The 144,179-nt window shown below is 40.4% G+C and overlaps 2 protein-coding genes across 2 annotated transcripts in view; both read left to right on the forward strand.

Annotated features, from left to right (window-relative positions):
• Positions 1–3,983: 3,983 nt before the first annotated feature.
• On the forward strand, positions 3,984–84,911 carry EPB41L4B (erythrocyte membrane protein band 4.1 like 4B). The gene is made up of 16 exons (XM_056484595.1): positions 3,984–4,347; positions 54,386–54,490; positions 63,909–63,951; positions 66,072–66,150; positions 69,438–69,482; positions 70,195–70,247; positions 74,490–74,610; positions 75,255–75,342; positions 75,880–75,968; positions 76,210–76,279; positions 76,452–76,621; positions 76,725–76,834; positions 78,850–78,880; positions 79,363–79,396; positions 80,400–80,467; positions 83,462–84,911. The coding sequence occupies exons 1-16, from the start codon at positions 4,048–4,050 to the stop codon at positions 83,607–83,609; spliced, it is 1,554 nt and encodes a 517-aa protein (XP_056340570.1). The 5' UTR covers positions 3,984–4,047; the 3' UTR covers positions 83,610–84,911.
• A 13,053-nt stretch (positions 84,912–97,964) lies between these two features.
• LOC130248791 (band 4.1-like protein 4B) overlaps positions 97,965–144,179 on the forward strand; it is a gene marked incomplete at its 5' end in the record, with an annotated part of 72,767 nt that continues 26,552 nt past the window's right edge. The window contains 7 exons of the mRNA XM_056482809.1: positions 97,965–98,154; positions 104,036–104,151; positions 113,448–113,573; positions 124,662–124,729; positions 137,559–137,663; positions 140,419–140,557; positions 140,984–141,061. Of these exons, the coding sequence (XP_056338784.1) occupies positions 97,965–98,154; positions 104,036–104,151; positions 113,448–113,573; positions 124,662–124,729; positions 137,559–137,663; positions 140,419–140,557; positions 140,984–141,061 (822 nt within the window). The remainder of the gene's footprint in view (positions 98,155–104,035; positions 104,152–113,447; positions 113,574–124,661; positions 124,730–137,558; positions 137,664–140,418; positions 140,558–140,983; positions 141,062–144,179) is intronic.

Here is a 144,179-nt window from a genome sequence, read left to right on the forward strand (position 1 = left end):
CTGGATATGTACAAGAAAAGCTCTTTAAGTGGACACATTTATTCTTCAGTGAGCTACTATTTTATTTATTCTGACAAAAAACCCCAATTTTTCTTTCTGTATATATGGATTAACACGAACAGCAATAGCCACTAAAATTCATGCCTACTGAAGCACTGATATTCTAAATGGAGAAGTATTATTTTTTTTTTCTTAATGGACTACTTTTGAAACACTGTTCTACTACTTAGAGTAGAAAGTGATAAAGGAAAGTCCTGACTACCTAAGATCATGTGGTACCTTTTGCAGGAATTTATCCACCAGCTCCAGCATTGTGGCTCTATGATTTGCGTAACTTTCTGCCTATTCAAACACATATTTCCATCACAATTGCATGACAGAGATTCTTAGTATTTTTCTCTGCTGTTAAACAGCTGCTGCCTTTCAGTGTTGGTAAAATAGTTCTACACATCATTTCCCTTTTTTCAAATGAAAGTGCTTTGGGATCTCTCCAGCTGAAAGATGGACTAGAAATTCAAACTACCATAGCTACATAACTCAGAATTACCTTTGTATTTTATTCTAAATCTGTATCTGGATATATAAAAATCTTGAAAACCAGTGACATTAGACCTGCTCATATAACTGACATGTTTTTTGGTGAAATAAAACAGATAGAAGTGCCAGCTGCTGCAAGAACGTTGTAATGGAATGAGTGCTAATGCTGAAAAGTATCTCCTTTAATGAACTTTTTAATACAAAAATTAAATTTAATTTATGTGTTTAGAAAAAAAAAGCCCCAGAAAATTAACATCCAAAAGCTTTAGTGAATTTATGTTGTAACTACTCAAGTTTCTTTTTTCCCCCAGTTTTATTAACATAGACATTTGGGTTTGCACCAATACTCTTTGTTTATGTAAGTTTCCTCCAAGTAATGACTGTAACAAAACATACTCTGGCAGAACCTTGCAAAATATAAGCCTGTTTAAGTTACTTGGTAAAGATAACATTTCTTCAAAAATGCAGAAACTCTAGCTGCATGCAAATTAAATTTAGAACACTCCTTTGCATAGAGTGAAAGTCTGGCAGGCCAGGAAAAATCCACAAATGTGATTGCAGTGACAGAAGGTAAAACAAGAAAGAAGTCCTTGATGTCCAGGCAGCACATGCATGCCCTGTGCAGAAGTCTCTTCACAGAACTGTTGATGGCTTTGCTCCCCCATCCCCATGAGATGGTTGCCTCCCTTTCCAAGCTTTCCAAAAGCTTCCAAGCAAGACTTGAACAAAACCAAAACACTAAAGGAAAGAGCAAGAATAAAGCGCCCATCAAAATTTTATGCAGTTATTTAGCTACAAGCAGCAACAGGGGCTCCACTGGTTAGAGATTTCCCCATCTTGCTGCTACTCCACCAATGTGAGGAAACATTTTGGCAAATGCTCTCCCATTTACACACTGCTCAGCACCATGGCAAAGCCATAGGTAAGACTGGTCACTTGCAGGGATTGCTACCAGAATTTCGACATGGTTTGGAAAAGCGGTTTGCCGAGGTCACCACCTTTCCAGCAGCGGCAGAAATCCAATCATGGCTTCCAGCAGAGACTGGAGTACTCCATGGCAGGTTGATGTTGCAGTGGAAGGCTATTTTGATAAAGATTTAAAGGAAATGCCCTTAACTGCAGTACAGGTGAGGACCATGGCAGTTTTGGCTTGTGTTTCTCATTGGAAAGCAAGAAAGCAGCAGGCACTCTGAGGAAGGACTGCAGGACAGGTGCCAGCAAACCAAACCCCTTCAGGGCCTGTCCATCTGAAAATGGAGAGAGGATGCAGATGGATGAAACATACATGGACAAATCTGAATATAAATGCTAGCTAAATACTTCTCAAGGCATCCTCAGTAGCACTGCTGCTCAAGGGTTTTGTTTCACGGCTAAAGATAGCTCTGCTGGTAACGTGAGACAAAATAACGGTGGAATTGTTTTACTCCAAGAGAGGCTGGGTACTAAGGAACCAGCTTTATTTCCTCCCACCACCAGCCTCTTCTAAAAGATCCTTTACTGTGAGCATTACCTTGTATTTCTTAACATGAGCCTAATGTAAGTGCAGGACTGACTGCCTCTGGGGTAAGGCCATTGGCCTGTATCAGGTGTGCTGCTAATGTAAGTCAAGCAAGCCTACGTTTATGCATTTTAAAATACCAGACTTCTGTTTCCATGACAGAAGTTGAAAGAGACAAAGGCCTGAAATCTCACAACTTCAGAGTAAAAAAGATTTTTAGCATGGAAAAAGACTTGCTCGGTTTTCTGCCAGTCCAGTCCCAAGTGATGCAAGACCTCTCTTCCACCCCACTCTCCTTTGCACCAGAATTGCTGTAGCTCCCTCAAGAGATAAGAGTATTTCTGCTGAATTTCCAACTCTTCAGGTAATTTGTGCTGCTTGTGGCATGCAAACGAGCTTTATGGGACTGGGATATCATCACAGTGTTTAAAGCAGTGAAAGAACCCCAAGGTACACCGCACCATTCAGGATCTGAAAGAAAACTGAAATTCTGCTCCCAATTCAAGGAAAAAAAAATTGAAAAAAGACTCCATAATCTGTAATAAGTGTCTACTTTTGATCATGAACATTAGCAGGCAGAGATTAGCACCTTTCCACTCTGTTTCTATAAAAGCTTTTTTATGCAGCCATAAAGTGCAGAAGGGCTGCGGGTAGATCTCTGCCAAAGATCATGCAGTTTAGTGACGGTCTTGGCTGAGGAGACACTTCAAGACCTGATCCAGGGCATTGAAGGAACATGGGAAAGGATGCAGAAGCAGCAGGCAGTTACCTAATACTATCAAGTCTCAATAAAAAATGACAAGCTGAGACATCTTGGCAGGCTTTTTGAATACCAAATAGGACAATGCTTGTGCAAACGGGCCTGGAAGCGAGGTTAAGAAAAATAAATTCACAGCAGAAAAAAACCCCAAAGCCACACTTTAGAAGCAGCAAATTATTTCAGTTCAAAGCTCTTCAGATCACATCTGACCATAGGGCGACAGAATTAGCCTCACTAGTTGTTTTTGCAAGCCATGATTCACGTCCAGTATTTTATACCCAGTAATCGAGTAAAAACGCTCCCACCCGAGCCAGAACGCATAAATATTTTTAACTTGTCGGCAGAGCGACAGTGAGAGTACTTGTACCTATGGATTTGCTGTGACAGATAAACAAACCCCTACTCCCTCCTCACAGCTACAGAAGCGAAATGGAGCAAAACCCCGGGACGTCGGGAGGGTCTGGTTTTTCCACGGGGCCAAGTTCTCACAGCGATTTTCCTTAAACCCCAGACCGCGCCGATGGCCAAGGCAAACGCGGGGCATTCCCACGCACCGGGCAGACGGGTGTGTGCACAGGGACGGAGGCGGCGGGACAGGCGGCGCGGAGCCCTCCTCCTCCTCCTCCTCCTCCTCCTCCCGGCCGGATCCGCCGCTTCGGCCACCTCCAGCACGGCCGAGACCCGCCCTTCTATCTGCGCCCAGTTCTCCATCCTCCCCTTGTCTTTTTTTATTTCCAACTAACTTTACCCGTCCTCTCTCCCGCCCGTCCGAAGGGGCGGAAGCAGCAGACGGGCGCGGGGCGCGGAGAGCTCGGCGCGAAGCCGGGCCCGCCCGGGCAACGAGGCTCCTCTGCCCTCCCCGGCCCGGGGTCGGTGGCGAGCGGCTGCCGGGCAGTTTTTGGAGGCGAGGAGCAGCGCGGCCCGGCTCGGCTCTTCCCCAGGCGCGCCGCGGGGCGCTCGGCCCGGCCTCCCCCACAGGTGCCGGCCGCCCGCCTCAGCAGCTCCCCCTGCCCGCCGGTGCCGGCGGCGGGAGGGGCCGCGTCCCGCCCCGCCCCGCCCGCCGTGCCGCTGCCGCTGCCGCTGCCGGGCGGCGCTGCAGAGGGCGGAGCGGGCGGCGGGGCGGTGCGGCCGGCGCCCGGCGCGGGCTGGCTCCCGGCGGGCGGCGCTGCTGCGTTGCTCTGGGAGGCGCCGCGGGGCCGGGCGCGGAGCTGCGGGCTCGGGGGTGTGAGCGGCCGGGCAGGGCGCCCCCAGGATGCTGCGGTTCCTGCGCAGGACCTTTGGCCGGCGGTCGATGCAGCGCTACGGGCGAGGAGCCGGGCGCGGAGCCGGGCGCGGTGGGCTCGGCGGCGAGGGGGACGAGCGGGACGGGGGGCTGCGAGGAGCGGCCGCCGCCGCCGTCGGCTCGGGAGGCTTCCCCTCCTCGCCGCTCCCCGGAGGGGTCGTGCACAGCGCCGGAGCGCCCGTCCACATCCCGGCGGCCGGCGGCAGCAAGCCGGTGCTGCAGTGCCGCGTCCTTCTCCTGGACGGCACCGAAGTCAACGTGGAGCTGCCGGTGAGTAGCGTGCGCTTACCTCCGCCGCCTGCAAAACGGCGCCTGCAGCTACCCTCTCCCCTCCTCCGCATCGTCCCCCCCTCCCTGGCGACGGGCACCTGCGAGTGCCCCCCCCCGGCCGCACAACAGGCGCCGTTCGCCGGGGAAGCCTCGCTAGTTTCGTCCTTTCCTCCGCGGGCGCCCTCGCCGCCGTCCCCGCCTGCATGCACCTGCTGCCAGGTGCGCGGCGCGCCTCCCCGCCATGACCGCCGCCCGTCCCCGTCCTGCCTGCCGGAGCCGTCTGCGCCCTTCTTCCCTCTCCGCGGAGCCAGCGGGGAGGTGGGCACCGCTCTCCTCCTCCCCTGCGCCGCCGAAAACAGCCCCTCGCAGCGCTGCCTTCCGCGGCGCCTCTCCCGCCGGGAGGGGCCGTCCCCGCGGAGCGGGCGCTACCTGTGCCTTTCCCCTGCTGCGGGGGTCTGAGCCCGCCCGACGGCCCCGCGGCTGTGGGAGCATCCCGGTGTGCCAGGCGGGGGGAGCGGAGCCTGTGCGGGGCAGCGGTGCCTTTGCCTCGCTGTCCCGTGGCTGGCAGCCCCCGGCCCCGAGCACCTGTGGCGGCGTGGGGTCGCTCCGGAGGCTCCGGGGGTCGCCGCCTCCTGCTTCTCCTCTGTTGTGTTTCTTACCGCCCCCGCTGCCGGGGCCGGCTGAAGGGCCCTCCGGGGTGCCCGGGACGCTCTCCCCGTCCCGTGGCGCCCGGGTGCGGGGCCGGGACCGGGGGTGAGGCCGGGCAGCTCCGGGGGTGCAGCCCGAGCCGGGCCGCGGGTGCACGGACGGTGCCGGCGCTGAACTTTCTCCCCTCGGCCGCTGTGCAGGAGGAATGAGGAAGGGATGGTGCTGGCCTGCGGGGCTGTGCTGGGTTGTTTGTGCCTGCTCGCTGGGGTTGGGCCGCCTTTGAGGTGTTTCAGCATCCCCAAAGCCCGTTGTGTGTCCTTCTGTCCCTCTTAAAGGCAGCTGCACGGTGTGTGTTGGTGATTTGTAGTTTTGGTGTTTTCATTCCTCGCAGCTCCTAAATACCACTTATCCTCTTTTGCTGACCTTTTCTGTCCGTCTTGAAACCCAAGTTTCCCATGAACTAGTATGGAAGTTTATTGTGTTTGAAAAACATTTAATCTTCTTTCCATTTCAACCCAAATAGTCACCAGCCAAAAACAGGTGGGAGAACTTAGTAATAGTGAGTGTAACAACCTGAGAAATTGTGCACTGCTTTCATCTCCAGCAGTATAAAAGAGAAGATTTTGTCAGAGTAATTTTAGACTCTTGTTAGGTGCCTTTCATATTAGCTGTCATAGTATATATTGGCATTATTTCACTGAAACATGGAATTTGGCAACGCTATTGTTTTTGCTTAAAAGAAGCAGAAGAGATTGAGTAAGACTCTTACAAGTGAACACAGAAGTATGTGAACGGAGCCACCTAGAGATACTTGCTGCAGCATTATCAGGCCTCCCTTGCCTACGGACTGCATCGCACATTTCCAGATATTTGAAATGCTAATATATTTCCTCTCCTCACATCTCCTTCACAACTTGCTGCACTCCTCCTAGCATCTCAGCACAAATCTTTTATGAAGTAGACTTGATGATTGTTATCAGCGTGCTAAGGGTTTACTTATAGAGGTCTGTGTCAATAAGCTTGGTAAATATTTTGTTTAAGGTTATATTCTGATTTATCAAAGGTCAGACATTGCTGTAGAGCCCGTTTAAGATGGTCTGAGGATTTGTAGGATCAGAAGGTGAGGTAATGACACTCTTAGTCCTTGAGTGCTGAAAACATATGGATATATCTGCTTGCTCTGGTAAAGGAGCTGTGGACCACTCTTCTTGAACTGATCTCCAAATGAAGCTTAGACTTCCCAGTGCTCTCAGAATGTGAGCTGCACATGTTCTGGTTGTAGCTCAGCTGTCCAAAGACAGAGTAATAAGTTGGGTTTTTTTTTCCCACCCAAGTCCCTAGACTGATGGAAGACTTTGGAGCATATAATAGCTGTCAGTGTTTTGAGGATTAAAAACTGTTCTGTTGAATTACATATCTGTTCCTCATGTTTTTTTTCCTTTTTTTCACAGAAAGTAACACCCACACTGAGAGTTACAAAAACTGCAAGAGGCATTGCACCATTTATAGAAGTTGATCAGTAAAGTTTCTCTGAGCTTTGCAGGTCTAGATTTCATGGGAATAGGGCGTGAAACAGAAAGTGCTTTAATACTCAGGAGATGAGGTATGGGACTGGTTAAGCTGAATGAATTGAGTAGCATCTTTTAAAAAAAGTGTAAGGTGCTTTCTTTCATTTCAGCTCAAATTTTATCAAAAGGAGGGAGTGTGGGCTTCATCACCAATCAGCAGCTTACTCATGAAGTCAAGTACAGAGATGATTGCAGAGGATTTCACTGTGGTGCTGATTGTGTTTGCAGACACTTACTTCAGGAGATACTGATATCTATAAAATGTGCTATTCATGCTGGCATTGCACCCCTCTTGCCTTTCTAGTTGAAAAAGGAACTTATATTAGAACACAATGCTCTTGCAAGTACAACTTTTTAGGCTATCTCTAAGACTTTGTTTAGAAGTAATTGAAAGGTTTATTAGATTTCAAAGACTACAGGGTTTATTTACTTGTGTGGAGGAATGACAGAAAAGACATGACTGGAGGAGTCACTAGCTATTACACAGAAAAAAGGTTCAGCATTGCTGCTAGCTATTACACAAAAAAAAAAGGTTCAGGTTTGGTTTTTTTCAGTTGTTTCATTTTATTAAAAATTCCAATAAAACTGAAATTTTTGTCCAAGTTAAATGTATCATGTTCTTCCGCAGTGTTTTCTTATGGGTGAGGACTGTTAGAAAAATAAATCCTGCATCAGTAAGTTGATAACTGTCTTTGTGGTTAATGTTATAATTTGTGTGATAGTGAAAGTATATGTCTTGTAAACCCTTGTCAGTTTATGTTGGTAACAGAAGCAGAGATCTACTCTGATCTCCAAGTTCTTCCTTAGCTTGTTCTTCTCTAGGCTGTATAGCAGTAGTGAACTTGAGTAATCTTTCTTCTTTATCTGTGCTTCCACACCCTCTTTCTACTGGAACATTTGCACTTTATTCTTTTTCCTGGATGTGCTCTGCCCTTGGACTACCCCTTCTGCTAGCCTGCCCTTCTATGTGCAGTGTATTCTTTCATTTGTAGGTGTTCTCTGGCTTTCACAAACTTGTTTCGTACCCAGCTGCCCCCACACAAATGTCAACATGAGATTATTCTAAGCACTGCAGATACCCCTGGATAATGGTTTCTATACTCAGCTTCTTGCATGAAATTTCAAGGATTGCTTAATGATGCTGGCTTTTTTCTTCACTCTTAAGGGAAGAATCATGTACTTTAAAAGTATTCTTTCTAAACAGAATAATGCACTGGATGGCTTTTTAAGCCCACAAGCTCCTCAGGGCCCTGTATTGAATGTGAGATGCTATTAAGGTTGGATCTGCTATACAGGAGTGAGTGGCAGTTGACTAGTTCTGTTGCTGTGGGATGATTTCCCATGGGAAGGGAAACATAAATCGTGTCATTACTTCTTCTTGACCTGACACCACGTGTCTGCACATCTGAAATCCAGTGATGAGAACTGATGCAAGAAGAAAAACACTTCCATTAGAAGCTATCTCCCCTTCTCACACATAGTCTGTGTTTTTCTTTTTACCATTGGGAACCTGTTCAGTGTTGCGCTTTCACTTACACTGGAGGCTATTAGCTGGTCAGAGTTTGCAACTTGGTTGTAGGTAGATGGAAGGCTCACTTGCTCATTGTTGCCAAAACAGTTCTGCCTCTGTTTTTCTGGAGGGCTCGTGACTTTAATGAAAGAAAAACTGGTTGTAGGTAATGCTGTGTTCTTACAGGAAGAATGCAAGGAGAGAGCATTGACATTTAGGTAGCAGTGATAGTGCCTGCTAGTTAATACATAGATGGCTCTCAGATAAAGTCAAAAAGCCAAATTTTTCTTAACTCTAAGGCATGATGGCTGACATTTCTAAAAACTGAGCCTTTGATTTTTAATTAGGTGCATCTTATGAAAGCTTAAAGGGCAGATATGAAAGATGGCTATTCAGTGGGACTGTCCAGAGTAGCAGGAATTAATATCACTTAATGGTGTTGACAACGGTATTTTCTGATAACTTGTGGGAGGGCAGGAGGAGAATGAACATGTGTGGATTGTTCTTGGCTTTCTGTAGTCTTAAGTGGGATAAAAGAAGCAGCAAATGGTAAGCTTCCTCCACTATGAAAATCCTCGTCCTGCAAAGCAGATCTAAGATACCTTACATTTTCTGTGATGTGAATCCACAGCAGTCAACATGTTGTCTGTTATAAATACTTCATTCTAAAAATCTTCTTGCTCTGATAAATTCCTCTGCTGCTGTGAGCACCATTACAAAGACTTGTGTGATGTATTAGAAAGTATGTAATGTTTAAGGATTAGATTAATCAACAACTCAAGATAAATGGCTTTCATATTATGTCTTTGTCTTCCTTTTGGTGTATCTGTTTTAATAATTGTTTTGGCTGCTATGGAAACACTTCAGGATAGGAATAGTAAATGTTCTTCAATACTGTTTTTAATCTCTGATCTGCTACATGTTGTATTCTTATTGGGGCAACATGAACATAGCAAAAATTGTTGTCTAGCCTCTATGCTTACATCAAATATAAATGTTAATTTAACTCTTGAGCAGTCATCTCAGTTTTATTGATTAGTGTGTTTGCCTTGATAAAATTGTAAATATCAAAAGAGAAGTGCAACTCATTTTTTCTTTCTTTCGTGACTTTCAAAGAATGTTTCATGAATATTAACTCTAGAGAAATGCAGTAATATCCATGTAGACAGTTGGATTCAGGTCACGCTCTGGAGTTAGGAATAACTAAGCAGTTATACATGTACATACACTCCCCTCCAACAGATATATTACATCACATGGATGATGGGATTTTTAATAAATTCTTTAAAGCTTTTATCAGTTATAAAATTGGTAATATGCCTTCTTTATGCAGAAGTTTCCTTTCGACAACATAAAATTAGAGTACTTGTTGGAAAATGTTAAAAGCATATTTGCAACACCGGAAAGGCCTCTCACATTCATGAGCTCCTGTGAGCACCAGCACCAGTAATTTCCTTCATAAACTGATCAGGCTCTGTTGGTAGAAGAGATTGGATATTTTTGCTTCTTCAGTTCACGTTGAAATGCCTTTTGAGTACCTTACAGCTCTGATTAAGCAGCTGTAGCTAGAACTCAATGTGTTGTCTGCTGGTAATAACCTTTAATTATGTTATCCCTGTTCCATATGCCTTGATGCATTGCTGCAGCGTTTACTGAAGGTGTGGGAAAGGCATTCACAGTACAATCACATCCAGGATCAGGAACATACACAGCCCCAGAGAGAGAGAAATGAGATGGGGTGTGCACACATGACTGCAGCCATGCTTAAGAAATGCAGGATGTTAGGCTCTTCAGAGAGAAGAGGGGATTTTTGGCCCTTGATGTGCTTGCCAAACATCCCCAATAAATCTACAGTAGATAAAAGAAACATAGTAGAAAAGGGAGTACATAGTAGAAAAAGGAGAAAAAAAGCAGTGTTTTGTTTTGGCATATGTAAGAGAAAGTCTGCTTGTGAGTTCCATTAGTTATTAATGAGAACCAATACAATTTTTCAGTGTAATAGAGCTAAGGATGACAGGAGTGCTGCTGCAAGGAGCTGACAACCAGGGAGGGGGAGAAATCACTGCCAGTGATAAGAGCAGTGTAATGCAAAAGCAAGAGCACCTGATACTAATTTTGATGGACAGCTTATGTGTTTGGAGAGATGGGGAGAAGATAAGGTTGTTGTATGCACTGGGTCAGAAGTGTTTTTGCAGTGGACTACAAGACAGCTATGCTTAGAAGAGTAACCATGTGAAATGTCAGTGTGGCTCTCGTTTATTGGCACAAAAATACATTTCATAGCAGATATTTGCCCTGGGCTTACCTATAGCAAACCTTAGAGAAACTTTGAAGACCTCCATGGATTTGAAGGGGGAGGGTCTGTACAAAGGGAACTTACAGAACAGTTTGACCGTGCAGTCAACAGTGTACATCTAATATGTTTTGGGGTTTTGTTCCAGTGATTCTGTTCTAGCCTAAATTGCTGGTTGGCAAGCCTGTAGCTTCAGGCTCTTAGTAGGAGTCCTGAAGAGGAGAAAGAACATCTGGGTGTGTAAAAAGTTCCTATGAGGCAAAAAATTGGAGGAAAGAGACTTTGGAAGTGCAGTACATGTGTAAGAGGAAGCAGAGAGCTAGTTTTGTTTAGATTGCAGACGATGGTCCAGGAAGAAAAAAGCTGAAGAGACTATATATATTACTGTACAGCTATATATAAAGTAAGGATTGTATTGTTCATCTGTTTCTTTTCTGAAGCCAGAAGGGGACAGCTATCTCCTGCTTCTCTGCACCTGCTTTGTCTTCATGCAGTTCCTTGTGCTCCTATTTGTAGTGCCTCTGTAAATACCCTTTTTATGTAACTTTCTTCAAGAGGCTGGCTTTGTTTAGTGTCTCACCTTCTTCAAGCATAAGTCCATTTTGCAATTCAAGGCTTCTGTTGTTAAATTCCCAGCTATTTCAATTCTCCCTTTTCATTTACAGTCTCCTCCTTGAGCAATTATCTACACTTTCTCTGTGTGGGTATCATCTGTATTACTAGCATGATACATAATGAATTTTCTTTTCCATAAGAGCAGATTTCTTGTAATTTTATGGGTTTTCCTTTACTTGACTCTGTTTTCCCAGTCTGTAAAAGTAGTTTTATATTTCTCCCTGGAGTAGCTAGCTACACAAGCTGTGAGGGATCTCTTCTGGGAGGCACTTTAAAGAGCATTAGAGATCTGCTTCCTTCTGGTTTGGAGCTTAAGCATAGTTCCCTGTCCTGTTCCCACTTACTAGTTTAGAAAATTTCTTTGGTTTTCTGCAGTTGTCAGAAGTTGGAAACCTCAGTCCTATTGCTTCTCTAGGAAAATTCAATTTCCTGGCTGTGGCCATGAGTCTCTGGCTGGCTCGGCAGCTCATCCAGCCAGCTTGACTCGCCTAAGTGCCCTGTCTGCCAGGACACAAATGGTGCAGGCTGAGGACAGCTCGTTGTGAACCTTGCAGAGCTGGCATTAGGGAAACACTGGTAACTATCAGTGAAATAATTAATTCAAAGGTTAAGCCTCCATACTTAAAAAATGTACAGTTTCACAATGGAAACAAAAAAGGAACTGAAAACTCAATTGATGTGGACAGGAGGTGGGGAGAACATACACATCATTGAGTTTGCAGGCTCTTTGCAAAGAAAATGGAAGGATAAGGATAAGTATAGATAATTTCTTTTTTTGTTAGAAAGAGGAACTCAACAGCTGCTAACAGTATGTACAGTGTTTCTGGGTTAGTATTTTAAATACTTGAGAAACAGGGCTTTTAGTACTTGTTTTCCAATGTAGACTATGGTAAATGTTCTTTTATTTTTTTCTGCATTAGAAATAAATGGGTTGGAGGGCAATGAAGTGTTTAGAGTGACCATCTGTTCTTCATTTGACTTATTATTTCCATTTATTTCTATGTATCAATTTCAGTGTGTCCTGGACCATTAACTATATTGTGATGAGATTATTTTGAAATATTTGTTGAAGTTACAGACTCAGACTCTGGCTATGAAGCATGAAAAATATTAAGAGTTAATTTATGTTGGCTGTTTGGTTTTGATCTGTACAGATGCAGATTGTTTCCCTTCCTTGTTGTTATGGAACCACAGATAGTTTATCCAAACAAATACCAAATGTTGTCTTTTCTTTTTCTTTTCCTTTTCCCCTTCCCTTTTTTTCTTTAAGTATGCCAACAAACACATGGAATTTATTCTACATTTCATTATCTTAATACGTGTGGTACAGTTTGTATTATAAGAGACAACTGGAAATCCTAATAGAAGAGCCAGTTTAATGTTTGGGAAATATTACAAATAACTCTACACATATACATAGAGAATGGTACTTTCTTTTGAAGAACTTCTCTTTATATGAACATTGTGCTGTCAAATATACAGTTAGAAAAACAGTGTTACCATTTATGGATTGTGACCTGTAATTAAATTATTCTAGCCTGCAGCGTTATTTCAAAGAAGAACTTACATGAGGATTAATTCTTTTGTGGCTGTTTCAAAATAATGATTTTCTCAGTAGTTCTTTGTAGCACTAGTAATTGATTCTATGTATTATTTTCATTGGTATGTTATGTGTATATATATATATATATATATATATTTATTTATTTTTTAAATAAATGTAGACTTGAGAGGATTTTTGTAATTTAGCAGTCTTGACTGGGAAAACACCTGTTTCTTTTTTGTCCTCAACTGAGACTAAACAAGGATAGTGCTTCCCATTTTTAAGTTTAAAATTCCCTTTTGTCTGAGGTCCTGTAGGTTATATATTGAATGATAAACAATTTCAGTTTTCTTTGTTAAATTATCCCAGGTTCTGAACAAGTTCTCACTTTAATTTTCTTAAATAATATTAACAGGCTAACTCTATCACATCTCTCTTGTTGCTATGAGGTCCAAAGGTTACCTGCTTTAACTGTACAAGTGAATATTTTCCAAAATTTCGGAGAAAAAAAAGCAGTCCTATGAAATTTTTTCCTTCTTCTCCCTTATTTCCATCCAGAATTGGTCAAGGCTGCTTTTTGTAATTTAAACAAATCTCTTTCATATCTTGTTAATGGTTCCTGGATCTATGATACTGGTATGATTTTAAATTAATAGCTTACATTTATGTAAAAAGACCAAACTCAAGAACTTCCACTTTTGTAAGCAGGTCTGAACACACCAGTGTTCAGTGCAATCATTGTGTTGCAATAAAGATCACTATTCAGTAGAGATGCTGATCCTCAGTGTGGAGGTTTTATATTCAAGCTACTTACTGAGTAGAAATTCTTCCCAAATAATGAACCTTCCATGAGTGCTTTGCTTTGAGAGATGATGAATGATGAGTCTGTTATCTCTTTGAATTAAGCAAATAAGTGAAGAGTGGTTGTATTCTTCAAAGTAGGTCGTATTGCTAGGAAGGGCAGCACCCTGCAAGTGTAAAGTCCAGTGGGCAGTATCCACTTTTCTCTCAATTTTTGGTCTTTGGATGCCAATGTAAATTGCTGTGAATTCAGACATCCTGCTGTAGCTCCGTGGAGGAACGAACTGCTTTAATAGTGTAACAATATGACTCTGTTGTGCAAAAGACTTGATTTCTTTTCCTCCCTCTTCCCCCTGTTTCATGTTACTGGCTTGGGTTTAGTTTCTTTCCGTGCTGTTCAGCAGTGAAGAGAGGGTGGCAGGAAATGTTCTTTTTTGTGGCTGGCATCCCCTTTCCCTGAGGAGGAGCATTTCCAGCCCTGCTGCTGTCCCAAGCGGGGCAGGGGTCTCATGTGCCAAGGCCAGGCTGTGAGCACCCAGCTGCAGGGGGGGTGTCCGTGTGCCCAGCATCTCTCTGGCACTGGTGATTCTGCATGCTCTCTGCAGCACACGGCAGCTTGGTTCTTGACTGCCAGTTAATTAAGATGTTAATTTCGATGGGTTTTCTTTTTAATGGGGGAACTTGCTAAGACAGCAGAGATCCCTGGTTCCTTTTACAGAGACAGTGAAGCCATTGAATGTTGGCTGTAGCACTTTTCCATTTCTCCTTTAAGCTGGTTGCTAAAGCAGTTGTCAGCCTTTATGTGTGTTCTGTCTCCCTTCATTCCCTTCTTCTCTTATAACGATATTTCACATTTGACTTTTTTCTGTCTATGAGCTGTTTCAAAACTTATAAAATCAACCCCCTTGTTTTTAGGTGTGGAGATCGGGGAGCCTTTGGGGCATCAAAACTCAAACTCTTGCAAACAGTAGGCACTTGGAGAGGAATTTTTCTTTTTAATTAAAGAGGTTTAGTTCGTGAAAGCTGTGTAATATATTTTGGAAGGTCAATCTATGAGGAAATAATCTCAGCAAGAAATGTTTTATACAGTATTTTTAAACTTAGAATGGAAAACAAGATGAGGTTATTTACCCATTATGCCTTCATGTTTTCCCTTGAACTCTCTGAGCCATCCCCTCTTTTGTTGAGTTTTGGCTTTTTTTCTGTGTAGCATGTTGATGTGTTATAGGCATTAAAATTTGTCCTATAGTAAAACTTTTCTGATGTGTCATTTCTGGCTTTAGAAAATAAAGACATTTACTTTAAAGATGGATAAAATGAGGAAGGAGTTGAAGTATTCGTCTGTATATTAGCAAAAAAAAAAGGCCTAAGTTGATGACTGCATTTCTCAGAAGGGAGTGGGAATAGAAAAATTCAGTGCTGTGAAACAAAAACAAGTGGGTTTTGTTTGCTGGTATTGAAATTTGCCAGCAGATATTCTCATTTTACAGTTCATAAGCTTGGATTTTGATGTATTTTCACAATAAACACCCAGCATATTTTGGTCTGTGATTTGATCATAAAATATATTTTGTAAAAAAAAAAAAAAGTTAATCTGTTTCAGCAAAGGTTTTGCTTTAACAACATTGTTATGGTCAGGAAAGCAGACCATGATTTCATCCCCCTACATGTTATTATATTAGCAACAGATAGAATGGTTTCTTCTTGAAGAATTTAATCTCACTTTGACATAGCAAAACAGATCATCTGATAGCATTTCCAGTGTGATCAGAATATTGAAAGATTGTTGAACAAAGCAAAAAGATATGCTCTTTCATAAATAGAAAATACTGTTCATCTAAATTCTGTTTCAGAAAGCAGATTTTTCCCTGTAAAAGCTGCCAGTTTCTCGGCATTTGTGTAATGCCAGGAGGGGAGAACTTTCCCAGCTGTTTCAGTAAGTTGTGTGCTGGAAGCTTTCTAGGAAGAGGAAATAGTCTGAAGAACCTCTGTGTGACACCTCTCTGAGAGCTTGCTGTGACTTTCAGCAGCTGTTGAGAGTGGGAAAGCTGCAGTGCCAGTGCTGGCTTGAAGGATAGCACTCAAAATGAACTTTCTTTTGCATTCTGTAAGGCACCTTGCTGTTTACTGAAATCAAAAGTTACTTCTTAATTTAAGGCAGATAGAGCTTTTACATAATACTAAAATCTTCAGTAAGGTGTTTGAAAAGTCATTTCTTGCAAGCTACAGGGCAGATGACTGCTTAGGTTGTGAGAGAGATAGGGAAACATTTAAAGAATATGAATTCCTCTTAATTGCATATGCACTAACCTCATTAGCAAGATAAGGCTTTCAAGGCTGGGGCAGCATTAAATCACTTGTGGGAGCCAGCAAATATAGATCCTGTGAAAAGCCTCAGGCCTGAGGAGCTCTTCCTACAGACAACAACTCTCTATTGCACTGCCTGCTTCCCTTGCACAACTTTTGGATTAGACTCCAAGACCCTGGGAAGGTCTGCATGGGGAGGAAGATGTTCTATCAGTTTTCCTTTTGGATCTTGGAAAACTACATATTTGTGTACTAGTTCCTTAAATGGTGCAGTTGTCTGTATTGCAGAACTGATACAGGTGAGGTGGAGGGTGAAGTTCTTTTGTTTTCACTGTCTTGTGCATGATGTGGAAGTGCTCACTTTAAACAGCAGATAGTTGGCTGACCCTGTGTGATCCAACTCCAGCTTGTGGTGCTGAAGAAAAGTCTCTGGAAGCAAAACGTGAATTCAGTGTAGTTCTGGAGGGACAAAATGTCACCAGTTCCTCTGCTTCCGAGACTGTTGTCTGCTTTGCTTGGAAAGTACCTTCTGTGAAATGCCAAACTTGGGTAATCTCTGCCTCTGCACAGATGGCAGTGGAAGCTCCCTGAGAGGCAGACCAGGGCGTGGGAGGCTGGGTGCAGGGCTGATGTTCTGGGAGATTCAGGGGGGGCCCTACTGCTCCACAGCTGCCTGAAAGGAGGGTGCAAGTGGGGGTCAGTCTATTCTTTCAGGTCACAAGGGATAGGACAAGAGGAAATGGCCTCAAGCTGTGCCAGGAGATGTTTAGATTTGATGTTAGGAAAAATACCTTTGCTGGAAGGGTTGTCAAGCATTGTAGTGGGCTGCTCGGGGAAGTGGTGCAATCACATCCCAGATGTGGTGCTTAGGTACGTGTTTTAGTGGTGACCTGGCAGTGCAAGGTTAGTGTTTGGACTTGATCTCAGAGATCTTTTCCAGTCTTAATGACTCTGTGATTCTGCAATGAAAATATATGCTTTGGAGTATACTTCTGTGTCTGTCTTGTACATGGACATAACCCACTGTACTAATAAATTTTGGAGTGCTAAAGGATGGGTTATAAATGCAGAAATAGCACCATAGACAAGCCTACAGGTTAGGTTTCAGTTCTAAATGAATTTATGGTAGTACTTAAAGTGTCTTTTGTATCTCAAAAGCCGCTGTGAAACTGCTGGTTCCTGGTGGCAGTAAGAAATTGAATTTATGTTTGAGGTAGCTAGGATTTATGATGCACATTTTCTTTTTGTGTTGGAATAGGGTAGAAGACAATGTTCTTAAGGCAAGGCTAAATGAATATAAACTTACACATACTAACAAAACTTCTTGTTTTTACAAGTAATTATTTTTCAAAGGGAATTATTAGAATGAAATATGTGCAAAAAAATCACTGATTGTTGTTACCTGCTTTTATTTCCACCCCGCTCACCCCCAAAAAACTGTCTACTTCACTGCTACTGTATTTGCTAAGAAAATTTACTTTGCATTAGTGGTAAACAGATGTTCCAGCTGTGTGTTCCCATTTTTTCCTCCTTTTAACATATTTTTTTAAGGTTCTTAGGATGATATTGAATGGAAGTCAACTGACCATTCTCCTAGACATAATTTCTTCTATCACTCTTTATATTGGAGAGAGTCATATGGATGGCTTGTAAATAAATAGGATCTGAACTGTAGATTTGTTTCAGGTCAGAAAGGGTCATTGTGAACACAATCTGTTCTACTCCTCTGATCAGTCTCTAGAACTTCTTCCAAGAATGTTTTAAGCGTGTCACTTTTTTTACTGTCAGTGCTCTCCTTGGATCTCATTAGTTTATCTGTCTTTAAGAGTCTTTAATGAGAAGCAATTACTTATTCATGTTGTGTGTGGTCTTAGCAGTATAATAATTGGTCTTTTATTGTATCTGATATTTTTATGGTCCCTGTTGTCCCCTGTCTTGGACTTGAGCAGGCAGGCAACAAAAAGTCATGGAACTATGGAAAAAAATATTCTCCACATGCAGGTAGTGAAATTTGTATACATGCCACCCTTAATCTTGTCTATGTCTAAGTAGGTAAAAAAAATATTTACAGATGCTTTTCAGGCGCAGAAATATTGTTTATAGTTTTTTTCTGACTCTGTGAATAATGTGCAGACATTTGGGCTGGGCACAGCAATGTTGTGTTATAATGGTTTGCTGAATGTTATATGAAATGGCATTGCTTCTTACCTAATGCTCCTTGTTTGTTTTCTTGGCTGTAACATTACACTGAGAGGTCACAGTCCATTGTTTTTCTGTTGTTTTCTATACCAAGGTTCTTGCAGTGCTGCTGAAAGTCAGGGCACTGTCTTTGACCTAGTGAGTGCAAGTGAAGCTCACATTCCTCTCTTTGTGACCTGTGATTTCACTGAATTCAGTGTGTTGATGCAGTTCTGCACCCCCAGGAATTGCAAATCAGTATGTACAACCAACAGGACCCATCATCTGCTACTGTGCCAGTTTTGTTCAGCAGGAGTAATTTTATTAGTTCCCTCTCAGGGAAAACTAGTGAGTGACTGTGAGAAGAACACTTTAGGGTTGCACTGCTTCTTGCTGGCTGCTTTCCTCCTTTCCCTTTGTGATTAATTTTTTTTAAAAATCTGCCTCTTGTGAACTACACACATCTATTTTAGGAATGCTTATGCTTGCTTCTGTCAGACTCATCAGCTGTGTTTTGAGAGTATGGGTGTTTTGTGGTCAGTTTAATTTGAAACAGTTCTTGGCTTCTCATCCCATTGTGGTGCTGTAGACAGACACCTGTGCTTTCAGCTGTTTGTGCTGAAAGCCAGGTCAGGGATCAAACCCAGGGGTATTTCATTGTGGGGGAAAAAAAAGAAAAACAAACAAAACAAAAAGCATTTGCAGCATTGAATGTCAGAAATTTGTTGAAAGTGTGGCATAAGTAAATGGTCAAGCAGTGGACAGAGGGCACAGGAGCTCTTTAAAATTAAAGTTCTGCAGCAGCCTGTGTTGTTGAGTTTGGGCCATGAGGCTCTAAGCAATCACTTTAGGAATGGATTGATTCAAGTACTTGGTGCTCTCATAGCTTGGTCATGTGGGTGCTTCTGGTCTGCCCCACCAAAGTAAGACAGGTTAGTGTGGAGAAGAAATAAGTGCTTGGCTGCTGCAGTCACGTTGTTCAGTGACAGAAATGGTGGAAAATAGCTGAAGCTAGATCTGCAAGAACTGGTCTGCTCCAAAGTCAGAGATCTTGCAGAAATTTACCTAAGGTTTGTTATGGCTGGAATCAAATAACAGTGTAGCTTTATGGAGGAAGAATTTAGACTTGTTTTATGAGGCAGTTTTCTTGAGATCATGATGAGTGCTACAATTTATGCTGCTGTTATCTAATCCATTGCTGACTGGACCCAGCTGTCTCTAGTTTTTATTTTCAGAATTTAACAGGGAGCTAGAGTTAAGAATAACAAAGCTGATACTGAATTTGGAAAGACACTAGGAATTTTAGAGAAAGTCACCTTTGTCTAGGCTTCACCAGTGGAGTTTCAAATGGAACCAGGACTGAAAAGCGGTTTTAGAGTTGTTACTTGATCTGGATATCCTGTGATGGAGTGCATCCCTGGTCCCTTTAAGGCTGGCTGCAGGTGAGGTGGAAGGAAATTCTGCTCTTCAGGGAAAATGACTGCTGCATTTAGCAGAGCCTGGGTTCCTAATCTATCAGGAATCCATAAAATTTAAGTGGTCTGAGTTTAATTTTAGATCTCAATTTGTAGGTATTACAGAAATGGGTCTTGCTACTACAAATACAGTAATTCTTGATTGTGAATAAATGTCAATTAAATTTTACCTTTCTGTTCCTAATACCTCAATTATTTTATGTTTAGTCTCTCACTTGGAAAGTAGACTATGGATGAATTTGACTTCATGTTACATTTTCCAAATTAACCTTTTAAGGTTTACTATTAAATTACTGCATTTATGGAAGGAAGCTTTGTTTAAGAGCATGATCTAAATCAATTTTAAGAAGCAGGTAGAAAATTAGTCTTGAAAGAACAAATGGATGGCTCTGAATCATGCTGAAAATGTTCCAATAGAAAATATGCTTTTACTTCCAAGTACACAAGTTACATTAGAATGACAAGTTTCTATTAGAATGACAACTATTTTAAACATTTGAATAAACATACTTTTTTTTTTTTTTTTTTTTTTTTTTTTTTGAAGGGAAAGCCACAGAAAAGAAGTTTTGCTTCAGGATTTTCTTTCTTATGACTAAGTAGTTGTGTTCTTTTGATGGCTTGTGGGATAAATCCTGTTTTCAAAATGCTAAAGAAAAAACAGAGTTCCCAGGCCATCTGGTGCTTCTTTGTGTACATGCATGCCTGCATCCATTTACAGTCAGGGCTGCTGTGCTGCAGCTCCGGGGTGAGGGAGGATCTGGGAAACTTAAGGGATGATGCCAACCAGTGCTGGGAAGTGTTTTAGTGTTCATGGGTGAAGGTTTCCAATTGAATTTTTATAAATTATTATTTATTTATTTTAAGGTGCAGGCATTTGGTGCTCCTCTTATGATACTCCTAAAGCATCTTTGGAGGTGTTATACTGTCTGGGTAGTAAGGTGACGATGTCTGTTATCCCCATCTGGACAGGAGACTTGAGGCTGCAGAAAAGATTACTGGAGATTGCCTAAGATATTATTGCCTTCAGCTGTCTTGCTCTGTGAACTGACAGAAGGGTCTGCTGAACTGACAGATATGAGTCTAAACCATGAGAGACACTGAGCTGCAGTGAGATAAAGTTGTATGTGTGGTGTCATGGTTTTGGTAGCGTACCAATGTATTCAACAGCTTTGCTAAGGTTGCCCTGTCAGACTTCTTGGTATGGTTCTGGATTGCTCTTTCTGTACTCACAGTATTCTTCTGTGCAGATTTTTGTCTGGAAAGCCCCTGAAAACTATTGCCATTGTACTGTGGGAGTAAATGTTTGAATTCTGCACTGGCCAAAAGAGGATCTGAAACACTGCTGGAGAGAGAAATGAGATTGTTAAATTCTGAGTACTTAAGACGTATTCTGTAGATGCAAAGCCCCTTCACTATGTGAGACTGAGCAAACAAGTTTAGCTGTAGTGCCTCTTTATCTGGACTTTGTTCTAGAAGCAAAATTTCACCTTACACAAATACTGGGAGCTGACTAAAGGTATTGCAGTGTTACAGTACAAAGTTCTTTTTGCTTTGACAGTCTTTGTTGAATTGAGGTGACTGTCTTGTGATAACCTTGCAGGGTAGAAGATATGAACTTTACTTGTAGAACACCCAATAAGCCTAAATTAAAGGGTACCTCTTTTTGCATGAAACTGGCAGTGAAGAATTTGGTTAAGAGCAGTGATAAAGCATAAAGCTGATAATTTGCTAAAATACAAATCTGTCTGTGCTACAGCTAATCTAGATAGATTACAGGTATTATTTATTAGTGACTTGTTAGATAGTTGAAATCACAGAAAAAACACATGTTCATCATAAGCTTTTCAAATTACTGAATAAAATTTGTTTTGAAGTTCCCCCAGCCCTAGTACTTTAGATTAACAGGGTGGAAGAGGGAGGTTGAGGAGGCCGTTTCAAATTTATGAAGCTAAGACCTCTGATTTCTTTTGAGACTTTTGTTAAACATGTCTCCTGATTCTGAGAAGGAGAGAGAACCAATTTGCCTGTTAAAAATGTATCAGAATAGAACTTGAGACTTTGAACATGTTACCTGTTAGATTTTTCTTACTTAATTTTATGACTTGTCTAAACACACAAATCACTAGTTCACTGTTAGTGTAAAACAAATCAAAACCAGTTAAGTTTAAACATGATACTCTTACATTGTGCGTCATCTAAAATGCTCTAATACACTTTCTTTACAATTTTGCCAGACACAATGAAATAGATGTTTGCTTGTAAACTGGCAGACTTCAGCTAAATTATTTTCACTCTTAAATGCTAGATTCATGGTTTTCTTAGTGTCTCTAGTTGGAGGTCTTTTTCCCCGATGTTCCTGACCAGTACTTAAAAGATGTGGATGTTCTATTCTTTTGGTAGGTAAATATCTGAGAATCTGCCTGGTGACCACTGCAGTTTCTCTGAACTTCATACTGCTAATACCAAGGGCATCTATTTTACCGTGATAATCCTTTCCCATCTGATTCAATTGCCTTGGCCAGTGTATCAAAAATTGTCATGAATGTGGCTGGTGCTGTAGCTGAATTTTTTTGTGTTATTATGCCTTTAACTGAAATAACCTGTCTCCCCCAGTGATTGTCCTTCTCAGGCCATTTCTATGCACTTTGTTTCTTTCTCTGAATCTGTAGTATTCTGTTCTGGTGTGCCAGGCTCATAGCATATTGTTTTTCAGCCTGGTGGACAGCATGTATAATTCCATAAGTGCTGTGGGTCAAGAGTTAAGAGGTAATTATCTCTTCATGTCTGCAGGAGCCTACTCTTTCCTCTTGATTTTTGTCTTGAACTTCATCTTTTGCTAGAAATTTCAAGGCTAGAACTTGTTCATTCTGATATGAAGTGTGGTTTTGGTACTTCATGAGAGTGTGTTGAAGTCTTTACTGCTTATGTCTTTATCTAGATTTTGACAAGTGTGTCTCCTTCAAAAAGTAAACCAGTGATGGAAATCTCATTTCTTTAGAAGGCATACCTGGTGGCTATCTGTAAAAGTGTGTCTTAAGAATAAGTCAGGAGAGTGCTGCTGCCAACCTCAGACTGCTAATGTAATTTTAGACAATAAGCGAAGTGGGACTACTGTATTTGTTTTGATTAGGTGAGGAGTAATGCTGTAAACTGGCTTTTATGGAGACTTTGCAAAGGAAGTGTTCCTCAGGCAGTCAAGTATGATGCTCTGGAGTTTGATGCTTAAGTGGGCAAAAGATTTGACAAGTTGTTCTGCTTAGGCCTTCTAGTGACCTACAAGACCATGTCTTGTAGCTCAGTAAAAAAATAACAGTTGAAAGATGGGTTAAACTGGCCTTTATAACCTTAGTGATACTTGGATTTAGTTAAATGGAATGTTAAGCATTAACACATGAAAAGATTATTGGCAAAATACTGAAGTTAGAAACTGAAGAGCTTATAGCAATCCATTCAAACTGCATTTTTCTAAACAGTGATAAACTCTTATATTTTTGTTTTAAAGGAGAAATTGCATTAACTACTGCAAGCCTGTGTAATTTATCATAATTTGTTTATAACAGGAAGAAGGAATGTAACAAACCATGCAACTCAGTGTAATCATTCTTCTTTTTGACATGCTGAATTTGCATGCTCATATAAGTTTTGACAGAAATAACGTGTCTTCAGTTTGCTGCACATTTTTAAGGGGAAAAAATCAACCTGAGATTGTCAAGTATGGGTATACCATCTTTAATAATTTGAAAGTTTGTTAACTTGCATAGAAATAGGTGCAAATATGAAATGATGTGAGTTGAGAAAAGACCTGGGGGTTTTAAATGCATAAACACTTGGTATATTTGAATTAAATCTACTGCATTCCTCAGTGATCTTATGCTCATAGAATGCAGTAACTTGGTGGTTTTGCTCTAACAATGCTAAAGTGCACCTGGTTGTTCAAATAAACTTCATTATGTATGCTTTGTGACTCTAATGATCTTTGTTTTGAGTAGCTGTGACTCATCTGGGGATGGGCTGTGGTGACAAACTCATGACACTTAACAGCTTTCGGGTTTTGCTTCCTGAAGCTGTTGTGTTCTTCACATGAATTTTTGATGATTGTTGCCTGACTTCCCATCTTAATTGTATGTTGGTTCACTCTGCACTTGCTTTGGGCAAAGGAAACTCAAAATACAGCTCTGGGACCCAAAGATCTAGCATGTGATAAAAGCTTATAAATCAGTAGATAAATTACCTGGCAACAGTACTTGGCACAGTGTTGGGGAAACTGCCATCTTGATATAAAAGCAAACCTGAACTTGGGAAGATAAATAATGAGTTTACCAAGAAAATAAGAAAAACACCTGTTGCCTTTGTTCTTCCAGCATTGAGGATGTTCTTGTTTAGTTTGAGGAGAGAAGTGGAGGAATAAAGAAGTTTGTGGGTAAAGTCAGACTTGTATTCTTCTAGAAAATGATTCTTTGATAGAATAGGGGAAAACTTACCTGTTGTCATTAGGATAATCATCTTCTATAGTCAAGTAGTAGTCAAATGATTTCTATTTATTACAGAGTTTCTGTCATAGTGAGCCAAAGGATCTTTTCTTTGTATAAATTAGGTTGAACTGTCATGCTTGCATTTTCTGGTGTTGGATTTCTTTTTCTTAAAATTTTTATGCTGACATAGGTTTTTTAAATCAGGTTTAACATAAGGTTTCTGGAAACTAATGAGACTAAAACCTCTTCTGTGGAAGGTGTGGTGTAAAGGTTGAGAACCTTGTGTTAATTTAAAATGTCACATGAATAAAAGTAGAATAGAGGGGAAGGGCAAAGGCAGTAAGAATGTGACTTTGTTTTTGGCTGTGTCGTGCACACCTTGAGCCGCTGCAGATCACAAGCTCTCTTTGTTGACAGTCATCACCTCTACATGTCTGCCAGTATCATAGAATGGAGTAGGACCCTTGCTTCCTCACTAAACACACTGAATGTTTGTGCACTTTACTAATAACAAATGCAGGCAAGGGACACATCTGTAACGTACTCCAATCCTAATTCTTCTTGCTTCCTCCCTCATGCACTCAATGCTCTTTATAGTAATAAATGTTTTACCATCCCTTTGTGCAATTTAAAGGTCTAGGAAAGATAAAGTACATATTATGATGTTATTTTGTTGAGAAATTGAGATGACTGTGCCATCTTCTTCTGAAATTAAGAATTCTGGCAGCCTGAAATGAGCAAGAAGTATTCAGTAGGGTGAAATATCTGAGAAAGATCCTTACTTAAAAAATAAAGTTCTCTTAGAGTAATTGGGAAAAGTAGAGGAGCTTATCCAGCAAACACCAATCACTAAATGCTGTTATTTATGTTGTCCATTTAGCATGAGTGCCAATTTTCAGATAAAGGAAGTTGACGGGAACAGATTCAGGTCAACAGAGTTGGTACTATTCCTGTTGTTTAAGGGATTATGTTCTTTTAGTTCATGTTATTAGAAGCTTTTTGCCAGAAAAATGCATGAAAGACGAAATGAATCAACTGTATGAACTCTATTCAGTAGCTGAAACATCGTTGGCCACAATATTTATGTATTAAAGTTGAATGCTTGTCTACTTTGCACAGGTCTTCCAAAGTAATTAACATGTATGTATTGCTACATAGTAATTTAAACAAGTCATTTAAAAGACTTCATTAAAGCTAAAAAATGCCAGGCTCGAGGAAGCCATGTGTGTGTGTGGTTGCTGGAGTGATTTGTCATTTGACTTGAGAATGAAGCCCCTATTTAAAGCAAATGAACTAGGAACGAACTGATCCAACTGTATTGTAAATGAGCCTTAGAATGAGTATAAGACCAGTGTTTATTCATACTGAAAAATGTAAGATAGCTGCCTGTGACACTGGAAGGATGTTTAACTGTTGCAGGATGATTTTATTTTCCCTAGGGGTGTGATATAAGGAGGTGGGAGATGTTTGTGGCAGGGAGCAAAGCACTGAAGGAAAGCTTGTAGTGTGTCCCCTTAATTAAGGGCTCTAAGCAGGCTGATAAGGTGACATACTATCAGTCTTGGTACTAAATGTGAACTGTCTTAGTACTTATTTAAATAGGGGCTTTTGCTGAAAGTATGTCACTGGTAAAATCAGTGAATTCTGTTTTGTAACTGAGTATTTTTACCTGTATGGATCCATTATTTTATGATGTACACTTTGGGCATACTGAGATTGTATTATTTTTGTTCAGTAACATCACAAATATAGCCTATATATTTTTGCATTTCCCTCCTTGAAGCCATGTTTCAGGTCCTGTTTCACTCTAGATCTTTGTCTCAGAGAGCCATTTGACTCCACAGCACTGCACTCGAAACTCAGGAAGGCACAACTGCAGTTTTTTTTGGAAAGAACCAGAGTAAGATGAGTATTTCTCAGTTTATTGTAGTGCCAGCAAGCTGGGACCTGCTTATACCAGTGCTCCACCCTTGTCAGGAGACAATTAGGCAGTGCAAACAGTGATATCTCAATAGGCCTTTCACCTGCCCAGAACAAACACTGATCTGGTAGACACTTTTTGGAGATGATATGTAGCCAGCTATGATGAATTCGTCTTTCATAGTTCAGATTTGGTGTAGATCTGTTTTTCTGTACAGAAAATATCATGCTTTGAAGCAGGTGTCAAGCTTCAGACTGCCTTTTTTCCTCTGTAGTCTCTATACTTGCTTCTTTCTAAGTATGGTTTGCAGGGTGGGGATTTCAGAAAGCAGAGGGTCAATGCAAATCTAGCAGTCAACAGCATTTAGATACCCCTCAGATGTGCTGTCTTCCATTTAAGAAAGTGGTTTTCTTAAGAAAATAGGACTGGTCCATCATGTATCAGAAACCTTTTGCAAGACTGCATTATTGATAAAAGTAGGTGTTTTTCACCTGAGCTCATCTCTTAGATTTCATTATTAAAAAATTCTAGTGGTGTGTTTTATGTTAGCCCTAGTTCCTGTGTATTCAGCAATTTTGCCTTTCCAGTGTTAAAGTGTATCATAAGCCATTTTTGAGCCCTGCTAATGTACTTGTCTTTAGATGCTGATTTTTGAAGCTTATCCCCTGGAACAATTCAGTCTGAATACCTAGGTCAGCCCAGCTCTGTCTGCTTTAGTTAACTTGAGCTAAGGTGCTGCTGTGGTCCTCCTACCTACTTTTTCTACTCCAATTGCTTAGCATGTTGGGTTTTTTTCAGTTAAACTGGAGTATTTGTTCTACTCACTTTTCCCAAAGTCACTTTTACACCTGGAAGATCTTTAGGTCCATTAGTTTTGCTGGTGGGGAGAAAATGAGGACTTTGTTCCTGGTTTGCCCAAGGAAACCTCTAGCTAACAGAGATGCTTTTTTCCACTTCAAAAAGAAGTCCTGGCAGCTTCTGTCTGTGTGGAAAAGTATTTGTGTATTGGATGTCTGTAGGACTGTTGCTTCATCCTGGGTGTACCTTTCCCCGAAATAATTCAGCAGGAGCCCAGTTCTTTTGTTCTTATTTAGGTGGCTAAATGTAGCTAAGACTCAGATTCTTATCTTGCAGACTTTGAGGATTTACTTTTTTGTTGCCACAAGTGGGATGAGAGCAGGCAGAATGTGAGGAAATGAGAGAGTAGATCTTACACAACCTGTGGTTGTTTGGGCTCTGTGCCAGTCTTACTTGACTAGCATTCCTCCTCAGCCCCCTTCGTTGATGATGAGATGAGACATTAGCCAGGAAAGTGGTACAGCAGAGCCTAAGCTGACTTTCTCTAGAAACTGCACACATCTGGAGTTATTGGGAAATTCTAGAGTCTGTGCACTGCATAGATGAGCAGTCTCCATGCACTGTGCCAGTTGGATGCACTCTGGAGAGTTTGAGGTGCTTGCCTGGGAGATCTGGAATCTGCAGGGATGTGTTTTCTTTATAGAGACCCAGTTACTGAATCACAGAACCATTTAGGTTTGAAAAGAGCTTTAAAGAGAAGTAATGCTGGAGAGCTTATTCCTTTGTGCAAACTGGGACTGTATTCTGGCCTTCTCAAGAGTGAGAGGGGGCAGAGCAGGAGCTCAGAAGAGAGGAATGTTTCTGGGCACTGAATGAAAATGAGGGTATTATTTCCTTGTCTCCTGCCTGCCTTCTGATAAACATAGAAATTGCAGTGAAATTTTGCAATTCTAACCTCTGGTATATGGCTTTTCTTGTTGTATTGTAATCTACTATTGTATGATAATTAGCTATCCAGAAGATAACAGAAGCCCATAATGATTTTTATGCTAATTCTCCTGTAGGCCTAATTTTATTTTCTGATTAACTGTATAGTTACATTACCTATGTAACATGCCATGAATAATATCTCTTAGGAAGAGAAAAAGAAGAAAATCAGCAGCACTATCCACACAAATTGATACATTGATTGCAGATGTCTTTACAACCTTGCCTGGTCATCACAAAAGACCTTTGGCAAGAACTTTTATAATTTGCCCAGTTACCATGCTTGCCTGTGATAGTGAGATAGTTTCAGAACCTGCATGTGCAGGGAAGATTTTGCTCTTTTTCAGGCTAAGGCACAGATTTCTAGTGGTGTTCTATTTCTGTTGTACTCTGATAAGGCTCCTGTATGTTTGCTGTGCACTTGTACTGTGAGCTACATAAAGGAGCTAATGGTACAAACATTTATGTCCCTTTTTAATCTATTGTCATATAAACAAAATTTTGCTGAAAGCATCCAAAAATGTTTTTGTTTCCTTTTGTGAATGCATGCCTCAATCTTGTTCTGTATCACAGGTATGTATGTCTTGTTGTTCAGTTGCTGAATGAAAAGGTAGAAGAATTAACATTCCCTTGGAGAGATAATCAGTTTTCTTGGAATAGCTGCTTGAATAAATGAGACATTGTGTTTTACCCTTTCTTCCCCTCGAATAAAGGCTGAATTAACAGATGTTTTCAAAACAGCCTTTAGGTACTCTGAATCTTAATTTAAACGTGAATGAGGCTGGAATGTTGTTTGTTCTTGTGTATGTGTGTGCAATTTGAAAAAGACATTTATGCTACAGCTTTTACTATGTACATCTGTTTTGACTGTTCTCTTTTTCTAGTCTTAAATGACATACATGCCAAAAAGGATTGCTTAATTTTATTACATAACTTTGAAGAAAACTCAGATTAATTTCTTGTTGTACTTCTCCAAGATGTTAAGGTGTTACACCCTTAGAATAAAGGACCCTTAATCCTATTCCACAGAAACCTTTACATGACAGTTGATTTTCTGAATAAAATAAATATTTTCCTGAAAGCTGCCAACATTTAAAAAATAAAATAAAATCCAGGTTCTTTTGGTTTTTGGGGTTTTTTTTGGTGTTGGGTTTGTGTTTTTTTTTTGGTTGGTTTTTTTGGTTTGTTTGTTTTTTTTGTTGTTTTTTTTTTTTTTTTTTTAATTTAGTTTAGTTTGGTTTTTTTGTTTGGGTTTTTTTTGTTTTTTTTTTTTTTTTTCTTTCACATATTTGAATGGATTAATCAGACAATTAGAGCCATCGGAACAATGACATTAAATACTTTTTTTTTCCCTTTTTTTTCCCCAAAAACAAGCTGTGAGGGCATGGAACACTTTTCTGCCAGTAAAGATGAAAAAATCCCAGATAGCAGAGAATTTCAAAGTTTCAGTAAGTTAAAGCATTTTGGGTATGTAGAAACCAGCCTAATTGCTTGCAATAAAGCAACAGTGCTTCAGGTGAAAGCTGAACCTACGTTCCTGGATTATCTGATGTGTATTATCAAGAAGTGTTCCTCATATGTTGGAGGAAATATGAACTCAGTGCTGTTAAATAGCCTGCAATAAAGCAAGCTTCTGCCAGTCATAGCTTGCTTGTTGCAGAGTACAATACAGAGGAGAAACTTATGCAGAAAGAATCATTAGAAACCATCTCTCCATCTGAGTTTTGGGTGTTGAAATAGCTGACTGGTAAGTGAGAGTTTGCTTCTGTATTTGGAAGCAGACAAGTGCACAATGACCCTGAGTAGAACACTCTTACTCACAATATTATTGGGAATAAATTCAGTTATTTATAAACTATGTTTCCAGTTAAATTACTTGGACTTTGTGCAGGCTTAATTTTAAGCAATATCATTCTTTGCTTATGTCTCAAAAGTTCAAAGACAACTCTTTAACAAATTGAAGAAACAAGGGATTGGAGCACTAACAAAATCTAAGGAAGTCTGCCTCCCAGCACTGAGTTATTTCTGTTGGTTACTGCCTTGATTGGTTTGATTTTTTTTTTTTTTTTTTTTTTTTTTTACTTATTTGTTCTTTATTTGAACCTGAAGTATAGCTGAAGGTTATGTGCCTTGGAGGATGGTGCTATGGGCCTGAATTTCATTTCATTTTAGCTGGGTGCACACTCCTTTGGGCTGCTTTGTAAATACAAACCTCTGTGTATGTGTGTTTCTTCTTAATCTTGATGGCATTTGTTTTGTTCCGTTTGATCTTGGCATGCATATATATTAGCCCCTGGTGGAGATGAGTCACATCTGAGACATGGTACATGTGCAGTGCTGTTTATCAAGCAGTAATTTCAGACTTCATTTAAATATATTTCGTTTAGCTTGAAGGTGTGTGCCTTGAAGAACAGGCTTGACGAGATCTTGAAGTGTAAGTAGCAGCAAGGCAAATGGCATCTGTAAGGAGTTTATAGCTCTGAATAGTTGTCAAAATGTTGCAGGGAACAGAAGAAAGATTTAGTAGAAGATGGAAAAATATGGAAGAATATAGGGAATAGAGAGAGAATGAAATAAGACAGTTGGGAAACAGGTTGCTTAAACCAGTCTTGAAAGGAAGGATATAAAAATCTTACTTTTACATTCCTGTCCCTTACTGAAGGCAAGTGCCAAGTGCTGCACCAAGGGAGGAGCAAAGCCAGGCATCAGCAGATGCTGGGTTGGAGGAAAGCTGCTGGGAAGCAGCTGTGCACAAAAATGCCCTGGGGGTCCTGGTGGGCAGCAAGTGGCACCTGAGCCAGCAGTGTGCCCTTGCCACAAAGGAGGAGACTGGCATCCTGGAGCATGCTAGATGGAGTGTCACCAGCAGGCTGAGGGTGGTGGTCCCTGCCTTCTGCTCTGCACTGCTGATGTGTGCTGCAGTGCTGGGCCCAGTTCTGAGCTCCCAGTTCTGGAGAGAACAGAGAGAGCTGAATGAAGGGCTGCTAAAGTGATTGAGGGGCTGGAGCATTTCATGGGAGCTGGGGCTGTTTAGCCTGTACAGAGTGGGGAGTGTGGGGAGACACAGGGATGACACACACAGCTTGTCAGTGTGTTTAAATACCTGAAGGGTGGGTACAGAGACAGGCTCTGTTCAGTGGCACCCAGTGACAGGACAAGATTAATGGGCTCAGACTGAAACACAGGAGGCTCCATCTGAACATCAGGAAAAGTTTTACTGTGAGAATGGCCAAGCATTGGAATAGGTTGTTCAGAGAGGCCATGGAGTCTCCATCCATGGCTGGTGAAGCAGTTTGGACACAGTCCAGGACAGAGTTCTATAGCTGGCCCTGTTTGAGCAGGGTAGGTGGACGAGGTTTTCAGAGGTCACTTCCTACCTCAACTGTTCTGATTTCCATTTCTAACATGGACAGTTGTTAAATTAAAGAACAGATCTATTCTGAAGATATCATGGACCTAGTACTGCAAAGTCACTTTGTACCACAGAAGTGCAAGTGATATTGTTCATTTGCCCAGGATACTGGGGCAGAATTAAGTCTCTGGAGTATTTGTCAGTCTAGTTCTTGCAATCATCAGAGGCAAGAGGTCTCACAGCACCCTTGGATATATCCTGCTCCTTTGTTTTAGTGTTCTAACTATTTTTCTAGTCCAAATAAGCTCAGCTGCAAGTTCAAACTCTCTGTACTGTGTAGAATATCACTGATTGCTGTCCTCTTCATAAAACACTTGGGTGTATTGAAGAAGTGAGTATAGAGACCCTTGTGATTGGGCTGTGTTCTTAGAAGGTAGCATTTTTGAGACAAACATCCAAGCAGCCTTGTTTTATTTTGTTCTATATAATCCACATTTGTTAAAACTGTTGTCTTTGCAGTTCTCTCTTGGGTGCTTTCTGTTTTTCTGTCAGCAGTTTTAAACATGGTGCTCCAAACTGAGTATGGGATTCCAGTTGTGATTTGTCATTAGCACAGAGGAACTGCAATTGCTTTCCAGAGACCTCACTGACAACACTTCTAGGAGGGATACCACTCCTGCTAGGAAATCAGACCTGCTTCTTTGGCCAGCAGTCTGGTATTGACTGCATGCAGCTTTTAATCCACTGTGAGCACCCCATTCTCTCTGCTCCACTGCTTTCTTGATTTTATCTTCTTTGTATGGTATCTTATGTCTAAGGGATTTGATTTTATTTTTTTAATGTTGAAACTTCATTTGGTTGATGCTTTCTTTACTAGTGCTGCTTTGATTGTCCTGGTTTAATCTTAAAAAAAAAATCTTGGTACAGAATTGTTTATTTTGGACACTTTCACCGAAGTTATTTGACCTATGCCTTGATAATATCTATAAATTTTAAAAGCATACCTGTTCTGTCATCCAAGTGAACAATTAAAACTGTTGGAAAGAATCACATCCAGGAAATAATGTAAAATGTCAATTTCCTGGTTATTTAGCTGCTGTCTTGTGAGTACAGTATCAAGGATGTGAGTCCCCACATCATTGTACTTTAGATTACATTTCTCTAACTTGCTGAGGAGTGTATTTAGGAAAATATATGTCTTGGGAGCACATTAAAATAGGCTGATACTTCACCTGTAGTTTTCCTTCCAATCTTTGGATTAATTGCTGTGCTGAAATAGAATGGGGAAGGTTTGCCATTACATAACATCTGTCTTAGTCCTCCTCTCAGATACATCTTCTGTACTCTGTCTCTTAAGTAGGAGACCTGGATCCCTGCGGAAAATTTGAAAGTAAAATGTCCTGTGAAAACACTTAAAATGCCCTTGTCTGAGGGAAAGGAAAAAAACAAGAAAGTAGTGCAACATCTCCTCCTGTGAAGAGAAGCCAAATATTTTACACTGAAGCCTGAAATACTGAGAATTTGCAAAAACAGCATGTTCTAACTGTAAAGAAAGGGCAGTCCTCTCCGATCCTGATAGAGGCCACAAGCTGGAGAAAGTGTAGCCCAAGAGTAATTGACTTTTTATTTAAGTAGTAGGATTGAAGAAATAGTATATGAGTTGGGTCCTTGCTTGTAAATGCATTTGACTTCATACTATTTGCTGTGCCATTTTCTAGAGAAATAACTACCCTCTAAGGTATACTGAGGAAAAATACATACATTTTAAAAATGTTTCTCCAGGACTTTTTTTTTCTAAGTGAATGTGCTATCTGAATTGTGTATTAGAAGGATTTTTATTTTTATTTTTAATGTGAATTTTCTTGCTAGTAAATAGAAGAGCTAGGATCCAATAGTGTGGAAGAGCTTACTTAAACTGCTTTCTTGGAGTGGAGTGTTTTATATTTTGAGAGTTTTTTCCTTTGTATTTATTTCACTGAAGTGCCACTGTGTTATGAGGATTTATTTTCCACTTCAGTGGTAACTTTTCTCATATAATGATTGGTTATGAAAGCAGCTTTGCTTTTCTGGTATATGTTGACAAAAGAAAATAAATAGATAACTTTTCCATTTTAAAAAATGCACATGGAAAATTGGTTGGCATCAGCAGTGCAGAGCTGCCTTGTGTCTGCAGTCTGCTTTACAGTGGGGCTGTGCAGGTTCAGGGTTCCAGAGCAATCTGCACCTCTGCAAGGAGAAAGCCAGCTGGCATTTTTGGGTCTTGTGTGTATTATACCTCAGCATGTAAATCCCTCCATTTGTAATAGAGCAGAAAGATTCCTACCTTGTCCCTTCAGGACAGAAGTATAGACACATAAATGCTTCATGGCCTGTCTGCAAATTGATAGATACCTCTTGAGTTGTTCATTGTTGAAATCAATTATTCCAGCCTTCTGCAGAAAAGGCTGTTCCTTCTTCCACCAGAAAATGCCATCTACTTCAGAGATCTCTGAGCATTGTTCTATTGACTGCTGGTCAGTGCAGCATTTTTATTTGCCTTTCTGCTCTTGTCAGAAAGGATCAGGAATTGAAAGAGTGCTCCTCCCTCTCTTAAGGGAGGAGAGATACTGTGGTCTGTGTTCTCATGTGTATTGTATTGCAACACACTGACTGTTGTTTCTGTACTTTTCAATATAGAAGTACTTTTAAAATGTTGGAAATACCTTCAGATGCCTTCTTCTATCAGTGAATAAATATGTTTATTCTGATTTTTTCACAGAAAAACCTTGAAGTGTCTTAATATTGAGGTGTTTTTCTTCCCTCTTTGAATTCAGTTTTTCTTTGTGTCATGCTACCTTTAGAGGCCATAATGAATTGTCATGAGGTGATACTTTGTAAGCTACTGAACTGTAAAATCCTGAAGCTATAAAACCAGTTGGAATTCTCTAGTGGAAGACAAAATGATGTGGTATATAAAGAGGGAAAGTTGCTATCCAAAGCTTCTGTCTTCATGGGAACTTGAACAGAAAAATGCTTAGAACTAGAGGATATTCTTGTTGTTAGAGAGCTTTCTAGAGCTTTTAGTTCATAGTCATGTAGGTTGTTCCAAGCTCTTACTCAAAGCAGAGTCAAAACTGAATTTAGACTTTTTATTTGAATTCAGATTGAGGGTATCATCTTGTCTTGAAAACAGTGATGAACATGCTACAACTTCCTTGAGCAATCCTAAGGGAAAAGGTTTCTAGGACATCTAATTGGAACCTTTTCTATTTTGATTTTTCTCTTGTTCTCTTACCATGCATCTCAGCAGAGATCCTGGCTCTGTCTTTGCAGTTACTTAGCTATCAGATTGCTCTTCTGTTTTCCAAACCTTCTTTCCTCTTGGCTAAACAATCCCAGCTCCTTCAGGGGAAGGTGCTGCCTTTTGCAGCATTCCAGTTATCCATGTCGTTCTTGTACTTGTCCTAAAGCTGGCTGCCTTCTCCCAGATGTGATCTAAGAAGCATGGAGTAAAGAGGAATAGTGAGTTCACTCAGTTTACTTGTAATGCTCCTGTTGCTACAGTCCAGTGTGTTTGTTGCTTTCCTTGTTACCAGGGCATATTCCTGGTTTGCCTCGGAGTGTAAAGTCCTTTCCAGCTGAGCTGCTCCCAACTAATCAGATCCCAGCCTGTACCACTGTAGGGGGTTAGTCTGTACCAAGTGCAGAATTTCTGAGATTTCTATTTGCCCATGTTGAATTTAATGAGAAATGTTCCTCTTGGGCTATTCTGCCAGCCTGTCTAGGTTACTTTGAGTGGCTGCCCTGCACTTGAGTGTGACTAGATCCTCAGCTCACTGTGTTACAAAATCTCAGTGAGGATGCATTCTGGTAGAGGAATTCTACTTGTAGCTGCCCTCTAGGTATAGTATGGACTGATAACTGCTGCCTTTTGAGCCAAATGATCCAGCCAGTGTTTCATCCCCCTGGAGTCTAGATGTGTTACCTATCAATACATTCACCTGCATTCAGGGGTGCTGTCAGATAGGATGTTGGAAGTTCTTTAGTAAAAGGAGCAACTTTGATTGCTTGCTTCTTGTTCACAGATTTAGTCCCTTCATCATAGTGGTCAGTTGTGTTGATCAAGCAGATTTATCCTTGGTAAATACATACTAGTATTTTTCTCCATCATCTGCTTTGCATGCCTTATAATATTGTGGTTAATGCTTTCTGAAAATAACTAGAGGTCTTCTGCCCATTGCATCACAGAGGCTTTCAGCCATCCAGACATCTGCTAAGAAGGCCTCAAAGTTTTGGGCAGATGATGTTGGAAGTTCCTGGAAGTTGTAGCAGATGAATTCCTAGCAGATGGGGCTAATGCTCTGTTTGTCCTATTATACAAAAAAGATGAAAGAGTCTGGTGGATCTGGAGTGATCATGAGATTACTCGGGATTTGGAGTAAGTTGAAAAGCTGGACAGTAAAATTAGGCCTGTGAACTGAACTGTTACTTATCTGAAAAGTTGTTAAATTAGGATCCCTGGGGGAGGTGTTTAATACAGGACTTAGCAAAGGAAATTTAAAAATCTTAGCCGTTGAATAGCTCAAGAAAACACCATCTCATTTTCCAGGAATATCAGGACTTTGAACAGAAAAGTCCACTTGACTGAACAAGAGACTTCTTTATGAACAAAACCACAGAAAAGGATGTATGGGAAGTGGAAACATGGACCAGCAAAAAGAGCATGAAAGCATTACTCAGGTATTTGAGAATGAAAAAGAAAGGCCAAAGCCCAGCAGAGTTAGGACTAATGAAGATTAACAGGAAGGGTTTCTACATGTATAGTAGTAGATAAAGGAAAACTTATGGGAAAAGGCTAATCGTATGCTCATCTGCAAAAAAGCTGTGGCAAAACTCTGAAAGTGACAGGCTAGTCAGCTTTATTTCCATCCCTGAAAGGCTTGTTTCCACATCAGTTAAGTTTGAAAATACATGGTCAAGAATCTACTACTTAATAGTGTGCATTTAACAAGAGTGTGCTTACTCAATCTCATTGCCTTCTGTGGCAAAATGGCTCTTGGAATGAAAAAAGTGTCACCTTCTGAGGTTACTAAGGTTTTGAATGATGTCACCAACTTCATTCACATTTAGAAGTCTAAGGAAGTACAGGCTGGTTGAATAAGTGCTTAATGGGTTGAAAATCAGCTGCACTATTATCAGTAGCTCAGCATCCAGCTGGCAGCTGACTGAGTGTATTATGCCAAGGTTTGGTTCTGGGGTCCATATTTTTCAATGTGCAGTGATTTGGATGATGACATATATTTACAAATTACACTAAATTAGTGGGAGTGTCTGACATGACATATGGCCAAACATAAATCCCAAGGGATCCTGAAAGACTTAATGCTTGGGCCATCAAAAGCTTCATGAAGTACAACACGAAGTGCAGAGTTGTGCACCTGATGCATAACAATACCATGAATCAGTACAGCTGGGAAGTGATGGGCCAAGTGGCACCTCTGCTCAAAAGAACTGGGGATTGTGGTTGAAAGCAAGTTAACTATGAACCAGTAGTGTTCCATCATTTTCAATACATTAGGAGTACAGCCAGTAGGTTATGGGAAGTCATTGTTGCTTGGTTCTTGGCACTGAGGATCTTCTACTAAGAACGTTCCTTTGGGCCCACTAGAAAAGTAAATGTCAGGACAGTGCAGATGTTTCAGTGGATGGTTGTCAGGGTGGTCTGCAAGGGGAGGCTGAGGGGAGTGAGCCTTGTCTGGTGTAGAGTGAGCTAATAACAGTCTGCAGCTGTTTGAAGGGCAGTTACAAAGTTGATGGAGCTGAGCTTGTCTTGATAGTGACAGATGATGTAACAACACCAAAGATCTATTTTCATGTTGAGAGGTTTACAATGAACATTATGAAAAATTACTCCACTGGGAAGGTAGTGTAGCACTAGCGAAGGTTATCCTGAGAAACCATGAGATCTCTCTCCATAAAAGTTTTCAGGAGCTGGGTGGAGGGATATCCATCCATCTCTCCTTACTGTATTTAAATATGCAAGGCAAGGGATATATTGAAGCCTCCTGCCCTTTGATAGTTTTATGTTCTCATTTTGTTTTTTATTTTTCTTGGGAGTGTAGTTAAAGGTGTGAGATCTCTCTGAATTCAGTGGAGATGCTATAACATGCCCTAGCAGCAAGTTTTGCAGTTATTGAATGTACCTCCAGTGTGTAGGGAAAGAGATGGGAAAAGAAAGAGACACAGTTGTGTCCCTTTAAACAAGAATGCTTTGTTCAGCATTGGCACCAGGAGTCTCTTGGGCTTTGTCCTAGGGAAACGTGGTAATATTTCAGACTTCAAGATTACAGTCTGGCTTTTCTTCCTATCAAGGGTGTGGGAAGTCTAGGCAGAGTTCTACTAGACAAGTTTTGTTGGTTTTTATTTTTATCTTTGCTATTATCATGAGACATTCCCTCCTACTAGTGGAATTCTAATACAGCTTTTGGGGAGCCCTTAGTGTCCTTGTAGGCTTTGCTGGTTCAAATCAGCCTCTTGACTGAAATGGGGCTGAGAAAGTGGGATCTTAAGTGTGCCTGGGTATCTTCACATGTGCACCCATGCTCACATTTGACTACTTTGGGGAGCTGGGAGTTTCTCGGAAGCAGTTTGTTCTTGAGCTCCTTGTACTTCACTAGATCAACATCTCTTCCACAAGAGCTTTCTCTGTCACTGATGGATGGCAATTCAAGTTCAGCATAGCAGGAAGCAAGAAACTGGAAAGCAGCAGAGAGCTTGAGAATTCTTAGATGTTTAGTAATCCCTGTCTGTGGCTTCAAGAGTTAGTAAAGACTAGGTGTATTCACACCAAAAGACTGAGTTAACTCTGAGAATAAACATTGACTTGCTGCAGCAACATAGTCTAAGCCTATGCTTAATATGTTTAATGTGAAATAGTCCTCTATTCTCACTAGGATAATACTGATTATCCCCCTACCTTCATCATAGTCACTGATGGTTACCTTTCAGAAGTAGGGTGCCATACCTCTACACTTGATACTGTTGTCTGGAACTGACAGTCATTTTATAATAATCTTTAAGTCTAGCTCTTGTGTTGTGGGCAGATGTGGTAAACTGGAGGCATAATATCTGAGTGAGTTGCTCATGAGTTTGTGTTTGAAAGCTGTAGCATGGTAATGGGTTGTGTGAGAGCTGTGCTTCCTTTCTCCTAATTTGAGGCACTGGCACTTCAGAGTTCGTTGCACAATTTTCTGGAGCTGTTTGTCTGGGCAATGTGTTGCTTGGGCAATCCTAGGCTGTTGATTCAGGGCATTCTGCCAGCTGATTGCCCAATTCTTTTCCCTCCTGTACCTTGATTCTTGCATTGTTGTCAGTTCTCCAGGACAATTATTTATACATGCAATAATTTTGTTGGTTTTGGAAAAATTGTTTATCTTTTCTGCTTAACTTTTCTAATGCCATCCACTTTCCCCTCTGGGCTTTTCAATTTCAGTTTTTACATTTGTTTTTGTAATTGAAGAAATTCTTAAGTAGTTTGAACTTAAAATAGCTGTGTTGGGCAAAAAGTAAACAGAAAGTCTCCTTGCAAGTCTTGTAGCTGTGCAAGTCATAAAGATGAGCATCTAGATCTCGTTAATGGTGCCCAACCAGGCCTAATTAAGGCAGGATTGTGCTGGGCATTGCAGGATCATGCAGCAAGATAAATATATGACCTTAAACTGGTCTTGTAAGACTCAGTATGTATACCATCTAAAAGAGACTGGTGTCTTTTGTTGTATTAATGCTGGTAATCTCTATGGGTTCCAGGCTAGTAGATGACCACCAGCTGGTCTCCTGTCTTCTTCCACATTTTCTCTTTTGAGGTTGAATTTTTCAATTCTACCTTATATATTTCAAAATTTACTTCTGCATCTGTGATTCTTGTTCCCTTCTTTTTTCATTTTATTGCTATCTTCTCTTGACTTTTCAATGCTGCACATAGTTGCAGCCTTCACTTTTTTCAGTCCAAGTCTTTCTCCTCTGCTTCACTGAAATGACTTTGATCCTTTGGCTTCTGAATCAGTGGTGTACGAGATGTTAGATGTCCCCTCCTGGTATTGCATGCTTTCTTTGTCAGCTAGCCTACCATTTTTATTACAGAAAAAAACACTCCACTCCTTTTTATTAATAGTATTTCTTGACTCTGCTAACCCCTACCGTGTCTGAAAACATCAAAATAAGATTTCATCTGTTTATAGAGATGCTGCAAAAAGAATTCAGGATCTATGGCTGGGCTGCTATGAAGTACAGAAATATAGATGCCATCTCAAGCTGTTGAGAAAAATTTAGATTTTAGTGCATGATACAAGTATGGTATGTGATGTCTGTTCCATTACATAGTGTTACATGTACACCAGCTTGTTTTGACATGTAAATAAGGCAGTTCTGGTTTCCTTATGAAGCTTTGTAAATAGTGCAGCCTACCTGCTATCTTCCAAAGGGAGGAACACGTTTGCAATTTTTGCAAATCCTCATATCTAGGTATAATGCAAATATTGTGAGTGAAAAACACCACTAAGTACATACTACACTGAGTTCTTTTTCATCTTGATGGGTTATGTTGAGAGCTACTTGTAGTTATTTGGGGTTTTATTTTAGGGATTGTTTTTTATTATTTCAATAAATGTCTTTGGTTTGCCTTTTAAGCCCTTTTTAGTCTTTGCTGAGTCAGTCTCCCTATGCAGTGGAAAATGATATGTGTTTAACCTAGTTTTTAGTATTAAGACTTAACACCCTAAGCAACTTAGCCATTGTAGTTCTAGCAGAGTTGCTCTGCTGTGGTTACTTTGCAGACTTCCTTTTCTGAAATGGGTGCTGAGCTTACTGAAGTGCAGGAGTTACTCCAGAGCAAATTGCTTATGGCACAATCTCCCCATGAGGGGAGTGGAGTCTCAAGTTAACTTACTGACCACAAAGGCATCCACCTGTATCCAGATGGTAAACAAGCTCATTCCTTCATCTGTGTATCCCTTCCAGAGTCTTGGAGACACCTGGTGACTCTCTGGAGGATGATGTTTTAAGCATTGACTGTGTTGGTTTACAGCATATTGGTTAGACATGTATATTTCTGAAAATCGTTGTTTGATCTTGTGTCCTGGGAAACAGATGCATTACACCGATGTTGTTTTTTTTTATATGCTTATTTTGAGTAGTTTGGCTTTAATTTTTCATGCAGTTATACTTGATTAAGTGGGGGCTTCAGAGGAGAGTAACAAAGATAATTGTTTGAGTTTGATGTCTACCCTTATCTTGTGCATCAGCAAATCTTACAATTTAATACCCGTCCTAGATCATGGTTTATCCTGAAAATTCAAAACAACCTTCAGCTTTACCAGTGATGAAAACTAGAAGACAACTGGAACATAACATGAGAAAATGCTTTGCTTCTAAATGCTACATGTAAACCAAATGGCATTAATTCAGTATGAGTTACACACAACATCAGGAAAGGCTTGTTACCAACAAACTGTCAATCTTATGTCTGTTCATTTGCAGGAAACCTAAATTAGGGGGTGGGGGAAAGTGGGAACATTTATGACTCACATGGATTGGGAGATAATAAATCTAAACCTATGTTTACATTTAAAATAACATAAAGCTTTAAAAATGTTTCAAACTGTTAAATATTTGTCATATTTTAGTTTGTAAGTTTTGTGTCTTCATGATTCACTGGGCAAAATTAATTCACTGGGAGTGAGAGAATAGCACAGGCTGAAGAAGGATGGTTTCCAACACATGAGATTTCACAGCCCCTGGATGTTGTGAAAATGAAGCTGGAAAGCATTTGGCATTGCTTGCAGGCAGGTGTGTGCTCCCTGCTGACTCCCTGTGGCCCATGGAGTCTGGGGGCACTTCCCTTTGCGTGGAATGTCTGAGCAGAAAGGAGAGAGTGCTTCACATCAAAATAAGCTGTGTTTTGTTGGTTGATTGTGTTTGTAGCAGTAAATATATTCTATTAAAAGGTTGGTTTTTAATTCGGTGGCTGGAATTATTGAAGAACAAGTGTGCAATCATTTCCTCCTCTGAAAGTTGGGAGTTGGGAGGGAAGATGAGAGAGACAGAGAAAAGAGGCAGCCTAGTTCTCAGCACCTGAAAGAGTTTTTATCCCTCGTTGAGGACGTGAGTTCAGTGACATTGTCCGTAGAGGGAGTACTGCCTTTCAGTAACGATGAGTATGGCAGATCTAAGATAACCTTGTCTTGAGCTAGTACAGCAAGACTCTCTACCCTCCTCCTGAACCCTGGCTATTTTGAATTTCATGCTGATGGCCCAGTAATCTGTGATGTATGAGAAGCCTACATACCAAGGTCAAGACAGTGGAATCTGCAAAAGGCTGTAAACACATGTATTGGATTTGTATGGCAGGGTTTGGTAGCAGGGAGGCTGCAGGGATGGCTTGTGTGAGAAGATGCTGAAACTGGCCTCGTGTCAGATGGAGCCAGTTCCAGCAAGTTTCAAGATGGAGTTGCCACTGGCTAAATCTGAGTCCATCAGCAATGTTGGAGCACTTCTGTTACATTTAAGAAGGTGAGAAAAGCTCTACACAGCAGCTGTGAGGGGAGCAAGAAAACTGTGAAAGAAAGAGTCCTGTAGACACCCAGGGTCACTGGAGAAGGAGGGGCAGGAGGTGTTTCGGGTGCTGGGGCACAAATTCCCTTGCAGCCTGTGGTGAAGAGTGGGTTGAAGCAGGCCCATGGCTGTCTTACAGCCCATGGTGGCCCACGGGGGAGCAGAGATCCACCTTCAGTCCCTGGAGGACCCAAAGCAGGAGTAGATGGGTGTCCAAAGGAGACTGTGCCCCTATGGAGGGAGGAGCCCATGCTGGAGAAGGCTGTTCTGAAAGTCTCTGCTCTATGGAATGATCCCATGCTGGAGCCAGTCCTGAAGAACTGTAGGCTGTGAGAAGATTGTACTCTGGAGAAGTCAGTCAAGGACTGCATCCCATGGGCTTGGACCCTATCCTGGAACAGAGGGGGGAAGGAGCAGAGAAGAGACACTACCCATTTTCCCCAGTGCCACTCAGTGAGGGAAGAGGTAGAGGAGTCTGGGGTGAAGTTAAGCCTGGGGGGAAAGTATGTTTAGTTCTGATTTTGTGTCTCACTATCCTGCTGTTATTAATTGGCAGTGAGGTAAATAAATCTCCTCCAAGTTGAATTTGTTTTGCCCATCACAATAGTGATCTTTCTGTACTTCTGTCAACCTGATAGGATATATGATCCAGCCTTGTAACACTGATGTAGCTTTTCCCTGATCTCTGGCTTGTCAGTGTCCTTGTGTACTACTTTCACACAGGTCAGCTGCACACCCCAGCTTGGTGTCTTCTGAAAAGTGATGTGTTCCATCTCTTCCTCCGTATGCAGGTGTTGAACAAGGTGGGTTCCAGGATAGATGACTGAGGGAATTCCCATTACAGCATGTCTCCAAGTAGTGTTCAAACCACTGCCCACTTCCCTTTGAGACCAGTGATTTAGACATCAATAATCAACCTATCTAGACTGCAGTGCCCCAGTGTAGATGTGGGGATGTTGTGGGAGACCATGCTGAAAACCCAACAATCGAGATAAACAGCTTTTGTTGGTATCTCATCCAAGATGATAGAAAGGCATAATTAAAGATCTTCAGTGTGTGTGATTGGTGAGTGAGCATTCAGCTTATCACTCTCCTCATCTAAATTGCTTGTTTTCCCCCAACATATGGTATTTTCTATACAGGGAGATGAAAGATGAGTCTCTCTTAGTCTGCAGACTCCCTGGCTGTATCAACAGTCATATGTGCTTTGTTGCTCAGCCTGAATAAACTTCATGCCATGCTGTCTCTTTCAGAATAGGCACAGCTGAACAAGTGAGTTGACACTTGTTCTTCCTAAATCATTGCTGTGATGTTGTATTTGGTTGCACATAAAGGCTCTGCTGGCTACATATGTATGACTTTGAAGTCATCTGAGTTGCTGGTGGCATCTAAAAGCTGTCAGACAGCAAAGCTGTCCCTACAGCCAGAGTTTGGTGTGCAGAACTCTGTTCCAACAGAAGAACCTGAGTTTGCCCTTGACTCTGTCCAAGTCTGTATGTCTGGTAATGAGAAACATTGTTCATATTAATAATGTCTCCAGGACAGCAATGGATTCTCCAACATTGTCCACTTTGAGTTTGACCTGGACAAGGTGCTTGTGTAGACTGTGATTTTGCCAAGGAAGGTTGGACCAGATGACCCTTGAGGTCCCTTTCAGCCTTGTATGCTATGATTCTAGGATTAGTGCTAGAAAACAGAATTAGGGGAACAAAATATGATCCTCCAATGACTTAGTGACTTTTCAGACTGCCAGAGTGCTTGGTATTAATGCTGATAGTTGTTCTGTTGGATTCTCTTCTCTTCAATGCTTCTCTTGAAGTATTGTGAATCTGTGGGAATTCTCCACTTGCATTCTCCTTCATGAAATAAAATTCTTATGAGACAAAGGGACTGTTACCAATTTTGTTTCCTTTATAAATTAAGGGTTTTTTTAATGTCTGCAAAGAATTGGTGGTACAGCCCTTGCTGGAGCCATCAAAGAGTGGTTTAATTTTTAAGTAGTTCATTATCCATCTAAAACCTATTCTGTGAAGTGTCTTTGTGTTAAAGTGATGTTTGGATATGGACTTCGATGTATTCATACTATGAGTAAGGCCTTAGTGACGTTTTTTTCCCTGAAACAAGAAAAATGTTAGAGTTTCACTTAAAAAATCAAGTTGTTATTTTAAGCAACTGAGGTGGTAGCAGCTCAGCCATGTGTGACTGGCCAATTTGGAGTGTTAGGTCTGATCAGTCTTGAGATTCAGACTCTTAAGAAAAAAAATTTTGCAAAAATTATCAAGCGTTGCAAAACTTCTGTTGAGGTAAAATGCCCAGGTGAAAAGAACCAGCCACAAGGAATGCCCCATTAGCCTGTCACAGTGAACTGGGAGTGTCACCAGTTTAATGAGTTCTGCTGAGTCTCTGGCAGTCACTACAGCAGTACAAAGTTTCCCTGTGTTTGTGTGGTGGTCTGAATTAAACATGCAAGTTCCTATTGAGATGATGTTAAAACACACGTGTAACAAGCCAGCTGAAAAGCTGATGCTATGTTTTTTACTCCTTTATGGTGCTTGGGCTTAATTTCCATTAGAGTTTTTTGATTCTGTTTATTTCCTCTTGATCTGCAGATATCTGGAATCCATTTCATGGCACGGAGCAGGCAGAGTAGCCAACCCTCCAAGTGAAGGACTCAAACTCAAACCTTCCTGCAAACTACTAAAAGCTGCAGCTTCCTGCAAATGGATTTTCAAATCAAACCATGTTCTAGCTATTGCAAGTCTGTCTATGCTCTCTATGTACCTGTACCTTTGATCATGTCTTTTCATCTGTATTTTTGCCTTAAAATTGCTGAAGGCTGTCTTTTAAAATGCATCCAGGGGAAGTGCTGGCACTCAACACTCCCTTCAAGTGGGCAGCAAAAACTGCAGCATGCAGGGAACCTGACAGGGAAAAAGCCTGACACTTGTGCAGATTAGTGGTTCTTCTTTTCTCTCTTCTTCAAAAACATCACTTTTCCAGATACTGATGAATACTGACTCTGGGGTCAGAGATTTTATTAATAATGACACCTTTTATCTTCTCAGCCTCTTACCTAACAGGATTGGGTGACCTGTTGGTTGACACGAAATATTAACAAATCATTTTTAGCTAAAACCCAGCCTTTCTGCTCTTCATATTAGCTGTCAGAACTTCTAAGTTTATTCAGTAAAAACCCTCAGACATGAGTCCTTGTTCATCTTTTATAATGAAGATAAACAGAACGTTGTGCTGCCATACCAATTTCAGTACAATAAGGTCTTCACTTGTCCTTCCAATCTGAATGTTTATAAAGAGAAAGAAGTTAAATACTATAGCATGATGGAATTTTTCTCATATAATTGTTTTGCAGCAGCAAGAAGATTAGAGTGCTAAACTTCATTATAATAAACCTAGGTCTGCTGTTGGTTTTAACTGAGCAGTAGCATCATGTGAGAGAGGTATTTTCTATTAGCTTGAACTGCTATTATTGTTTATAATTCTTCTAATGAAGTTTTTTTAATAAAAGCCACATGGCTTTTACTCTTGCATATTCTGTCTTTCTTGAAAGAAATGTAATTTGTAGTCATCATGTTTAATTGCATATACTTGTCTAATTATGGTTGTGTTTAAAAATAATTACATTTTTTTGGCTGTTCACTCAATGAAATACTTTTACTGGCAAACTTCCCCGGTCTTCTTCTGTTTTTAAATCTGCTGATTATAAACCTGCAGTTTAGGAGGGTTTACTGATTTTTCTGGATTTCTGGCTCTCTTCAGAGGGAAGCAGATAATTGAGGTTGATTCTTTGGAGAGGTTCTATCCTATGACTTAGTGTATGAAAGAACAAAGAGTGAAGAGTTCTGAAGTCAGTTGGCTGTCTGAATAAATAACTTCAAAAAGTTTCTTTGCATTTTTAAATCCATAGAGCTTCTGAGGAGAAGACCACATTAGAGCTTTGTCCTCAAGTTCCAAACTTCCTTTTTGGCCACTGCTTCTGTTTCACATCTTTAAACTTCCTTTACTGGCTGTAACTGTCAGGGTGATTAATAATAAATATGATTTATATGGAAGGTTTAGCACATTATAAAGTAATTAATATAGGTAATTAATGCTAATGCTAGCATGCATGTGGAATTAATTTTGTGCCATGAGAAGTGCCACAAATAGTATATGTTATTTAAGTTATAAAAAGGACATAGAAATAATTGACTATGGATTATGTGGACATTAACAGAGTGCAATTTTATGCTGGAGGAGAGGAGTGGCTCTAATGAACTTCTTGTTTTATCCAGACATAAATAAAAGTGAATTCAGGCAGCATGCATGATGTGATACTACTAAAGGAATCTGCATCAGGGTCAGCAGGTGGTGGTGAGGATTCTGTTCTATACACCCAAAGGCCATGCTCTGTAAGGCACTGTGCAAGATACCAGTCTGAGCAGCTGTCCTAGGTTTTGCTTTCCAGCCACAGCACAGCTTTGTGTCCTCCTCCTTGCCTGGATACCAGTGTTAGGAAGCAGCTTTTGGCATAGCAGGCCCTTGCCAGGCTGTGCTGTGTGGGGAGGGGGTTTGAAACCACTGTTAGCTTGAATTAGTCATGATGTTTAATTGATGTAACTTCTTCCTGTAGCCAGTTCTTTACAAGGCATTGAGCTGCCCTGACAAACCTCTTAGGTAGGAGTCAGGAAGGGAGCCTGGGACTTGTCTGGCTGGGAGAGTAGGGACCCTGCAGCCTTAATTTGTGTCAAGTACTTGTGTTGCTTGTGTGCCTGACTGGCCATTACTGCTGGTCTGAGCTACATTTATGCTGAAGCAAGGTTCCAGTAGAGACTTATTGGTAAATTGCTTTATTGTAGACAGAGATAAATGTCCCCTATTTAAAAAACAAGTTTAAAAAATTGGAAATAGTTGAGTCAAGTACTAATACATGTGAATTGTATATGAAGGATGTGTCTATATGGAAAATTCTGTTTGTGCAGCTGCATCTGTTTAAAACTATTTCTACTCCTGGAGCATTCAAATGCAGGTGTATAAGAAAGCAAAGATGTCATTTGAAACTTTGGTACTGCATTAGCATAAGAAAGTGCAGAGTCTTTGCTAAACTCTCCTGGGATTCTCTTCTGACAGCACTTTGCCTATTTCTCCTGGTTCTTTTTAGTGTCATCTTATGCTAGTGTTCTGTGTTATTTCTCAAATACAGTTTAAATTCATGACCTAAAATTTTCACTAGCTCTTCAGCAAAATGGCACCTCTTTCCCATCATGTTTCATGCAGGAGGGCAATGGGCAAGGAAAGCCTAGAGCATAACATTGTGTTGTGTTTGGTGGTATCATCTCAAAGAAGTGGCTTCCACTTCAATGCCTGTAGCTTAGCTTTATCAAGTAATGCCTCTTCCTCTGGGAATGCAGAACTGTGAATTATATTTTGAGTGAAATCATGTAGGTTAAGGAGTCTCAGCATAGGTTTTTGTTCTCATCCTAGCTACTTCGTGTTTCCTCTGCTTTGTGTTTGAGGGGCATGTAATATTTCAAGTGGGTCAGGAGAGGGAGCTGGCATTCTAGGGGTGAAAAAGACTCTTCTTTACTTAAATGTAATCCTTTTTTTAATTGTGCCTCTGAGTGTATTATTGTGATGGGGTAACCTGTCTGTTCCCAAAATAACAGGAGTCCAGACCAACTTCCAGAATATAAAGTTGCAAGTAAGGATTTTTTTTTTTTTTTTACTGCTTTGTTCTGTGGCTGATGGTTGCTTTTATCTATTGCCTGAGGATCCCATTTAGAAGTGCTGACAGTGCTTTTCTCCTGGAAAGAGGTCTGTGTTGCCAGTAGTACATGTAGGTGATAGGGACAATGAGCAGAACCTCATCCGAGTCCAATGAAACAAAAATGTCACTGCTGGTAATAATGTTGACAGTAGTAATTGCACTTATAGGGCACCCACCATGGTAGTACCTGCCTGCCCTTCATGTGACTTTTGGAGAGATTAAGGGCTTTTCAAAGACAGCATGCCCTTTAGATGACTGATAGAAATGTGAAATTGCCCTGCACAAGGATTTCCCCAGTGCAGTGAGTTAGCCATCAGTCAGGCTCCTACCCAGCCCCCTCGTTCAGCAGGATGGGGATAGAAAATACGTAGGAAAAAAACCCCCTGAATTAAAAGGCTCGTGGGCAAGATAAATCTGACTTTTTCCCTGACTCAAATCCACTCCTTCACTCCTGACTCCTATACCCAATTCCTGCCCCCCAGCACCAGTGGTCAGTGGGTCTGCTGTGGAGATGACTGAAACCAGATGTGTACAGCCTGGGACAGCCCCATCTTCTCTGAAAAAACTAAGCAAGGGATGAAGTTATCTCTTCCAGATAATGTAGGTCTTGAGACATGGCAATTTCTTGCTCCTTTTTCAGCAACAAAACAGGCTTCTGTCCCTCTGGATATGCTGCTGTAATCAGTTTTTGAAGGTCTGTACTGTAAAACTCAGCTATTGAAAGTGCCTTTTTCCTGGATCTGCTTTATGTTTGTGTTACTGTACATAGGAATCTCTCCACTGGGTTACTTGGCATGGCTTTGGACTCTGGAGATTGTTTGCATCCCAGGTAATTCCCTCTCTGCTGTAATTACTGTATATTCTCTATAATGCTGTGCTGCCAGTTCAATCTTTGATTCATCTTAATGAGTTTTTACATTATGAAAAATGAAAAATCTTTTCTTTCCTCCTATTGCAGAGCTTGAAATAGCATATTATCCTTCCCCAACCTTAGTTCCTTGTAGTTTAAGTTCTTTGGTTTTGTTTTACTTTGTTTAGTTGTTTTTATTGTTACTTTTTTGTTGTTGGGTCATTCTTTTAATTTGTTTTATTTTTTATTGAGAAGTGACTACTCCTATATATCAGGTAGAAAGCATAAGCCAGTGCAAGAGACTTTTCCAGTGTCACACTAGCATAGTAAATATACTGTGATCTGAATAGAGCCCAGTGCTATTTGTGTTTATGTAGAGACTTGGTACATATAAAATATGGTGATCTATTTATTTGTCCTTGTTCAGGCTTCTCCTCAGTGAACACTGATTCTTCTTGCCAGTAGCTGGTGGAGAGAAGAAAGTTTGGGTGCTGTTAAGAAATGCTGCTGTGCAGCAACAGTGAGATTTACTATACCCACTCTTAGGGGTTTTTTTCCTTAAGACTCTACAAATTCTCATTGGCATCCTGGTTGCAGGAACCCAGCTCGCTTGCACTGTTGGCCAGTCTACCCACAGAGAGAATATTAAGTGGTTGTGTGCTTATCTGAGCTTCCCTCTATCCCCTTGATGGGATGTGACTTGTGAGAGTCCTCGTTTTTGAGACTTTTATCATAGGCTTAGAGAGTAATTTGAAGGAAGCAGCCTGGTTTGTTGGTTTGGTTTATAATGTTTGTGGGAGTTTTGGGTTCTTTTTGCTTTGGTGTTTTGTCATTTTTCAAGGGGCTCTTTAACTTTGCCTCTAAGCCACTTCTGCTTAGGAAATAGCAATTTTAGTTTGGGGGCCTTGACAGAAATGGCTGGGAGCAAAATGTTCTTTCAGGGTTATAATAAGTAAATACTATTCATGGGATGTTTTTGTTTGCTGATGAAGGGCTGAGGGCTTGGTGGTGTGTGTGTGTGTATGCATTTGGCATTTTTTGTTGGTTTGAGTTTTTTATGCAGGGGGAAGTTAAGGGGATTTTGGACTCTTATTTTCAGCTAATTTCTCAAAGGAACTAAGATGAATTTTGTTCTCCTTCAGATAAAAGTTCACATGCGTCATCACTTGCATTTTCTTCTGGGCACATTCAGCAAAGCTGCTTGCTTCTGTGGTCTGCACTACATTTAAACATCATTTGCATGCAGTAGCAGGCTCTGAAGCAGTACTGCTGTTATTGCCATGACAGGGTGAAAGGCTTAATGGTTATTTGAACAGTGTCACATTTTCAAGTGAGCTTGTAGCCAGAACGAAAAATTTAAGTCAATGGTTGGCTGGTAAGAAAATAACCTGACGTTTTTCTTCATTGCGGCTTGAGCAAGTTAGCCAGCCTCGTGGAAGTATGATGTGTTAGTAAATAACTCACTGATTTTGTGAAAATAAAGCAGTATTTGCATGATTTTAAGCAGAAAAGATGCACTCTTAGGCATCCCCACTCCTATGAATCCTCTCATCAGGTGCCCAGAGGAGGGTGGGGCAGGCACCAAGATCGTGGCTGGTTTGTAGTGTGTCCTCTCTGCATGGCAGCGTGCAAACTGGAATTTGAGAACAAGTGACTTTGGCAATGCTGCCTATAGCAGCAGTGCTGGGATGGATAGCATGGTTTTCAGTATAGCTTTTGCCATGGCCTCCAATGTGTGTTTGGCTGAAGCTGTTAGATAGCTTTGGTAAAAATGTATTGCATTTTTATGCTTGAAATTATGGAGCTACTGCTTGCTTTCAGTACAGCTGAGTGTGTTTGAGAAACTTTCTTCTATCCAGAAGAAAGCAAGTTAAAGGACAGATGATAACTGAGCACCAGGAGTCATGGCTAATTAGAAGCACAGATGGCTTTTATGCATGTTTAGCCTGTCTGAAACACTTGGAGACAGCACTGCCAGTGACTGCTAAATGGCAAAGTGAAGTCTCACTGCTAAGCAGTTTGGCCAACAGAGAAAGCCTTAGGTTTGAAAATGGAGTTGATAACAGTTCAGGTGTAAGAGGACTGAGCAGAACATACTGAGCTGCTCTTTTCAGGAAATGCCAAGGAGATGAAATGCTGGTGCCATCAGAGTAGGGCAGTATCAGGCCTATGGAGGTGAGACTTGCTAGCTGCAAAGGTGCCTTTAAGAATTTACTAGGAGCTCAGACTGCCATGAGAACATAGCAGCCCACTCTGCAAAAATATTTAACATATTGCAGACTACGTAATCTTGTGTTTTCTTTCAAAACAGAAGCAAAGTCTGCCCTACCTACCCATTGCTGTTGTTACTCACTACTCAGTTTGGGACGCATTGGCTTTGATTGCAAAGTTAATTGGCTTTGATTTTCTCTTGGTAATAGCTTATTTTCCTTAATTTTGGTTGTAATTTTGTCAGCTGGCAGACTATTTCATGTACCTCTTGGCCTATTTGACAAGTTGTTTTCCCAAGCACTGTTTCAACTATTTCTGAAATCTGTTAATAGTTTGGTTGTAGTCCTGTAGTCTGAGCTCTCTAATATGACTCAATAATTTCAGCCTCTCCACTTGGATTCTAGTAACTGTACTCGAGTTCGAGGAAGGTGTGGGAAGCTCTCCAGCTTTGCTTATACGTGCTGTGCGAGTGATCAATGGCATCCTTGCACTGCATCTGCACTAAAATGGGACTTTTCTGGCTTGTATGTCCACTTTTTGTGCCCTTTGGCAAAAACCTTTTAAAGAGCTCTGGAACAGTTAAAATCAACACTAATCAGCTTGTTTAGACAGTGCCAGTTGGTATAAAATGTCCCTGGCTGATCAATTTTCTCTTTCCTTCATGTCTACCAGAAGCACGTTAAAGCCTCTTGCCTATTTTCATGTCAAGTCTGGAAGAGTTTCTAATTAGAGAAGTTAATCTTTGTTTTGTCATGTTTTAGCTGATAAGAGTTTCCCTAGATTCCCTGAAACTGGGAACTCTCTGGCAGCCAAAAATGTAGTCTACTTGAAATGTGGGCCATGCAGCTGTCACTGTTACTGTGCAAGGTGCTTTATACCCATCCCAACTGGAGTCCTTGTAGGATTTGCAGTGAGTCCTCATTTTCCATAAGAATTCTCTCTGAACGTGATTCATAATCCCATGGAAGATTATATGGGGGTTAACTGAGAATGGCTTTAATGAAACAGAGTGGACAAAACTCACATAATTGTTAGGTGGAACAGGTGACGTGAGAAACTTTATTCCTTTCTCTCAGTGATTGCTCATTATCCTAGTCTGCAAGTGTAATTCAGTCTTTGTGTTTCATCAATTGCCTGCCTCATGCTAATTCAGTTTTGCCTTAGGTTGCAGCTTTAGTTTTGTTTGTAAGCTGAACATGTCCTGCCCACCTCCCAGTGCTTGCCTGTGAGATTTCATGGTGCTCACACAAGTTCTTCAGAGTTCCAAGGAACACTCCACCAGAAACTGGCAGTGCTTTAACTGATGTTTCAAAACAAAACAAAAAAACCAAACCAAAACAAAAACTCACAAACCAAACAGAAAACCCTACCAAAACAGAAAGCAAAGACAAAAAAAATTAAAACACAAACAAAAACCCAAGCCAACCCAAGGTTTTGCAACTTTTCTTACATCACTGTTCCCAATTATAGTAACTTCCATACCAACGAAGTAGTAACTCTCTATAATAGTATATGCATACTGTTTGTTGCCATGTTCTTCATTTTGTGAGATGTAAGTTATGCAGGCCATTTACATCTGATACTTCTGAACCATCTGTCTAGCTAGGTATGACTGTAAAATATTTTTAGTTTATGGTTGGGGTTTTTAGCTGTATCTTCAGATACAAATTGAAGGTCTGTAGAGAGAGTGTGATTTATTAAATTCCAGATTATTAGATCTACTATGAAAATTTTATTGTACAAAATCATTTTCTTGTCTTTATGTGGTACCAGATTTTGAAAGGGGAATCATGTTTTTTAGCTGTCTCGTTAAGAAGAAGAAAAAGATGGTGAAGATCACAAGTTTATTGTAATAAAGACATTTTTTTCCTTTCGAGACCACTGCCATGCATATATAGTGCTTAAGGAAAAAGCCTATTTTCCCTATTCCACCCATTTAATTCAGTGCACATTAATCAGTCCACAATCTGACCTGCTGGGTTGTCACTCAGTGATGAGGAAGAATAAAGAAGAACAGGTCATCCTTTACTGTTAGTAGAGGAAAGGAATTAGCTGCTTTTATCTCCCCCTGTAGTGCAATGTCTCAAAAAAAGTTTTTTGTCTTCAATTTGTTGGCTACAGCAACTTTATCATTTAAGTAGTACAAGTTGTTGGAAAAGCTCGTTTAGTGACAAGTTAAATGTTACAATCTCCTGTAAGCTATGTATGTAACACTTCATTTTATGGTCTGGCTGTGAAGTGCGGAGCTATTCTGCATGTAACACATGTTAAACATTAACTGCTGTTTGGGTACAGAAGGTGGAGTGTTCTCTCTCTGGTTTCTATTGGCTGTATGGCAGTGGAAGATAAACATATACTGGTAGATAATGCCATAAAGCAGGCAATCATGAGCAGAGTGGGCATCAAGTGCATTTTACCTTTTTGAATTTTTCATGTTCTGCTGTTTCTCTTTTTGTTGCTTTTGAGGGTTTTCTCCTCCCTCACTTAAGAAAAATCTGTTTAAATTTTGTTGTGCTTTGGTTTGGCTTCTTTTAGCAAGTGCTGATTTTGCTCCATATGAGAAAATATGTTCTTGGTACTTTTTGTTCAGTTTATAATGATTATTGTACAAGTAAAGATGACTTCTTAGCAATGTACTGTTCTGCGAAGCCATTGTATTCTCATCTGCCTTTAACAGAATGTTGAACTTTGGTTAAGAATGTCTATTATCCACCTCTTGCCCCTCTCAGAATAATGACACAGTATCTTGCAATGACAATTTAATGTTGGTATTAAGCTTTTATGCAGCTTGTTTTAATGGAGTTCCTAATTCCACTCTTGACATTTGATATGATTCAGTTTCTTTGCTTCTGTTTTGCTGGGTTTTTTTTGTTTGTGTTTTTTTTAACTAACTTAAATAAAATTTGCTACCTATACGTGAGCTTCTAGCTATACCTTGCTTGACCTTGGAAAAATAGAGGTATAGCTCATTATATCTTGTCCATTGCTGAAGAAAACTGATTTTAGGCAACTTACAACCCTGAACAGGAGGTTCTCTATGTTATGATTCATGCTGCCTTTGTGCAGAAGACCAAACTAAAGGAACTGAATGCATAACTGTGAATTTTGCTACATTTTGGGGTAAAGTGAAAATGCCTAGTATGTTAGTTTAAAAAAATAAAAATTAAAAAAAAATCCTTAATGTTATAAGAGGGACAGCAGTCACAGAAGTGAATCCTGATCAGTACTTCCCTGTATAAAGTACAGCTGTAGCTTCAGTCTCTTTTTTATGGTCATCTCATGTATTTTGGGCCAGGGGTGTTTTTACTCAAGCACTTGAAAACTTTCTTCCCTGAGAAACTTAACAGAATTTGCATGAAAAATTGGTTGGTTATTGCCTTTTCCTTCTACCCACCTGTAGTCTTCAAACTTTGGTTTTGTAGTGTTGAAGACTGAGTATCTAAATTCTTGCCTTCACCTCAAAGCAAGTACCCAGGCCAGTGCAGCCTACCTTTAAGATCTGCTGAGTTTTCTACCCTTACCTGTAGTCCATAGTTGAGGTTTTAGTTGTTAAGTTTTACTTCCATGCATGCATGTTTCAAGTAAGGTTTACAGCTTTTTTTTTTTGTTTCTCCACTTCAAGGCTGTAAATATGATGGCAATTTGCAACATAAATGAAAGATTCTTATCAAATCTCATTAATTTTCTTCATAGCACTCTTCATTTGGGCTGTTCAGAATTTATTTTGCAGTGGTGGTGTGACACTGCATGATTGCAGTTGTTGTTGATAGCCAGCAGATTTCAGGCAGTGTTAAGTAAGCTTTTCCTGGAGAATCTGACTTCCTGGGCTACGAAATGATGGCTCTGTGACTTAGGATGCTTGTAGGGCATAAGCCTTCCCTTTCTCTTGAACATTTTTAGTTATGATGAACTATGAAAGTTTTCTTTGAGAGTGCAGTCTGATGCTGCTGGAATAACTGCAGACAAGAATAGCATGTCACTGTCAATTTCCTGAGGAAAATAAAAATAAATGTCAATGCAATTCTTCAGAATAAATAGATATTTTGGTATTATTTTCCATTGTGCATGTCTTCTCACACATCTGAACTTGAAAAGAAACACACCTAAACAAATCCACACTGACCAGTTTTAAGAAAAGTATTTTCTTTTCTGTTACAGAAAAATGCAAAGGGACAGGAGTTGTTTGACCAGATTGTGTATCATTTGGACCTTGTAGAAACGGATTACTTTGGCCTGCAATTCATGGATGCTTCCCAAATTACAGTGAGTATAACTTAAGTTGATCTTTATGTTTGGTGGTTGTTTGTGCTGCCTATTACAAATGTGTTGCTGGTACAGTTCCATGGGAGGTGTCAGCACTGGGGGATGTACTGCTGAAACAAGTGATGCCATGTTTGGTTCTTGCACATAAAGCTACATCCTCTGGATGAGTCCTGTGTTATTTTATGTGAGGTGCATGTGAGTCAGTTGCAGACAAGTTAAAAAAAAAAAACGAATATGGGTAAAGAAAAATATCTTGATAGTTAGCAGACTCATGGTATTCAAAATGTATGGCAAGCAAAGATTTCTTGTAAATTTTTTCTCTTCGCTGTTCCATCCACACATGGTGTTGCTTTGTAGGTTTAGGTTCATTTGCAAGAGCAAAAAGTTTTAGCTGAAAAGTTCTCCTTCTCTTCCTTTATAAAAGGACTTCCAGCACCTACAGCTAAAATAAATTAAAATATATATATTTGCAGATCTAAATAGATATATTAATAGGGTAAGGTTAAAAGACTACAGCATAGTGGTTATACTGTATTGAGATATATTTAAAATTTTCCTTTTTCTCTTCACTCTGTATGAAGTGAAGCTTGACAGAAACCTGCACCGTGGATAGAAAATATGCATATTTGGAAAATAAGTGTTTATTTTAGTGCTCTCTGGTCAGTTTGTAAATGTTTTTTCCATGAAGCAACAAAAGATGTCTTCTCTGGGATAATATAATAAAATAATGGGAAAATGTAGCTGCAATATTGACATCCTGGGAAGTGTAGGTTCTAAGTTTATCATCCCAGAATTCTCAGCTTTACTCTCTAACAAGCTTGGGTAGAAGGAAGGATCAGTATTTAAGCAGCTGCATTATCATCTATGTTTTACCACTCACTTTAAACAACAAACAGGAAACCTATCCAGGTACTGTAATGACATGATACTGGAAGAAGGAAATCTGCAGGTTTGGGGAGAAGCAGTATTTATATATTTAAACATTATCCTGATGTCTAAATTAATTTAACATCAGTTTTTCAGTGATGTTTTGAATGAAGTATGTCCATAATGGGTTTGGGATTTTTGCGTGGTTTAGTGTGTGTGTGCTCCTGATACAATTTCTAATGCATAAATTGTGTGTACTTTTATGATGGATCTGATTATAGGGACACAGCTAATGGCACAGAGCCTGCTTATTATGGGAGAAACACATTATATTGTCATTGATTGTCAAATCATCCAACTGGGAATTTGATAGCTAGCAATAGTTACCTAGCAAGGAGTTCCATAATGTTTTGAAAGAAGGGAAGCAGAAACAGAGTGAAATACCCTTTTTCAGCAAGAATGAGGGCAGATCAGCTGAAAGCCAGGCTGAGGAAGCTGGGAAGACTCAAGTTCTTCTATATTTGCAAGGCTCTTATGGCTGGTAAGAAAGATGCAGATGTGAGTAGCTGTGTCTTCTGTGTGTATCTCTCTCACTGGTGTTGAGGGCAGAATGTGCCTGTACATGCAAGTGCTTTAGCTTGCTTTGTGTGCTGTTTCTTTGTTCTTTTAAGGATCCATCTACATGATGCATCTACAATTACAAAAGGAATGAGGGCTGTGAACAGCTGCTAGGGAGCTCTGAAAAAAGCCAACCCTGGTTGCAGGGTTTTGGTGGTAGGGTTGTAGTTTCCTGAATTAAGAGGAGTGTTGAGGGCAAAGTTCTTTACCTTCACTGAAGTGCAAGGCCAAAAGCTTTTACTTGGCTATTGGTTTTTTTATCTGGCTCAAGCTGGGCAGAGCTGGAGCTTAGAGAACTTCAAGGCACAAGCTTTTATCTTGCCCAGCACCTTGTGCCAAAAGGTTCCATGCTTTAACAGCCTTCCTTGGTCTGTTTTGAACTTGTGACCTGCTGTTTTTGTTTGCACAGCAATTAATGCATAGCCTCCATGGGCTTCTACTCAGTGCCAGTCCAGACACACAATGGCAAGTGGGGGACTGGGAGATTAAAGTTGTGTAAACCCTTTGAGGCTCTAAGCTTTTGTCTTTAGTATGTATTGTTAAGGACTAAATATCTTTAAGCCACCATTACAAGTAAGAGAGCACAAAATAGTCTTTGAATAGTGGAGATTGCTTCTGTGTGCTCCAAGGCCAGCAGCTTTTGAGTGCACTGTATTTTCTGCAGTCCTGTAACTTTGCCAAAGAGTTGGGAAAAGCAGTGTTGATAGCTGTGATTTAGAAAACAAAATCATGATTAGAGTTTATCTGCTTTGAAAGAGAAAAAACTTTAATTATTTGAACAGCTTATTTTTAATCCAACCCCCCATAAAGCTGTAGAAAGCAAGATGTCAGCAGTAATGCAGAAAATACTGTAATGTCTATTCAGTGAACTCTGCATTAGTTTGTTTCTTGTGCTCTTTGAAGATATCCATCAGAAGAATGTAGCAGGATGCAGAAGGATAGAAAGATGTAGATAATCATCTAATAGTTTATTCTAAAACAAATCATAGTGTACTGTTGTATTTTGAGTTACTTGCTATTAACTCTAGAAGCAGAAATAGTCTAATACAAGAAAACAATTTCTTATTCTAGCTGTTACAGAACTTCAACAGAGATGTAGTGCTTGGGGTGATTGAAGGGTGTCACTGATTTAGGAGGTCTCTGCAGTGGTTTAGAGAAAATGCAAAGCTTGTTGGTCTTTTAGTTACTTTTAGTACAGTCTTGTTTTCTAGCAAAGCAGAGGGCCTTGAAAGCTTTTAGTTTGGGTTGGGAATAGCAATAATAAAATCTTGGGAGACCATACTATTGAAATTCACTTGCCATGAGGAAGTATTTAATTGATCTTTGTTGAAACTGATTGCATGCAATGTATTCTCTGGTTTGGATATTTGACACTTATTTCTGGCCATTGATAAGTAATGTTTATTCACTTTCTGTCCAGGAGTGTTCTTTGTCTCTTATTCTAAATCATCTTAATTAAAAAAAAAAAAAAAAAGGTTTTCTGTGGTTAACAATTCCTTGTGAGCTCTGTATTTTATAGGGTCTCTCAAGATTTAGATATCTCCATCTCTACCATTGTAGAGATTGTTCCAATTTTCTGCCAAAACATGGATACACTCCTGGCCTCTCTTGTGTTTTACAAGAATTTATAACTGAAGGATTGCCCACATTTACTAGCTTGGAATTTGCTTGCTTCCACCATGACTTTGTTTCTGTTCACCAGAACAATTGCAGAGTAATTGAGGGGGAAGAATTTTAAAGATAAATCTTTGAATTCTTTTTTTTTTTTTTTTTTTTTTTTAGTTTGTGTAAATGAGTTGCTGTCATCCCTGGGAATGGATGGGAGCAAAAGAAAGTAAAGTGTCTCTTTTCTCATGTGTCTCTTTCAGTGATCCTCCAAGTTGTTTAAGTCCTTTATGTCTGATCTCTAATGTCAGAAAGACCTCTTAGCTTAAAGAAGGTCTGTATGGAGCAGCCTTTCCCAGCTGTGCTCTGCAGCCAGTTGAACCATTCTGAGGATGTGTGGTTGCTCCCAGTGTACCTGGCACATTGGGATTTAGAGTGTGTACAGCAATACTGCAGTGTGGGGACACCTTGTGCCAGGTGCCCATGGCTATAGTGGGAACCAGCATTCCCTGGGAAGATGAGTGCCAGGACCAGCCTGCAGTGAATTGTCCTGGTAAACCACATTGGCATCTGAACTTTTCAGTGTTGACCAATTTCTAAATTGAGTTTTGATGCAAGAGGTGAGAAGACAATGGAGGGAGGACATGGAGAAGATTCTGCAGAAGTGAAATAGGCTCTCATGAAAGCAGTTGCTCTGAGTACAAAAACAAGAGGGGAAAAAACATGGCCAGAGCTGGCCTGATCAGCAGCAGTGTGTCAGGATGCACTGATTCTGACACTGAGATCCTCACCTCTATGAAGGGCAGCCTTCTGGCCAGGTTTTTCTGGGAGAGTCAGGATCATGTGTGACTCATGACAAAGGATTTCAGCAGTGCTGGGGGGCAGGTAGGAAGCAAGCTAGATAGTATAAGTACCTTTGTTTCCTCTGCACATCAAGAGCTAGATTCCTGGATGTTCCAGCAGGTCAGGCAGGGACTTGAACCAGGCAGGACCTTGGTTCATTATGACTGCCTCTCCTGTATCTATCTGGATTTTCTTTTAAGGGCTCATTGATCAGATATTTTTCAGCTGCTGCTTTTGGTGTTACTGCCATGACTTCTTAAGATGTGAGGGATGGGGAAAAATGAGCAGTTCAAACCACTCAATTAGCCTCATAGTGTGATATCTGGGAATCTTTTTCCTTTTGTACTTTAACAAGTTTTCATGAAGCAGAAGAAAATAGGGACTAGCCCTGTTTTTAATACACTGGGTGTGAGAAAGAAGGGAGACTGGTAAATATTTTGATAATGCTAGGTGTTTTCTATTACTGTTACAAACATACTGTTTTCCCCATGAATATGCTGTGACATTCCTCTGTGACTCCTGTCCCTGAATCTCTCTTGTTCCTCTGGATGATGAGCACCTTGGGACTGTGGTTGGTGCAGGACGTGTGTCTGTGGATTGTCAAAGGAAAAAATACCAGTCACAGATGGAGGGTCCCAAAAGCTGTAGAACATCCTGTAGCACTCAATGCTTCAGTTTCTAGTGGTGGCAGTGATAGGAATGCCAGTTCAGTAACTGGACAAAGGCAATGTGGCTGACTCCACAGTGATGCAGAACACCTGATGAATGTGGAACACTTCCAGCTGTGGCTGTCCAAGTGTGTATTGTGGTTTGTGAGCACTTGGTGGAAGACTCCAAAACACTAACAAATTGCAGTATTTAGTCTTCCAGTAGCACCTGCTGTTTTGGGAGGACAGTTTTCTGACACAGAGAAGCAGGTATTTGTGCAGGGCAGATATTTGTGATGCTGTCTGTCAGTGATGCTTCTGCACCTCTCTCCCGACTGTAAAGAATTCTCTTCAGGACAGCAAGCAGTTTGTGCTGGTTCATTTTGTGTTTGTGTGTGGTTGGAGTGTAAGCTGAAGTGGTTTTCTCAGTTTTCTTACACAGATTTAGTCAGGTTTGTTGCCTCCTTGTTATGAATCCCTTCAGTTTATTTTATTTTTGGGACATCAAAATTAAAAGTAAATTTCTAGAATTGATCTGGAGTGGTATCAACTTTCATTGTCTGTAAAGTAAATTGAATGAGAAATATACTAGACCAGGCAGGTTTTTAATACAATTTCTATATAATTCTGTGTTTTACTTCTGTCACATCAAGTCTGCAAAGCAAAATATTCTTTGATTTTCACATGGATATGAATTAGGATAGGCTAATGGACTTGAAGGATGTCCCTATATCTTTCTCTTATTCTTGGTTAGTTTATCTGGTCTGCAGTTAACCACACCATTCATCAGGATGCTTCTGAGATGGCTGTCTGCTGACTCAGACTGGGACAGGCCAGACTTCCATGAATGCCACATGGCAGGGCTGGTAAAGACCCATCATGGCTCTGTGGCCTTGTCCTTCCCAAGATCCAGAGCTCTGTCCCAGTTCCATCTGCCTTTCTGCTGCCGGACAGCATTGCTTGCACCCTGCACTCCTGCCCTGTCTCACTCTGCCAGACTTGTGGAAGGTGGCAGCCCTTCTTCACAAGGCAGGAGAAGACCTGGTATGGGAGCTGCAGAATGGTGTCAGTTGAAGGGGGCTGCTGTTCTGACTAGTTCAGGCCAGAGACAGCTTAGAAAACTGATAAAACTTTGCACCTGGATCATGTTGGTCCTTGCACCTCCAGCAGTGTTGATGTGGTGCTGTACCACTGTGACCTGCAGATGTTCTTCATGTATTTTAAGCTAGCAAAGAAAGCAGACCAAAAAGGGTCAAATGCAATATATTTTCCTTTTCAGGTCACCTTTGAGGGCTGTATAAATCAAAACAAGGAATTTTCATCCTTCTAGGAAGCGAGTAGAGAGGCAGTGGAATTTGCAAAGCTCAGGTGTGTGATGGGATTGTGTCAGCCTGTGGAAATCCTCCTTTCAGTCTTCATTTGGCACTCACGTAGTCCTTACAAGTTGAGTGCTTTAGCAGCTGTAGTTTATCTGCTGTATCTCAACTCAAATATGTCTTTCCCATGCTGTATATCTATTTTGAGGAAATATTGGCTGCTACCATTAGGACATATTGAGGTGTTTTTTTTTCCCTTTTCACATTGATAAAGTGAGTGATCAACGGGAGACCATGCTGAGATAAATACATGCTTCCATTATTTTAAGAAATTGTTTTTTTAAGTGCTGCTTCTTTCATGTGGCATTAATTGGTGTTTGTTTTCAACACATGAATCTCAGTCAATGGCTACTGTTTTGTATGGCTACTGCTACTATAGGAAGCATTGTTCATTTGATAGGGCAAAGAAATTTTGCTGAGATTAAAGAGGAATAAATGGAAGTTAATCTAGCATTTGACCTTCCAGTTTACCTGACAAAATTAAAGGAGGGACCACAGTGGTCTCTGGAGCTGATGGTGGGAAGTGGAGAGGGAGGTTCTGCGCTCTCCTCCTTGGTATCCAGTGAAAGGATGCATGGGAATGGTTCAAAGCTGCTTCAGGGGAGGTTCAGTCTGGACATTGGGAAGCATTTCTTTACCAAGAGTGTTGTCAAGCACTGGAACAGACTTCCTAGAGAGGTAATTGATGTCCCGAGCCTGCCAGTCTTGAGATGTTTGTACAATTCCCTTAATAACATGAAGTGGTCAGTCAGTGGGACTAGATGGTCCTTGTAGGTCCCTTCCAGCTGAGCTACTTGTTGTGTTCTGGCATAATCATAGAATTCTGATTACCTACAGTTTGATCAGGTTTGGGTTTTTCTTCCCTTATTATGGATAAAGTAACTTAGACACTGTCTTCCTATCATAACACAGTCCTAAAGCAATTAATCCCTTTCCTCCTCCTTGTTCTGCACTGGTATTTCTGATTCCAAACAGGATACAGGGATTATCATGGTGTATAGTTGAAATGAGTCTGGTCAGTCTTGGTCCTACACTGTGAGATCCATAGTTAAGTTTCTTTGGTGAGTCCAGACCCTGAAATCATATATGGCTGTTCTGCCAGAGCACAGGATAGGCAGAACTACAGTCTTTGGTGCCTCTGGTTTTATTCAGCTTCCTAGTGAGACTTCTAAATTCATTGCTTTCATTTCCCTCTAACTGAGTCAGCAAGCCAAGGTTTGTAGCCAAGGCCAAACCCATTTTAGGCTTTAGCTAGAGTGCTGTGATTTTTATTTTTTTTTTAAGCTCAGAGGGACATTTGGAAAGCTGGAGTGGTACACAGTGTGAAAAAGCCTGCTGACATTATCTGAGGCAAAGAAGTGTTAAAATTCAGAAATTGCAAAAAATATCTGACTTTGAAATTGGAGTTGGTTTATAAATCTGCATGAAAACTTCTAGGTCTGGCAGCTTTGGGTTGATAATACTGTCAGTCCATGCCCTACCTTCATCTTTGTATTTATGATCTGTGTGTGGCGCATCACACACTTGATGTGCAGTGTAGGATGGGGGGTAAAACTGCAACTCACTGTTGCCTCTGAAGAGAGGTGACTTTAATGCTTTACTGTGCTTTATCTCCTGGAGCTGTCTGCCTCTGGCTGCTTAGGTACTGAGTGATGAGTTTCCTGTCTAAGCTGTAGTCTCAATTAATGGTTTGCACAAGTAGTTCCTGGAGTCTTGTTAGGGTTTTTTTTTAGCCATTATTTGAAGTATTCACACTTGCAAGTCATCAGTTTGAAACTTACTCTTGTTTGAGCTTTAATGTACCTTAGAGACCACATGCCAAGAAAGAGACTATCAGCTGTTTTTTCATTGGAAATTATTCTAGTTCAGGTTGTGCAATACTTGTTCCAGAACATGGAACTAGAACAAGTTTTTGGCAAGTTACAGATTTTCTTACATTAAGCTAAACTTTTATTTTAATGCGTTCATTATATTTCTTTGAGGAGCTTTTCTTTAGCCAAAATAAATACTAAATAAAAAGACATTTTCATAGTTAGGTATTTGAAGAATAAAAAATTAATCGGCCCTGGAGCTGTGAAAGTAACAGACTTACATAATTTCAGTTTAAAAAAAAAGGCAAAGTTTCAATGTTGATGTTTTTTTCCTTATCAAAAATTTGAGTTTTCACAAAGCTGTAATTTTTCATAAGAGAGCAAAGTAGAGACAAAGTAAATTACTTGCAACTCTAAGGAATGTATTTATATGAGCTGCTGTAATGTTTTATTTCTATTCTGGTAGAGATTTCTACCACATTAGGAATTATAAGAATGGATTTCTTGGCAGCCTCACCTAAGGGAGTCTTGCAAGTCTCCTGCAAATAAAATCACCTTCAGAATCATTGTTCCATTTCTCTTTCTCTTTCTACCTCTTATGTAATTTATTTACCTTAAGGGTCATAAGCTGTCACATTTTGATCTGTAAACATTTATATCTAAATTTTTGCCTTGATTTAAAACATACTTAGTAAATAAATAGCAATATTACTAGACAACAAATAATTTTGCACATTTATTTAGCGTTTGTAGTATGGCATTGGTGTAACGATAAATAGTGATGGAGAGATTACCCTTATTCTGAAAACATTAATGTTTTAATAGGAAAGAAGGAAGAGGGTTTTTTTCCTTAAGATTTTGTTTCATAGTACCTAGTTTATAATTTTAAAACATATATAAAGATAGAAAAATATTTAATTCAAAGAAATAATAAAAATCTCTCTTATCACTTTGTATGGCGGAAGCATTTACATGGAGTTGCTTCAAAAATGATTCAGCCTTCTGTAGGACATTGAGCAGAGACTGTCAAAGATTTAAGCTAGATTTATACCAGATTGTGTTTATTGCTGCCTTTCTGTAGATGCAACTTACACTGACAGGAGAGTGCATAAACTTTGCTGGGAATCATATGTTTTTGTCAACATTGTTGCACTATTCCATATCTTCTGCCTTAGTTCAAAAAGGAAGGGGTGGGGTATACACCAGTGTTTCCCAAATGCTTTTAGTGGGGTTAAGTCTCCATCTTTTCCTTGAAAAAACTTGGCTATGGGGCAGTGGAAAGCAGGACAGTACAGGATCTGGAGGGTTTCCATCAAATAGAGGTTTAAAAGAGGCTGAAACTCAGGATTTTGGGGCAAATGGGTGCCTTCCTCAGCTGCTTTGTGGCCTTGGATTTTGAAGTTTCTTCTCTGGAAGACTGTCTTCCCTGGCAGTACTGATGAATTTAAAAATCAAGCTTTCCCATATGGAAGAAGGAAAGTTATTAAATATGCCAATAAATACTTTCACCAATGTGTGGAAGTTCAGAAATAAATATGGTAATATTTCCTTATAAGAGATTTTTATCTGTTAAATTTTATTGTAATCGGTTTATGGACTCAACAAAATCTTGAAATGGAATTGCTTTTAAGTGTGGATTTTCTTTTTTTAGCACTGGTTGGACCATTCAAAATTCATTAAGAAGCAAATAAAAAGTAAGTACTATGTCTCTGCCTGTTTATTTTGTTACTTCCTAATGACTTCGCATTTAGTGTATTAGAGCATGATAGAGAATGTTTAAATATGGCCTTTAATGGAATAAATATTTCTTAGAAGATAATTTTAATTGAATAAGTAATTGGCTGGCTGTATTATGTCTAAAGGCAAGAGCAGTTATTAAGCAGTAGCCCAGCCCAGCATTAAGAAGCCCTTGTTAAACCTGTGCTGTTTCTGAAGCAGAGTAGGTTGCCAGGTGATTTCAGTCTGATCTGTGAAATTAGGTTGCCTGGACACAGATCACAGTTCCTGTCACTGCTTCTCATCCAGAACAGATATCCTGCAATTTCTTTCAGAGAGTGTAGGAAAATACTTCGTTGTGTAATGATTAATTTATTTTTCATTTCCAGATTATTATTTAGAGGTTAAACTAGCAGAAATACCTGCTGTTTTGTCAAATGTAGTTTTGGATGGAGGGGTTGGATTGGGAGACTGAATTTTCTGTGAAAATTGTCTAAGGCAGGATATTTGATTATCTGGTTGCAGGCTTGGATAGAGTGCAGCATTGGAATTAACATGTTTTGCTACAATACTGCAGTTGGCAACAGTCATGGGCCATGAGGACATGGTTTCTGTGAGGTTAAAAGGTGTTCAAGAAAATTGTTGACCCCCTGCAGGACCTCACAGAGACAGGTCCTGATTGCTTCAATGGAGCTTTGCCTTTCTTTTTGATGAGTGCCCAAGTATCTGGATGATTTTTGTAAGCTGTGGAGTTCTTCATAGGCCTTTGGGATAGTTTGCTGCCCCATGGTGTGTGGGTGTCAGCCTGCTAGAATCATGGTGAAGATAGCTGCTATGGGTAAGGTTTGTGCTCTTTGGTTTTCTCTCCCCTTTTCAGCACATCACAGACTGCTTTACCTTAGGTGACTAGCTGATTTCAGGTGCACTTTCTCTAATAGCTTTGTCCTACAAAATCAGTGATTCTGTAATACCTTCAGCCAGTTTAGTTGCATGTTTTTGTCTGGTTTTAATGTGTGAAGGGCTTGTTTTAAAAAGAATTTGGCCAGTCCTGGCTCTGAGGAATGCTGAAGAGGGAAGCTGAAGTTGTAAAGGTCTGCCTCACAACAGGTTACTTTCTTTTACCTTGCATTCAGTAGATGCTTTGTGAAGAGTTCCTCTTTCATGATGGATACTGCTGTCTTTTCCAAGACATTATCTCACCTATGCAGACCTCACCAGTGGTGCCAAACTGTGAGCTCAGGGTGCTGTAACCTGACTTACAGGAGCTGTACATGGAGACAGAATCAAAGCTCTAATTATTTGACTTTTAGCTGCATATCATTCAGCAGAAGGATCATCAATAGGCGTATGTTTACTTGTTGGTGTGGTGTTACAGAAGACCTTAGAAAAGTGAGGGAAAGCAATTTTTCCATCAATTAATACATCAGCAGGCATTTGAAAGATAAGGGTTAGGCAGATAAGGATGCATTGGTCACAGTTTCATGGTAACTGGATAACTTCCTATTATCTGTGTTGCATGCAAAGTCCAATGTAGCATTCAGCTGCTGACATTAGGAAACACAATCCTTGCAACCCCATAGAATTTTTTAGCTTTCTGTGTTCGTGGACACCTTCTAGAGTCTTCTCCAGCACTTTTCAGTCTATTTATCTTACCTTCTCTCATTCATGTGTTTCAGCTGAAAGCTGATCTATTGTGTAGGGGGTTTTTTGGAGTAGTGTTTGTGCCTGGTAAGAAGGAGCATCACCCTCTCCTTCCATTTTCCCCTGGGCCCAGCAACAGGGAGTGTACCTGGAACTTACTGTCATTCACAGCTTGCTGTGAGGCACTCCTCTTTGGACAAAAATGTGTCTGACAAATGCACTATTGCCTTGATAAATTTGAATTAATGAGTATCAAAAAGTATGGTAATAATCTATTTTTTGTTTATTGCACGCATTTTTAAATTTAAAAAAAAGGAAATATTTTCTCTGAGAAATTTGAAAAATGTAATTAATTGTGGGTTTCTTGGGTTGTGGGGAGGTGTGATGACTGTTCTGCCTTAGCAGGGCTGCAATGAGTATAAACCATTTTCCCTGTTCAAAATCTCTGCATGTGCAGTTGGACCTCCGTACACGCTGCATTTTCGAATTAAGTACTATTCGTCAGAACCGAACAACCTTCACGAAGAGTTTACCAGGTAGGAGCTGTGCCTGGCTCAGGGGGGCATTAAGGCACCTCAGTCATGTGGGGGCATGCAAGCAGGTGATTGGAGCTTTCTTTCTAAGAGTGGTCATCTCTGAGATGTCAGAGAAACATCTTTTTCATTTGCTGCCATGGGCATTCGTGGGCCTCTCCAAGTGTGTTGGTGTGTAGGAGATGCTGTGTTTTGGTGCTTTAAAGGTGGCAAAACAGGCAGTGTTGGGTGGGGAGAGCTGCAGCTGGGAGACACCTGCTCTTGATACCTGCCATCCTCTGAAAGGGTTTTCCATTATGTCCTGCTAAAATGCCTGTGCCCTGCTTTGTTCCTCCTTCCCTGAAACTTGGGGGTGATTTAATAATGGTTCCAAGGGAGAGAATTGTGGGAATAGCCAGCTTGAGCTCTGGATTAACAGTTGATTGAATTGCTTCTGCTCCTCTGTGATTCTCTGTGAAGCAAAAGCCTGCATTGTATAAAGTCACTACAAATATCTGGAAGTCTTTTCTTTCAATCTGCTGGGTTGTTTTCTGTGAACTTGTACCTTGCTGGGTCTGTAGCACCTTGGTTCAGAGGATATTCTGAAAGCTGGGAAAGGAGCAGCAGTAGGAAAGAGTTTTCCTATCTTTTGTATCTGCTTGCTTTGTGTATTCTTTGTATAGTAGTCATCTATCTTAATGTTACTTTCTTTTCTTTTGTTCTGCCTCTCACCGTAGGGCACTTTCTGAGTCTTCTAATTTGCTTGGCAATAATCAGTGTACTCCTCATCAGCCTAAGGTGTTTAAAGATGGTTGATTGTTGTAGTTCATGTGCATGTCATGTTTACATTAAATTTATGCCTGCAGGCAAATGATTACTGTCTCCTTTGCTGTCTGCTGGGATTTTCTCACTGCCTAAGACAAGATTAAAGGGCTAATTGTCACCACCTCATGATATAGACATAGAGTCTTTAATATCCATTATCAATTTAGTCCAGCAGTGCTAATTCAATAAAAGGGCATATTCCTATAGAATGTATAATTAACTTCTAGAAATCGCTGCCACTTATGTAGCTGAATATAAGGTCTTAAGAGAATCCAAAAATCTGGATGAATTATGGACATCTCTAATGAGAAAATGCAGTTAAATTAGTAGGAATAATATGTGTTTTCTGGAAATTTATGTAAGTCTTCATACATCAGGGTGCATGTCTGACAAGTATTACATTTCCCCTATGGTCACATTATTGCATTACTGTCTACCACAAGATTTCTTGCTAAATGCTCTGAAGCATATGATCCTAGTCACTGTGAGATTGGCTTTGTGAGCTATGTGATCATTGCTGTGATCGAGTAAGACATTTTGTCTGAAAGTATTAACCTCTGATGCCTTGTGATCTAATTATTGCTGAAAGGTGACATTTCAGAAGACCATTTTAATTAGAAAAACACTTTAGTCAGCTAAATATTCAGCGTTGTGAACAATTTTGTTTAATTATAAGCTTGACAGAAGACCACTGTGAAACTGTGTAAGAAAATTGGGGTGCTTTTTTTTTAAGGAAAGTAATTTTGAATTTAAGAATTTTACAGTTCTTATATTTTTAATTCTTTTAATTTATGGAGATTTTTTTTAAGAATCTTTATGCTAGTTGGATCACAAAGTGAAGATTAACTATATATTCAAAATCATTCCAAGTAGAAGAAAAATCATCATTAACAGTAACTATGAACGTTCCAGGTAGGGGGTATTTAAAATTCCTTCTGGAGATGTGCTTTCTAGTAGACTTAAATTTCTAGTGAAGCTACAAACATCACATTCTCATCATTCACACAGTATTGGGAAGCATTAAAACCCTTCACCCACTCTGTCTTTTTTCAGTTTAAAAGCACAATTTTAATGCAGTGCATTTTTGAAGACATCTGTGACTTGGGTGTGACCTGATTAGTTAGTTTAGTTAGAAGAACAACAGAGGAACATGTCTGTACTTGTGTGTTGTGTAGAATTTTCTGAGGGATTTTGCTGATTTGGAGTAGCAGCAATTGAGATGCCAGTGTTTGTCAGCCTGTGCACAGAAAAGGAGCAAGAGTAAACCATGCTCACCAGGGCAGGGCTGCAGCGCTGCACAAGCCACCTGACACTGATAGGAGCACTGCCCAGAGTCTTCTTGCCAATTTGGAAGATTCATGGGATTGTGAATCATCTGGGCTATCAATAAGAAAAGGAAGTATACTTGTCTACCCTTAATCTACACATGCAAATACCCAGATTTGATTGGCAAGTCAGGTATTAGCCAAGTATGTGAATCAGAGATGTAACAAACAGCTAACATGGATAAAGCTGATTCTGCTCTAGTGTTATCATGAGAAATCTTAATCTTCCTTTTCATTTCTGTTTCACTGTCTGAGTCTGACTGTCTGTCCATCACCACGTTCACTGCATGTCCTCTGTGATGAGCAAAACCCCACTTTGTCTTTCTAGCTTCCTTTGTAAAGACAGAAGAGGTTTATGTTTGCATTTACTGGGCACTCCAGGAGTGCTTCATGCTTTCTTCTCCTGAGTCACTCATCTTTGCAAGCCTCACCCTCAGTGTCCTGAGCAGTGCAGAGCCTGCCTGTGCCTTCCTATGCTCTGCACACCCCTTGCATGACCCAGGGCACTTGTGCATGCCTCAGAGCCCAGCTCTGAGTGGTTTCAGTGGAGCATGCCTAGAACTGAAGATTAGCAAAGCAGCAGCTTAAAATACTACAACAGTTTGAGGCTGTGAATTCCTGCTTGGCTTAAATAAATGTGTGAGTTCCATGGAATTCTTTTATTCAGAACTACTCTGCTATTTTTAAGTGACATTTTGGTATGAACCTTTCCTTTTGCCCAATTTGGACTTTCTCCATGTTCTATATTTGTGTTTGAGAAAGCAGCCCTGAAGCCTACATGCCTTTATCTGTGTTTTGTTTCTAGATACTGTAGTTAGCCTAAATTAGGTAAGACCCAAGTTTAGGAGAACACTGGAGTGTTAGCAACATTTAGGTTTCTGTGGTGTATGCTCAGAGCACATCCTAAACAGCAAGATTTTGGACAATGTCCTGAACACAACCAGTGGATGAAAAATGTTCTTCTCTTTGATTTTAGTGAAAGCTGTGGGAGCTTTAAAGCTTGCAGGGGGTAGCTCTGTGATCCTAAAGGCCCTTTTTTTGTAAAGAGCAAGTTACTCAAATTGCTGTTACTATTCAATAAATTGGGGTATTCTTCCAGCCAGTGAACCTAGAAGGATGCCACTGTAATTATTTTTGACTTTCTGAATTTTTATTTGTCAGGTACCTGTTTGTATTACAGCTCCGGCAGGACATTCTTTCAGGGAAGTAAGTACCTTTTTACACTTGCAGCTGTAATTTAAAGAATTTATAACAGTTAATCTCCTAGTGCATTTTGTTTTTCTTTAGAATACAGGCATATAGGACTTTGTGTGTATCGTGACTATATTACTGACAAATAGAATGGGTAAAGATTTTGATGGATTGATCAGGTGATGGAAATGTTTAAAAAGGGAGAAAACTGTCCTAGGTTTTATGACTTGAAGATGTAACATTGGCTTGCCACATTTTTTCAGTATGGTGGGTGAAATAGAGGATGAGAAAGTTGAAGGGCAACACCTCTTGTTCAGGTCAACTCTGCAAAAATATTTTGTGTTTTTATAGTCTTACCATGACCAATATTCATTCACACCTACACTATTTTTTTTTTTTAATTACAGAAACAAAAAACCTCAAATCCTCAAAATTTTAAAATATAGTGTTAAAGTAAAAATGGTTCCTTAGTTGATTTAGCGTTTTCTCTGTTAGTTCAAACTTGTTTTATGGTGAAGTGTATCATGTTTTATGTTAATCAGAGTGTACTAACTTAAGAAATAATCATATACAAGTAAAAATTAATTGTAGATGCTTCATAGCATTAGTAATTTGTAGAAGTTAATATTTCTGGTTTTTATATCAAGCTTCTTTAGCTTTATTGTAAGAGGAATTCACTGACAAGAGACATTAGTTTTATAGTTTCATTTTTTGTTTTGTTTTTAAGACTGAAATGCCCATACGAAACTGCTGTTGAACTAGCAGCTCTGTGTCTTCAAGGTATGCAATCTTTGAAAGTGGTTTGTCCTAATTTATTTAAAAAACTCACCTACTGGTTTCTTTTCCTTTTTTATTAATGCATTCTCACTGATCCTATATAAATGCCATTCTTTTATCCAAGGTGAAGGATTTTAGGGAGATCACTTTCCTGACTTGCCTCCATTCATAACTTCTGAACTACATTATCACACTTGATATGGGGAGGGAGACCCTGAAGAATGACAAAAGTTTGATGGAAGCCCAGGGCTGATCAGGGAAGAAGGACCCAAGATAGCTCCCTGGTGAGGGAGAAGCTGTGGTGCCTGCACAAGTGTTGCCACTTGAGCCTGAAGAGCCAGCTGGCCCTTCACACAGTTTGTGGGAGGTGGGTGCCTGTGAATTTGGGCTTCCTGCTGCCCAAACAGTGCCTGAGAGGGGAAGCCTCCATGGTGGGTGACTCAGGAGGTGGTTACAGGACAGAAGGAGTGGAATGGCAGGTGATGGAGAGGAGAGAATTACATGGGAGGGTGAGAACTAAGATGACTTCTGTGGCAGAAGCAAGGATTTCACTGTGTAAAACCAATTCCAAACACTGGGTTTCATTATGTTATTGTAGGACAATGTGGATTTTTTTTGTTGCTGCAAGCATGTTAATACAAATATTTGTTCCATTTTGGGCAATTCGTTCTGCAGATGGGAAGGAAGTTTGTGTAATTTAGCTCAAATCAAGTTCATTTTTTTCTAAAAGGAAGTGCAACGAGCTGGACAATTCTAGGCATATCAGCAGAAAAATTAATTGAAATGAAAAATTCTCTTCCTGTTTCACTGGCAGTTGCACCATGGCACACAGAAAGCTTAGGCAGAGTAACTTAATTTAATACAGCAGTGGAAGGAAGTCAGTGATTCTAGATGGACTTGACAGGCAAAACTGGGAATTCAGTTCCAAGCAGCAACAGGTGTAAATCCTAAAGCAGTGGATTGTTTTACTGCATCAGTTGGCACAACTATGATTGTCAGGTGTGCCAAGAACTGCTGCAGGCAGACTGCCTTTGTCTTTTTGAGGTGGAGGAAATGCAGAGCCCCAGTTTGATTTGTTGCTTACGTTTCCACAGATAAAAACTCCGGTAACCTCATACCTGGTCCAAGCAAGGAGGACCAAGCAAAGAATAATAGGTTGATGCCTCAACATTTTGGGTAGTTACTGACACTTGTGATTACTGTGTAAATGCAATACAATAGCTGTCCATCATGTTTATGATGTGTCCAGCTATCTACCAAAACTAATACTCTTGGATGCTGTCTGTGGGAGCATGCTTTTATACTTTCTTGCTGTCTTTTTTTTTTTTTTTTAATAAATTTCAGTTTCAGTTTTTCACTATTTTGACATCATTGCAATAAGTTTGTCCAAAATTACTTCATTATTGAACTAATTCATTCTCTTTGCTGACATACATAATAATAAGCATTTTTGGTGTAAATTTTGCTACATTTTATTGACATTGGAGACATAATTAAGCAGAAGAGTACAAAGAAATGTCAATTATTCCCTTCTCAGTGGGTTACATTTTCTCTGTAAAATGTAGTCTTGCTCTTTAGTGTGCCTTTCCTAAGAGTGAGGGAAAAGCTATGAATTGCTATTTAGGCAATAGTAGTCTGAGCCTGCTGAAAGACAAGTCTTTTCACAGATAAGCTTTAAATTTCATACTTGTCTTTTTTTTTAATCAAGGGAGTTTTCCGTTACAGTAATTTTTGGTTTCCAATAGCAGTTTCCAAGGCTGGTTTTTTTTTTTGTGAATCATCTTTCAAACATAAGTATGTTTTGTTGCCAGTCCCATGAAGGAAACTCTGTAGGGAGTAACATTGGTTTGTAGTATGGGGTAACATATGAAGCAGATACATAATATTATCCTTCACGTAGGGATTATCTGCAGAAATGTCATCAAACTTGAGTTCTCACTGTTACAGTTAGTTTTTAACTGCCTCATTAGTGTTATATGGTCTTAGTGTTGAACCAGATATACTTTGAAGCTGCTAATTAAATTGAAAAGGAAAACATTTTCTCACATCTCCAATTTTCATTTCTAATCATAAGACATCTTATGCGTGGGATACTGCAAACTTTTCTTCCCTCTGTATAAAAGAATCAGCCATATATGAAAAAAGAAATATATTTTTGGAGTTTTCAAAAACTTTCTAGCAGTCATCCTTGTGAAAATGTTCCCCTGGTAATTTTTTGAAGAACACAGATAATGTATATACATGTGTTATGTAATGCTTTCCCCAGCTTCCACCCCTCCAAAGAAAGGGCAGAGAAGGGGAAAACCAAAGCATGTCATGAAGACACAAATGAAAAAATGGACCCTTGCATTGCAAAATATTGCTGAATGGCTGCTGGGCCATTCAGGGAGTGCCGTTCCACCCCAGCAGAGACAGCTTGCTCACAGAGTGTCTGTGACAGCCCCTTCTTCCTCTGCCCTCCAGCCATGTGCAGGGAGCTGCAGGTCTCTTACTGACCCTTAAGCTGTTTCTCAGAGATCAAAAAGATAACACAGTTTGTTCACCTGAAAATGAATAAGCAGTGAGTGCAGCTGTGGAGAAACAAGGGTGATATTTTTCTCCTACCTAATAGTAGTGCCTTAGCTTCTCTGTGTGTCTTGTGTCCTAACAGCTCATGATTCTTCTCATCCCTACACATCCTCTTTACAGCACAGTCAGCCTTCCTTCCCTGCTTTCTCTCTCAGTTAAGCAGTAGAGAAATCTCCCATGTTTTTCCTGCATGGTTGGCAGCACATCAAACTTCAGATCCTTCATTTTTCTCTCCCCTTGAAGTCCTCCTTGCTAATGTATTTGCTGTGGCTCCTTCTTGTATATTGAAGACTGGACTAACAGTAATTCTTAATATCTGTGTTAAATAACTTCCAATTTGGAGCTGAGATATCTGTATATCATTTTCTTTAACAGAGATAAGAATGCTGTAACGCACTGTTGAAGATTACTGTTGAGAGAAAAAAATGTGTGAGACAGTAATTAAAAATTAAGACCATTGAACTCAATCTGTTTAATATCCTCAGGACTGCTAAATGTTTCAGGAAAGCTCAAGTTCTCAAAACCACCTAGTAGGTGTTATCAGCCAACAGATTGGATTTTAAATGTAACTTCCTATCTACTGATGGATCCTGCTAGGTGTTTTTGAAGTCTGGCTGTGAGTAAAATTTTTGCAGCTGTTAAGTGTAAAAGCGCCCTGAAGGAATGAAACTGTTTTCTTCAAGGGATTTAGTTTCTATCTATGCTTTTTTATTTTTATTTATTTTGATAGTAGTAGTAAGAGTAGTAAACAGTTAAGAAATGCTGACTGACAAAGGCCTGGTTGGGAATCCCATCATATGTCAGGTGGCACATGGTATTGCTGAAGAGTGCATTTTCCACTGATGTTTGCCACACAGTCCTGGGGCAGTGACGCTGCAGCCTCTTAGTACTGCTGAGAGGCTCCAGCAGCAAAGCTGTCACAGACACAAGGCAGCTAAGGGTGCCAGTCACTGAAATGCTCAGCACTTGCATCTCCTGCTGAGCTCAGTGGAGTTGGAAAGTGTTCTGCTCCTAGAAGAGAAAACACCAGAGCCTCAGTATATAAGTAGAAAGTGACACCTTAATTATGTTAATGTTTCAGCATTTTTTTCCTTAATAATTACTTAATCTGAATATTACACCACCACTGTGATTTAAAAAACCACACAGTTTTATCACTGGTTTCATGAGACTAGGTATTCCCTTTGTTCTTTGACATGAACAGAAGCATAACTCCTAAATTTGTCCTAAACCAGGACATAACAAAGCATGTGATGAAATGGGAAGTGTTAGGGAATGGAAAGTATGCAGAGAGAGGAAGTTTCTAAAACAGAAGATACATTGATGATTGTTTTTAATAGAAAATTTATTTCATAGAAGCGCTTTAAAATCCAGAGAAGCAGCTTTAGTTGAGCTGGTTCAGTCATAACATTCCTGAATGTCAGAATTCTGTACCACAGTGTTACTCTGCTCCTGCCAATGCATTTATCTGACTTCTGCTGTAAAACCTGGTTTGAATTTACTGGGACCAGGAATGGGGGGATGTGGTGTTAACTTAAAGCATTGGCACGAATGCACTCTGCCACATGCTTAGTTTGCCACATGCAAACTATCCTTGTCTTTGTAAGTAATGGAATGAAATATTTCTGGTCATCCCAAGGTCTTTATCTTTTTAATTTCTCAATTGGTTGATTTCAGCTGAGTTGGGAGAGTGTGAGCACCCTGAGCACACACCAGAGCTCGTGTCTGAATTCAGGTTTGCACCAAACCAGACTGAAGCAATGGAATTTGACATTTTTCAGAAATGGAAGGAGTGCAGGTAGAGTACCTGTGTGGGAGTGGGGTATCTAGGAACAGGTTTTCTTCTCTTCCAAAGTCAAATCCTTTCAACAGGCATGAAGTGGGGATTATGTTTGTCAGTGGAGAGGTACTGTAAAAAGGCTTTGAGCCCTCACCTTCCCTAGAACTGGCAGGCAGTAATTTAGGGAAGATTGGTGGTGTGAGTTTTAATTTTTTATTGGATTTTTTTTCTAGATTATTTTGTAATAATTTAAGGAGCTGGGTCTTTTTCCCATTTATGTTGGAAATAAATCTCTTGATCTCCTTCCTTCATTCAAACATAAATTTTATGTTCAGGGTGGTAGCAAACTCATGTTAATTTTATTTTATCATGAGCAACATGTTCTCTCATGTTGTCTTTTATTAATAAATATGGTACATTTCAGTGATGTTTTGTTACCTGAACTTTCATCCTTATTGGCAATTTTAGACCTTTTTGCATTTTCAGTCGTCTGTTTTATTTTCATTTGGAGGGAAGAGAATAAAAACATAAACTAAGCTTGAAGTAGCATTTAGTTTTATTAAGGTTGGGGACACAAATAAAAAGGTTAAGGGGATGAATCTGAAAGCATTTAAAGCAGACAGAAATGTTTTTACCATGAAGTAAGAATTTTTTGTTCATAGGGGAAAGAGCCCGGCGCAGGCTGAATTGTGCTACTTGAACAAAGCTAAATGGCTAGAAATGTACGGTGTAGATATGCATGTGGTGAAGGTAAGATCCATGTGATGTTAATTTTATCATGTGAGGTCCCTGCCCTGGTGTGGGTCAGTCCCTGAAGAGTGTCCTTGTCTGGTCTGGGTTGTCCTGTGAGCCATGGTCTCTCAGAAGCCATTCCCACCTGCAGCACTCCTCCCAAGGCTGCTTCTCTGTGCTCCCACAGTATCCCTTTCCACATGCCTTTCTGTGTCCCTCAGTTTTTCCTGCTGTGTCTCCTTCCCCTGGCAGGTGCTGCCTGCTGTTAAACAGGTGAGGTGTGGGTTCCCCTGGATACAGTGTTGGTGTGGCTCCATCTCCATGGATCTCAGAGCCGCTTTGAGCAGCACGTGGCCTCCTCCCACAAAGGGCACCCTGCAGCCTCCTGTTCCCAAAAATATGCCACTTTGCACCCAATACAGATTCATATTCTTCTGCTCTGTAATGTTAAGAGAATATGGCAACCTTATTGTTTAGATGGATTTTGAAATACTATGGTATTAAGATTTACACAGCTCATAGCAGATTGATTATTTATTCTGTACTTGCTTGCAGGGAAGAGATGGTTGTGAATATGCTCTTGGACTGACACCAACAGGCATATTGATCTTTGAAGGAGCCAACAAAATAGGCTTATTCTTTTGGTAATCTGATTTTGTGTTATATTCCTTTTTGTTAAAATGCTGAAATCTTTCTCCTTTGCATAATGGGATCTTGACTGCATTTAGTAATTTTTAATTGGATCTACAAAGTTTAAAGTCTGAAGGTTAAATCTGAATGTAGATTGGCCTGGTTAGAAGTACCACTCTGAAATGTGAAATAGCTATTGAAATTAAATTATTTTCTTATTCCTTTAATACTATTCTTTTTGATTCTTGTGTTTAGGCCTAAAATCACAAAAATGGACTTTAAAAAGAGCAAACTAACGCTCGTGGTTGTAGAAGATGATGAACAGGTAACTTCTTTCCCTTACTTGGGCCTGATCCAACAAAGTGTGGTGTGTGCTCAGGCTGGTAAGAACACAAGAGAGGCTCAGCACACTGTTGGCCCAGGCTGTGTTTCTCCTACCAAAGACAATAACTAATATCATGCATGCCAACTTCCAAAGCTTTTGTTTCTGCATTTAGGGCAGAGAGCAAGAGCACACATTTGTTTTCCGGTTAGACAGTGCCAAAACGTGCAAACATTTGTGGAAGTGTGCGGTGGAGCACCACGCTTTCTTCAGATTGAGAGCCCCAGCAAATAGCAAATCTAGCAGATCCGACTTCATAAGGCTGGGATCACGCTTCAGATTCAGGTATTTAGTGAAGTAACAGGAATATGTTTATCTTTTTACAAAGGAGCAGGTACAGCTTCCCGCAGAAGGCGGTAGTTCACTTTGTTTATTTCTGTGTTCTAAGTGGGAGGACAGAATATCAAGCAACACACGGGACAAGATTACGTAGGACTAGTACATTTGAAAGAAGGCCCAGCAAGAGATACCCTTCTCGGAGGCATTCCACTTACAAGGGTAAGTGTTTTTATATCTTGTACATCTGGGCACTGAATTGGTCATGCAGGTGCCCCTGCTAAATCCTATAAATGTCTCATTACAGTCATCTGTGCCACATTTTAAAAAGAATATGTCAGATCTGAAAAATCAGAACGTGCACGCAGTTTTTTTTGTTGTTTCCATCTTCTGTTTTTAATCTCTATCTACAATTAATTCTTCCACCCCCACCATTGGTACCATTGGAGGAGGTTTCTTTTGTTGCTCTATTGAGGAAGAAAGAAAAGTTGCAGAAAACCCACTAAGGGAAAGCGTGTGATGTGTTTTTGAAGAATTGCTCGTGTCATGTGGGGTGGAGCAGTGTCCAGAAGCCTCGCTGACTTGCTTATCTAGCCAGACAGTTTTAGGGTTGTTGAGTAGTCTCATTATGCAGTTGAGGCTTTCCTGACTGTAATGGCATTTTATTCACCTATCCAGATTAACTAGCTTGCCCTGGGAATTGAGATGTGCTAAATTTAAATGGAATTACAAGGAATTTATTCACCTTGTGATTTGGTAATTTGTCCTTAAAAAGTTGAACTTTTTGTTCCATGTAGAAAAACCTAGAAAGGAGCACTGCAAGATAACCCTTTCCCAATTCTGTATTACTTGAGCCTGCAGGTATAGTTGCTGTATGGAGCAAGGCTGCTGTACAGAGCAGGGAGAGATGACATTCTCTTAGAATGTCTTTGCACTCATTGGCATTCCCAGAATATAAACCACAGTTCCATGAACAGCCTTTGTGGTATTATGGGGACATTTTTATGTCCCATTTTTAGTGGGGGAAGAAAGGGTAGCAAGCATACATGCTTTCTAAAGACTGTAACTCTTTCTCCTGCATCCTTCCCTAGTACATGGAAGGAGTTTGTTTAGCTGAAATGTAAATTTAATAAATCTGTGAGATGCTGTTATGTGAGACATGAGAGTCAACTATATAGTGTGGGTTATTTTATAAGAGAGAGAATCAATTCTTTGAATCTTATTATTGCCATAACAGGGTCTTACAGACCTGCAGATTTTGCCTTGAGTCTCAGTGCTTCTGTACTTATGTCTGTAAGATAGAGGGAGCAGAGAGAAAGCGTGGCTTATGCTTATAGGTTCCCTATCCATTGCAGCTAGTCAGAGTTTTTTTCACACCCAAGTGATCTCCTTCTAGAGAGTTCAATATGTTGGTTAAGTTAATGCAAAACTCCCTATGGGTTATTACCTTTTGTGCATCTTTTGGCCATTAAGCCCTGTACCTAAATGCAGCCCACAAGGGCTGGATTCTCTCCTAGCTCTGTCGCTTTTGAGACTCCTGCAGTGTGTCATCAGCTTCCTGCATTCAGCAGTCAGTTGGATTTTCTTTATCACTGAGAAGTTTTTCAGTTCTCTTGAAACACCCAGTCATGAAAAAGAGATGATACATTCCAGTTACTCAGCTGCCACCTTCACTATTCTTTCCAGCCTGTCCAGAGCACAGGCCAAGACCCTGTTCCTCAGGATTACTCAGTGCCTCCCAAAATTCCCAGCTGATGGGCTATTTTGGCTACCATTGTTCCCTGTTATTAGACACAGGCCATTACCAGCTTTGTGAATACTCTGGTTTCTATAAGAATGTGAAAATTTCTGCAAGGGGTAGTTCTGATTTCCAATGGACTTGATGGTATTGGCATGGTGCTACAGTAAGGTGAGAAAAAAAGTGTTCTGGTTGTGCAGAGCATACTGTGCCAAAAGTGCTGTTGTGGCACTGGGAAGAATATGCTTATCTGCTGTCATCTCTAAAGGGCTTTCACTCTTGCAGGACCAGAGGGAGATTTGTGTCTTTCTCATTCACACTTTGTGGTGTCGCACAGGATTGCTAGGAAGCACAGGGCTGCACTTGAAATTCAGACAATTCTGTGCAAATACATCTGTATGAGGATTCACTTTAGCCATAGTGTAACAGCCAACAACAAGAGCTGCAAAATGGCTGGTATTGCACTTGTCTTAAGATTTTATGTTTATTTCTTTTTAAGCAAACAATCCTGTGAAAGCAGCACAGCTGTGGTAAGTGACTGCCCAAGTTCTCTCTACCTCTCAGTTGCTGTTCTCGGGCTAAAGGGATTCTGAAGACAATATCTGCTTTAGGATTTGTAGAAACAGATTCTCTGGTGTGGTTGAATTGCTTTGGCATGTCTCATTATGCATTACCAGATTCTTCTTGGGGCCTGCCTGTTTCCTTTGTTTAATCTATTTTTAAAAATTATTTTTATGTATGAAATCAGATTAAAGTAGAACATACTTCTTTATTACTCATTGCTCTGATGCTAGCTTATCAAGCATAATTTGTTTGTGTTTTTTAAATCTAAAGTGAAGAAAAAAATTTAACACCCCAACTTTCACATTTAGCTGCTATGATGTATATCTTGGATAAAATAATGATGTCCATAAGAATATGAATTTTACTTCTCTGTAGTGATTCCCTAAACTAAAAAACATTGTGATGTAGATGTACTGATTACATAAAAGCAATTTTTTTTCTCTCTTAGTGCTAAAAATACTCCTGAAGTCCATAACTATCAGGTAAGAGCATACTAGAGGAAACATTACAGAGGAAAATGTGCTCGTTTGCATATTTTGTGGTAAATATTTTTGCTCTTTATAATTTGTACAACTGTTTTGCTCCCCTTTCCTTACTCTGGAGTTAGGTTTTCTGATGTGTCAGAAATAAACAGCACTGCATTGGGGTTATGGAGAAGGTGGAGAGACTATTTTCTCTTTTTCCCCTGTTCTTGGATGCTCTGCAAGCTGAGCAAGATTTGCCACCTTCTTTCCCTTCCTTTCCTTTCTGTGAAAGTTAAAGCCCTTTGGGACTGTGAATGTGATGGGCCCCAGGAGACTGCTCTGTGAGCAAGCTTTTGTCTAGAGCAGCCTCTCACAGTGGATGATCGTGACAATTTCAAAGTTGCAATTACCTCCCTCATCACAACACTTACAGAGTTCACTGCTGGTCAAATGCTTGTTGGGGCTTTTTTAATGCACTCCAGGGAAAAGATTACCTGGTTGTCATCTGTGCTACTGACAGGCAGTGAGTACTGAGAAAAAGCAAGCTTCCAAATCCTGTATGTGCATAAGAACTTAGTCTTAAGACTTTTTATTAAAAACTCTCACCAATGATTTTGTTTTACTGTTTATCTTCAAGATCTTGTGGATATGAGAGGGAAGTGCTGTCACCAAAGATAGGAGACCTTCTGAAGCCTGCTCTTATAACCTTTCTTACTCTCCACCTTTGATCAAAGTTGACTTTTTTTTTTTAATGTGCTTTCCATGAGAAGCACTAGATGTGCCAGGTTCTCTGTCAAACAGGAGAGCAATTTTCTTTTCATTGTCCCATGAGTGTGTCCTAATAAGCAGGTTCATCACCAAGAGGCTTCATGTATGTGCTCACTGACATGGGAAGAAGGTCTGAAGCATTAGGGTTTCCAGGGTTCACCTTAAATGTATTCTTCATGACCTCAGGAAAATAAAAGTTAATAGGGAGCTTTTGTGTGATTTCACTAACCAAGTCCAATGTTTCCATTTGCAGCCACAGTATCATCCTAATATACATCCTGCTCAGCCACTCTGGCATCCACACACACCTGTGAATGTAAGGTAAGCAGTCTTCCCTTTGTGAAAAAAAAGATGATTACTTCTTTCTTTATGTTGCTTGGTATGAAGCTTTGGTGGGTTAATTGGGCAGTTCTCTGCATATGAAAAGCAAACAGAAGTTAGAAGTATAGAATATAGAGACAGTATTAAATAACTTCTAACTTTTGCTATGGAATGTGATTTTTTTTTTTTTAGTTGATTTCCAATTGGAAATTCAAAATAGAATGTTAGTGATTTCCTTTAAGACAGTATGTTGGCTAGGGAGCTGCTCTGTAGCTTAATTTCAAATTGATCAGTATTTGTTTGCATTTAATTTCTTAACACAGAGAGGAAACTCATTTTTGTGTAAAGTTCAGTTAATAATTCTTGCAGTGGAGCACTGTTTTCATATTCTGCAGAAATGTATATGGGAAAATGACAAGTTCATGGAGCAATTTATCAAGTACTTTACAGATAATGAGTAAAATTATAGCTGAGTTTTTGAGAACTGTCTCACAAAAATATTCCTGCATGTGCTGTCTTTCTATCTTCTCGCATACTTTTTTTGTTTGTAGCTAGTGATGAGAGACATTGAGTGAAAAGAAATTTTGGAAGAAATTCAGTGCAATTAAAACCTGCTTGGTGGAATGCATGATGAAGGCATGCACCTGCTGGTGGATATGTGTCTATATGAGTACACATGATTAAAAAAGCCACTTTCTTATCCTAATAAAAAGTAACCTTTTTAGATGAGTCAGTTTTTTAGACAAGTAAGTACTGTCTTCAGTGAAAAATTCCAATACTCTAATCTTCATTTCTCCTTATCTAACATTTATATTCTTACACCACAATAGGTAGACTTTGGTTTTAGTGTGGGCAGGCTATGGGGATGAGGCTGAGCTTACAATGAATGAAAAGACAATTTGGTGTGAATTTGAGTCTGAGAATGCAGGGAAAAGACAAGGATGTTATTAGAAATACTAGCCAGAGGAGCAGACAGGCACTGTCATCTCAAAATTCCTAGTGCAGGACAGTAAAGCAGATATTAAATTTGTGTTAGAGACAGGAGACTTGAAGTTGTGTAATAGACTTTGCCTGTATTTCAGGCTCAGGAATCTTCCTGATTTTAGAGTTTCTTTATCCAATTTATTATGAGTGCTCTAAAATGTACAATTTCACATCATGAAAGAGTGGTTGCCAAGAGAGCCTAATGATTTTATAAATCATTTGAGGTTTTGCTGAAATTTTTCTAAAGATTTCATCGCTTACGATACCAGTCTGTGACATTTTAAAGCCAAGTAGTTCACCCTGGAGCAGAGTGATATTGAAATAAGCACAATAATGTATTGTTGTGTGTGTAGACAACCTCCCCCTTCAGCCCCTCCACTGCTTGAGCAAAGACTAAGGTCAGTGAAATATGAACAATGGCTGTTTTATAGCAAGGCTAGTAAGGCTGAAAAAAACCAACCCATACTTAAAAGCTCAATCATAGAAGCTTGGTAGAAAAAGTGCTCAGAATTTTTGCCCCATTCACATAGAAGCATTTAAATGTGTGGTGAAAGTGGAATTTTCAGGTTATTCTAACTTGGAGTCAAAGTGAAAGAATTGGATATTTAAGAACTTGAATAGCTTGATTTGAAAAAGCTTATTCCGTTCGACTGAGAACTTGAGATCACGACGACAGATGAATAAAATTCTTTCTGCTGGGCATGAAAGTCTGGAATGGGCATGGGCTGAAATGAAATTACCTGTGTAATACATGTTATATATGGAGCTTTTGTTGAATAATTTGTGAAATACTATGTGGAATTGTGTCTCCGTTTTCTTAGTAAGATTCTTTCACTGAAATTGTTTGCAGATTCTTTCAGTGAAATTGTTTGCAGTTAGCTTAATATTTAACCTTCTGATAAAACAATTAGAATTAGCAGCTGTCATTATATAACTTTAGAATATATTTTTAAAAAAAAAGTAGAATCTAAACCTTTCCTGTGTTTCTGCTACTATAAAAAAACTTACCAGAATGATAGAATGTCTTGGGTTGGAAGAGACCTTAAAGACCATCTGGTTCCAACCCCCTGCCATGGGCAGGGACACCTTCCACTAGACCAGGTGGCCCAAAGCCCCATCCAACCTGGCTTTGAACACTTCCAGGGATGGAGCATCCACAGCTTCTCTGTGCAACCTGTTTCAGTGCCTCACCACCACCCTCACAGAAAAGAATTTCTTCCGTATATATAATAATTGCAACTTCAATTTGGTAATAAGGTAATGTTAAATGTCGTGGTTTCCTACATAGTGTTCAGAATTGTTGTTTTATTTATTCCCCACTCCACTGCAGTGATTCAGGGGCACTGTAGGAATGGTTGAAGTTAGTTAGTATCTCTAAGCAGCAATAAGTAATGAACAAGTAAGGAAAAAGATATATTCCTTGTAGTACTTCTGCAAGTCTCAGAGAATTACCTGTATTAGCTGTAGAATGGGGGTGTTCTTAAGAAAATGCAACTCTGTAAATTACAGGCTGCTTTAGTGTTAATGAACTGCACAAGAGCCAAAGGAATGGCAACAACTACAGAAGAGAAATTTTCATTCATAATAGGATTGCCTTTCTTAACCCTTTGCACTTTAAGGATGTACTTTCATGAGCTCAGCTTTTTGCATGATATGTTTTATTTTACTATTTTGTTGTACAAATTCAGTTTCCCTGTAGCCTCCTCCTGCCTATTCCCCACCACTCCTTTGGAACTCTGGAGCATTGATGTAGTACACTTGTCTATAACATTGCAGACAGAGAGGGTTTTTAATGATTGAGCTCTGATTGAAAGCCTTTTGAAATCAGCTGCAGGATTCCCAGTTGCTTCAGCAGCTTCAGCATCAGACCTGTAGGTCTGTCCCCATTTCCTTCCCGTGCTGTAGCTCCGTGTGCATGCTTAGCACTTGCAGGATGAGCTCATGTTGTTGTGTAGCACTCCTAAGTTGACTTCCATTCCTCACTAACCAATAACTGTGCAAATGGTACAGGCCACCCTATCATGATGACAGGCCCTATTGGAAACCCCCCACAAGTGGAGAGGACAGCAATTTACGGTATATCCAGGAACAGAACCAGAAGAATTTAGGAGGAGTCCAAAGCATGATGTACCAAGATAAACTCATGACGACTCTCTGAAAAAGAGCCATCTTCATTTCACCTGCCATCTTAGACATCATTGCATTCCATGGTCCTTGTCTGTCTGCAGTATGTTCAAAGTGTATTGTGCATAAAGTGTGTGTCTTTGTATGTACATCCATCTTTGTTTAGTGTTCGTGGACATTCTTGGGAAAAGTGTTTTCCGTATCTTTGTTAAAAAAAAAAAAATCTTGAAAAACCTTTTTTGAATTCTGGTAAGAATTTTCAGTGCCCCAAGACCAGAAATACTTCTGGGAGTTTTCATTCTACCCTACTTTCAAATCTGTGACCCTCTGCCTGCTGTTGAAGATCAGACATTTGTGCCTTAGTTATTTTTATTACCTTGTTTCTTTTGAGTCAAATTGATAGATGAAGTTTGAGAACCTTATTTTTTAGTTGGCATGCAAATAGGAGATTGGAGGGAGAAAAAACCAGAATTCATACTAGCAATCAAATTGGCTTGTGGGCCACCAACAAAGGGAGCCTACTAAGGCAGTCATAGGTTTGGATGTCATTTGTTTCTAATTTTTGCATTCTGCAGAAGAAAATAGAGGTGCTTACCTAACTTTGAAAACAAGTATAGGGAAAGAACACTGTAATAAATTTCACAGAGTCTGTGTATATCTTTTTTTTTTTTTTTTTTTTTTTTACTTACTGATTATATTGATAGCATTCCCCAATACCATACCTGCTGCTATAAAGGCAAGAATGTTAAAAATTAATCCTTGCTAAAAGGGTGCTGCTGTCATCTTATTTTTAATGTGATTATGAAAGTGAACTTTATAATTACATGAAACTACCTACTAATAACTTTCTCTGAGTGGGTTCGAAAACACACCATTTAATCAGTACATTAAAAAATGAGCACATTCCAGTGGAATAGCTCTGTCTTTTTAAAGTTAGACATTTGTGAAGTTGAATGTATATTTTACAGACCTAGGACTTTGAATTGGACTGGCTGGTATTTTGATCACTTGCAGACTTTTTTGTTATCTTTAAACCAAAAATCTCAGTGCCATCTTCACTTGTGCATTTGTTTTAGTTAGGCCTTACATCTGTGGTCTCTCTGAAGTTGTTGGAATGAATGAATCTTCATTTGGGATGTTTTCAAAATGAAGTAGTTTTTTAACTTGATTTTGATAAATACACATTTATAAATGGCTATAATGAATTTTTTCAGAGCAAATTTGATAGTTTATTACTTTTTGTGAAATACATTTGTTTACAAATGCTATCTTTTATTATTTGTTTTGATCTTTCCTGTATGTGCTAAGTACAAATAAATAATGTCAATCTTGTTGATCTGGTTATGATGCATTATTTATTTTTGAAAGATTTGGGGGGGAGGGTGGGTAGATGTGCTTGTACCAGATTTCCCTTTTAGTTACTAATGCTGTGGTGGATCAATGTTTCCAGTAAGAGAGGGGAAGACAATAAAGCAATTGTGCACTGAGATGTGGAAATGCCAGAGTAAGCCTAAGGTGTGTAATCTCAGAGGCTGACTTCAGTTTCCCCAGACTTGTCTTCCTCTATTTCAGCAGCATTTTATTTAAGAAAGGAAGAAAGAAAAACTTTATTGGAGCCACTGGAACAAAAATCTAGTTTAGCTGCTGCTCTGAAAGCATTCTGGATGAGGGTTTTTTTTGAATACTCACATTAAAGTGTGGAGCAATGATGCTTTATTATTTTCACACCTACATTCATAATACAGTATCATTCTTGTCATGTAACCTTGTCAGCTTCCATGTGGTTTGTTGCCAGTGTTCCACCTCATCCTGTGTTATGTGTGCTGTGGTTTTTTGCTGAAGATGCACTGAAGGAGGGATCCATTCCCTGACAGACTGCAAGAAAAGACAGCCCAAGGCCCAGCTGGTCCTGTAAGTGTTAAAAAGCCTCAGGCACGTTGGTGAAGAACAGCCTTGTGTGTTCTGCAGCTTGTGTGTGCTGCCCCAAGGGAAGCTCTTGTCATTCTGCTTCTCTGGAGAAGGAGCCCACACATTCTGCACTCCTTTCCACTTGTTCATCCCTCATCTTCCCTGCTGTCTGCAGAAATCTGAACAGCCAAGTCATGGAGCAATCAGCTAGGTAAGAAGAGATCAGTCTCTCTGTCTTTCCCTCTTCTAGACATAGTTGGGAAGAGGGAGCAGATCTGCCTCTTTCCTCTCTGACTCCTGCTCACTGTGCAGCTTACAACCTGAGCAGAGGATATGGGTGGTATCTCATTAAACATGGTAGTATAAGAGTTACTTTAAATATTAAAAGGACATTGGCAGGTGTTTTTCCTAAAATTAGCACAGTTGTAACTCAAAAGTTTGTTTTTAACAAGTCATAGAGGTCTTGTGATGCTAAGATTACAGTTTTTTGTTTGAAGCAGCACAAAACACTGTAGCTGAAACCAGATTACATGTAGAGATGGGAGAGAGTAGAAAACTGGAAAATGTTTGGTTAAGTCTGTTAATCTCAGTAGCAATTTTTATTTAAAATATTGGGGAAGCTCTGTCAAAGAGAAATCAATACTACATCTTAGTTTTGTGGTGCTACAGTAATCCTCTGGTAGTTCATAGGCACAAACTCAATATAGGAGCTTGATGGCCCTTATGTGAGTGTTTATACACTGAATGACTGAATTACTTTACCTAAGAGCTCCTCATGAGGAAATGCTGCACAGTTTTTACCAAAGAGCATGTTACACAGTCATTCTAAGTCAACACATTTTAAAAGTGTGCTAAATATACACAGGGAAGTTTGGGGTTTTTTTTTGTTTTTGTTTTTTTTTAAGCCTTGAAAATTCCTTAAAGGAGGTAACACATTTTTGATCCAAATGAAACATTCACAGGGATAGCCATTGAATTGTATGTGCAAACTTTGTCCATCCTGTTCTCTTTACAAGCCCAGCATACACTTAGAAACTTCTGTAATTTGATTACAGGTGGTAAACACTATCCTTGCATCAACTTGGGGGGGTTGGAGGAGGAGTTTGAGTATAGGTTATTTTGAGTATAGGTGTTGGAGAAATTACACTGATCTGAAGTCCAGCATGGAATCACTTCTTCCATGTGCTGGAGAATTAATTGGTACAAGCTGGCTGAGGGTATCTTTTGATCACCTCTCTGCACACCTTCCTCCTGTGCTTAATAAAGCTGGAAACCAGGTCTTCCCTAGCAGGGCTCAGGCCTGGCTCTACTCTCTGTGTATTTGGATTTGCAGGGGGATTACCTTTGCCTTGTAATAACCATAATCCCATGTCCTCTCCCCCCAGGAACTGCTGGGGGAATTAAAAGGCTGATGCCACCACATCTGTAGCACAAGCTGAAATATATCACTTTTCAGCCCCAGACAGGCCCTGGCATGCAAACTAATGACTAATATTGAATACTGAACTATGATACTTGAAATACAGTACTGAAACTGTTGTCATTTTTTATATATTGTTTTAGTGTGGGCTTTTTCTTCAAACTTTCAGCTATTTTTCTCTAGTTGATGTGAGTCACAGGCAAAGTGAACAAAGGGATCAGGTTCTATAATGCATTTCTAAGGTTGGCAGTCAGGGATTTGCATACATAAGGAAAGAATTAAGTCCTTCTGGACACTGTTATCATTGAACTCATGTGCAAACTGACCAAGAGGAGGATTGTTTTCTCACATTATGGATGGCAACAAAGCATCTATTATGTCCTGGTGATGTAAAATGTGATTTTTTTGTTCCTCTCGATGAGCGCTGCAGAAGATGGCTCTTCAGCTTGCAAGTAATTTTGAAAATGGGACTTCAGGTGCTGGCAAGGAATGAGCTGGGGAACATCAAAGGCAGCAGGGGAAAAATGAATGAGAATGAAAATGAAACTGAGTAAATCACCTGCTTCTCAGGCATCAAAGCTGGCGAGATGGGGCTCTGAGAGAGAGGAGACAGTTCAGCACTGCAATCATCTCTTTTCAGAGGATCAGTCTCTTCAGTTTGTTTATCAAGCAGTCAGGCTTCTACCTACCTCAAAGGAGAGAAGTTTTGATGTACATCCATCTCACCAAACATGCCAGATCTCTGGAAAGACTGTTGGCAATGAGAGGTTTTCCTATTAGTCTGCAATGGAGAACCAAGGAAAACAGACTTGTAGGGAAATGCTGTCATTGCAGCATTGCTAATGGCAGCTAAAGACACTGCTGGTGCCAGAGCTGCTACAGACCAGCATTAATGGACATAAATTAGGAAATGTGGTTTTTTAATTGGCCTCAGACTCTGTGTGTTGTGCTTTGAAAGGGCACTGATCCACCAGGACTAGCTTCTTTTGTTAAGACAGAAGTTTCATGTGCTAGCCATGAAGGCTTGAGAGCCAGCTTGAGCTAACTGCACCCTAACCAAACTTTTGCTGCATTGTGAGAATGGAGATTTTGAACTGTTTGAGAATAAATACTTTTTCCCCATGTTATGGTCAAACTGCACATGCTTAGAAAATCACAGTACTCTTACGCTGCTCCCAAATTTTTGTGTCAAAGAGCCTGCAGGAAAATCAGTCTTCCTTCCCAGGAGGCACGTAGAAGGATGCAGCTTTTGGAAAAAAACAATGCTAGGCAAATCAACTCAGAAGAAACATGTAAAGAGGAGGACCAAGCTTTTCAGTCTACCTTCTGCAGTACGTGGCAAAGTAGTGTGTGGTGATCATGAACACCTTGTTCAGCTTTCCTTGTTCTCTACCTCCTGTTGTACCTTGAAGTGACTGGCCAGAGTGTCCCTTCCTCAGTACATGTCCTGTTGTCCTTATTGCCACTGCATCACTAGAAGAAGCTACAACAAACAAAAAACTAAAAAAACCCCAGCAGATAATTCAATTGGAGTTGTTCCATTGGTATGAATCATTCCCAGTAATAAAGCTACAAAGTAAATGCTGTTCTCAAGCACTTACTAATGACTGTTTCATGACTGTGCTTTAAAGCAAAACAACTTACTTTCACAGAGCTGATTTCACAAGTGTTAATCTGAATTTAATTGTAAAGTTCACGTGTCAGGCCTCCCTGTGCACTGTCCCCTGAGAGATGAGTATCTTGCTACAGAAAGTACAAGCATGTCTGTAATAATTGCATATTGCTTTTAATTTATGCATGTAATAGACTTTCAGTTTTGAACAGGAAGAAGAGATTTTTTTAAAAAACACCTTCATCTTCCATCCAGCTTTTCTTTCTTCTTCAGTTGGAATCTTGGCAGACTTGGCACACAGATTGGTGGAGATATGAAGTTCCACCAGCCTGACCCAATGTTACTTCTTTGTTTTGTGTTTTTTTGCATGACAGCTTTCTAATGGCTGTGAGACCCTCCTTTAGGTTTGGTGGCACTGTATCTTCTGTGATCTGTTGCCTGTATCTCTTCAGAAGAAATCTGGTTTGCCACTAGCAGAAGAAGCATTTATGATGACTACCTTATTCATCACACCTTCTCAGAACTGAGGAATCTGCCAATTTAAAATCAAGAGTAATGTTGAGCTCTGGCTATGGGAACCAGTGGAAGTGCCCTAGGGTTCTGTTTTCAAATTGCCACCACAATTTTATTTCTGCCATGAATGTACTATCTTTGTAATGTGCTTGATTTTTTTTTTCTTTTCCATTTTCATCCTTCTTTTCGTCTTCCCATTCCTCTTCCTTTTCCTTTCATAGCACAAGTACTATGACCTTTTTCTTTAAAACTATCAAATGGCAAAATCTGCAGCTCATCATGGGAAAATGATGCTTTGGATTACACGAGAACAGATGTTTCATACAGGAACAGTTTGGAAAACCTCCTGCCTTATCAGTGTCTTATGTTGATGGATTATAAAAAACACCAGTTTTTTTTTAACTGAGGCAATGAAAAACATCTACTTTGAGTCAAACGAGAATGAAAGAATTATCCACACCTAATTAGAAGTAGGAAGTACTGATCTAATGCAATTAAACTCCGGATAAGAAGCTAATTATTTAAAAGTTACTCTTTCCTCCCTAAACCCATACCACTCTGTGCTGGAGTTATAATCACAGTAGCTTAGCTGCCATTACCAATTTCTGCAATTTTGTTTTCTTTAGAGAAGTGGAAATACAAACCATTAATGAATCTCCAGTGCTCTTTTAATTGTGTAATTGCATAGTAATGAACTCAGTACCTAAACAGATGACAGAGGGGCTGCTTCTTTTCATCTCCAGGGGACAATATTCAGAATATTCAGACCTTGCTGGTGAGCAGCAGAGCCAGCATCACAGTGCCTCTGAGCAGAGTCTTCCTCATCAGTAGGAATAAAGGAGTCAAACAGGAAGGAAGAACTCAGGAAGAAAATGGGTCAGGCAAACAAAAAGCTCAAGTAGAGGGTTCAGGAGAAGCAGAGTTTTACAGTGTTATATGCAAAAGAAAGGAACTGGAAAATGAAAAGAAATGGATTCTGCTAGAAACTCTGAGAATGGAGAAGAGGAATGAAAGCAGCAAAGGAGCTTTGTGATTTCAGCATCTGTGTCTTCAGTACCTGGGGCTCTCTGAATCAGTAGCAAGGCTGATTTGAAGCAAACTTCAAGGAACTTGAATGTAAAATTGGATGCTGCTTCTGTATCAAAACTTTGAGCCCAGGAGGCCTTTGTTTGTTATTGTTCATTTTCAGTTTCAATGGTTGCATTTAATATGTGAGTCTCATTCTCAATTTCTGACTTAAAAAACAACTGTGAAAATGGTTTTAAAGGTAAAATGAGCAGTTTCCTGCTGTAAAGTCAGATAAGTTGCCCAAGTATTGAAGTGAGAACCTGCCCAGAGATAGGGCAGAGGTTGCAAGTATGTAATTAAGAGAGGTCTTGCTGTGCTGAGTGGTTCTGTACTACTTTTACCTGTTAATACTGTCTCTTAAAAAGGAAAAAAATCTATAACCTAAAAAGAAGTCATTTGTGTGGCAGTATAGTCGTTTGTGTTCACACTGGACTTTAAGGTTATGGCAAGTTACTGAAAATTCACAAGACAGCATATTTTTTGTAAAGTATTAGCGAAATTCAGAATCAGAATAATTTAGAAGCATGAAAATTACACAGCTTGGTTAATTTATTTTAAAACAAGCTTTTTCCCAAGGAATTTCAGCTTAGTAAGAATGGAGACAGAAAGGAGATTTTGTAAGGTGGGAACATATTGTTAAGGGAAGCCAATCCACTGGCTAAAGGGATTACGCTTTTCTAATCTGCTAGATACAAGGCTGCTGTAGTTCCTGGCTTCACAGCCCAGGATGAGATGCTGAGCATTCATTCCAGAGGTGCAAATGCTCACCGAGCACTGCTCAGCCGAGGAGGTGAAGGGCAGCACCTGGAGCAGCACCTGCATTCACAAACTGCAGCTCACAGAGCTGGGGCAGCACAGAGAGCTCCATCCTTGGTGCATACCCCTCCACAGAAAACAGCACTGCAGTTCAGAAGATGCCCTGAGCTGAGGTGATCAGAGCTTGGCCAGCCAAGCTGACTGGCCAGCAGCTTGCTTACATGGTCACTTGTCTCACCTTTCTCATGTGCATCCTGAATGAAATCCATCCCATGCATTCACCTCTTCCCTTTCTCTTGTCTCCTCGTGGTTACCCCTGCTTTTTCCTTGCATTGCATTCCTGGTTTTGCTAAGTCCATACTCAAATGTCCCAAGGCTACCATGGTAGTTTGGACCTTAGAGTTACTGGTTGAGTTTTTTAGACAGTGCTGCCCTTGCAAGGTTGTTCTCATCCAAGAGACCCAAATGCTTCCCCTTCAGAGCTCTGTGATGTTTGGCCCTTGCTCATGTATCCCTACCATAGGTACCTGTGAATTCCAGCAATCCTTCTGGGCATGCTCGATAGCATTTTTTATGCTCTGTAGCATTTTTTATGCTTCTGCCTTCATCTTTTATGTCCAGCAACTTCTGTCACATGCTGTGATTTCTCATGTCCTCCTCTCTTAGCTAAGCCTCAGGCCTGTGCCTGCTTTCTCTGCATCCCTTGGCAGCAGTGTGATACTGAGCACAGTAGAGATGAGACAGGGATGTGATTACAGGGACCTGAGTTATTTAATGGGTTAAGTGGTGGGTAGAGCTGTACCATGGCTAGATCAGCTGCAGGCTGCCTCAGAGGCCTGAGTTCCCTGACTGGCTTTGCTCCTGTTTTAACCTTGCTTGGATTAGCCACCCCGAGTTGTTTTATTTCCTAAGGACAAGAATACATTGCCTCTGTCTGAAAGGGGAGGGAAGATCTTGTTGGTCTTGGAACATTTTATGTCTGCTTTTCAGAGTTTTCTCATCTACAAGGACATCTGGGATAATGATTTTTTTTTTTGACAGGTGATTAAATATCATTAGGTATTGTTAGTGTTAATTAAAGCATTTGTACATGAAGAAAAGCGTGCTTAGTTCCCCAGTGGCCATATTTTGCATGACAGTTTTGCAAGACAGTATTTTTTTAATGATCTTTATGCAGATAAGGTGAAATCTATGAGGACAGTGTCTTTATCGAGTCAAGATTTGTTCCTTGGTATTTTATTAGAACATGCCTTGCTGCAGGCTTTATTCTTCTTGTGGAGAATTCCAGATTAGTATTGCTTCAAAGCTTAGTTCAGCATCTTGTATCCTACAGCAGGCTTCCATCACCATTTATTAATATAATTTTCCCTATTATAATTTTCTCTTTAATTTCAAGATTGTCTGTGAGAAGGCTGCTGGCTGCCTGCTCTGCTTTCTGAGGTGTCCCTAGGATTGGATGGGACTGTGCATCATCCCTGGCAGTAGGGAAAGAATCTGCAACACAATTTTCCATGCCTTCCCTGAAGGAAGCAAATGGGCCAGCTGTGCTGTCCTGGTGTCAGAGCAGAGCATTGAAGTGTAACTGCACTGTTGGCTTTATTACACTTGACACAGCTCATGAAGCCAGTTCTGGCCAGCAAAGAGATCTTGGTTACATGGTGCAGGAAGAAAAAACAAGAGAGATTTGGTTTTAGTTTTCCTTTTCTTAGGAATACTCATTGCTTTTATATGTCCCAGTCCTTGGATGCAAACTGGAACTTCCCTCTCTGTCTTATTGCAGTGGTCCTGCTGTGGTCTGTGTTCTTTTCTCATGTCATGCTAGGTCAAGTCTTTTGCTTCTGTTCAGTAGCCCTGGCCATTAAGTGATACTTACATGTACTGCTTTCTTCCTATCCTCTCATTTCCTCTCCTTTCCTCTCCACAGGGACATTTTCAGAGAATGCAAAATTCCTCCTCTCTCTGTGCCACTTGCCACGCTTTAGCAAAACAAGTGGTATGTGAGATTCTAAATATGATTAAAGGAAGTTTAGCTAAAAGTTCATTGTGGTTTATTTTTTTTAACTGCTTTTGAAGCATGGGCAGGGAGTTAACCCAGCATCTACCCTCCTTCCTCCCAAAAAAGGGAGATATTAAACCCAAAAATGAATGTTTGGCTTAGCATAGCTGTGAAGTCTCCTCCTCTTGCTGCCACACTGTAGTTTCACATGCAATGACTGCTTTCATTACACACTCATTAATACACATATATGTTAACAGGCACTGCAACACTTCCCCTGGCTGCTATTTGCAGCACATCTAAAGCCCATTTTGATGTTGGAGAAGGTACTGTAATGATGCAGTGATGGGTGATGGATCTCCCAGCACATTCAGCACAATGCCAGCAGTGTGAATTTTTGCTGCCAAAACCTGAGCAAATCAGCACCAGGCTTGCTCTGAGCTACAGGCGGGCGAGGGTTGAGAGGGGTTCTAAAGATGTTTGTGGAAAGTTTGAGGATTTTTTTAAATACTGGAAAATTGCAGTGGTTTGGTGCAGGAGGAATGTTCAAAGCAAACAGAGATGGGTGTGGTAATTGTTGAAGGTTACTTATCACAACCTGCCCTAGAAGCCTGGGATTTTTTGAAACCACTGTTCAGCTATAGTAGGGAAGGTCTAAACTCTTAAAAGTCATCTGCAAGGCACAATAGTTTGAGCCTGCTTTCTGCTGTTGCCTCTCCAGCCTCCCCATGGAGAGGAGAGAAGAGAAGAAAGCCCCAGCATTTGTTACCATCTATGTGTAACTTCAGACAGGTGGAAGATGCCTAGAGGGGAAAGAGGGGCATGGGCAGGGTACAGGAGTGAGCCTGCTCTGGGACACAGTGGAAGATGTTTCTGCAGGGGTACACAGTTATGTTCTACAGGGGACTGAGGGTGGCAGCTGGGAGGGTGACATGGAAAGGCAATTATGTTTTTTTAGAAAAAAACCCTTGTCACTCACAGGTTACTCCAAAATGGGAGTCCTTGCATACTTGGCTTGTCATGGATGAGAGAAAAGTCCTGATCAGGTATTGATCTTAGCACATCAGATAGATTAAGACAAAGCTCAGGAGGAATGCTTGTGCTGTTAGGTAGGAGTAATGTGTCACAGCTGAGGTTGTGGGGCTGGAAACCTGGCCAGTTTAAGAAAGGATCTGATGTTCTTGAGGATCACAAGTTAAACATGAGTCAACAATCTCAGGCTATATAGAAAAATGTCGTGTTCTGGTGTATAAACAGGAGTAGATCCTGTAGGACATGGGAAGCAACCCATCCTCTTTGAAATGTGTTTCCAAGGCCTCAGCTGGAATGGGGTGTCCAGTTCTAAACACCACATGTTTGCAGGGGGCAGCTGGGTGGACAGGGGTGGCAAGATGTCTCAGAGCTGTAGGGGATGTGTGACCTGTGAGGGGCAGCTAAGGAATGCAGAGCTCTTCAGATCCTGAGGGGAGATGTAAAGGGACATTTTCAAAAACACAGGCTTCTGTAGCAAGAAATAACCTTCTCACTGTGTCTGTGATGAATGGGAGATAAAATAGTGGCTTAAACTGCAGTAAAGGAGACAGAATAAACAAATAAGTGTAGACATGCTGAGACACTGAAATGGATTGCACAGGAGGGTCATGGGGTCTGTGCTAGTGCAGGTGTTGGAGGTTCAGTTCAGGTAACACAGGTCCACATCCTTTGGCTTTGAAGGCTTTTAAAAACTTTTCTGTTCCCCATTTTCCTATGTCCTGTTAACACTGGTGTTGTGTGTGTGAATTTGGTAAAGCAGTAGGTGACTGGAGCACCTGAAATCTAAGAATGTCACCTGAAAATAGCTTTTTGGGTGAAGTGTGAGGAGAGTAAAACTGAGACAGAGGACTAGTAATTTAAATGAAAATTGTAAAATAGAAAAGGAAGTTAGTAGATACGTGTTATTTGCCTTGTTCTCAATGTTCTGCCTTTTGGTCAGAAGGAAATAATTAATGTGGATTTGAGGCCAAAGGCAGTACTAACCTTCTTGTGAACACTGAGGGCTGTTTTGAAGGTTCAGCCTCCAGAAACCAAATCCTCAGAAGTGCTTTTCCCTGATTGAAGGACGGAGAAGAAAGAAATGTTTGCTTCTTTTGCACACTTGCCTGTAGGGCCCTGCCTCATTTTCCTTGAAGGACAGGAGCTGTCTGTATAGGAAACAGCTGGAGCTTGTTGAGAAAGTCACACAGGTAAATAACAGCAGAGAAAGAGGAAACCTGCAGGACAGCCAACTGATCTTTAAAAAGTAAACCAAAGGTGTGACATTGGCATTCTAGGATGGCTAGAAGGCAGGTGCAAGAGAAAGGATAAAAGCTACTACCTGTCCACATAATGCACGTGGTCTGAGAGCATTACTTGCTGTCTGGAGAGCAAGTATGAATTCCTGGAGGCCAGGAGTATGAATACTTTAGAATATGGTCAAAAAGTTGGTTCACTGAAAGTAATGATTTATTTACATCAATAGATTGGGAAGGATATATGAACATGTTTTCTATTCAGATAAGGCAGATAGAAGCAAGCAATAGAAAGCAAAGTTAGCAACAAAAGCATTGAGTGGAAAAGTGTCAAGTCATGATATTTAAGACAGTGGAAGAACAGGAAAGTGAAAAACATGTGATACAAGATAATAATAATGATGTCACCTTGTAGAAACTGCAGTAAGATACTTAATATGCCCCTAAAATATATATGAGAGAGTGCACAGAAAAGGGATGTGGATACTTATGGTGTTTTTGTTTGGGTACTGTCAGCTCTTGTAGTTGGCAGGCTCTGGGGCTGCTGCAAGACATGTTGTTTGTGGTTGTTCACTAACTCCTTGGTGGTGAGGGTGTCTGTGCAAGTGCCCAACCTCATATGCATGGGAAGTGCAGGAGCTGGCTGACCCTGAGATGAGTGTGCCTTGACATCTGAGAGTTGCTGTCAGCCCTGGAGGAGTGCAGATGCCCACTGGCTGGCGGTTTGAACGTGGGATTTCACACCAGAGCACCTGCTGGGTCGTGAGCCCATCTGCAGCTTTGGGACCTGCTGTCCTCAAGGATTTCAGTGCATGGCTGAACATCAGCTCTAGACTTCTTTGACGGAATGGACTCCCTGCAATTTGCATTTTACATTTCACATGTTGCTCTCCTCTCTGGACAATGAAGAAATACATCAGAGAATTTGGTGCACATTTGCCCTCGTGCCAGAGGTCAGTTCAATTGGCTCATTCAGTTGCTCAGCTTCTCATTTCAGCATGGAAGATACTTTGGGCCCATAGCAGTATGAGGAGTCAGTGTAGGAATTTGGTGTGATTCATTTTAAAAAGACCAATTGAAAATCTGCTAAACCAGTCTGCCAGTCAATGAAATGAAACTCCCAACACATAGGGTTTTGTGTCTTGAAAAAAATTGAATCAGATGGAAATAAAAGATGTGCTGAGGCTCCAGCCCCAAACTTATCTTATTTTACAGCAGGGTTTTGACCATGTGAACAAAACCACCCATCCTCTCAATCAAAAAATGCCACTCCAATCCAAGGCCCTTGAAGGGAAAGTGGAGGAGAGCTGCTACAATTAGTGTGCAATCTCATTAGCCTGTACCATTTTCCCCCTGTAGGCATTTGCTTGATTTGATTATAGCAGTAAAGATACAGTGCAGTTTGAAAAAGACAGACCAGTCCTGGATTATCTGAGCTCACAAAAGCTGTCCCCTGTGGATCAGACACCTATTTGTATTGTTTCCTTAAGGCAAAACAGGTATCAGAAATGCCTTTATTGGCAGTGGTTGCTTCATGCCAGGAACCTGCCAAGACTAATATATACAACATCCCCCTCCCTGCCTCCTGCTTTCAAAAAGTAACCAGCATAAAAGTATTATTCAAATTAGTACTCAGTCAGAAACCTCACCTTGTTTGAAGCTGTTACTAAGAAGACAGTGGTTGTTAATGATGTACCAAGCTGTGTGTTTCAGTACAACTTTGGAAATGATACAGATGTGTTTATTTGCAGATGACTGGTTAATTTTGCTTTGAATCACTAAGTAATCTGCAGAGAACATATGTAGCAAGTATTTTAGGTATAATTTCTTCATTGTTCCTTTAATTATTTGGTTTGCCTTCATTTCATGTTGTCAGGTTTTTGGCTGCTGTTATTAATAAAAGCAAAAGTGAAAATCCATGCAGCTGAAGATGGAATTTCTTTAGCATATTTCACGTAGGCAGGGGATTCATCTTTTGTTGAAATGGATTGATTTACTGAAACTACTGTCTAATGCACTACTATAGAATAAGTTAAAACCTTATAAAATTTTAAGCACTCCTCTGAGGAAAGCACATTCAAGTTGTTAGCAATATCTGTGTAGAATTATCTCAATCTTTTTTGGTTGCTGGAACAGAGAGAAAATATCACTTCTGGAAATTCATCATAATTTCAAACAATAAACTGAAACAGCATCAGTTAAAGCTAATTAAGAAAAGCAGCAGTGTCATTTGTCACCTCACAGTTAGAGATGATGAATTAAAATGTCCCCGTTTTCCAGCTATTGTAGATTGACAGTGGTTAATGTCCTAACTAAACACATGCAAAAAACCCCCACAAAAACCCAAACTAGTTATACCAGCACAGGTGCAATTCTTTTTGACCCAGTGCTATTTTGTAAAATGTTATTTCTCATTTTTTTTTACCTAAGACAGAATTTTTTTATATAGCTATTTTGCACCATAAATATAGAGACCTGAACATTCTCAGGAATGTATTGTTAGTCTGAGACTGTTCCTTGGTCAGCTCTTCGGACAATTTCACTTTAAAGGAGTTATTGTTTTCTGCTCGATGACTTTCATATCCCAGGAAAGATTCTAGCAGAGATTGTGTAGTGTACAGTCAAAAATTGTTCTGATCTTGAGGTCATACCAACAAGCAGAGGCATCCTTTTTCCTCACCAGATAAACCTCACAGAGACAGAAATCTGTAAAATTTGGGATACACCTCATGAAAATTGTTACTTACAAAAAGCTCCGTGCATTTTTTCCCAAGAAAGTTTTCACTCTGTCTCTCCAGCAGTCCATCCGTTGCGAGTGTTCGGTGCTCTGACTTGGGCTGGGTCTCTTTTGCAGCTACCCGCTGAACAACAGCGAGCTGCAGCCGTTCGGCGTGGAGGAGAACGGCGGGACCCCGTACGCCAAGGTGGGAGCGCGGCACCACCACCACCACCGGCACCACCACCACCACGGCTTCGGCGCCCTGGGCCCCGACAAGGACCTGCTCCCTGCCCTTCCCAACCCAGTGCCGGGCGCAGCCAGTAAGTCCGTGCAGTGCTGTGCTTCCACTGACTGCTGCCTCCGCGTGTGTCTGGGCCTCGGAGGCAAAGGAAAGGAGCACTGCGCGCATTTTGGGTTTCCTCCTGCAATAATGTGCTTCCTGTTTATTTTCACTAGCTTTGTAGCATGTGCAAATGAGACAAGATTTGCAATTTCCTCCGTTTGCTGCTGTTAGGTGGGTGTTTCATAGCCACAGATTAGTCACAGATACTGACTCTGTAACCACTTGGCACAGGCTCCTTTTTCTTTGTTACTATCTGTTTGTATAGTTTCACAAACCTACCCTCACCTGCTATTGTCTCTTGCTGATCTGTCCAGCTGGCCCTCAGCCCTCATTGTTTGGATCTTGTTTTCATGTCTGGGCACAGGCAGCAGAAATTTTGGATCACTGGACACACAGCAACTTGCTCTTCTTTTGGGTAACGGGAACAATTGCTAGCTTCAGCTACCAAGATTGGAATATTCTTGCTTCCGTAGTGGAGAGATCCTTGGTTTGTAGAAAGCAACGAGGAGAGAAGCCTATCCATTCCTGATGCAGTCTTGGGAAGTTTGGATGGAAGTCTTTGCTCATTCCTGATGCAGTCTTGGGAAGTTTGGATGGAAGTCTTTGCCCATTCCTGATGCAGTCTTGGGAAATTTGGGTGGAAGTCTTTGCCCATTCCTGATGCAGTCTTGGGAAGTTTGGGTGGAAGTCTTTGCTGTTGAATGTGTACAGGCATTTTGAAGGGTAAATATTTTAGATTTACACAGGAACTGGAAGGGAAACATCCCTATCATTGAGCAGTCCTACTTCTGCTCTCCAGATTTACAATCTCTGCACTCTGCAGTGTGTCAGATGCTGAAGCTGTGTAAGAATGTCAGATGCTGGGCAAAACAAGGTATGATCTATATTCCTTGTCTCTAGGAAACAATGAGTTCTTCCCTTTCCCAGTTTTTGCCATCATGACTGTAAATGACCCTGAGATAGCTATCCATTATGGAGTCTTTCACCCTGGTCAGTTAATCTGACAATTTTCAAATTCCTGAAACCAGGGTCTTGGACTGTACTGGGTGATCCTGACTGTAACCTCAGCAGTATTGCACACACATCTATCTGGACAAGCACTTTAATCAAACTTTGTTTCAGAAGATCAGAATTGTTTTCTTTCATTTTCTTTCCCCAGGAGAGTGCAATATTTTAGGAGAGAAGCCCAAGAAATAAAATGGAAGGCATTGTAGACATTTAAGGAAGGAATCCTAAGCTTCCTGGGGCTTTCAGTGAAGCTACTCTCTTAGGAGCAGCCTGCAGAAGATGTGTTGTTTTGCACTGACTGTACACTGCACTCCAGTGCCCTTCGTGCACATGGGGCTGACCTGGAGCATGGCCACCCCCTGCCTGGCACAGCCAAACGGGCTCAGACAGGCTGGGTGGGGCTCCCCTGGCCCTGCACCTGCTGGGTCTCAGGGCTGCTCTGGGAGCTGGGCTGGGCACAGGTGGTGGGGGATGCTGGCAAGGCTGTGCTGGAAAACCTCTCCTGGCTGGCAGCCTGGCACTGTGGGAGGCAGTGACCTTTCTGGAGGGTGTGCCAGCCCACATTTTCCTTTCCCAAATTAGAGCTGAAGCATGCCAGGAAATTCATTCAGAGCCAGCTATGCTGCTGCTGCTGAGTGTCCTGACCAGAGGGCACTGCTGGCCCTGCTTCCCCTGACCCCCTCCTTGGGGCTCCCTCCATCCAGCCCACAGCTCCCTGTCTGACTCCTGGTGCCCCAGCTCACAGTGCTGCTGGTCTCCAGCTCCCCACAGCCTTGCCATGGGCCCACCTGCATGGCAGCAGGCAATTAAACAAACAGCAAAACCCACACAGCACAGGGTGTTTACTCCAGCACTCTGTCTCCTCTCGGGTCACACAGCTTTCCTGCTTCTGCTTATTGCAGAAATAACCTTAGAAAAAGCCTGGAAGAGCACAAGGGCAAACATCAGGAGCAGTTCTCTTTGTGCCCAGTGAGTGTTAGCTGTGAGATGGACCTGGGGCCCAGGAGGCTCCATGTCCTCCCCCAGACATGGGGAGGGTGAGCCCTCTCCCCCAAACCTGGCTGTGGTGGTGGGAGCAGCTGCCATGCTCTGAGGGGGACTTCAAAAGCCAAAGGTGTATGGCACCTGTTGCTGGAGACAGATTTACCTTTCTCTTCACTTTGTCTGCTGAAGACTGGTCCACACTAACTATTTGATGCAGAAGAAGAGAATCAGTGCTGGTTCCTGCCCCATGCCAGCAGCACCAAATGCTAATTTCCAGTTTCTCTTGGGGAGTGAAAGGGATGGGACACCTCCAAGGGGAGGCTGTGGTGCAGCTGAGCTGTAGAGGCAGCTGTGCATGCTGTGTGCTGGCTATCAGTGCTGCTGTGCTGCCCCACTTCAGCCCATTGCTGATCCTCTCTTACACCTGTGCACTGGCTGGAGGTGCAAGGCTGATTTCCCTGGAGAAGCCAGTCCATGGTTATATCTGGCATGTTTATGCTGTGAGAGCAGTGGCAGTCTGGGTAGGAGCACTTCCCTTGAAACAGGATCAGACTTACTCATTTGCAGCTTGGGGTGACAGGTCTAAGTGCCTTTTCAAGGCTGGTGCTCAGGGGACTAGGGTTGGTTTGTTTTTAATGGTTTCATTAAAATGCTGCTCAGGCTATTTCAGCTGAGAAAACTGTTGTAGAGAGCCTGTGGGAAAGGTTCCCAGTGCATGTAGTGAAATGGTCAGGAGCATGCTGGCCATTGGCTGTTTATCAGGGACATGGCACAGTGTGTGGGATAAGAAAAAATCAGAGAGAGGAAACACTATCAGCAGTCTGCCTCAGGAGCATGGGGACATGGGGGGCTGATGTCTGGCTCCAGGCTGTGTGGAAAGACCTGTGCTGGGAAAGTGTTTCTAGGAAGTAAGTGGTCACTAAACTGGGGACACTCTCAGGAAAGAAGGTGCTTGTGACCAAAATATCTCAAGTGGAAATGCCTGAAGAGCAAAAAGGTCTCATGGGGCAAATATGCCATCCTAGCAGAAGCTTCCCCATAAGGCTGGCAGAGGTGACACCAGCACTTAACCTACCTTGTGCTTTTCCATGGGACCACAGGTGTTTTGTGACTTGTTCCAGCTGCTGGGGACTGGACTCATCACTGAGCTCTGGGGTGGTTTTGAATTCATCTGAAATGGAACATGGAGTGACCCACTGATATGTACCCACCATCAGGCTGAGAGAGGGAGAAAGCATCTGCCTGTCTTCCACTTATATCTGTTCTGAGAAATGCCAAAACTCCAGTGCAACTAGCAGGACATGGGCAGGAGAGAGGGAAACAACAATGTGCCCAGCCAGGGTTCCTTTAAATACTGGAGCGTGTTTCCCAGCAAACACACAGCACAGGACTTTGTTACAGAAACAAACAGAAAACAAACCCGGGCCAGACCTGCCTGATTTTTGACATTCCAAGTAATTTGTCTACTTCAATTACTGGAGGGAGTGAAATCCAGTGAAACAAACCTGAGGTGTGTGTTTATGAAGGCAGCTCAGCAGAAGGTGTTTCCCTGCATTCAGCCTGATTCTTGTCCTCACCATGCTACTCCTCACCTCGTGCACAGACCACATCTCGTGGTGCAGCCCACCTTCCCCCAGCATATCCCAGAGCCCCAGTGCCACTGTGCCAGCAGCAGCTGGCCCTGCAGGGAAGGGGCTGAGCTTGCTGAGCCCAGCTGGCAGGGCAGGGTCGTGCGTGGATTGCCAGGTGCAGCTTCACCGGAGCAGCTGGGCTGTCGCTGCCAGCAGATGCTGACACCTAGGCATGCAGCCCACAGGATTTTAGTGACACAAAATGAGGGATGGGAAGAGGGGACCCAGGTTGCCTCTAGAACTCTGGGCTGAGCTTGCAGGTTATCACTTCACAAAAAGGCATCCCTTGTTGCTGGGCAGCTGGCTACGAAAGACCTTGTATAACCCTGAGCAAGAATGGTCTGACACAGACCAAGTTTCAGGCTGAAAACAGCACTTTAAAAACCATGGTGCTGCCAGATCCTTTCTTGGAATGAAGGCCTGGGTTTGCCAAGACTTAATGCTGACTCAGGAAATTGATGCCTTTTGTAGGAATTCCGTTTTTTGCCTTTTCTTTTGTTTATTTTTGAGGTTGAGTTAAAAGGCTGAACTGGCCTGCTTTTTTTCCAGAACTCTCCCTTTAATCAATCATGCCCCCCTGTTGTAATTCGGTATCTGAGGTATAAGAAATTAAATACCCTGTAGCTTCCTTCCTGCTAGTCCCCAGTTCATGTCCCCTTTCCGGTCCTGTGACCTTCCCCTGTGACCTTGTATCCACCGGGGGTCGGGATGCTGATCCTAGTCCCTCTGTGTCCTCATCCCATTGGCAGCCAGCCAAAGCCACTCCCATTCCCTTCTCCTGAATACCTGGTTAGGAGAGAGATTCTCCCTCTTTCCGGCCATACCATCGCCCTGGAATAAACTGAGATTGAAAGAGCCTCTTTGTATCCTTCTCCATCCATGCTGCGATACTTTGTCTGATCTTAAGTAATTAGCAAAAAGACACAGTGTATAGCGGCACCCCCCTCCCTCCCCCCAAAATCTTAAAAATCAGTTTTTAAAAATAGAAAACTTGAATAATTTAAATAAGACACTTTCCCCCTCTCCCCCCCACTCCTCCACCCCAACCCCCATTTCCTTTCTTAGGAGGAAAATAGAATGTGTTTCTTCAAAAAAGCTCCCCATCATCATGTCTGATTTTATGGCTGTGGTAATTTATTCCCAGGGTATCAGGCAGTTTCACAGTCTTACACACACAGAAGCAGCTGTGATCTGAGAAACTCTGAACTCTGGCAACACTAACTTGTGATGAAAGACCACCAAGAGGAGGTCAATGCTGATATTGTAACCCTTCCTAGGACATTATTACCTCAGGGTCTGATAATGTTTCACTAATGCCAAAACCAGCTCTTTGCTTATATCCCCATAAGCTGGTTTTAGCAATTTGTCTCTAGTCAGCAAAGCCTTTAATGTATATTTAAACAGCTGTAGAATTAGATCTTGAGTGAGTAATATTTAATATTCTTAGGACAGCTTAAGAACCTGATCCAAACCAAACTACAGTCAGTGCAAGGTTTTTATTGATTTTAGTAGGCTTTGAATCAGACTCCACAGAACTGGATTGTTCCCAACTGTTGTTATCTAGAATCCATGGCAAAAAGAAATACAGGAGGACACAGAGATTTGTTAAATCATCACATGATGAAGTTTATTTTTCTCAGAGTACTTGCAAATGTTTATATAGATGCCACACCATCCCAAGATGATGACAGGGACCTTTTCAGGGCTGTCTGAAAAAGTATTTTTCCTTGTCTTTCAGTATTGGTGGCTTGCTCAAAATCTCTGTTGACAAAGCACAGCAAATTCCTGACAACAGTCTTAAAGAGGCTGGTATATAAATAAAGATGTCTGAGAGAAGCCAAAAGCTATACGCTGATCTCTTTACACATCACATGTTTTGAGAGTGGCACCTTGGCTGCATAAATAATCCCTCTGGTGTCAACTAAGTTTTAGAATATAGAGGGGGTAGAGGCGGTGGGGATGTAAGGAGAGAAATATCTAGCCCAAAGCTGGCAAAAGCTCTGCTGAAATGAAAGGATGGGTGAGAAGGAGGAGGGGGAGGAATTGTTTGCTAAATAGAAAAAGTGAAAATGACCCAACAGGCATAATTATGAAACATTTTAGAGGGTCTTACAGAGAAGATGCTTTGCCGACCTCTGTCTCTTCAAATGCAGTTGAGTGTCTTGCTCTGCAGTTCTTCTGTAGCCTCCCTTCAGACTGTATTTTTTTCTTTCTTTCTTTTGGGCATCCTTTTAGAACTGAGCTCAGGACTTCCCCTTCTTTATGATGAAACTTCTCATCTGAAGAAAATAGAAACGGAGAGTGTGAAGGTAGTTGGACCATGGCCAGCCCTGCACGTCAGCATGAACAAGGTATAGCATATACATATATACTTGTACATACATGTGCCAGAGCACCTTTGTCACTTCATATCCAAAAGCTGCTGCTTTTTCACCTCCAAACCAACATTCATCTTCAAGTGGCTTGCTTTTTAATCACCTCTCACCATCTTCTTATGGGACTGGGATTTGGTTTTCAGATTTAGCATTTCAATCAGCTTTTCCTTTTAAAATTTCAGAAGCTGCTGCAACAATGTTATGATATAGTTTTAGTTCAGTTGTGAAGAGTTAGTCATCTAGGCAGCCCAGAGCTGTAAAAAAATAACAACACTTTAAGTGATAAAAAAAAAAATCTTGTTTTTTTACATGAAGAGTCCGTGTTATGCCATAAACTCCCCCTGGCATCTGATGTCAGTGGGTGTTTTATGAGACAGTTTTTGCAGGGGTGGCCAAACAGCCATGTCCTGCTGTTTCTGCCAGGGATCAGCAAGTCAGTGGCTCCTTGTATCCATGTGAGGCTAAATCCACTGTGCCTGAGCTGTGGGGTTCCTTGATCTGAATCTGGGCTAGGATCTCTGGTTTGCAGCCACACAGGTCCTGAGCTGGACCCTTTGAAGGCAATGAGAACATTGCCACTGTCTTCAAAAGAGATGGGTCTGGGGCCCCAGTGACTGTACAGACCTATTAAAAGAAAAGTGGTATTTTGAGAGTTTTTGTCAGCTCAGGGAAGAACTCAGCTAAATTACCTTGGTTTTGCAAACAGCCTTTTGCTATTGATATTATTTCAAAAAGTGTTAGGGAAATTAAAATCCAGGGGGACACGACTAAATGTGCCAAAAATACAAGCCCAAAGGGACTATATATCTATATAGCAGAACCTTTCTCTTCTCTGGATGAGAGATTCCAGGAGATGGAAGTCAAGGCTGAAAATCAGTGAGCCAGGTGTTTCTAATGGGAAAATTAAATACTGGATTTTTTTTCTGACATTACAGTTAATTGAATTTATTCCATAATGCAGTGGATTTACTATCATTACGATTTCCTTGAACCATGTTCGGTGTTTGTCATAGGAATTGTGGTGCAGTTCAGATGTGGACTGCAGTCCTTATGCCTTATTAATGTAGTCATGAGATAATGATCTGTGTCATGATTTTTGGAGATTTCTCAATGAACAGAGGAAGATGGAATATTTTAGGCTTTCTCCCAAATCTATTTGGTTTTCACCTGTGAGGACTTCTAATTTTGTCTAGATCAAGTGGGAATTAAAAAGATAAATCATGAAGTCAACAAACTGGGGTGAAATGGGACAGAAGTCACCTTTTATTCTTATGTATGTTTCTCAAGTTCATCTTTTAGAAATATTCTCAACTGGTAATAAGTACAGCTTTTTGTAGGCAAAGATTGTTAAGCACTGACATAGTTTGCCAGAGAACAATTCTCCATCTCAGACTCATATACCCAGGTCTTGTGAGAGGACTTGTGTAGTTCAGATGTGATTACTGGTACTCTACCTGAACCCCAGCAGAGAGCATTTGCTCAGGTGCAATGTCCAAAACATGCTTTAAAGGACTGCCCTACACTCACTGAGAGCTGAGTTTGGCATATCTAAAGGGCCAAAGTGAAGAAATGGGAGGACTCCCTCCACATTGACCACAGTGCACAATTGGGTAAACCAGTCTGGCCTGGGAAGATTCAAAGATGTGGTCTTAATGGTAGCCCTGTGATTTCAAAATGAATAGATTTGTGATCAATCTTCTTTCTTAAACTGAAAGCCTAAAACACTTTGATCCTGTATGCCACCATATTGTGCAAGTAATCCAAATATTGTATCTGCAGCTTCTGCCTGATCTCTGATCCTCCCTTGTTCATATTCACTGCAAGTCTGTGGAGGGAGGACTCAGCTTTTCTATAATTAAAGGTTTTCTTTGGCTTGTCCTGACAGCTCTAGAATCTTGTCCACAGTCAGATGGATTATTTATTTAAGGACTAATTAGCAGAACCCAGTATCATAACAAGTCAGAGCTTCACAATAAATGCAGCTGCACAGTAAATGCAGCCTGTGTCTGCTGTGATGAGTCTGCCATCAGTCAAAGTTTAGCTGATGAAAAAGTCTTGTAATGAGCATCAAGAGCTGCTAAATGCTTCTGTTTCTGGCAGAAGCTCAGCAAAAGGCAAGGCTAGAGACATGGGCTGTCTAATGAAAACCCTCCCCTGGCAGCCATAGAGGGTTTGGGTTTAAGAACTGGGCAGCATTCCCATGAACAGCAGCTACCATGTGAATGGAAAAGAGGCCAGCTCTTCAAAATTTATTAAAATTACTGGTTTTAGCAATCTGAAAATTGTACATACTCTTGAAACTGGCCCAGAGGCACCACTGGAAAGCATTTCAGTGATCCAGCCCTTACATGACAGGCTATGGGTTGTGACCAACAAACCTTTCTGAAGGTCCTTTGGCCTCTTGCTTGTGGTTTCCTCTTCAAGCACCATTGTCTGACCTAGATCCTGGTGAAATGTGTTTGCAGAGCTCACAAAGCTAAATCAAACAAACCACAGGTCTCTGAGCTCTGAGCAGAGCCTGGAGTTGCCTCAGCAGATGAGTCCTCCAGTGAAAGAGAGGGACATGCTGCAAACATTGGGCTAACCCTGAAATGCCATAGAGCACTGCCCAGGAGAGAGACAGCAAGGCAGGTTAGACCAGATTGAACAACCCCAAATTGTGAATTTTTAACTGACAGTGGGGCCTTTAAAGTTCCTTTGGCATGGTAGTTAACTAGCTACTCAGTCCAGCAGCAAACAGATTTTAATGAGTGTTCAATGTGTCTGGTTTCTAGCAAAAAAATGAAGTGTTAACTCCTTTCCTGCACCACTCATTGATTTCTGGTTTACTGAGTGTTTTTTATTGCCTCCTCTTGCATCCTCCAAAATATTATGCTTAAATAAAACCAATGAAGCTGTTACAAAGCTGTTTCATTTACTCTATTTCTGATTAAAAAAAATAAAAATCTACCATTTTCACATCTGTTGTGGAGTCCCAGTTTTCACTCCCTCCCTTCCTGTTGCTAATTGTTATTTTTTTCAAACAAAGTGCTTTCAGGCTGGAATTTGTCAGGCTTAATAATCAACCCATAGGAGAATTAGCAAGAAATTGGGTAAATTAGATTCTACAGTTAATTAATTTAATTGTCTGCTGCAGCACACTTCGTCTCATGGGAATGATGAATGGATGTGTCCAACCTCTTTTCCAGGGGTGTTCAGTATGGTGTATGTGTCTGTCCACCTACTGAATGATGAAAGTCTATTTCACCTTGTGTTTCATGCCCTTTGGTGCTAGCAGACTCCTTAATCTCCAACACAGACAGTCCTAAGTGTTGTAGCTGTGAATGTTTTTCTGATTTTCTTCTTGGAAGCTTAGAAAAATATTTTCTCCCATCCCCTGTTGCTCTGTGTGTGTGTGTGTGTATAATATAAAGCCAAGAATATATTGTTAGCATTTCTGAAATCTTGGGAGTCTAGTAATTATTAGCCCAGCTGTAATTATTGCATAAAAAGAAAGAATAATAATACATTTCAAATTGTTTCTACCTCTTTTCCTGGTGTTGTTCTCACCCTTTTCCTACACCTGTGGGTCCTAAGGTTGGTGATTCCATGCTGATAGAGTCAGAGGGGGAATTATGATGGTCATAAAATCATGGAATCATTTAGCTGGAAAAGACCTTTCAGACCATCCTGTGCAGCTGTTAATCCAGCAATGCCAAGTCAAACACTAAACCATGTTCTCAGTGCCACATCTACATGTCTTTTTAATACCTCCAGGAATGGTGACTCAAGCACTTCCCTGGGCAGCCTGTTCCAATGTTCTATCCAGCCATGTTCATGTTTTCTTCTTTTTCCTCACTCTACAATACACTTTGGGTTCTTTTCTATGTTTTCAGATAAGCCTTTATATATTAGTCTTTCTTCATTGATCTGCATCTTTGCATTACACCCATATTTAACTTTATGTGGTGGGTTTTACATATATATACTATATATGATGTCTTCATTGTCTTTATTGCCCCAAAACTCAATTTTTTCCAGGTTCAGGTCTGCACTTTAACTGGCCATTGGTGTGTTTATAGCCATGGGTCTCCAGTGCCAGACTGTGCCCTTTGTGCTATCACTCCATATCAGCACTCTTCTACACCATGTCCTGTGTCTTCCCTTGTCAAGGCCCCTGTTCTCATATCATCCCTACATTGCTTTAAACTATGTGTTTGTGTAAGAGTCATAAATGCCTTATTCTACAAAGAGTACTGGTGTTACTGTTTTCTATATAAAATTATTTCTGCTACACCTAAACTTAGTAGAACAAAGCTGCAGCCAGATTGAGAAAGGTTCAGACAGAGCCAGCCTGATGAGCCTCAATGTCTTTGCAAACTCTGCTCAGAGCTTATGGCTTTTTGTTAGCAGGGTAAAACTCTATTATAGGACTGTCCTGTAACACAGATTATCTGCTTCCAAGTGATACCACCTGCAAAAATCTGTGGAACTACCTGCTCCCTGAATAACAGCAATGCCCAAAGCCACTGGGCAAATTTCCAAAAATCATTTGTAGTTTAAGAAAACCCACAAAAAGAACCCACCTTGTTGGTGTACCTGAGACTTTTCTGTGTAATACATGGATCAGAGGGTTTATCCCAGGAGACATGGCTACCATGCTCCACTAAGACTGTCATGAAGCTTACAGTGACAGAGGTAGGATTTAATAATATTGAGCAATAGCATTTTTTAAAATAAATTTGATGCCAAGAATTAAAGAGGTTTACTCTGAGGATATAAGCATAACAAGACTTATTTAGAGTTATATCTTTCATTAAACCAACTAATAGCTAACCTGAGGAAAATATTCTGTGCCTGACACCTTAATGAGGGGTTGGTTTGTTTGTTTGTTGAATTGTACTTTCTTTTTCTGATAAAAATGATGCAGTTTCTGCTTGCAAACGTTGCCTCAAATAAGAATAACACATAATTGTACAGGTCATTGTGGAATCTGTTTGTAATTGGTGTTTGCTGTCACATGGTTAAAAACAGTAAATTTCCTGGTGAAAAAGGGGCAGAAGAGTCTGTAGATTTCCATGCACATTTGCAGATGTAGTTAAGTCCCATGAAACCTCACTTAGATAATGTGCTTTCAGAACCTATATATTTGTGTTGCCTTTGTTAAAATTTTACCTCCCACTAGTAGTGATGACTAGCAACAAAAATAGACCTGCATCCCTAAAGAAAATACTCATTCTATTCTTCAGTTATCTCCAGTCAAATACATGTTTTAGACATGCTGTTTGGCTAAGAAGAGGCTATCAATAAATCCAGAGGCACAAGATCATGAGTCTTTCTCTTGGTACACAGTTGGATGTGGAACAAAGCATGAACCTTAAAGCAGAGCTTGGAAATGTTATGTACAGGAGTGATATTGCTGTGTTCCATGTAACTGTTTTTATACTCTGTATGTGTACTTCATATTCACTTAGCTTTGCAAGCCAAAGTCAGTGTCATCATTATCTAACACTCTACACATCTGCCTTCAGCTCTAGTATCAGCAAATGTAATTGAATTTAAAGCAAATGTTTGAGAGGAGAAAAAGCAAATGTGAAACCTCAATTACAAAAAGAAAAAAATGCTTCTGATTTGATATGTGTACATATCTGAGCTTGTTTTACTTTTTCCATTTAAATGCAATTCTCCAGTGTTCTTCTTCTATGGAAAAGCAAAATTCTGCATTAATTGTGAAAAAAAATGTAAACAAATTGCTGTTATTGAGATCAGCAGAATTGGACATGGAAAGCTGGAGTGTTATCATGTACCCTAATGGTTTTTTTCTTAACTTCTAAACCTTTTAGGATTACTTTAAATTGCAATTCTAAGCAAGAATATTATCTCTTTCAAATTCAAGTTAGACTCTAGGACTTTCACTTGAAAGGGGCATCTAAAATTCTTTTGAACTGCATCCTAAAAATTATAAAATAGGAGGTTTCATTAACATCTTGCCGTGTTTAGCATTCCAATCACTTGCAAATAGAATACTCTGAGTTTATAAATTAAAGCAAAATGTTAATAACTGCCAGCCTGGCTCAACAGATGAATACCAGCTGCTGTCTTTATGCTGTGAGCAGTGAGGATTCTGGAAGTATAAAATTTATTTATTATACAGCAAAATAAAGTAGAACAGCTTTCATTCTTGTAGCAATAGTATGTGGAGATTCCAGACAGGTTTTACATCTTTGATTTTCTTATAAACTAGTGAAGTGAAGCACAGAAGATTCTGCATGTGCTTTTCTGGTTATGAAATATTTTATTTTCTTCTGCATTCTTGATAACATACTTTGGGAGTTATACTGGGGGATGAACGAGTTGTATGTAAAGATTAGTGACATTAAGGAAAAATAGGAACTTAAACAGATGCTTAGGAGAGCTAATAGTGTGCAATAAGGAGGTGCTGCTTTTGTTCAGTGATTGAAGTTTACTTTTCCTGTGGATCCTCAGTGGCACTGGCTGTGTGCAGCAGTCTCAGCTGATCAGCTGTGGGAGAGCAGAATTCAGCAGTGATTCAGGCTGAGCTGCTCTGTGGATGAGAAGGCTTTCCCTGCCCAGGCAGGCTGGCAGAGAAGGCTCTGACATGCTCAGGAGCTGGAGGAAGCCTGGCTCAGGCTGAGCACTGCCAAGCCCTGTGCTTTGTGCAGGTGGCATTTCCACTGGGGCAGGGCACGTGGTGGCCTTTGGCTGCTGGCCCAGCAGGACAGGCTGACAGCAATTGCAGTGTCTGCTCTTCATGTGTGACCAGTCACTAAAGGTGCACTGCAAGCAAAGCAGGTTTTGCCTGCTTCAAGATGAAACCCTTAAAGTGTGCCCCAAACAAGGACTAAAGCAGAAGAGAACACCCAGGATTGGCTTCTGAGAAGTGTGCACCTTCTGGCAGCAGCTTTCTCCTTCAGCCACCATCAGTATTTGGACAAGATCTCAAGAATCTCAGTGTGAGACTTGCACATCAGACCTCACTCTGGATCCATTAAATGGAGTCATCTGCACAATACTGAATACAGCAGGAGATTTAGATCTTTGGAGGAGTCCCAGCTATAGGGCAGCACTGGGAACTTTTATCTTCCTCTTGGTCAATGTGGGAAAATTGGGCACTGGAGGAACAACAATAGGACTGAAAAATACCTATATCCATCTGAGTAACAGAAGGATGGGACTTGGGAACATTTCTTGGTATGAAACAAGCTTGTCTCCTAAAAAAGCCTTGGTTGTCTTGCTATAGCAAGTAAAATACAGTTGTTTAATCTTGCTTGATTGAAATGTTATTTAATTAGTGTACAGTGTTAAAACAAAGGTGGGATTTTGCATGGCCTTTAGAAATGCCACTGCTTAGAGTGTTGTTTTTTCAGCTGTTATAAATCAATACACATGGAAGTTGGCAGTAATAACAGCCTTTTAAAAATATGTTCACTTTGTCTACCAAGAATATTGGTGAAGTAAAAGCTATGCTTTTCTTTACAAATAATTTTGTCCTTTTGATTATCTCTACTTCTCAGCTTCACAAGTATCCCAGAAAAGACACCTATGGCAATCAAATATTTTGTGTTTGGGTTTGGTGGTATGTTTTTTTGTTGTTTTTTTTCATATACTTGCCAAATTACTATTATATTCAAGACTGAACAGATGACTACAGTTCCATAAGTTGCTCCAGCTAGACACTGTCACTTTTCATTTTATGTATTTTCTTTTTCCCTTAGGAGGAGACTGGGAAAATGGGAAGTCCAAATATATCTTCCTCTAAAAACAGTAAATGTAGCTTGACAAATAAACATGTAAGAATTATTAGAAATTTGGCAGAGAAAAAAAATCTCATGATGAGTAGTCCTTTAACAGACACTTGTACAAAATCATACCTGGCAGCTATAGCATTTTGGATGCAGAATTCTAGACCAACTTTGCTTGCACATAAATTGCAGTCTCAACAGAGTTCTGCTAAGGTCTGGCTCTTTCCCTCCCCAGTTTTGCTGAACAGTTTCCTCAGGCAACACAATTGCTTTTGTGCCTTGCTCCATTTACAGAAATTGTCCCCGAATCTTGATGTTCCCATTTGTCTGTGCTTGCTCAAGGACCTGATAAAAGAGTCAGTAAGACTGTAGTTGCCATCAGCCAGTGGGATGCCATGGGGGAGGGCAGAAGGAAGGATAAAGGCGACAGATTTTGAAGTTAAAGGGCTTATCATATTGTAATTTTAGTGGTTCTGTGTTGAAATACTTGGCAGAGGTGAACCTCAAGGATCACTGGACTGGTGTACTGATGCATTGTACCTGTTTTGGCTGAAATCTGAATGACAGCATTACATGCCTGTTCTGTCTGGGTGTATACAGCAATTCACCCTTCTCAGCCATGGGAACAGAAAATGAAGGCACAGTCTAGGTTTTTATTAATCTGTAATTCAGGTGTCACTTCCAGGAGGAATAGGGAAGTTTGCAATGGCTGTTATGCCATTGCCCAATTATTCTCTAAAAATATGTGACATATTACAGTTTGATTGTTTAAAAGTTCATGTTTACAATCCTGGTCTCATCATAAGTCTCTTTGTTGATACATTAGTATTACAATATCTTTGTTTTCCTTTTCTGCATGGGAAGTTTATTGATGTGGCATTTCTGCTGGATGTAGTTTGCTCAAGGCACAAAACCTTTAGGTCATATTTAACCAGGGCACTACACTAGCTGTCCTGAGGCCAAAATTTTTGATTCAGATCACTGCCTAGGTAAAGGATTGATATCAAATGGAAACAGCATCAGCAATGTTTAAAGGTCCTTGATTTTTCTTCTTCTGATGAAGGAGATTTTGCTTGGCTTGCAATTAAGTGGAGATTCCTTCACATTTCTCTGATTAAATTTGCAAAGCTTTGCATTTTAAGGGTGGTGTAAAAAGCCAGTGTTCACTATAGTTGTGCTGTTTGCTCTTCTGCTTTCTGTGGGATATTTTGAGACAATGTTTTGTTTTCTCAGTGTAATCACAGGTTTGAGCAACCACTCCAGGGCCTGGCTGGGCTTTTTTAATGTATCTTCATTGCTCATCATTTTCTTGCTTCTATTACTCAGGCTTCCCTGGGGCTATTCTTGTCCTGAACATAGTATCAAGTCGTAAAATATTTTGAAAACTTCTAAGATGTATCTATCAGGGTATGAATATGGAAGTTTTAGCCAGTATTGCTGGATCAAGTCATTACAAGTAAAAATTTAACCTTTGATGACTTTATGAACTTATCTTTGTAATTTATGTCACTGCTTTTTTAATAAATACAGGCTGAAGACAAGAAGGTACCAGAAAAGACCCTCCACGCCCCTGTGTCGCCTTCATCTGTACCTGACCATTTGAAGTGCAACATCCTCAAAGCTCAAGTGGAAGCTGCTTTTAGAGTGGGGGCCCAGGTAATCTGTGTTTAATACTCTGCTTTTTTTAGTTTTGGCACAGCTTTCTCCAGTTTTCCAAAATCCCATCATTCCTCCTGAGGAAGCACTTTATTTTTAGTCAGGTATGCACACTGGCATAGTGTTCTCTAGCTGCCCTGCAGTTTGTTCAGGTAACTCAAAATGATTGATATGGTGGAAATAGGAAATTTATCCTAGCTGACATGATTAATAGAGCCAAGAGAGGCTGGGAAAATAGGAAAGATGGCCTCGGGAAATCTCTGTTTTGTCACTGTAGCTTTTACTTACTTTGTTGCTTAGAAAGAGTAACCTCTGGAGTTTTCTGAGGCTACCCACTACTCATGGAAACTGGGGTTTAGATTTTTCTAATCATAATACATATATATTTAAATTCAACCTTTAATTCAGGGGATTAGCTTTAGATGTCTGAGTGTGAAGTATTAGCTAGTCTTTTGTTTTCCTACTTGTTCATGTGCTTTCAACTAAATTTTAAGCTTCTATTTTTCACTGCTTGGTTAATGTTTACATTAGATACACTCTGTTTCAAAAATACTCTTTTAAACATGACATACAACTGAAAACTGATGCTAAATAGCAGGACTATAAAAAGTTATTTTCCCAGTCAGAGGCTGAAACCTAAATTGTGTGATTCTTCTTAAGTGAAATTTGTGGGCAAAAGCTAATGCCATCAGGGCCAAAAAATAAAGCCAAATCCAAAGTTTTAGGAACAAAAATAGAGGTAGAAAGGTTGTTATAATGCTATCCCAAGATCCTGTGATATCCTTGAGTACATTATTCTCTTTGAACACAAATTATGTTGGTATTTCCATTGCTTTGTTTTTTTTCACAATAACATACCAGGTCGACTTGCCCTGCACAGGACTCTAACAATCAGCTTTGTGTATTTGTTGTTCCCTGGCAGATCTTTCATTTGAGAGCTACATTACATCTGGTCTGGCTAGATCTAAGGAAGCATCAAAACTTGGTTATTCTGTCTGCCTTAGATTTCAATAGCAGAAACCATAAATCTGGCAGCATAAGGAGGAAGGAATTGTTTGAGTGATTTTTTTCTTTTCGTTTTTGCTTAAAGCACTTCTCTCACCTCTCTGAATTCTGTGTTGTATCAACTGTGTTTTATCCAGCATATTTTGCCTTTGGGTTTACCCTCTGTTTATCCTGTGAGTCTTTTCTACAGGATGTCATGGTATACTTCTCATATTTGTACTTTCTCCTAAATATGCTTAATGGTCATGTTTGACTGGATAGTTACAGGCTGGAAGCAGTGCGTGCTGCTGCATTCAGTATACAACATTATTAAGGCAAGATAGGAAATGTGCTTAACATATGCATCTCTCAATTGACCTGCTCTGCCTTAATTTTTCAGTCTGAGGCTTTCCAAGAGAAAACATCTTGGTTTGCTTTTTCTGCCATAACCATATTCTTTAGCTGCTGCTGTGTTGTAAATAACTTTCAGAGCAAACAGAGCATTCCTCTTTTCCTTCTTGTTTGTGTTGTTATTCACGAGGATTTAAAAGTCAAATTGGATTAAGTATATGTCTGTGGACTTGGCCCCAATGAGAAAAATCTTATTATTTCAGGGGAAGGAAGGTAAAGAAGACTGTTGCAGTATAGCATATATTGTGGAAAAATAATGGCATAGGGTTCAGTTTGAAATCCCTGACACTTTCACTGCTAACAAAGTATGGCTTAAGATTTATAGCCAGTAAATTAGAAAGTCACCTTAATCTTAGAAATCCTCATTCAACTACCTGCTTAGCCACAAATTGCCTGTGTAACTAGAGATGAGTTCTTCTGCACTTGAGCTCCCCTCCTGTCAATTATGAAAGATCACCCTTCTCAGGTACATTGCAGAAATAAGCAGGCAGAGACCAGGCAGTGATCAGCTGTTACAGTAAGAAGCTGTGGCTGCAGGAGCACAGAAAAAGGCAGGAAAAATGGTCATGGAAGGAATCAGGGGAAACACATTCATCATCTAGAAGGTGGGAGAAGGGAAGGCAGATACAGGAGGACCTGATAGACCACTGTATTAGGTACCATAAACCCACCCAGGTGCCTTCTCTACCTACCCCCAGCCAACCAGCTGAATACCAATAGCTAAGCCATTTCCCAGTGGTAGTTCAGTCATATTCTGGGAAAAGTGAGCTGGGATGGAATTGCACTGCTGAGAGACACAGCATCCTTTGAGGGAGCAGATAAGGAATAATTTTGCTCATGGAAGACAACTATTTAACTCCATGTATTCCCCCAGGGCTGTGGTCCTGCCCCTCTTTGACCCTATCTGACATATCTTGCTGCTCAGTATATCTGGAGGACTAACAATGTTACCCTTTGCCCAATTCGATCTTCTGATGCCAGTTCCATGTTATATCCCTGAGAAGTCTTGCTTTCTGGCCTTATTTGTAACACTCCAATTTATCATCTCTTCTTTTTTGTACTGGCATATTTCAACTTACTAGGCAGCCAGAGCAAGAGGTATATCTAGGGTCTGTAAGGCATAGCCTGTATTCCCCAAGTTGTAAAGCAAGTCAGCCTTGCTTTTCCTCATGGAGAGCACAGTTATTCCCATATTTCATGATAGCACAAAAATAAATTTAAAAAAAAAAAAAAAGAAGAAGGGAAATAAAAGAGAATTTGCTCCTCTAGTTTGTAAAAGGAGGAAGAAAGAAGCACTGTCTTATGCACATTGGTGTTTAGAAAGAGATGTTCTTCTAAGGGCCCCAAAAAATCTATGGTCTAACGTTCTTTTTGAGACTTTGAGGGGCATCTTTATTATATGGTTAGGTTTAAAAGCATGAGAAAAACATTGGTGCACTGTAGGATTGCATCCAAAATTAACAAACTGTTGCTTGAAGTATTTGTAACAGCTCTCCCTTCAAGTAGTAGGAATATTTTCAATACCATATGCTACTAACATCAGGATGTGACAAGTTTATGAAAGCACCTCCTGCATGTAGTAGAAGAAGCTGTTCCTTGTTAATTTGGAGAATGGAGTAAATGTTTGCAAATGGAAAATATAAGCTGGGACAGAAATTTTTTGTAGTTTACTTTTTTTTTATGGCAGCCAGGCAACAATACAAGAGAGAGCCTTAGAAATGAATGATTCCAGTGCTTATGATTTAAAAAAATGAAACCAGGGGATATGTTGCTAGACATTTAAAAATATACCCTGGGATGTGATCTCTGTGCTTCTTCATTTCAGAATTATGCCAAAGGGCTGTTTATCACATTCCTAGGGTTCAATTCATCTCCCACAGTTATAGCCCTGACTTAGAGACCAAAAATTTATAAGGTTATAGTGCAAGCCCTGCTTGTGGTTTAGAGTTATAGAGCAGCAGAAAACTAACATGAGTGAGGATTGATTTGTTGGGTTTTTTTTGTTGTGTTTTGTTTTTTATGGGTTTTTTTTGGTTGGTTGGTTGGTTGGTTGGTTTGTTGGTTTGTTTTTTATGAAGACATGAGTATTTATGTGCTACTCATCTAAATGTAGAATCAAACTGCAGTGTGCCCAGGGATGCTGGCAGCTGGATCTGGGAGCTCACTGCCACGGACACCACAGGTGAGAAAGGTGAGGAAGCCACCCACAGCTGTGGGAACCTGTGCTTTGCACAGAGCATGCCATGCACTTACCTGTAGGGCAAGAGCAAATGAGTAATGTTTCACAACACACCTCTCAAACTGTGCCACAGGGATCTGCCACCTTTTAGCTGACAGACTACACGTCACAGCTCCCACATAATTGAGCTCCAAGGGAGCCCTAAACACTGTGAAGCAACTGAAATCCTTTTTTTTTTTTTTTTTTTTTTTGCATATATTCCAGGCTCTTTATTTGAGAGGTACTCATATAAAGCAGCAGTAAGGAGCTGTCAGAATACAAAAGACAAGCTCTCCCTAGCATTTAAAGCCCCTTTGCAGCTGGCATGAGTCAGTGCTGATATGCTGTGATTGAGCAGACATGACTTGTTAGTATCACAAAGAGTGCCTTTTGCCAAAAAGTTCATGGCCCAAGTAATGAAGGGAAGATACCTGCAGGTTTCAGTTGCTATTTATATCCAGTTTGGCTTTGGACAAATCCTAATCATCCTTAAAATTAAGCACAGGGTCCTGAACAAATGTACAGCTATCTCAGCAGGGCTTTTTATTTTGGCAGGCAGTGTGTGCAGTGTTCTAGCAGCTTGTCATCCACAAGTGGTGTCTGTATCCTGCACCTGTTACCCAGGCTTTCCTAAACCTTGGGTTGATGTGTGCCCAGCAGGTTAGCTCAGGGAAGGATCCTGTCTCTCACACAGCTGATTTTTGCATCACTGACATCTTCCCCTGTCTGCAGACAAGGGAAGGCCAAGCTCATCCTGCAGGTACATTTTTGCAGTGCAGTTTATGGAAGACAAATAGAGGTGACATTACTACTGATCTACATTATGGGCTGCTTGCTGAGAAAAAAAAAAAAATAAGTGGTGAGAAAAGGTGGTTTGGAGCTGCAGAATCCCTACAAAAGAGCACACAAAATCCCATTTATTTATCCCTTTTCAACCCAAATGGAAACTCCTGGCCAGGGAGAGGTATCTTCAATCAGCCAGGTTTGGGTTCTCAAGCCATTGATTCCCCTGCTTTGGTTCTCAGTAAACAAAGGGACATTTAGGCTGAACAAAGGGACGTTCTGTCCTAACTCCTTTCACACACTAACTTTCTTGACAAGCCTATACACATGTAAATTTGTAGGCCAGGTCGATAGCCATCTCTCTCCTTTTTCTCCCTTTCCCAGAAACAAGTACAGGCAGATCATCCTGTAGTTTTGCCTTAAGTATTGCAAATATGTGAGTAAGTGCAGGTTGCCTGTGCTGTTGAGAGTTGTCTTGAGGAAAGGACTGGAACAGAAAATACCTCGGGTCATGCAGGATGCCAGTGTCATCCTGTGCTCTCTGTGCAAGCCCTGGCTGCAATGTAAATGAGACTGGCATCTATGCATTATTTATGGTAGAAAAGGTGCATAAGATCCACTGTGCTAGTCTGTCATGGCTACGTTTTTGACCATTCTTTGTCTCTTTTAGTGTTCTGCCTCCTTTAAGGAAAGTTTCAAGTGTAAGGACTTGTCCTCTTCAAAGTCCAGAGGCTTTTGCCATGTATTTCTAGAAAAAATTCACTGTCTTTATGTAAGCTGGGTCTTTGGAGCTTTATTCACTTAAGGAGATCTGGATTCAAACCCTAATCAGGTCATGAATGAAAATAGAGTAGATGAAGGGAAGACACTTGAGGATTTATAATCATATGCAATCTTTCTTATAATAGGACTTAAACAAATCCTTCTGGATACCCAGAGGAATTCTCAGCTTTCACTGGATGTTGACTTAAGTACCTTGAAAGGATCAGCTTTTCCAACATTTCAGGCTCCTTCCATCATGAATTAGTTGCTGTTTGCTTCCCTCTCCTCCTTCCCTCCCTCCCTCCATCCCTCCTTATTCACAGCACCGAGCTACTGCACAATTTGAAAGTCTTTGCACAGAGATCAGAACTGAAATTATGTGAGCATAACAGGTCACAGCTGAGGTGTTCAGGCTGTGGGGGAAGCTTCCACAGCTCCTTATGTACACTGTGCCTTCCTTGCTAAAGCTGTTGCTGTTAGTCACCCACTTGGATGAGCAATAACCCCACTGTCAAGTTTCAGGCTAGGTAAAAAGAAGCAACTGCTCTGGGACTCTCAACTGGAGCAGCAGCAAGTGCAACATCACATCAGTTATAATTGTTCATAACAATGGAACTTAAAAATGGCTCAGCTTCAGATTCTCTGTCTTCAGTTGCTATGTGGGAACAGAGTTGCTCAATTTAAAAAGTGAGACTACAGGAATCCGATGGTTCCACAGGTTTAAAAATACAGGATTTTGATTGTGTGTGAGGAATATATGATACATGGCAGCTCATTAGAGGTGTGTCAGCAATGATGCTTCAAAATCAGGGAAGGAACTGAGGAAATGATGTGGCAACCTTTCTGGAGGTGCAGACAGGGAGTGAAGATTTACATAAACAGAATGTGGGAACTGATGAGATCTTCAGTTCATTCCCTGGGATAGTGCAGGCAAATGTGGCAGTGGTGTCACAAGACTCTGAGAGCTGTGGGTTTGTCAGCTCTGTCTCCTCTCTGGTGTGTCTCTAAGTGCCAGGACATGATGAGACAAGTACTGCTAATTGCCCTGATGTGTAAGAGCCACAGCCCATGGTGCCAGGCCTCATTCAGAGGGAAAAAACAGAGTAGTCTGCTCCCAAGAGACACAAACATCATGCTTTTCTGCCTGAAAAGTTACATTTGACATATTAAATCACCAAGGTAGGTTTACCTTGGCAGAACATTCTTCCTGATGACATGTTCCTTAGCCTGTATTATCTAATGAGATCAGCCAACACTTGGCATGGCTGACAAAAGATAAAAACGTTGATAAAGAGCTGGAAAATCAAATATGATTCAGGCCTCTTTAGCATCATTACAGACTCAGAAAGAGCCAAGATAGAGAAGTATTTCCATGCCACTGCAGTGAGAGTCATTCCTTCCTTACCTTTGAAGATCTCCAAACATGTTGGAGAAAGCTGTGTTGCTGTCTCTTCCCTTCTGCAACTGAGAACTTTGTGAAATTGCTAAATAAGAGGCATCATGTGTTTCCTCTGAGCCTTCTAGACCCTTGTCTTTCTCAGATGAGAACCTGGCACTCTCCCTCAGCTGCAGTGATCTGATTCCCCATGCAGTTTTTTGCTTATCCAAGGTACTCCTATTTTGGATCAGTGGAGGTGAGAGCTGCAGCAGAGTCCCTTGTGATGGAGGAGACACAGATGGCACTGGCTCCCCATGGTGCTTGCTTGAGGCATGAAGAGCACAGACTGCCTTGCACAGTGCCTCACTGGCAAAAATCACAGAAGGCTGCACCCAGAGTTCTGTCTTTACTGTATTTTCCCTCTTGGTACATGCTTGGTGCAACCAATTCCCATCTTGAGGTTCTGCACTCAATTATCCTGGGGCTAACTCTTTCTTCAGAAGAAAATTGAAGCAGCTGCTGTTCACTAGGCAAATCCAGCCACCAGGACTTATGAATTCATGCATGGGATTACTCTCATGGGCCAGAAAGTGTTCCCACCCCCTCCAGAAAGCTCAGCAGAGTCTGGCATAGCATCCCTGGAGCATCCACCCCCTCTCTAAGGCTCCAAAGGACCTGGCTGCCAGGGCAGCAGCAGGGATTAGCAGTGCTCAGGAGTTGACTGAAAAGCAGTCTGAGAACTCCCAGGCTGTCCATGGGTAGATGGCTTAGAGAGCTTTGGGAAAAATTTGATATTACTTAGATACTTTTCTCCTCTTTTCATCCTTTGGTGAAACTATTTCTTGGCAATCATCTGTGAAGATGGCAATCATCTGTACAATGGCATTGCTGCCCAGTCATGTTTCTTGTCCCTAAACACTATAAAGTAATGCTTAAAATGATAAAGCAATTCTTTGTTTCTAATATCATCCAGAAAGTTAATGGCATATGAAATCAGAGCATTAATGATTTTTCTTTTCCTCTGGGCCTGATGCAGATAAAAAAAAAAAAAAAAGAGAATGGCATTGTGTGGATGGATTGTATGGATCAACTTTTAATTTGGTTTGCAGTCTGGTAGCCAGAAGAGTAGCATGTTTCTCTTAGGGTAATTATTAAATGAATCTGCTTCTGTATAAATTGGGCTTCCAGGTCTGCTGTGCCCTGAAATCTCTCCCTCAGAGCAGCAGCCTCTGTGGGAGGAGAGAATCTGCCTTAGTTAAGATCTAAGCAGTTCCATGCTTTGCTTCTGCCTCTGTCTTTCTTGCACAGCTCAGTGCTGGGCTTTCAGTGGGTGGGAGCCTCTGCCCAGCTCTGTGTGTGTTCCCTACCAGGCACCTCCTGCTACCCTTGGCTGAACCCCCTGCCCCATGGCTGGAAGGCATCCTGCAATGGAAACCCAAAATCCTGGCCCCAGCAGGTGCACTTGTTTCCAAATGAAGGCAAACCATCTGGGAATTACATTGTAAGGGCTGTCTACAGGCCTAACCCTTGTTCTACAGCCATGTCTTTTCAGTAAGGCTGAGAAAGTCCTTCTGTGCTTAGTGAATGTGATTTGCAGTGTTAAGAAGAGCAATAAAAGCAACAGGCTGCCAGTTAGGACTTCCTGACCTCATTCTGAAACAAACAGCCCCAAAGCCAAGAAGCCCCCAGGTGAGGCAAGGGTGCTTCACTGGCAGCTGAAGCCCTTTGCAGAGAGTCTGCAAGTATAACATTTTTCCATCTCTGTTCATCCACAGATAGGGAGGAGAGGCATAGGATGAGGAGAATGAGCCCACCCTTGTTAATCTGTACCTGCCAGTGCACCCCCATGGCACCTGAGGGCAGGTCTCATCCCCTTTCCCCCATTGCTTTGTATGCCCCCTCTCCCCTCACAGTTTAGAGTGGGATTACTTGCTCACCAGTCTGCAGTGCTTACTTGTGGGCACAGGAGTCTTTTCTGATCTCTAAAATATGAGTAATAATGGAGAAAAATTCCAGAATGCTGGTCATGCTGCTTAGGAATGTATGACTTCCTGAGATGCAGGCTTAGCCTTCCAATGCAGAGCAGATAAAAGAGAGAAATAATGTAGTCACAGAGCTGAGAAGCAACACAAGGGTCTAACACAGTGAAACCTTCTCAGCTGGCTAATGAGATCCATGGCTTATAGCATTTAAGTAGGTGGAATTTTAATAATTTCATTACTGGTCACAACTCTTGCATTGCATTCTTGATCTCTGTAATCTCTCTTCTATTGTTGTGTTCAAGTGCACCCTAAAATGCAGGTCAATTAATTTGGTGAAAATTGGAATGAACTAAAATTCATAGTTTTAAAAAGTAACCAAATTGACACATAATAAGCAGCTAGCTTGACAGGCTGAACAATAAAATGCGCTAAGACATCAGTGTGGAAGAAGAGACTTTGTGTTAGGTTTCTGACAGCTGGATTCATGTTTACAGATTTCAGAAACTAAACAGCTTTATAAAAAGCATTATCATTTCTGTAGAACAAAGACGTATTGCTTCCACTGCTCATCTATGCCAACAAAGAATGATTTTCAATGCTTTCTCTCAAGTCCTTAAAAAGATTTTTTCTTTCCTTTCAAGAAAGAGATGGATTTTGAATAAACATTATGAGGTACTAGAAGACCAGCAAAATAAGTTTTCTAAAGCTGAACTGAATTTCTTAAAGCTACAAATTCATTAAAATTTTAAAACTGCACTCCTGACCCCCGAATGGTTTATGATGTGACACTAATTCACTGAAAACCTTAGCAGCAAAACATTTGGTGGCTGAGTTACAATGATGGTGATGTTGTGATTATGTCCCACATTTATCTGATTCCTTAATTTCTGGAGTGTTTGTGCAGGACTGAGGAGATTAAACCCAAATATGTAAGGGCAGTGCATTGGAGTGGGGCTTCTCCAGTAGCTACTGCTGATCCTGTTCTCCTCCAAGTAACCCAGCTGCAAACCAGCTTGCTCTCTGCAAACTAGCCCCCTAGGAGAGGGATAAACCTGCTGCTGAGGGTCAGAGGGTGACCTGCAGATGGTGGGTTTGGTATCAATATGCAAGGTCCAACAATTCTAATAGGAAGGGATTGAACTTCCCACTAAAGGACTTGTCCCAAAATGCCCTCTAACCCATCACCTCAGGTATTACTGGGCTGGAGAGGACCCAGAACAGAGTTCACTTTCTGTCAGGCTCCTGATGGCTCCAGGTTAATTGTCCATACAGTTAATTGTGTGTGCAAGCTGAACAGTGTCTTCCCACTACAGCTGATGAGAAAAATAATGGGAAATTAATGGGTAAATAATGATCTGGGAAGTGGTGATGAGGGTTCTGTTCCCTCTAGGACAAGGGGAAAACAAACCCAAAACTATCACAGCTTGGGTGATTTCCCCAAGCATTGAGTATCCCCACTGATATTTTTATTTTAGTTCATCACTGAGGTATAGAAGAAACTCAGCTTTGATTTTGTTTCCTTTTCTTATGAGTACCCTCAAATGGAATACGTCAATTTTAATTGAATGAAAGGTCTTATGTAACATTACAATATTTTTACATGTCTGTAAAATCCTTTGATTTGGATTTGATGGATTTGAAGAAATCTGTTTTATCCTTTTTTAAGAGCATTAGACTGACACATTTAATTTCATTTGATCTGGACCTATGGCCTCAAATTAATGTGGTTCAGATACTGAACACTGAAAAATTACTCTGTTGTGGAGCTATTTCATGCCCTTCTGTTCATGTAGTGAGGTGCAAATGTCACAGTCTGAGAAGTCCCTGGCTGATTTGGAGATACTCCTGTCTCTGTAGTCAGTATTTTCTGTAGTGTGAGGCAGTGTTGTCCTCACACTGGTATTTACACATGGGTTGTGAAATACTGCATCTCAGAGGAAAAGGATATCAACACCTGCCCAGGGCATTTCCTAGGTGATAAAGCAATTTCCATGTAAGTTGTTTTGCAATACTAGTATTTTCAACTCAACAGACAAATGGCATGTGAGAGACAGGACTGTAATTTAGCAGAGAGCAGTAAGGGGTGAGATTTTCTGTGAATTGTGCATACAGTGTGAATATATGTAGAGGATCACCTTTTTCAGTTAGGTTTTCAAAGACTGAATGAAAAGTTGGCATTGTTACTTCAGTTAGGCTACATAAATATTTATTCTACTCCAAGTGAAAGGACAGCTCAACTACAGTATGTCTGTCTGAGTAGATTTTGTGTGATTTCTGCTCAAGTGCTTTCTGGAAGAACCACAAATGTCAGAGTTCCTTCCTTTCCCCCCCAGTACCAATCTCTTCCTTTCACTATTGCCCTGCACATTGTACACTGTTGCTCATCACAGTGAATCTCAGCTGTAGGAGATAAAAACCCTAAGAGATTGTGTCTTTTAAATCTGGACAGAGTAGGCATTTTGGGTACTGCAGTTTTCTGAGGGCTTACAGGAATATTTTTTTTAAATAAACAGTTGTATTATCCTAAGTGCATGGATGTTGTACTAAACTTTGGCTCCTTCTTTTAACAGGCTGTGAAAGAAGAGACCACTTTTGTAAATCCCAGTAAGACCTCCAGTCTGCAGGACCCTAATGTAAGGTCTGTTGCTTCTTGTCTGTAGGGGAAGCAAAAAATTAATGTATGATGTAATAAGGCATTTCCCAAACATTATCTCAACCTGTTGTTACAAATCAATTTGCTCATCTCCAGGTTGCTGTGTAAAGGTCACCATGCAATGGTGAAGAAGGTGACTGTCAGAAAAGTGCTTATTTTATACATATATATCAGATACAGTTTAAGAATTGATAAAAGCTCAGCTTTAAAGATGAGGCTTGGGTGTATCTATTTGAATAAATGGCAAAAACTCTGGGTAAGAAATCAGGTCCAGTGGCACTCTTAGAAAAGTTTATATAAAAATAAGTCAGTTTTTATAACTTTGCTATCAGAAACATGCTAGGTGTCCAAACTGGAACATTCCTGTGCCTGCATTTTCCTGGTTTGTGGAAGGTCTTTTCTTCACAGAAGAAGAGGCATTTGATATGCAGCCTTCAGAAAAATTTGCAGCCAGAAGTGATTACTTTGGACTGTACTTTTCTTCTGTTGATTAAAGATAATAGTCTTTCTTTATTGGAGTGGCCATTTTGAAGAGGCATATTAATTGTAAACATTATTGGAGTGGCACAGTATGCTGTCTTCCAGCAGGTGATTAGAGAGGAGGTTACAGCAGGAATTTATTTGGAATTATTACATTTGGAAATCCCCTGCCTCTATGTGAGTGGTAGTGCCATCACTTTGGACATCTTCAGTGTTGAAATCTGAGGGGAGAGTTTGAGGGAAAAATATTAGGGATTTACAGCTTTTTGTATATGTTCATGTATATCTAATATATCTATGCACTGGAGCACTTGTCATCTCATGATTTTATTTTATAATTTTGAGTGGTGATTCTTGCAACAGGAAGCAGACATTTAATCACCTTGTAGAAAAGTCTAGTTGAGGGGACTCATGAATTATTTTTGAAAAATTAAGTCATGCTGAACTCAAAAGGAAACCTAGTTGGGAAAATTTGTCAACCTTTATTTCAAATGTATGTATTTCCTACAATGTGATAAATCTGCCCTAGCTTTCAAAAGCCACTTCATTCAGAAATTCCTTTCTGACCACGTTGGGCTAGCAGAGTTGCTGTGTTTGCTAAATGGAAGCAGCTACCTGGAGAAGGATGGTGGGGATGGCTGGGGATGGCTGGAGACAGGATGCTGAGGCAGGAGGAGACAGGAGAGGTGATGCTATTGCCTCCAAGGCAGACCCTGGCTTGCTTGGAGTGCAGCTGTGGTCCCAGTTTCCCAATCTCTTATCTCAGGGTACCCTGTGGAGCTGAAATGTCTCACCTGATAGGCCATGGTTTTCTCATTTGTTTGTCCAAGATGCTGTAAAGACTATTTGATATTTAGAATCACCCATTTTTCTTCTGTGCTGCTGCTCTTCTTAGACCTCCACAAAACTTTCTTGAGAAAATTCTTTTCTTAAGAAAATGCATCACATACATTGCACAGTGACCTATTTCTCTGTTTAATTGAAATGGGTTTCATATGTTGTCTCTGCCACAGCACCCTTTGTTGGTTTGCTGTCACTTCCAGAAGCAGTTCAGGAGGATCTAATTTGTGTATCCCTGTGTGACTGGGAATGTGGCTGCAGACTTGTTTCTGCTGAACTTCTGCATAACATCTGTAGAAAAGCCTTTTTACTCCACATTTTGGAATAGGTTCTCTCCTTCTGCACCATGTTGAACTGTAAATGAGTGGTGTGTTTGGTGATGTAAAGTACTATGAGGTAAGGTTGGTAACCTGGCTACAAAGCAAATTTCACTGTTTTCTTTTGCACACATCCAAGCTTCTGAAATTGTAAAAGTCACTTTGGAGTTCTTGGTATGCAGAGTTCTGGTGTATATTTGTCTAATATTTATTTTTATCTGTGTTGTTTCAAGCATCATTTCCTCTACAGTGACTTGTGCCAAATGAAATGATATTCTTTTATTGCTGTGTCCTGAAGGTGTGCATATACAAGTAATCAATGCTCAGGGATAAACCAATTTTAAGGGATAGACCAATTTTAACAGCATGCATTCAAAACTCAGAGAAAAAATGAAAAATAAACCCAATGTCTAACCATTCTCTTTCTGCAGGGATATATGCACCTTTGCATTCAGCCAGCATGTGACCTATTTGCCAATAACATCCTCTATGACTTCTGTCTTGTGGAGTTTGATGAACATAAATGAGCCTTTGCTCTGCTAGGAATTGCATCTGAGTAGAGCCAAGGGTTAGTTCATACTGGGAAACAAATTTTCTGGGAGCTTTTCTCTTCTCTTTAGCAGACACAAGCAAAAGAGCCCTTGGTAAAAAACCCTTCCACATGGAATATATATTTTTTCCCTGCAATTACCCATGCAGACATTTCTGTAAACAACACCTCTGTGAATCTTTGAGGACTCTTTGTTTGCTGAACTATCTTGTTGGTTGAAACCAGTAGCTGTCACAGCTTTTTAACAATCCTCCACTCTTTTCATGCAAGGGATTTATAGCAGGGACAATGACTTTGTGTATTTTTCATACTGATGACTGTACAAAACACTATAAAATGCTTCCTTTTTTCCAAAACTAAGACACAGGGAAATTTGTTCAGGCCAGCTAGTAAGCAAACATATGCAGTTTTGAGCAGTAACTGAAGCATGAATTGTTTATTCAAATTGGGGTGACAGAGGAGGGCAGTAGTGCTTGTTTGATTAAACAACTGTGCTCTCTTTGCTACTATTTTGCCTGCTTATCCATTGCCATTCTGAATATTACACTTCTAATGAATTAACTGCTTGGATATGGCCTGTAATCTCCCAGAACAATTATTTTAGCATCTGCCACTACAGTCTCAATTTGGCAAACAATTGCTATGGCTCTTTGTAGAATTAGTTCTGGTTCAACTAGTAATTACTCATATGTATGTGTGGTATAGCCACTTTTCCTACAAGCAGGTCTCCAGTCATTTTCTTGGGCATGGCCTCAGGATAATGTTGTACTTAGGCAAAGTTGTCATGTATCAGGAAGTTTATCCACCTGTTTTCCATGCCTTCTGGCAAACTCCAAACACTTCTTTATGTAAGTTATTTTAAATATGAGGAAGGGGAATGAGAACTGAGGCTGAAATAGCACTAATTTTTAGCTTTCAGAAGAGGAAACCTTGTTAAATTTGCTCTGTCATTTGGTGCACAGACTGGAAGTGCAAGGCTGCCTCCTGATCTGCTGTTAATAGCTAACCTGTACACAGCAGATTAAGCTGCAGGAGGATGTGGGGTCACAGCAGACTACACTCCTCACTCCCTGCTTTTGGAGAACAGTCCTGCATGTTTCTATAGGTTTACCTCCCCTGGATAGGAGGTTTTTTTTCCCTCCCAGACTGTTTCAAGTGCTGGCTCCAACATTAAATGAGGAAAAGCTGGTGACTCAGTAACCCAACAAGTGCTGCAGTGTTCTAGCTTGCATCCTCTTTAATCCTCAGTGTAGACTGATGGGGTGCTCTGTGAGTTGGACACAGTCATGCACTCCCTCTGCTGACCCTGCTCTTTGCTGATAACCTGTAGCAGAGCTGCAGGTCTGGACAGTGGCTGCAGGGAGCTGGGTGCTTGCCTCAGCTGCATCCATCAGGCTGCATGCGACAGAGCTCTCAGCTGGACAAAGCCAAATGGGAGCAGCTCACAGGAGGGGAATTTCTCTGGCAGGTCAAATAGGAGAGCCATGAGTTACCTTGATAAGAGACAGGAATCCTCTGGAAGAGTCAGACCTTTCTTTATTACAGCTCTGTGGTAACAGATCTGAAAGCACACACATTTTCTTCAACACCACAGTAATATGCACTCTATAACTATACTAGCACCTAAATAGCTGGGCTGTATGCATTTTGAACAAGGCAGATGAGAACACTGGTTTTTGGAAGAAGAAATACCTGTGGAAAAACATGTTATTTATGTATTTGCTTTTTTTTTTTTTTTCCTTTTTATATGGTCTGTGTTGAATCTAGAATCAAGAAGAGATACAGTTAGTTTGCAGTTACCACTTCCTGTGGTGAGGCATGCTTTGTTAAGGCATGTAGTAAAAAATGTGTTTCTGGCAGTACTGTGTTAGTTTGCAATTTGTAATGGCACACAATTTGCAAGGATTTTTAATGGCACTTCTTTTGGGATGTAGACCCCAAGTGAACAAGGGAAGGAGTGATCGTGTCAGTCTTTTTAAAGACCAACAAGAGGAATTCATCTCACAATAGAGCTAGAAGAGCCTTTCTGATAGATCAGTTTCTTCTTTAATATTGTAAAAGAATCTTTTATGGTGGAAAATGATCCAGAAAGGATTATGAGGAAGCAGCAGAGGTATTTTCTCATCTGTTAGTGAATTCCTTACCCTCAGGTATCTGTCTCTGTGTCCAGATGGAACTGTTGAGGAAGAAGTGTGTTAGCTGTAGAGATAGCTAATTTAATTCTGCTTTGATATTAGAGATTGCTGAATGTCCTTAGGTATAGTTTTCATAAGGCTCTCACCCTCTGCCAACACCAACTACTTTTTTTATATTTGATTCTTTTAGCCTTGAGAGATCAGGGTTCCAGCTGTCTGCCAGAAACAATGAAGGAAGTAAAGAGTTGTGCCAAACAGAAAAATCAAAAATGTAGTCAGCAGTTTTCCTATCACCTCTGGTCACTTTTCTCTCGATCAGGGGCGTGTCCCACCTTCTGATTTGGGACGTGGAGGTTTTTCTCCTGCAGCATATCAAGGGAATGTGAATCACAAAGTCACCTTTTTATAAACCTCACCCATTTCTCAGTAAAGGGGTGGATGCTAGAAAGATAAACTCATGAACTCTCTTCACAGAAATTTATTGCCTAATTGCCAGCCTGCTTAACTTGTTAAATATAAGGAATATATGGTAACCACAGAACCCCATCAAGAGAATTTGTTTTCTTATTCAAAGCTTTGCCAGACAGAATCACCATCTGTACAATTTCCCCAGTGCCTATACATGGATTTCTCCTAAAAACTCTTTGAAGTATGTTTTCTTTCTGGCTATGACCACCTGATAAGCCTATAGCCTGGATACCTGTGTGCATGTGCATTCAGGTTCACACATGCAGATTTAGACTGTATTTAAGATAAAGGTCTGGAATTTTTAAAAATTTTGTTTGCTTCTTCAAACATGTCTGAATGCAATTCTGCTGTACTGGCTTAGGACTTCCAGAGTTAAGAATTACACCTGAATAGTCCAGATGTTAGGAATTCCTGCTACTTAGAACAAAGAAAAATATGGTCTGTCTTTGGGCATAGACCTGTTTGCCAAACTAAATTTTAATCTTAGGATAAGTCCAACAATAGAAATGTTAGTAAAAATGCCCAAAGTTAAACAAGTTGGGTAAGAAACTGAAGTAAAATTAGTAAGACAGGAATTGCCTAGCAAGAGGATTTGCTGATATGTTCATGTGCTGCTCAGGGAATCTTAGATATGATATGTTTGGTACATGTAAACACTCACACCTTTTTCATCTGCTGCATGTTAATCTTCATTTTATGAGGGCTCAAGGCAGGACTCTCACCAACACTAGATCAAGTCAGCCATGGCTTTGTCTGTCTGAATTTTGAAAACTCCAAACACAGGATGGAGATTGGACAGCCTCTTCCTCAAAATAGTGATCTAAAGTGAGTTCAGTTGTCAGTCAGGAGCCCTCTTCAGCTGAAGCCCTCAAGCTGGCTGGTCAGTTATTAGTGTTCTTGTTGCTGTTGCCACTTGCTGTCATGCACCATGTGGTACATTTATGCACTGCAGTATTTATTTCCCTTAAAATATGCTTTTGGGTTACTGCCAGCTTTGGCAGGCTTCATATCCCACATGGTTCAGGATTTGTCTGTGGATTTCTTTCTGTTTAGACCAACTGCTGCATCACCCTTTGTTGATCCTTGTTATCCAAATTATCTCATCTTTCATAGGATTGCAAATACCAATATTCTTCTTATGTGGGAGTAGGTATAAGCACCAGCTGGTGCTTTGTGCATTCATTTATTCTAATTTTCTTTGTAAATCTTCCCATCCAAAACCAAATTACGCCATTACATTGAGACTAATTACATTAGGAGCTGCTCAACACGTAACATAAAATTAAATGTTATCTCATAGAGCTTGATGATGCTGCACACCAGAAAAGAAGGGTGGAAAACATTAAATTATATCAAGTTTTACAGGGTGCAGATGAATCAGGAGAAGTAATCTCAGGCACCTTCTGAATGCCCACTGCAGAGTAAGCTTTGCTCATACAGAATGTGATTAACCTGCTGTGCCTTGTGCCTCTGAGCTGCACTGGGCTTTGAGTCTGGCTGCCTTTCAAACTATGGGAAGTGTCTGGCACCTTTTGTGACAGAAGTGGTGCTTCTAAAATATGACTTCCATGTATCATCAAGGAAGGAGTGTCTCTCAAAGTAATGTCTGCACTCTTGTGCTTTTCCCTCTCCATTCTCACCTGCACAAACTATATTGCCATTTAAATTGTCATTATTTTGCTCTCTGAGACAACGTCCTGCTGATCTACCTGCTGCAGTCTGAACCTGAACCATGTCTTTCAGAGAATTCTGGCTCTCTGCAGGTGCCCTCAAAATATGACTGTGTAAGTGAGGTGCAAAGTGTAGTGATGTTTGCCTAATCTGTACACAATTTGGTCTGAAACTAGAACCTCAGTATCTGTTTTTATGCATATACTTCCAGTGAGTGTCAGGGTAGCTTTCATGCTACCTGATATGTACCTGGATGGTTATGGGCAGCTTGTTTCCTCAAGTTGAAGACTTCAGTTCCCTAGAAAACTAGATACATCAAAAAAAAACTTTCTGGAAGTTCAGAACTGAAGCTGATCAAGAATTATGTGTTTAATCTGACCTGACATGATCTTCAGTGGATTCAAGCAGGCTACTTTTTCTTAAACTCAGAATGGAGTTAACTCTGTGAGGCAGAGTCTGAAATATTGCATTTAAATATCTCCTTCTAAATACATTCTGAATTATTCCAGGTAAGCTAAAATCATTATCTGTGTTGGCTTCTTCTGAACAAATTTGAGTTGCTTTTATAAAGCTCCTTTATTCAGCCAGTCTTTACCTTAAAACTGATCATAAAGAATCATTCTCCAACTGAAAAAAAAATCAACTAACATTTCCAAAAATAAAGCAAATTTCCAAATACACATCACTCCAGCCTCAGTCCATGGACAGGTTAATGGATCTAGTGCTCTAGCTTTTTGCAGGAACCTCACACAGTAATTTCTGCATCAAAGTCATAACTTCAAGCTGAACTCTTGAACAGCCTTTGCATGCCAGTGTGCATTAAAGATTGCAGATAGCACACCTAGGTATGTTCTTTGACTTCATTCTGAGTCTTAAAAGACCTCTTTGGCCTGCTGCCTGAAGCCAAATGCTGATGAATTGTTTGTAATGGTATTCTTAACCTCCAAACTACAGAGAAAGGAGCAGTACTCAGCCCTTTCAGATGAGGTCAAGCTGATGAAATACCCCACTGGAGGTGCATTTCTTTGGCTCTGTCCTGTGTCCCCTAGACTGTGCCTGGCTCTTTGGAAAGCACAGAATTCCTCATGGCTGTCATGTTGCTGTGAGGAGGGGTTGGATTTGTAGCTCAGTTTGACCTTAGACACCAGGTGTTGACCTCCTAAGTTACCCTGAGCTGTGAAAGAAGAGCAGTTCCTGTACCACCATCATCATCATCATCATCAATCTGTTGGACCACAGGGACACTGTACTTTTTTCCAGGCTGTACATACATTCTCATTGTAAGGGCAATAGAGGGAGGGAATTTTTTGCTTTACAAGAAACAGAACTCAGTTTGTAAGAAGAGCACATAAGCTGTAGCAATGATCTTTGTTATACATCTGCATTCTATAGGGATGGGAGTATGGGAGGTAAAAAGAAGGAAAAACTTTATTCAGAAAATTTGATATGGGCAGTACGTTTAAAATGTCCAAGCAATGTTTTGAAGAGCTAATCTGTCTTCTGAGAAAAGCTACCTTGAAAAAAGTGCAAAAGAACATATTGTTTCTTAACTTCAGATGACCTTTGGAAAATAAGTGTGTGAAACCCTTAGAGCACAGGCTTAGAAAGATTTGAGTGTTTGTGTTTGCTTAGCTTGTTAGGCTGTGTCTTTGACATACAAGAGAATGCATCTATCAAATATTTTTCCTTTTCCTTCCTTTCTTGCTTATCCTTTCTAAGTTTTCACTATCATCTTCCCACTCAAAGGGTATTCTGAAGCCAAAATCAGCCTCTGGGCCTTTTTTTTTCCTTTTCCATGAGTCAGCACCTGAAAACAGGTCAGCTTTCATGCAGCTGGCTGTATCTTTGTAAATCGTGGGGTTTTTATCCTCAATCTCTTGGCATCAGTTTGGGAAGACACAGGGAGTGGGATTGTTCCAGATGACAAAACAGGCACAAACAGAAGCAAAGAGGATAAAATCTGTTAAAGACAAGTGCAGGATGTGTGTTCCCCCAGCACACTTTGGTGGTTTTAAAATCCTGAACTGGATCCTCCAAGGTAAGAGAGGTTAATTAATGCCATTCAGTTTGGCATTAATTGCCTGATGGACAGTCATTTGATCCCACATGGCCCAATTGCCACCTTTCAAACAGGTATGGAGGTTTGTCCAGAGCCCCCTGAGCAGGGGACAGGGAGGCCAGGGCACACAAAGAGGTGGTGCAGGAGCAGTGCAGCCTCAGCCCTGCAAACTGAGCCAAGGCGGGGTGGGACACCCTGAGTTCCTCAGCATTCCTCCCCCAAGGAAGCTTCAACCTAAACCAGCACACATCTGTTGTCACTTGAAATGTTCCACAGACTAATTTTGATTTATAATTTATATATATATATATTTTTTTTTTTTTTTTTGAGCAGTTTTGGTTTCAGTCACCTGCTTGGCTGCTGCTCTGAGAACAAAACAACAAAACAGATTCCTTGGGTTTGGGGGTTGATCTGTCTCTGGCTCATGCTTGTGCTGCTGTGCAGGCTTGTGGAACAGGCTGAAGCTAGTTCAGGAGAGTGTGCTGGCTGTGGCTCAGGAGTGTGCACAGGCAGCTTCTGATGACCTGCCACTGCATGCTGACATTCGTGGTTGTTATTGTCATTCTCACCAGGAAGTGACAGATTTTTATGTGAGGTGCCAGGTCATTAAGTAGCTCTGCCTTGGTTCAGTACCTTCATTTGTATGCAGCAGTGGTTGGGTACTGTTACAGGAAAAGGTTTCTTATGAATTAATGACATTGAAAAAGGGCCTTCTAAAGGAACTGTAATACACTGTACATTTTCTTTTCATTTTAATTCTGAGTCCCACTGATCCTTTAATACTTTTGGTTTTCCTCAAGCAATGTACTTTGTACAGAACTACAGTAGTTTATATAGCTGTGTAATTTATATAGGACTACAGACTTGAAATGGTGATATCTGCACATAATCACTCTATTTAAATAATTGAAATAATTACAGGGCTTCTCTTCAAAAATAATATCTTTCCATATAAGAGTTCTGGCTATAGAAATCAAAGGATAATAACAGAAGTTATTCTGCTACTTCCTCTGGAATATCAATGAGATTTTTTTAAAGAGTTTCTGTGATATTAAAGGCCTGCCATTTTTAAAGCACAGATTGGGTGCTGGGTGGATCAAGCTGAGCACTTCTTGCTTCTAGTTGCTGTTGAGAGAGTAGCACAGTTCTGAGCAGGCTCAGGCTGAGGAAGAGTGTTTGGAGATGAAACAGGAGCTGTCATGGAATTTTTAGTCTGGTGTGGAAAGAGGTAACCTAGAAAGGTTTTAATGAGGGCAAAAATCCAGCTTTGTAGGACTAGTCTAACATTTCATCTTCTGCTAATGGCCTCTTTGGGCAGAGGCATTGCCACAGCTCCTTTTCATCCAGGAGGAACTTCAATTTACATCCTAGCTAACCTGCAGCTTCTCAAAATGTGCAATAAGTGGTGCATGTGTCTCCCCCAAAGACCTGATAAATATCAGGGGAAAGGTAGTTGCTGCCACCAGCCTCTAACAAAAATTATGGCAAAATTTTATCATAATGGGAAAGAAGATTTTGCTTTTAAAATGGTATTGATTTTGCAACATAAATGAGTGGAATACTTTACTGGTATGATAAAAAATGTAAGTAAAGTTTATCTGAGCAATTACAGTGACTGAAAAAGGAGTAGGTGTGTCTAATGTTTACTTGACTTTTTTTTCTACTACTTGAAAATCTGCAGCATACAAAGGAAAATAATAAGTTTTTCATATTTTTATTGGATTAGAGAGTAGGTGCTGTTTTTATCTCAAACATTTTATTTACAGTTGAGTGAAATTTTTCATGTTGAACATTTTTTAAGCATCAATTCAGACTTAGGGTTTTTAAATTTTTCATATGCATAAGTGAGTTTTATAACTTGCTTTGAAATCACTGTAAACTGCTTTAGTTACAAAATTGCACAACATCTTTTCAAACAAAAATTTGATTGTGACAACTGAAAAAACTGCTTCAAAGGCCCCACTTCTTTCTCTATTTTTTTCTTTTAATTACAAACCATGGTATTCCAAAAGAGATACACAGGCTTTGTAAAATGAAACATAATAAAAGAGCTTAAATTATCACTCAAAATCTTCCTTTGTGTGGAAATATCTGACTTACATCACGGGTTATAATGTTGTTCTGGGAAATTTGAAGTATCAATGAACTGGAAATAGATTTGTTACCAGCTTTCCTGTTCTATACTTTGCTGTTTCTTGAACTCCTTCATAGCATTAGTGCATTGCTTGCTATCATTTTGAGAAAATGTTACTCAACTCATGTAGTTCATGCCACTATTTTTGTTTCCACTCTCACTGATTTGATGAAAAGGTTTAAAAATTATAAGGTACCCTCTTACAAAATTATTGGAAAGTTGTGAGGAGTTGTGAGTTGTACAGAGCAAGAATGTCAGATAATATATTTGAGCTAAAAATAATGACATAATAATTACATTCATTTACTCCCCTTCAGAATTTGACTATCCATTGTTTAATGTGTCTTAACATATTTATCCAGCTTATGTCAGACTTCAACTGAAAATCACTTTGGGTAAATTTGACAAGTAATTTTTTTCGGTAGCCAAAATCCACCTTTGCCTCAGCAAAAGGAGAGTGAGTGTTGTCTTCCAGTCTGAAGTCTGACTTGATCAAAACAGTCTTGGGAGTTTCCATAATATGTTGATTCACAGATTTTCAGGTCAGATATGTTGCATTCAAGACCAAAACAGATTATTTGGGCTTTTTTTTTTTCCTTGGCTTATTTTCACCTTATCTGCCAGCCTAACAGCCTTACAAACTCAGTAAAAGGTCTTCAGATCTGACTGGCTTGTTCTGCATTAATATAATTGAGAAATCTGTGATATAAGTGACTGACACTGAAATTTGAACTGGGGAAAGCAAATATATCTGATATAGATATCTTGTTGTTATCTGTATTATCTTCTTGAAATTAATGGGAACAAGTAGCAGGTAAATAATTGACAAAAGTTGTTTCTTGAGAGGTGGAACTAGTAGTCAGGCTTATGATTTATTTATGCCCTTTGTACTTCTATACTTTCCATTGTTCCATCTTATGCTCTGTGACCTCTCCAAAGACTGAAAACATTTAGGAAAACTGAGTGTATGGCCTGAAGGCTGTGCCATCTCAGTAGGTTCTGTTGTAGCTCCACATCAGGTTCAGAAGTTATCAGAGAGGGTTGACCAAGTTTAAAACACACAGGGGCATCAGAGGGATCTGCAGCTGTGAAGATTAAACATGAGTATCTTACTAAGGCTTTAGAAGGCTTTAATACAATGCACATGGAGTAGAAAAACTTCTGCCATTTGTGGAATGTACCTTAGTGCATGAGCAGTCCCAGCAGCAATCAGCAGGGCTGCTCAAGTTACTAATTTAGAACCTGGCTTCAGATTAGATGGCAGAATACCATTTCACAAATTGTTAATCAGGATTATCAAATTATTTTTTTAATGTTTGGTATATTTTTTATGCTAATAGTACACATATAGTGTATTTAATCATAACCTGCTGCTTCAAATAAAAGCAGTGTTTAAGATATTTCATGTGTCTTCATGCCCCTCAAACTCATGGTTGAAATGGTTTCCTCCCTAGGTCATGAGGATCTTTTATTTAGCACTTATAATTTATTTTTTTTATAAAAGCCTGAGTTAATTCTACTGATAAATGGTTAAGGAGAATATTCTTTCATGTGGACCTCCTCATTGCCATATCTGTCCTTTGCTGGAACTCTGCAGATGTATTTCACATTAATGAGCATCTGAAACATGTCTGAGTTTTGCTTTTTTCTAGCAAGTTGGAAAAAATTTGAGAATTTTTCTTGGATCAAATGCTTTAGTTCATTTCCCTTTAGCTGCTCTTTCAACTGTGGAAGAATGATGTTTAATTTCAAATAAAAACTATTTTAAACAGAACAGGTTTCACAATTCATTAAATGGTATTTGTTAAACATATGTTTTGTAAAAATATTTCTGACGTGACTGAACTGCTGTTCTGTTATTAAAATGAGGTATTTTGGAAACAGTGACATTTCCACGAGGTCTTTCACATAGGCCCTGTGTTTGTAAGCAGTGGCTGCTTCTATAAATGGTGTGCCCAGCACAGGAGGGTGAGCTCACCCATCCTTTCCTGTGCACACACACACTGGCCTGGGAACTATAAATGGAACAAAAGGATGAATTTCAATGGGCACCTGCCACTTTGCAAGATAAACAAGTGTTGATGAGTTAGAACTTTGTTGATATGCCTGAAGCAGTTTAAGTAGAGCCTGCATGACATATGTTTTTCTTGCTGTTTTTAGAAGCCCAGCTCCAGTGAGAGCCGAAGCTCCACCGACGGCTGTCCCTCCAGAAAAGCAGGAGGTCAAAGCTCCCCGTGTCAGGAAGTTAACCAGGCAGTACAGTTTGTGAGTAACTTACAGCACTCCCCTTGTGCTTTTGCCTACTACAGCTGAAAATGAAAGGGGATGCTAATTATTGCTCCAGCTATGCCTTCTGAAAGGCATGAGTGCAATTACATGATAATGATCTTATACCGATACCATTCCTTTCATCACTGAGAGTCTTCATGCTTTCCATGCAAAATGAATTTGCCTTTCCTACCCTTTGAATTGCAGGCCATCCACCTTTCCCCAAGCTCATGGGTTAGGAATTAAAAACCTCTTTACCACATGAAATGTCAGAGACCTGGTGTGAGCTGGAACAAGCTGCCCTGTTGGCTTCATTACAACCCCATTTGCAAGATGAGGAAAACAGTCTTTAGTTGTTGGGGCATCAAGCTGTGCTGTGAGCCATTCCCTCTCAGAGAGTGCACCCTCCCTCCCTCTGGTTTGTCACATGAAGAAATTGCTGAGCCTGCTACAGCTACAGCCAGCAAAACTAATTCTCTTAGTCCTGGAAAGAGGGATCTCTGCCTACAGGGCTTTGGCATCCCATTTGCACATAATTCATTCCACTTGAAAGTCTCTAGAGATGTGAGGCACTGTGCAGAGGTGAAAATCAGTGTTGATTTGTCTTCCCATGAAGACAGACAAGGCCACCAGAAATTAAGGGGAAAAAGGTTTAATGTAAACTCATTAGATCAAGAATAGCAATGCCATAATAAATAAAAATATGTATTCTTTCTGTGTGGAATGGCAACTGTTAGTCCATCCAGGATTTCAAATATCAACGTTAGGAAAACTTTTCTGTCCCTTCAAAAGGATTCTAATAAATATCAATACCTTGTTATTTTTTGTTTCACTGTTAAAAACATTGTCTTTTTAACAATCTGCATTATCAAAATTGAAAAATTATTTGGGTCAAGAAACAGAAGAACTAATCAAATTGATTCTAGGAGGAAAATGAGCTATTGGCCAAATTGGTATTTGTCCAAGAGGCCAAGGCTGGCATATGGAAACACACAATCACTTTTTGATTGATGAGGATTTGAGGAACAGTTTTGAACGTGTCTTGCTCCCATATGGATTTTCAGTTACCAGTATTAGTTGTGAGGAACAGCAGATGAACACATCTAACCACTGTGGCCATGTGCAGGGCCAAAGATTTCCTAGGTAAAAATATGGGCTGGAATATCTTTTTCTGTTTGTAAACTCAAATTCTGTTCAATTTAAATTATCTTGTATCTGGAATGCAAATATGGGAAATGTGAAGAAACAGAGAAGGATTATCATAAAAGTAAGACAGTGAAGGCCAATTCTCAGTCTTAGAGCTAGTGTGCTGAGAGCTTGATGGCTGATAAATTGACCCTAACTCTTATTTTTCCACTTCCTTGCATACACCAGAGTAGCTTTATCCAGCAAGGATAGGGAGGGTGCCAGTGAATTCATGCTGAGAGTGGGGAGCAAGGACTGTGAAAATGTCAGCTACATGCTCCTGAAAGAGAGATTAACTAGGTCAACAGCCCAGCTCTGGGCTTGTCACATTAATAAAATGTCTGTTCAACAGGTCCAAAAAATTTCACATTTTCTTTCCAGCATAAAACCTGTTTATTGTGCATGCTGTGGTGCTGAATTCTAGCCTTACCCTGAAGAAATAAAAAATGAAATTCGAAAAAAATAATATTAATCACCAAAATTTTATATCATAATTAAAAAATATTGCTAGGCAACCCAGCATTGTGTAACCTGTATGGCATGTAGTTTTGAAGTTTTTTGTGTTGCCCAGGCATGCTGCCTTCAAGTGGCACTAAATCAAGTGTAGTTCTGTTCTGGAAGTATCTGTCAAGCTGGCATGGCAGGCTTCTGTGCACTGTGAGTACCTAATTGGTAGTTAAAATTAGTGCTGTTTTATGAGCAGAAGTAATTTTTCTCATTATTTTTCACTGTGCATTTAACTGTCAATCTCTAGTCTTTCCTTTTCACACATAATTCCCTGTAATAAGGCCAAACTATGACTCTGTTTACCTCCATCCAATTGCAATTAACAATTGGAAACATCCTGACTCAGGGCTGACTGATCCCAGTAAACTGTAGTCGATGGGGTTCTGCAAAAGTAAATGAAGGTATAACATTCTTTACAGGCTTTCATTTAGTAGTGACAGTAGGTGAGATGGAAAGAGCTCAGCTTGATGGCCCAAAGCCCAGGGGAAGCATGCAACCTCATCTTAAATAAAGTGTTTTCTCTGTAAATGGAATAAATGGGACAGGAAAAAGATACCCTCGCAAGAATGTTTTTAGAGAGATCCTTTTTGGAGTCAATCAAATTCCTTTAAAAACAGTTTGAAAATAGCAGCATAGACTAGCTCCATAATGGGTGTCAAATCTATTGTTGTCTGAAACCAATGGAGCAGTCAGATCCACGGATAGATGTCACCATATCTGTTCTTATCAATGCTGCCAGGCTCCATAGAAAAGAATAAACATTAAAGTGGAGTAGTATCTAGTCAGTTCATTTATGCATATATACATAATCCATAGCAACACTCCTTGCACCTAATAACCATAAGATTTCCATTTGAAGATGAGAAGTACCTAGCCAACCCAATTTTAAGGAATCTTTAAAGCTTAAAAAAAAAATCTAATTTACTTGAAAAGGTAGCTGCATTTCAGAGAGAAGAGTAAATGGAGCTTCATTTCAAACACTACAGCAGATACACAAGTGCAGGCAGAAGTCCAGTGGCATTTTCTAATGAGAAAATCTCTCTGTTTTTATCAATGGCAGTGATGAAGATGACCTTCCTCCAGCACTGGCAGCAGCAGCAGCAGCATCAACACCTGTGTCTTCAGCATCTCCCGGGTCACAGAAAACGTGTACGCCACAAACATCAGAAGGACAGACACAGGTTTCACCTGGTGGCAAGGTAACACACAAAGAAATGGGCTTAGGTCACTTGGGAGAGGGTTCAGGTGGCTGTGAGTAAAAGGTTTTCCCTGGATGGAGTAATTCTACATTTAAGAGTAGTTTTAAATACAGAGTCGTAGTGATATGTTTAACTTGTGGAATAAGTATTTAGAGCCTGCTCCAAGACCCAGCTAAAATCCATAACAGTTTTTCATTAGCTTTAGTGGGCAGTGGATCAGGATTACTCCCTTGGATCTTAAAGGTGCATAATTAGGTTCTCTATCTTTCCTGAGTTTTTCAGTACCTGAAAAACATGGTGTGAAATTTTAAATCTGTTTGGCAATCTGTGCTTTAAGGAATTAAGAAAACCCAACAAAACTAACCAACAAAATTACAGAAATTAAATGGTCCTTTATTCCAATGCTGGTTTCTTTTTTGCCTTTAGAGTTCCACAGATGCTGGGAGTACATTTGCTTTGGAGCCAGGTGACCTCCTGATGGATTTCACAGAGGCCACACCAATGGTAAATAGTTTTAGTTTGTAAGCAGGAAAATGTAGAGGTTTTCAATCATTTGTCTACAGCTAAAATGGATGGGATACTATGCAGTGTGTTAGAGTGCATGGGAATGAAGTAAGTTTCCTTGATATTCAGTGATCCTGAGCCTCCATCAAACTCAGCTCAGAATTTCTGAAAATCAGTCCACATCAACAAGTGTTATGGCTGATCTTCTGAATGCATTTATTGTTGGATAACTACTTATTTCTCTCTCCTTTCATTACACATTGCTGCACTGGTTTCACAGGCTTCTTTGTCCCTTTAACACAGATTCCTAATGTGATCATACCTTTGCTTTTGGGAGTTGTCTGAAAAGTCACTTCTTTTTGCCACAATTTTGTTCAGAGCTTACCTAATAGCCAATCCCAAGATGTGTACCTGAACTTTCATGTTTCCTTTACAGAGTTCTCTTCCTCACTTTAGACAAAATTGCCTAAAATGTGTTGGTTTTTTTGGAGCTAAGTGATTTATATTTTTGCTAAAAAGCCAGGGAGAGATGCTGGTCCCACTGAAACCAAAATGCCTCTTGACTTCAGTGATCTCAACTCTTTCATCTCACATTCTCAGCAGATTTCTTGCATAATCTTAATATGATCCTTAACTTCCTCCAAGTCATCCTGCACTGCAAATAACTCTAATGCCAGATAGCTCCTCTGCTGTCCAAAGGCATTTTTGCTGTCCTCTAGAAACCACAGTTAAAGCATATAAAAAGCATGACAAGGACAGCACTAAATTTTGGCCATGAATATTTTTATATTAAGGTAATTCTGTCCTGGGCATTGCTTTCACTACATGGTTAGTCCTGGTTTACAGTACTGGAAAGGTGCTGTGGGGTTGTGCCTTTTGGTTCAGTATTTGAGACAGCATTGTAGTTGTCTGTAAATAACTGCTGGTGTCCTGTTCCCACTGGATGAGAGCTGTGGGGCTCAACAAGACACGGGCAGACTGAAACCAAAACTACCAGAAAGGGAGGTTGTAGAGAGGTATCAGTCTCTTCCCAAGTCAGAAGTGACAGGACAAGAAGAAATGGCTTCAAATTACTCCCTAAATATTGTATATTAGTAACAGTTTGTTCACTGAAAGGGTTATAAAGCATTGGCACACTCTGCCCAGGGAAGTGGTTGAGTGGACAGACCTGGAGGTATTTAAAAGACTTGTGGATATTGCACTGAGGGACATGGTTTGAGGGGAGGCTTGGCAGTGCTGGGTTGTGGCTGGACTTGATCTGAAGGGCCTTTTCCAACACAAGTGATTCCATGAGTCTATCTAGGTTAGATTGTCCTTTTCTATATTAGTAGCACATTTGTGGCTAAATTGTAGTTATCTGTTGGAGTTTACAAATAGATTTCTTATTCTAAAAAACATATGTCTTACTGTATTAATCAGAATTTTTAAAAAATGAGTCATGGAGACTTTAGCAACTGACCTACTCTAGATAACATAGGTTTGGTTTTATTTTTTTCCATTTAACAGAAGTCAGCATTACACACTTTTTCCTTTTCCAGCTGAGGATACAGGCTTTTTGCCCTAAATATTTTACCAAATCATGCTTTCCCCTTCCCTCCCCCACCACCCACTGACATAATTTATCACACTGTATGTTCATGAACTAACCTTCCATTGACATTCTTGGTTTTAATATTTTGGAGAGCAGGTACTGCCCAGCATCAATCAACCCTTTTTGTTTTGTTTAACATCTATAAAGGTCAGCTTGTTCTCCACAGAGCAGGTATTGTTTACAGACCTTTCTCTGCAGTTTCACTGACTACAGGCTGCTCTCACTTGAGGTTTGAATGAAAAGTTTACTCTTCAGGGAGAGAGGCTCCAAGCAAAGACAAGCTAAGGGCAAATGTGTAGCTTTGAGACAGTCTGATCATTTAATAGTTCTGTTGTGATATAATGTGCTCTGTGTTATTTGAGGGTCAAGGTAATATACAGCTTAGCATCATGTTGCTGTCACGTCTGTGGTCATGTGCTGGTTTTGCATGCTGTGACCTGGACTTGGGAATTTGTTTGTTAATTGTACCCATTTGTTTCACATGCAGTGACAGGTACAGTATCTGAAGGGTCATGCATGTTGTCTTATTTGGGGTATTTGCCTGAGGTGATAGAGATGAAGTTCAGGTTCCTGTGTAGTCAAGGTTTTCCTGCAGAGGGATATTCAAACAGCTGCCTTGTCTTTGTTGTCTGGACTAGAAAGAAAAGAGGCACCTAATCAAAATTAGGTTTTGTAATTTTTTTGATTGTGATACATGCTGCCAAACTTCCCCAGTTCACTGGAGAGCTGTTAATTTGAAGGAGCTTTAGATATCCTCCCTTCTTTTCTCTAACTGGTAGAGAGTGATTAACTGACTGGTCTTCATTGTTCAGTGTCTGACCATTGGTGCTTTGTGTGACCTTGGGCTTTATCCATGTTTTGCTGCTGTTGCCAGCAAAACAGTGGAAGATACCAAATACAGTGAAATACATACTGAGTGGAGCTCAGAAAACCAAATTAACTTATAAAAATGTAAGGATTACTGAGTGGAGTGAATTAATAGAAGTCATCAAAGCATCTCATGCAGGGATGAGAGCAATCAAATTTGTCTACTTGGTCAGCCTGGAGGAGGTACTGTGATATACACAAGAACCAGCTGAGCTCTAATGGTCACTTAGTCATCAATACTTAGACTGCCAGTAACAGCAGGGCAATTATGAAGCAGACTGATTTCAGGAAATCATTTTGCAGGAAAAATAATGTACATTTACTAATGCAGATTGCCTAGAGGGAAAGGTATCCTTTTGTGCTCTGCACTCCTAAAACCCTGTGGTTTATGCACATTTCTATTAATTTTTCAATTAGATCCTACAGTTAATTGACTACAACATATTACTTGTTGTCCTTAAAATAATTATAACATGAGGAGAAGAAAATCTTTATCTTTTTTTTACCACTCTATTGTGACTTTTAGTATTCTTTTAACTTGTATGTAAACAAGATTCAATCCCTCCTTCTTTTGTGTTTGCAAATTTATTTTTTAAAAATGCAGCATAATATATGAAGAATTATATTATCACATGAAGAGCATCCTTGATAGGTATATCA

The sequence above is a fragment of the Oenanthe melanoleuca genome, chromosome 2, assembly GCF_029582105.1.
Source record: "Oenanthe melanoleuca isolate GR-GAL-2019-014 chromosome 2, OMel1.0, whole genome shotgun sequence".
Lineage (NCBI taxonomy): Eukaryota > Metazoa > Chordata > Aves > Passeriformes > Muscicapidae > Oenanthe > Oenanthe melanoleuca.

Coding starts and splice junctions, on each gene's coding strand:
- EPB41L4B (XM_056484595.1), top strand. CDS start 4,048: ATGCTGCGGTTCCTGCGCAGGACCTTTGGCCGGCGGTCGATGCAGCGC. Junction 74,611..75,254: donor CAGAAATGGAAGGAGTGCAG/GTAGAGTACCTG, acceptor TTTTGTTCATAG/GGGAAAGAGCCCGGCGCAGG. Junction 76,622..76,724: donor GGATCACGCTTCAGATTCAG/GTATTTAGTGAA, acceptor CTGTGTTCTAAG/TGGGAGGACAGAATATCAAG.